At 38.8% G+C, this 144,179-nt stretch overlaps 1 protein-coding gene and 1 long non-coding RNA gene across 9 annotated transcripts; one reads left to right on the top strand and one right to left on the bottom strand.

The window, feature by feature from the left end:
* The first annotated feature begins 28,738 nt into the window (after nucleotides 1–28,738).
* Nucleotides 28,739–127,722, top strand: LOC131424687 (uncharacterized). Of its 4 annotated transcripts, none has more exons than XR_009228100.1 (5): nucleotides 28,739–32,757; nucleotides 74,728–74,799; nucleotides 81,795–81,888; nucleotides 106,698–106,793; nucleotides 127,495–127,722. It is a non-coding gene; the product is annotated as an uncharacterized LOC131424687 (long non-coding RNA). The 4 variants fall into 4 exon arrangements; XR_009228099.1 differs by lacking the exons at nucleotides 106,698–106,793; nucleotides 127,495–127,722 and adding exons at nucleotides 75,016–75,060; nucleotides 85,494–89,281; XR_009228101.1 differs by lacking the exons at nucleotides 106,698–106,793; nucleotides 127,495–127,722 and adding an exon at nucleotides 85,494–89,281.
* On the bottom strand, nucleotides 104,547–135,526 carry Znf239 (zinc finger protein 239). Of its 5 annotated transcripts, none has more exons than XM_046458414.2 (3): nucleotides 135,437–135,526; nucleotides 134,553–134,594; nucleotides 104,547–106,386 (listed from the first exon to the last, which is right to left on the bottom strand). In XM_046458414.2, exon 3 carries the CDS (start codon nucleotides 106,094–106,096, stop codon nucleotides 104,918–104,920), a length of 1,179 nt encoding a protein of 392 aa, XP_046314370.1. In that variant the 5' UTR covers nucleotides 106,097–106,386; nucleotides 134,553–134,594; nucleotides 135,437–135,526; the 3' UTR covers nucleotides 104,547–104,917. The 5 variants fall into 5 exon arrangements, with proteins under 5 accessions (XP_046314370.1, XP_046314369.1, XP_046314371.1 ...); XM_046458413.2 differs by having other exon boundaries at nucleotides 135,416–135,488; XM_046458415.2 differs by lacking the exon at nucleotides 135,437–135,526 and adding an exon at nucleotides 135,351–135,426.
* Between the last annotated feature and the right edge of the window lie 8,653 nt (nucleotides 135,527–144,179).

Raw genomic sequence — 144,179 nt, 5'->3', positions numbered from 1 at the left:
AAAGCCTTGTAGATTCAAACAGCAAATCTTTATTCCGGAACTCTCACCGGTACTCTACACACACTACCTGGGAAAATACTCCCTCCACCGAGCTCTGCGTACCAATTCTCTCAGAACCCCCGCAAGAACTCCAAAGGAGTGGGCACCTGAGGCAGCAGGATATGCGGTAATCCTGAAGCCGCCCTATTCCCAGCAGGATCCACCCTAAACCCGGAGCCACCCTAATCCCTGAGCAGGGTCACCTTTCAAACCAAAATGCCATGCTTCATTCCTACTTGGCTATGGCTCTCAGCAATGTCAGAGCCCAATGTCTTCCCTTGCTGTGTTAATTCTCATGTTCCTGAAGAGATGTACTTACAAGGTTGAAAGAGACTTTCTACCTAGGTACAGTGGTACAAGCCTGTAATCCTAGCAATTCAGGAGGCTGAGGAGGAGGATCACAAGTTCAAGGTCAGCCTGGGCAATGTAGTGAATCCCTGTCTCAAAATAAACAAATAAAAAATAATCCCCACAACAAAAAAGAAAAAAAAAAGTGACCTTCCTTCCTCTTTGATAATGCTGCCTTGCCACAACTTCTCCTACCCATTGGCATTTTTAATCCACTTACAGCTTGAGTGATTTCTACACTTTGAGTAACTGATGGCTGCATGTGTATTTGAGTGGGTATGGGGAGACTCAGGAGGGATTTCTGAAATGTCAGAGAAGAGTCAGAACCTGGAGATTGGGACTGGAGAGCTGTTGTGACTGACTATTTCTGTGATTTACACCAGGGTCATTCATGATGAAATAACCACCACCACCACCCTAGTGAAAAGTAAAAATAAGGCTCCTCCTTGGAGACTAACTTTTGCAAAAGAGTTTTTTTCTTTATTATTATTATTATTATTTATTTTTAATTTTTTTTTAATGTTTATTTTTTAGTTTTCGGGGGACACAATATCTTTGTATGTGGTGCTGAGGATCGAACCCGGGCCGCGCACATGCCAGGCAAGCGCGCTACCGCTTGAGCCACATCCCCAGCCCAATTTTATTATTATTTTTAACAGTGTTGCACTTGACTACATTTAGATGGAAAGGATGTTGGCGTAGGTGTGTTGCTGGAGATCATACTGTGACCTTACACATGCTAGGTAGGCAACACCACCACTTAGCTACACCCCATCCCCTCAAATATGATAAATCATGGTCTCTGATACAGTGTGCATTCACTTAACTCCTCAGCGAGGGCTGGGGAACTGTCTGCCTTGTTTAGAGCAAACACGCCATGTCTGAAGGTAGCCGAGACTTTAAACACATACAAATGGACGCTTTTCTCCAGGAGCAAAGGTACATCTACTGCCACTGCATTTGTCCCTGAGAACCAGGCCAGAAGCCAGTCTTGCCTCCCATGGGAACCAGGTGTCACTTTTAGTAACCTGAGGGTACACAGCAAAGACCCAAATGTCTGTCTTCCCAAGACCTATGTTTCTCACTCCTCAACTCAAGTCATGCCCGTCCCGTCTCCGGACTTCTCCGTTTCCTTTCTTCCTTCCTAGGAAAGGGCGTTCATTTCCTTCTCTCATGAGGGTTTCAAATCAGGAGTCCTTCGGATGGACTCCCGTTCACTTCCACAGCGGTGCTCAGCCGGTAGTTAAGGTCTCAGGGGCGCTCTGCAGAGCCGGGTTCTCCTACCCGCCTTCCTTCTACAGACAAGCTCGGCGCCTGCGCAGCCACTACCTTCTCTCGGGCTCGCCCGCTTCGAATGCGCTCTAGCCACGTAACAATGGCGCCACCGCAGCCCCACCTCCGGGCGTTGGCCGCTGAGGCCCCGCCTCGCCGCTGTCCTTATGGCCTGAAGGCTGGACTTGGCCGCCTCCCTGATAAAGGGGGAGATCATGAGGGGCCAGCTCGCGGTCACGCCTGCAGTCGACAGTTGGATGGGGACGTGGGTCCACCGGCTTCTCTTCCAGGTATGCGGGATGTGGCACTCCGGCAACGCCGGAAGTGGTAAGGTTTCTAGAAGCTTCCCATCTGGTTCCGCCCCTCAGAAGCCCCGCCTCGCGCGCTGCTGGGGGTTTCCACGGTGATGGTAAACAAGCCTCGACTTCTTAGTCTCTGTCTGACAAGTCCTTGGAGTTCCGCATTCTAGGTGCTCCAAGGAATCACCCAGGGACCTGGTTTGAGAGCCGACACGTGGAGACTTAGTGCCCCAGGTGAAGGACATCCAGCGGGAGGTCCGAAGTCCAGGGCCGCACACCTGTGTTCTCCTGGGATTGGACCCAGTTGGAGTGGGACTGCCTGCTGGGATTTGAGGTTAGGGCTGGTCATGGCAGTAGGATTCCAGAGGATCTTTGGCTTAGTTAGAGCGCCTTCCCCTTAATCCTGCACAAACCAGAAAGGACCGGTTCTGAAGAATCTTTTCTCAGAGCCAGGATGTTGCATTCAGGGACTGACTGGTGGGCCTGAAGGGATTTGGAGGCACTGGAGAGCTGCTCTCATGTTAGGGTGCCCCTCACGGGTATTGAGTTGTGATGATAAAGGTTTTTTTATTTCATCTTATTTTTTAGATAGTGGCGATTGAACTAGGTCACTTAGCCACTGAGCCACATCCCCAGACCTTTTTTTGTATTTTATTAGAGACGGAGACTTGCATAGAGCCTCGCTAAATTGTTGAGTGGCTTTGAACTTGCGATCCTCTTGCCGCAGCCTCTGGAGCCACTGGGATTAGCCACCGTGCCTGGCGTTTTAAGAAAATTTTTGAGGCAATACATTCATATATTTAAAGGTCAGAACTTGCACAAGACTATTTCTCAAAACTTCTTCCCACTTCTTGCTCCATTAGTAAATAGTTTTTCTCCAAAAACTTTATTTCTTTTTTATCATTATCTTTCCCCTGTACTTTTCCTTCATCAGCTTTACTAAATTAGTATACAGTATTTTGGTCTGAAATGTTTCCTCGTGGATTTCCTTTGCCTTCTGGTCTGGAAGCTGGGTGTGTATAGTGCAGTCATCTATTTGCCACCTCCCCTTCCACCCCGAATTATTTTTTTTCCCTAGTCATATCTTTAAATGCATTTTGCACTGATTTCTTTTGAAAATTCATTTGGAAAGAACTCGAATTGAGCAGTTTGTGGGTAAGTCCAGGGCTTTGTCTTAGGTATCATATATTTTCTTTATGATTCAGACTTTTTTCTCATCCTTAAACTAAGAAATATGCTCTTGTGGACTGTTGGTAGAAATATAAAATGGTACAGCTACTATGGAAAACTGTATGGCTCTTGCTCAAAAAATAAAAATGTGGGGCTGGGGATGTGGCTCAAGCGGTAGCGCGCTCGCCTGGCATGCTTGCGGCCCGGGTTCGATCCTCAGCACCACATACAAACAAAGATGTTGTGTCCGCCAAATACTAAAAAATAAATATTAAAAAAATTCTCTCTCTCTCTACCTCTATCTCTCTAACTCCTCAGCACCACATACAAACAAAGATGTTGTGTCCGCCAAATATTAAAAAAATTCTCTCTCTCTCTACCTCTCTCTCTCTAACTCTCTCTTTAAAAAAAAAAAATAAAAATAAAAATGTAATTACCATATGATCTAGTAATTCCACTTTTGGGCATATATTCAAGAAAAATGAAAGCATTGATTCAGATTTTTTTTTGTGGGGAGTGGTGCTGGGCATTGAACCCAGGGCCTGTGCATTCAAGGCAAGCACTCTACCAACTGAGCTATATCCCCAGCCCCAAGGATTCAGATTTGTACCAACCCACATTCATAGCAGCATTATTCAAATAGCCAAAAACTGGAAGTAGGATTGGGAGTTTAGCTGAGTGGGAATAACTTGCCTAGCATGCAAGATGCCCTGGGTTTGGTTCCCAGCCTGGCAAAAATAAATGGGAGGAAAAAAGTGGAAGTAACCCAAGTGCCCATTTATAAATGAATGGATAAACAAAATGTGGCATATAATAGAGACCTTGAAAAGAAAGGCAGTTCTATTACCTACTACAACATGGATGAATTTTGGGGACATTGAAAGAAACCAGTAATGAATTTTGTGGGGTTTTTTTTGGTGGTGCTGGGGAGGGATGGAACCCAAAGCCTCAGGCATGCTAGGCAAGCACTCTGCTGCTGAGCAACATTCTGAGCCCTCTTGCTGGAATTTTGATAGGAAATATTTTAAACCTGTGTCATTTTGGAGAGAATTGCCAATCTTTACAATGTTGAGTTTTTCACATACTATTACATAGTATACTCTTCATTTGCTTAAGATTTTCTTGAGTTTTTTCATAGGCATTTTCAATTATATTTGAAAATATACTTGATTTTTGTGTTGTTTATATATTCTATGTACTAGGTAAAAATATTAGTTCTAGGAAGGCTTATTTTTCATATTTCTTGGGATTTGTTTTTATGTAGAACATATGCCATCTCTAAATAGGACACATTTTACTTTTGTTCCATTCTGCCTTTATTTCCTTTTCTTGACTTTTTAAAAATGATTTTATTTATTTATTTTCTAAATGATTTTATCTATCTATCTATTTATTTATTTATTTTTTAAACAGTACTCAGGATTGAACTTAAGGGAATTTTCCACTGCGTTACATCCTCAGCCCATTTTTTCTTTCTTTTTTTTTTCCTGGACTGAAAATTGAACTTTGGGTAGCTTTTCCACTGAACTACACTCCCCAGTTTTTATTTTTTGTATTGAGACATGGTCTCTTTTAAGTTGCTTAGGGCCTCACTAAATTGTTGAGACTGGCCTTGAATTTGTGATCCTCATGCCACAGCCTCCTCACCAGTTTGTGTCTGGCTTTTGCCTATTTTACATACCATGTTGAATAAGAGTGATGAGCCAGCTATGGTGACCCATCTTTGTAATTCCATTGACTCAGGAGGATTGCAAGGGCTGGGGATATAGCAATAAATAAATTTTAAAAAATGAGTGGTGACTGTAATCCCAGAAGCCTGGGAGGCTGAGGCAGGAGGATCACAACTTCAAAGCAACTTAGCAAGACCCTGTCTCTTAATAAAATATAAAAAGGGCTGGGGGTATGGATCAGTGGTTAAGTGTTCCTGTGTTCAACCCTGGTCCCCCAGTACAAAAAAAAAAAAAAAAAGGTGATATCTTTTGACATCTTTTCCTTGTTCCCAACCTTGGGAAAAATCTGCAATTTTTACAATTAAGTGTGATGCTAGCTGTAGTTTTTATAGATACTCTTTGTCAAGTTGAAGTGATTTCCCTTATTTCTAACTTGCTGAGAGTTTTTATCATAAATGGATGGTGTTGGATTTTGTCATGCCTTTTCTACATCAACTCAAACATTATGCTTCTTTGTCAAATTGAGATACTTTCAGCTATTTTTTTAATGCTTTTCGCCTCAAACTGTTTTTCCTTTCTTTTGGTACTCTGATAACATAATTGTTAGATCTTTTGTGATAGTCCTGCAGGTTTCTGAATTTCAGTTCATTTTTTTCTCTCTGTTCAGACTGAGTAGTTTCTATTCTGTGTTCATGTTCACTATGGGCTGGGTATTGTAGTTCAGTGGTTGAACACTTAGCTAGTGTGCATCAGGCCCTGGGTTGAATTCCCATTATCCCTCCCCACTGCCCAAAAAAATTCATGTTCACTGATTTTCCCACCCATTTGATGCCATTCTGCTTTTGAGCCCATCCAGTGAGTAATTTTTATTTTGGTAATTATATTTTTCCTTCTAGCATTTCTTCTTGGATCATTCAGTTGTTGTCTGTTTCTTTGCTGAGTCATTCTGTTTTTTTTTTTTTTTCCCAGTCTTTTCAAGCACGAGTTTTGATTGCTCAATGAAGCATTTTTGGATGGATGCTTAAAAATCCTTGTGAGATATGCCAAAATCTTGATGTTGATTTTATATTTCGTTCAAGTGGAAATTTTTCCTCTTTCTTGGTAATGATGCTTAAAAAAAAAAAAAAAAGATCCGGGACAGTTTGAGCATTATGAGACTTTGGCTTTTATTTATATCTCCTGTTTTTAGTAGGTTTTCTCTGATACAGCATGCATGGGGAGGGGAGCTGACACCTCATTACTGTCCATTAGGTTTTTCCTCTTTTTGGCAATCTGAGATGGGAGTAAGAGGCATGCCTTGTTATTAGTGAGAAGGGAAGCTCCCACTTCAGGCTTTCACTAGACCTTCAAGAATAGCACCTTGACTGAGAGGGTGAGGTTTGACTTGTTTTGCAGGCCTAGTGAGGGTGGAAGTCTGGGTTCACCTTAAACCTTTTGCTGACATGAATACACTAGTAGCATCATGTCTGGTCCCCCCGCCCACCCTGTGGAGTTTGGCTGAAGCAGGTTTTTTATTTCTAAGAGTTTTCTATCTTGTAAGGCTGCTTTCTCCTGGTCCTTTGGCTAGAAAGAGAATGGGTTCTTTTAGGCTTCTAAAATCTATAATCTGGGCTGGCAGTATAGCTCAGCAGTGCCATGCTTGCCTGGCATGTTCAAGGCCTTGGGTTCCATCCGTAGCACCACAAAAAAAAATAAACATAAATTTGCTGCCATTAATATTTTCAGATTGCTGACTTATCTAATGTCTGGCCCAGAACATATGAGGCAAAAAGAAAACTTGGGAACCCAGCACAATGCCATTATTTGGTCCCAAGATTCTTTGTTTGTCTGCATTTTCTTTCAGCATTTCAGTTGGTAGGGTTTTTTTTCTTTTTCTTGTTGTTTGTTTGATTTGTGTGTGCAGGGTGCTGATGATCAAACCCAGCGCCTCGTTTGCTAAACACGTAAAACACATGCTCTGCAGGGCACGGTGGTATGTTCCTTTAATCTCAGCAATTCTGTAGGCTAAGGCAGGAGGTTTGCAAGTTCAAGACCAGTCTGAGTAACTTAGCTGGACCCTGTGGACCCTGTCTCAAATGAAAAATAGAAAGTGTTGAGGATATGGCTCAGTGATTAAGCACCCTTGGGTACAATCCCTAGTACCAAAACAAACAAAGGAAAAAAAAAAAAAAAACGAAACAAAACAACTACACATTCTCTACCACTGAGCTATCTGTGTTATGTTTATTTGCTGTAATGTTGAGAGTATTTAGCTGCTCTGGGTGGGAGGAGTATAAAATAGTATCTGCTGTGTCTTCTGAATGGGATGTCTTACTTTCAGTTTTTAAACTTCAGCCCGGAGGAATGGAGTTGGCTATCTATGGACTGATACCTCTGAAACTGTGAGCCACCCAAATAAACTTTTCCTCCTTAAAATTGTTCTTGTCACTTTTTTGGGGTGCAGCAACACCAAAAAAAGCTAACTAAAACATCCATTATCTTTTTACATGCATTGTTTCCAACAAATTTATCATCCATAGCTTTGTTTTTTGTACCAGAGATTGACTCAGGGGCACTCAACCTCTGAGCCACATCCCCAGCCCTATTTTATATTTTATTTAGAGACAGGGTCTCACTGAGTTGCTTATTAGCACTTCACCGTTGAGACTGGCTTTGAACTCATGATCCTTCTGTCTCAGCCTCTTGAGTAGCTGGGATTACTGGCATGCACTGATGCACCCGGCCATCTATATCTATGTTTTACGTAACTTTTTTTTTTTTGGTTCTGGGGATTGAACTTGAGGCCTCCCTGCTAAGTATTTGTTCTGCTGCTGAGCTACATCTCCAGCTGCATTTAAGTTTTTATTTATTTTTTAGTTGTTGTTGTCAGTACCTTTATTTTATTTATTTATTTTTATGTGGTGCTGAGGATCGAATCCAGGGCCTGGCACCTGCTAGGCAAGTGCTCTACCACTGAGCCACAACCACAGCCCCTTAAGTTTTTTTTTTAATCACTTGTTTTGAGCAATTTAATTATGATATTTCTTGGTTCGTTACTTAATTTTTCTTTTGTTTAGGTTTCATTTGAGCTTTGGTTTTTGTGTTTGTTTTAGTGTGGAAAGTTATAGGCCCTCATTTCTTCGAATATATATTTTTTGCTGCTCCCTCCTAAATAGCTCCCTCCAGTCATTTATATTTTAGGCTGTTTGAAGTCATCACAAAGCTCACTAATGTTCTCAGTATTCTGGATTTTTTTTTTTTGGAAAAATGAACTCGACTGCTTTCAAGTTAGTGATCTTTTCTTCCGGAATGTCTAATCTGCTTTTCATCACATCCAATCTTTTTGTTTGTTTTTGGTACCAGGGATTGAACCCAGGGGCACTTAACTATTGAACCATATCCCCAGCCCTTTTTTCGAATTTTATTTAGAAACAGGGTCTCATTAAGTTGCTGATTCTGGCTTTAAACTCTTGCCTCAGCTTCTCGAGCTGCTGGGATTGTAGGTGTGTGAAAGCTCACCTGGCTCCATTCAATGTATTTTTCTTTAAAACAAAATGATTTTTTACTTGTAGTTGGACATAATTCCTATTTATTTATTTATATGTGATGTGGAGGATCGAACCCAGGGCCTGGCACGTGCTAGATGAGTACCACTGGGCCACAACCCCAGCCCCTCAATATATTTTTCATCTCAGCCATTATCATTATTTCCAGAATTTTGATTGGGCCTTTTTAAATTTTTTGTGCCTACATTTAACTTTTCTGTGTACTTTTTAAGTATTTTTATGGTACTGGGGATTGAATCCAGGAGTGTTTAACTACTCAACCACATCTCCAGCCCTTTTTATGTCTTATATTGAGACGGGGGTTAGCTAAATTGCTGAGGCTAGTCTTGAATTTGTAATCCTCCTGCCTCAGTCTACCAAGTTGCTGGGGTTAAAGGCCTGTGCAAATGTGCTCAGTTTCTTTTGTGTACTCCTAACATCATTGTCAGTGCTGGGTGGTTTTGCCAATTATCCTTATTATAGGTCATGTTTTCTTGCCTGTTTGCTTACATGATGATCTTTCACTGAAAGTTATGCATTGTGAATTTTACTTCTTGGATGCTGGATATTTTTGTATTCTTATAAATTATTATAAATCTTCCTGAACTTTTTTTTTTGGTGGTGCTGGGGATTGAACCCATGGCCTTGTGCATGCAAGGCAAGCACTGTACCAACTGAGCTACATCTCCAGCCCTTCTGGAGCTTTTAGTTGTTTGAAAATACTATGATTATTTATGTTCTTCATCTTCTGTTTAGGGGTTGTTTGTTCTGTTTAGGTGGAGAACATTGCTTCATTTAAGTACTAATTATTCCCCACTACTTAGGTAAGGCCTTCCTGAGTATTCTACCCAATGGCCCATGACTTATTTTATTTTTCCACTTGGCCTGATAGATTCTTCAGTCTTATGCTCTCCTTACTTTGGCTGCCTTGGCCTGTATGATCACTGTCACTGTTCTTCTGACCTTTTGGATGGTTCTTTTACCATACATAGTTAATTTCCTTAACTCATGTACTAATTAATAAATACTCTGCTGGGAGCTGGTAGATGCCAGGCCTTGGATTCAAGAATGTTCAAGGAGGACACTGCAGATATCTAGGGTCTTCTTTCTCTGCTGCTCTCTCTCTCTCTGGTTCTTGAATATAGCTGCCTTGGTCTTCCCAGACTCTCAAATAAATCTGTTTCTTCAATTCAGGGAATTCTTCAGGCTGTGCCTCAGTGTGGTTTAAAACTTCTCAAGTCAGTAAGCAGGGGCACTTATAGGGCTCATCTCATTTCTTTCCTATCTCAAAAGGATTACTCTCTTTTGTTGTCTGGTGTTTGGGGTCTTGGAAACCATTCTTTTCTTGCATTTTATCAATTCATTTTTTTAAATTATTTCAGGTGGTAAGATTAATCTGGTTCCTGATCCTCAATCCATTTTGCTCAGAAGCGGAAAATTGAAGAAATGAGGTGTACATTTCATCTTTGGTTGCACTCTAAATGGAAGAGTATATGAAATGGCCCTGGTGAGAAAAAAAACAAAACAAAAAACTGAGAAAACATGGGACACAGGTATACTGACATTCAAGTCACAGAGAACTGAAGTAAATTGGATGTTAACGTATATCGATGCATGTAGCATTAGTCCATACAGCCCCTGTCTTAAAGCTACTTTTATAGGAAAACTCCACTTTTTTCAGTCAAACTACTTAACAATAAAGAACTGATACTAGTAGAACTGTGAGCTTGTGAAGTCTATAATTTTAAAAAATTCTTTTCTGGTATTATGTATGCCTCAAAATATTCCATTTATACTACAGTAGTGTACCTCAGCAACTACATATGTATATTGAAGCAGTATTGTTATGTGAAATATACATTATTACATTGAACACATTTGAAAAGTGTGCTATTTTTGAAAAATTTCAATTAAAGATTTGATCCATAACTTTTAAAAATTGGCTTTTTTCATTTATAATTATTTAAGATTTTATTTATTATTTATTTTTTTGCCATTCTGGGAATCAAATCTAAGCCTTATGCACTTTAGGCAAGGACTGTGCCATTGAGATATGCTCCCAGTCTCTTGGATCCTTATTGAGAGCCAGCCATGTAGTCATAGAATGCTGGTGTGACTGACAGTAGTCAGTGAACTTCCAGGCATCTGGAAGGCATGCAGGTGTTCATCATAATGTACACTGTACAGTGTAGGCACAGTGAGCTATCTTTATCATTTAGGCAAAGTATGAGCCTCTGTTTACCAATTAAGTTCCCAAAGACCAGCCAGGGGCCATCCTTGTAAGCAGGCCTTTCTAAGAGCAGTCTTAAGCTTTCTATTTTAAACTCTTTTAGGTTCACAATATAAATGGCATAAACACACCAATTAATGACAGAAATTGTCAAAATGGATTAAAAAAAACCAAAAGACCCACGACCCAACTTTGTTGTGTACTTAAGGGTATATAATTTATAGATGTCCTTGCAGTTCATTTAGGAAGGATTTCTGTGACAAAAGGCATGGTCAAGAAAGGGGGTAGGAAGCAATAAAGTCATTATATGTATGACTATAGAGAGAGTTTAAAGATGAGGGGATGGGGATGAGGATATAGCTCAGTTGGTAGAGTGCTTGCCTCATATGCACAAGGCCCTGGGTTCAATCCCCAGCACTGAAAAGAAAAAAAAAAAAGATGAGAGAATGGAAAAAGAAATAACATGTAAACAATAAACAGAAGAAATTTGATATGGCTCTATTAATATTAAGCAGAGTAGACATTAGAACAATGAAAACTACCAGGAATAAAGAATGACAGTATATAATGAAAAAAACACAAAAGGATTGAGTAGTCAGCCACAACCATTTTGAAGAAGACGAATAGTTGGAGGAATCACCAGTTTTAAGAAATGAAGTTAGAGTAATCAAGGTAGCATAATATTGGTGAGGAGATAGACCAGTGGGGCAGAATAGAGTTCAGAAATTGACACTTTTTTTTTTTTTGTGGTGTGTCGTGCTGGGAATGGAATTTAAGACCCCATGCTTGCCAAGCAGGTGCTGTACCACTGAGCTACATACCCAGACATTTTTATTTTATTTTAAGTCCATATCTCCCTAAGTTGCTGAGACTGGCCTTGAACTTGTGATCTTCTTGCTTTAGCCTTGCAAGTAGCTGGGGTTACAGGATTGTGCCACCATGCTGGCTGGTCAGTGTATTTATTTATTTATTTCTGTGCCGGGGATTGAATTCACAGTGCAGTCTCACTGAACTGCATCCTAAACTTTTTTTTTTTTTTAAATATTTTTTTAGTTGTAATTGGACAAAATACCTTTATTTTATTTATTTATTTTTACATGGTGCTGAGGATTGAACCCAGCACTTCCAATGAGCTAGGCGAGCACTCAATCACTGAGCCATAACCCCAGCCCCATCCTAAGCTCTTTATTTTTAATTTTTTTTTAATATTTATTTTTTAGTTGTAGTTGAACCCGATACCTTTATTTATTTATTTTTATGTGGTGCTGAGGATTGAACCCAGGGCCTCACATATACTAGGTGAGCCCTCTACCGCTGAGCCACAACCCCAGCCCCTTATTTTCTATTTTGATAAAGGGTCTCACCGGGTTTCCTAGACTGACCTTGAACTTGCATCCTCCTGCCTCAATTTCCTGAGTTGTTGAGAATGCAAATGTGGGTGCCAGTTGATTTTTGACAAAGAAGGTAGTAATTCAACTGAAAAGAAGTCTTCTAACAAATGATATTGTAACTGGATATTCATATGCAAATACAATGAACTTTAGTTGAAACCTCATATTTGTACATTAACTCAGCATGGGTCACATATTGGAGTCTGTAAACAAGTCAAAATAACACCTGGAATTTTGCCAGGGGAATGTTAGAGTTCGTAAACAAGTCGGGATGGTGCCTGGCAAAATTCCAGCATCACATATCCAAAATATATTTTAAAAAATCATAAAATGTTTAGTTAAACCCTTTAGGATTATGTTGAAGTGATAGTAATTGAAATATATCCTAAAAGTACCTCCCTTATGGTGTATGCAATATTAGTACTATCCTCACTACTATTTTACAATTGAGGAAACAAGCAAATAGAAGACTAGAAACTTAAGGTTACACAATTTATAGATGTGCCTTGCAGTTCATTTAGGAAGGATATCTGACAAAAGGCATGGTCAAGAAAGGGGTAGGAAGCAAATGTTTCAGAAGACTTCTCAAGAGAGTGTTGGGCTATTGGAAACTTGTTGTTTTTGCTGATTGTTTTAGTAAATTACACAATTGCTCATCTGTGAGGTATATTCTATTCTATCCCATGGTATCATTGCCTAGAAGGAAACACTAGTATCCTGGACAGGGAAGCTAAAAAAGGCTGCCCTCACAGGGGCCTTGTGTTACCTATCCTGGGATTGGACTCCGCTTGGTTGCCCACAGCTCAGATGTCCCATTCTGCCCTTACCTGCCCCTGGGTGAGGTGTCAAATAGTGAGTTGTTCATAGGATATTACACTTAACAAGTTCTATTTTATATTTCTACAACCATTCTATTTTATATTTTATGGTACTGGGGATTGTTCCTCCAGGGTCTAGTGCATGGGAAGCCAGTGCTATATCTCTGAGCTGCATTGCCAGCCCTCTGTTCAACCATTTCTTATTTGTTCTTAGAAAAGTTGTTTATTTTCAGTAAAATTACACCTTGAGCTGGGCACAGTGGTGCATACCTGTAGTCCCAGCAACTTAGGAGGCTGAGATAGGAGGGTTGCACGTTTGAGGCCAACCTCAGCAATTTAATGAGGCCCTAAGCAACTTAGGGAGAACTTGTCTTAAAATAAAAAAAAGGGCTGGGGATGTAGCTCAGTGGCACAGTGCCCCCTGGGTTCAATCCCCCCACAAACATACCTTGGTACATAATGTCATATGAATAGAATTTCAAATTGTTACTGTTGCATATAGAAGTAATTGATTTTGCATGTTTTTTGTTATTCATTTAGATATTTCAAGTATCCCACCAATATTTAGGACATTACCGTATTAGTAGAATATCAGATATAGAACTAATACACACAGTTGACTTAGGATGTGAGGGGGTGTGACTCAGTGTTCAACATTTGCCTTGCATGCATCAGGACCTGGGTTTTGTCCCTATTACTACAAACAACAACAACAACAACAACAAAAACCTAAACCAGAAAAACAGTATCACTTACTCTGAGACATCCTTTTTGTAGCAATCACTTTCCTCATTCATTTATTAGTTTCCTTTCACTTAGTCCCTCTGACAGCAGGTGGCAAAGTTAGTATTGTCCCTCCTCAGCTATTTCTTCTGTTTCTCCATATATATATTTTGATACTGGGGATTTAACCCAAGGATGTTTTGCCACTGAGCTACATCCCCAGTCCTATTTCTGCTTTTTATTTTGAGACAGGGTGTCACTAAGTTGATGAGGGTCTTGCTAAGTTGCTGAGGCTGGCCTTGAACTTGTAATCTTCTTGCCTCAACCTCCAGAGTGGCTGGAATTACAGGTATGCAATTATTGCACCCAGCCCACTTACATTCATTTTGAAATTTGTGTCCTGTGGTATCCCTTTTCTTTCTTTCCAGCAGTGTCATCTTTGTTGGCCAATATTTCCTTTTAATTATCTTTTTTTTTTTTTTGTCTAATGCGTTCATGTACTAGAGTATGACTTCGTATTTGACATTTGACAGCTTTGAAGCCCCACCTCTTTCCCTCTCCTTTGCTCTCCACATTGACAGCCTATAGGAAAGCCCAGACACTCCCAGGTTTGGATTTGAAGGGAAGTTAGAGCCACACAAGCCAGCATGTGCATTGGAGCCCTCATTTTTGCCATACCCATTAACCACAGTAACACCTTGAAGTGAGTCATTTTTCCTGTTATCACTTCATTCTGGAGCCTATTTGGGAGCCATCCCAAGAAAATCTCATCATGCAAGCAGTAAACCTTTGTTTACTACTTAAGAAATCCAAATTGCCAAGGCTAGCTTTGGCAGTTTAGGCATGTGAGGATACTAGAGATTGAACCCAGGGATCCTTTACTACTGAGCCACATCCCCAGCCCTACCCTTTTTATTTTTATTTTGAGATAGGTTTTTTTGAGATTTTTTATTTTGAGATAGCCTAAATTACTGAGGTTGGTCTTTAATTTGTCATCCTCCTGACTTAGCCTCCCAGGTGGCTGGGATTACAGGTGAGCATCACCATGCCTTGTTAGAGTCTGTAAACAAGTCAAAATAACACCTGGCATTTTGCCAGGGGAATGTTAAAGTTTGTAAACAAGTCTAGATGGTGCCTGGCAAAATGCCAGAGGGAGTGGTTTGAGAAGTAACAAAAGCGAGCCATTAAGTGTGGAGATTCCTTATTGGTTGACTGATGTATCTAGTTTATGCTAATTAGATAAGCTGTGTGGAATGTATAAATACTGCTCCTGTCCTGCAATAAACGGCTCCCATTCCTGCTGTATGGATCTACACAAGTTGTTCGTCACCCCCCCCCCCCCCATTTTGCTGGAATGGCTCGCTTTTGTTACTTCTCAAACCACTCCCTCTGGCATTTTGCCAGGCACCATCTAGACTTGTTTACGAACTTTAACATTCCCCTGGCAAAATGCCAGGTGTTATTTTGACTTGTTTACAGACTCTAACAATGCTTGGCTGGGACTATCATTAGTTTTTAATTTTTTGGAGAGTGTGTGTGTGAAGATTCCAGGGATTGAACCCAGGGGCACTTAATCACTGAACTACATCCCCAACCCTTTCTAATTTTTATTTTTGAACAGGGACTTGCTAAATGCTGAGGCTGGCTTTGAACTTGGGATCTTTTTTTTTTTTTTTTTAGCCCAGGTGTAGGGTTGACAGGCTGAGGAGTCCAGCCTAGTTAGCCCACATAGCACAGCTCCAGGCCAGGTCTTTATTGAGAGTGGCAAGGTCTTCACCACTCACCCTCACAACACTTAAGGGAATAAGAAATATGGTTTTCTCAAAAACAACACATCTGATGACACAAGAACTCATGAGTAGATAGTAACTGCCCAGTACCCCAGGCAAGTCTAGGGTCACCATGACCCCAAAGATGATGCCCCAGGCTGGGTACCCTGCTACCTCTTCCTATTGGTCGCTCTACTCCATGGTTTGGCTACCCAGGGTTGAGTATGGAGGGCTGCACCAGCTCCAAGGGAAGCCTGAGATGACTGCTGGCTCTCCCATCTCCACAGGTTCTCTGTGCTGGGTGTAGCTTCAGCCAGGCCAGGAGCAGACTGGCTCAGCATGGTTTATTCAGTTCATTTGCAGCTCAGAACAGAAATGAAGCACCTGCTCTCCATGAAGAGCAGGACTGTGCTCAGCCAGTTGAAATTAGGTGGTTCCTGCTAAGGTTGGTCTTGAACTTGTTATCCTCCTGACTTAGCCTCCGAGGTGGCTGGGATTACAGGTGAACCTCTGTACTCGCTCCACCACCAACTTAACCGGGACAAGGACTCCCCAGCCAGCCTGAAAGCACTCTCCAGCATTTCCAGCGCGCCGACACTCTTTTTAGAGAGAGAGAGAGAGAGAGAATTTTAATATTTTTGGTGGACACAACATTTGTTTGTATGTGGTGCTGAGGATCGAACCTGGGCCGCACGCATGCCAGGTATTTTTTCATAGTATTGGAAAACTTACTAATACAAGATCTATTTTATATATTGAGTGTAGTGTCAGAGATTAACAGCCATACATCAATTCAAGTGGTGAAAACATTTCATTTGGTAAGTACTGACAGCAGGGGAAAGAGCTGAGCTCCATTTTGATTTGTGCAGAGTGATTGGGCATTTTAAAGAAAAAAATGAGAAAAAAATTGTGGGAAATCAGAATTTCAAAACTTCTTTTTTTGGGGCTAGAGATTGAACCTAGGGACACTTTTGCCACTGAGTTAGATCCCCAGCTCTTTTTATTTTGAGACAAGGGTTCACTAAATTGCTTAGGGCCTCATTAAATTCCTGAGGCTGGCCTGGAATTTGGGATTCTTCTGCCTCAGGCTCCCAAGTGGCTGGGATTACAGACCACCACGCCAGACCAAAACTCTTGAATAGGAAATTATTACTACACATTGTCTACTTTCACTAGTAAACAAAAATTAACTCCATATCCTATAAATGTTGTGTATGCTTTGAAACTTTTGTGAGAAATCTACTGACCTGTGCTATTTTAGTATTCGGTTATTTTTAGCTGAGCAGGGTGGCCAACACCTGTAATCCCAGCTACTCTTCAGGCTGAGGCAGGAGGATCTAAAGTTCAAGGTCAGCCTGGGCAATTTAGGGAGACCTTATTTTAAAATAAAAAGGGTTGGGGTTGTACTTCAGTGGTAGAGACCCCCTCCCCCCATTCAATCTGTTAAGTGCTGCAAAAAAATTATTTAAAAAATAAACAATTTTTATTAATAAAAATCTTGTGTGTGGATTATGCTGGGGATCGAACAGAGGGCCTTTTGATTAGCTAGGCAAATGCTGTGACACAGAGCAGCCCTGGCTTTTAACGACCAAGAAAATATATTGTTTTTTGAAAACATGCCATAGTAATTATGTCGTCGGTCCCCCTTCCCCCCACTCCTCTCCCCCGCCAGCCCGCACCTCCCCTTCACCCTCTGCCGCCCCCCTAGTACTGGAGATTGAACCCTGAAACTCACTACTACTAAGCTATATTCCCAGGCCTTTTATTTATCTATTTTTATTTATTTATTTTGAGACAAGATCTTCCTAAATTTCTCAATCTGGTCTTGAATTGCGATCCTCTTTATGCTCTAAATCGCATTTTTTGTAAAAGTTGTTAGGTGAGGTTGGGTGTCAGTCATTCTACTTACTTTGGTGGTGCTGAAGAGCTCACTAAGGGCCTCCTGCTTTTTTTTTTTTTTTTTTTTTAAGTGATGCTGGGGATTAGAACCCAAGCCTTGTGCATGCCAGGTAAGTACTCTACCAACCGTGCTGTATCCCAAGCCCAAAGGGGTCTCATGCTGGGCAAGTGCTCTATCACTAAGCTACAATATCAGCCGTTTTCTTTTTAGTTTGCGTGCATTTTTATTGATCTCCCAAGTTTTGTGTATTAAAAGTAATTTTGAGGCATTTTACTGTCTTCGTTACTACTAACTACAAAACCACCGGCACCACGCTGCTCTGCTTTCGTGAATGCAATACTGCTGTTACGGACAGTTTTTCTCCGCGAGGTTTCCGCTGCGGGCGTCCTTTCTGGTGGAGCCGGGTAAGCACGGAACTAGCCGAAAACGCCAGGCGCAACGCCTCCTGGCCCAGCGGACACAGCTCCTCCCTCGGCCGGATTGAGGCGCGGCTACTGCCGCGGAGCCCGACGGGAAACAGCTCCTCCAGATCCCGGGCGCTTACTGCGCGGGAACCAGAGACAGGCACTCCTGCGCATGCGCGGCTCAGGCCCGGGACTCGCACGAGTATCGTGGTCAGGGTGCAACCTGGATCAGAGGCCAGCCGTGCCCGTGCAAAGGCGGGACCTGACCTTAGATCCAAGCTCTTGGACGGGTGCGGCGGGTGGCTCCAACTTGGCCCTTTCTCGTGTAGGAGATGGCGGGCAGGCGGAAGTATGACTGTCTGGTGAGCGGTAGTGGCCGCTTTTGCCTCCTTGTGAGGAGGATGTGCGCGCCCTAGTGGGCACCGCCGGGAACCCTCGCGCTCAAAGGACCGGTTGGGTACAACCTGCTAGGTGCTGCACTTGTGCTTGCTGGCTAAAAGTAAATCTGCCTAGGTCCATAACTGAGTCTAGGATATCGTTTCAAATGCAGAATGAACTCCGTCATCTTGGCATTTGTACTGTCTCTTGTGGTGTCTCTTAGGTCTCTTGGGTCATGCTTTGTAAGAGGGCTTCTGGCCTGGTTTGAACTGCCGAGTCAGCTCAAGATTCAGGTTCTCGAGGTGTAGGTTCCAACTAAAATTATTTTGTCCCCTAGACCCAGATCCTGGTTCTTAGGACCAAGCAGCTCTCTCTTAAGTGAGGAGGAAGCCACCTGTGGAATGGACCATCTGAGTGGAGCAGAAAACCCTGCTGGGAAAGAGCAGATTCTAGGTTTGCATGTCTAGAAACAGGCCACCCAAACTGAGACAATGGGAAGTTTGCGCCAAGTTTCAGAAGAAAGAGGTGAGCTAGGGCTCAGGCTGAAGGCAGGTCTGTCCAGGAATGTCACTTCAATTAAGGATGTGAGAGAACCTGGTGTGTGTGGGGGGGAAATACCACCTACCATTAAGAAAAACTTAATTCCCGCTCCCACTTCCCACCCAACAACCTTTGATTCCTTTCAAGTTTGTCTGCTTTTTACAGATCCTCAAGGGGCTCTCATACCATGACTCTTGAGAGATACGGGTGTTTCCTCCATTCTGTCATATAGACCTGGAAAGTAGTACAGGGAAGAGCTTCCTGGATTACTGCTTTCTGCCCAATAAGAAAGATGAAAGCCACTGAGCTTCAGAGGGTGAAGATCCAGGTTATCACATTCATTAGTGCCTAAGCCATTAGTCAGAATTTCTGACATAGTTAAGTCAAAATCAGTTTCAAGCTGGATGTGGTGGTGCAAGCCCTGTAATCCTAAGGCTGGAGGATTGCAATTTAGCAAGGGCCTAAGTAATTCAGTGAGACCCTGTCTCTAAATAAAAATACAAAAAAAAAGGCTGGGGAGGTGGCTCAGTGGATAATTACCCCTTGTACTTATCCACAGATTGTACGGCAGATAGGTGAAAGTTATATTTTCTGTCAAATGTCTCTTTATTTCTCTTTATGTTTTAAACTGTATAACTTTTGGATCTGTCTTAAGGGGAAAAGCAGTGACCTTATCATGGCGAATATCATGAACCTAGTATTGAACCTGGTACCCCCTTCCCCCCAAAAAAAATCAGTTTCAGTTTAAAGACAGAAAGTATTGTCAAGGTAATTAAGGGCCAAAGGACATTCTCTGACAGGAAGACATTTTATTATCTTGAGCTTTTAGGCAAATCAAACCTTTTGTGATCCATTCTTTCTTCTCCAGCTCCCCCTACCTGTTTCCTAGAGCAGCAGAAAATGAGCAGGTCTGAGGTAAATAGTTTATTTCTTATTTCCTACTTTGTTTATGAGGTTTTAGGTTAGAATGCAAATGTAGAAATAGATGAAAATCAGCTTCAGGGAAAGTAAACAAGATCAATAGCAAGCTGGGTGTGGTGGTGCACACCTGTAACACCAGCAGCTCCGGAGCCTGAAACAGAAGGATTATAAGTTCAAGCCCAGCCTCAGCACCTTAGGGAGGACCTGAACAACTTAGGGAGACCCTGTCCCAAAATAAAAAATAAAAAGGCCTAGGGATGTAGCTTAGTAGTAAATTGCCCCTGAGTTAAATCCCCAATATAAAAAAAAGGGGTGGTGGTGGCTGGGGTTGTGGCTCAGCGGTAAAGTGCTCACCTAGCACATGCACGGCCCTGGGTTCAATCCTCAGCACCATATATAAATAAATAAAATAAAGATGTTGTGTCCAACTACAACTAAAAAATAAATATTAAAAAAAGATCAACATCAATATCGGGACAAAATGTTGCATAGAAATAGGTTCCATGATCTTAAGGCAAATTGATCTGTCTTTCTGAAGTTCACAGCAATAGTGCAGATATTCTCTGTTATGTGATTTGCATTGGCCATTAAAATAAATTATCAGGAATTTCTCATGGGACCTTAAGAGTTCTTGGGATTGAAGTACAATCAATGTTCTTTTCCCGGTCTTCCTCTAGGTCACTTACGTAATCATTCAGTGATGACTGGAAATCAGTGCAGCATGCTGCCTATAATTGCTACTCAGGGGAAGCAGAGTACTTTGTGCCAAAGGAGAACTCTAAGGACTGAAACACCTTGATCCTGTAGACCTCTCTCTGATGGTCTGGTTCTATCTGAGCGTAGAACCTGGGTTATTTGCAATAAAGAATGGATTATATCACCTTTAGGTAAAGTTCTTAAATATCATGTACAGATTGTACAGCAGATAGGTGAAAGTTATATTTTCTGTCAAATGTCTCTTTATATCTCTTTATGTTTTAAACTGTATAACTTTTGGATCTGTCTTAAGGGGGACAGCAGTGACCTTATCATGGCAAATATCATGAATACTTTAGTCCTTACTTTAGTTGAGCATTCTGTCCAGTTGACACTCCTGTTTTATTTATTTACTGTGGTACTAATGATTGGATCCAGGGGCACTCTACCACTCAGCCACTTCTCCAGCCCTTTTTTAGTTGCTTTTCTTATGTTTTAAATTTTGAGACAGGGTCTTATTAAATTGCCCTGGCTGGCCTCAAACTTGGGACTCTCCTCCCTCAGCCTCCTGAATTGCTGGAATTACAGATGTATGCCACCACGCCTTGCTAATTGACATTCATGTGCAGTCTCCCCTGGAATGTCTTCTTGTTTGGTTTCTTTTTTCTGTGGTTTCTTTTTTTTTGTGTCTTCTCTATGGAGTATTCATTCTCTTACTGCTGTCAAGGTGTCCATTTATTTGGAATTGGGGAGTGAACACAGGAATGCTTAATCACTGAGCCACATCTCCAGCTCTTTATTATGAGACAGGATCTTGCTAAGTTGCTGAGGCTGGCCTTGAACTTGTGATCCTCCTGTCTCAGCCTCATGAACCATTAGGATTCCAGGCATGTGCCCAGTGAACGTGTCCATTCTTATTATGTTATTATTGTCTTCACTTCTTCTTGGTCTTGATAATTGATCTCTTCTATCTGGAGATGCTGGACAGTTTGACTCTGGCTCTGTAGTCTGACCTTGCCGCAGTCTGGCTGGGCACAAAATCACAAGCCACTCACAGCCTTGTAGATTCAAACAGCAATTCTTTATTCCCGAACTCACACCGGCACCCTACAAGCACATTCTGGGCAAAATCCACACTCTCCACCGGGCTCTGAATCCCAAAATACTCTCTGAATCCCGCGAGAACTCAATGGGAACTCAAGGCGCCTGAGGCAGCAGGATACACCCTATTCCCAGCAGGAATCACCTTAAACCTGGAACTGCCCTAAACCCCCATCCGCCCTGGTCCTTGAGCAAGGTCACCTTTCATGCAAAGTCACTGCAAATGCCCTGGGTCCAAGGCAAGCCCATTTCCACAATGGAGAGTCCTCCCTCTAAGCAACATGGGGTAGGCTGACAAAGAAATTGCCATGCGTCATTCTTACTTAGCTATGGCTCTCAGCATGACCTCTGCCCTACTTTAGATCTTAATGGCCAATTCTCTGCTGGGCATCTCTGTATAATCCGGAGGCCCCTCAAACTCCACAGATCCAAAAAGAAGGTTATTATTTACAGATTCCAGACTTTTTCTTTATTTCCAGTAGAATGTTATCCCCAGCCAGCCTGTCATCTAAACAACAAACTCAACATTAATCCTCACCTATGTCCTTTACCTGCCTATCCTTACCTGCTCATCCTTTACCACTCATTTTTTGCCACCTATGCTTATAGTCAGTGATCAAGTTTTGTGGCTTTAAGTTGTTTGCCTGCCTGCATTTCTTCCTTGTATTTGGAATTGAACCCAGGAGTGATCCACTCCTCTGCATCCCTAGTCCTTTCTATTTTTTATTTTGAAACGGAGGTCTTGCTAAGAGGGCCAGTCTTGCCTTGAACTTGCAATCCTCTGGACTTGGCCTCCTAAGTAGCCTGGATTCCAGGTGTGAGCTACTATGCCTTGTCCGTATTTCTTTTCTTTTCAAGTAAAGATAAAAGTGCACAGGTCTGGGCTGGGATTGTAGCTCAGTGGTAGAGTGCTTGCCTAGCATGTGCGAGGCCCTGGGTTCGATCCTCAGCACTACATAAAAGTAAATAAATAAAATAAAGATATTGTGTCCAACTACAATTAAAAAATAAATAAAAGTGCACAAGTCTTAACTGTAGCTTGATGAATTTTCAGATGCTACACACTTGGATAGTTATTACTCAGATGAAGATGGTAAAGGTTAGGAACATTTTTCATACCACCAAAGGTTTCCTTGTGTCCTCTTTTTAAATTTTTAAAAATTTTTTGTGATGTTGGGGATTGAACCCAGGGCCTTTTGCATGAGAGGCAATCACTCTACCAACTGAGCTATATCCCTAGCCTTAAATTTTTTATTATTTTATATTTTGGTACTGGGAATTGAACCCAGGGATGCTTTACCAATGAGCTACATCCCCAGTCTTGTTTCTTTTTCCTTTTGAGAAAGGGTCTCACTAAGTTGCTGATCCGGGCCTCAAACTTTTAATCCTACCTCACCCTCCCAAGTCACTGAGATTACATGTGTGTGTCACCACTCCTGGCCCTTGTGTTCCTTTTAAGAACATATTTGCCCACTCTTGTCCAAGGGTAACCAATGTTTGACTGGTATCTATTTAAACCTCAGATAAACAGAATCATGCAGTACATGTTTTTTCGTGTCTATCTGACTGTTTTGAGGTAGAGGTTGCTGGAAATTGAACCAGGGATGTTCTTCTACCACTGAGCTACATTCCCAGCCCTTTTAATTTTTTTTTTTTTTTTTTTTTTTGAGACAGGGTCTCTAAGTTGCTGAGGCCTCCAATTTGCAATTCTCCTGCCTTAGCCTCCTGAGTTTCTGGGAATAAAGCATGCACCACTATGCCTACCTGTGTCTGACTTATTTTTTATTTTCTTTTCTTAAATTTTTAAGTTTTATTTTTATTGACAGAAAGTAATTATATGCATTTATAGGGTACAAAATAATATTTCAATACACATACACATTTTGGAATGAACAAATCAGAGCAAATCCATCACCTTACATACTTCTTTGGGGTAAGAACATTTAAAATTCACTCTTTTAGTAACTTTAAATATACACTATTTTAGCTGGGCGAGGTGGTGCACATGGTAATCCCATCAGATCAAGAGGCTGAGTCAAGAGGATTGCAAGTTCAAAGCCAGCCTCAACAAAAGTGAGGTGCTAAGCAACTCAGTGAGACCCTGTCTCTGAATACAGAATAGGGCTGGGATGTGGGTCAATGGTCGAATGCCCCTGAGTTCAATCCTGCATCCCCACCCAAAAATATATATATATGTACACACACACACTCATTAACTATAGACATCTTGCTGTATACTTGCTATTTTTCTTTTTTAATGTAAATTTATGTAAAATTTTATGTAAATTTATGTAAAAATATGACAGCAGGATGCATTACAATTCTTATTATATATGTAGAGCACAATTTTTCACATCTCTGGTTGTATACATAGTATATTCACACCAATTCATGTCTTCATATATGTACTTTGGTTAGTAATGACCATCACATTCCACCGTCATTAATTACCCCATGCCCCTTCCCTTTCCCTCCAACCCCTCTGCCCTATTTAGAGTTTGTATGTTCCCTCTCATGCTCCCACTCCCTATCCCACTATGAATTTGCCTCCTTTTATATATATATATATATATATATATATATATATATATATATATATATATATATATATATATGAACCATTCAGCATTTGTGGTTTTTTTTGGGCTATTTTTCATTAATGCATTTTAAAGTCATTATACAGCAATGAATATTATGATAGTTGATTATTTTATTTATTTATTTTGGTACCAGGGATTGAACCCAGAGGCACCTACCACTGAGTCACATCATAAGCCCTTTTTTATTTTTAATTTTGAGGCTGGGTCTCACTAAGTTGTCAAGGCTGGCTTTGAACTTGTGATCCTTCTGCCTTAGCCTCCCAATTTGCTGGAATTAAAGGTGTACACCACTGAAATGCATGAATTATTATTTATTTTTATTTTTAAAAATTTTGTTCTTTTTAGTTATACATGACAGTAGGATGCATTTTGACATCTCATACATACAGGCAGTATAACTTTCCATTTTTATGGATGTATATAATGTGGAGTTATACTGGTTGTGTATTCATATACAAGCATAGGAAAGTTATATCCAATTCATTCTACTGTCTTTCCCATTCCCATCCCTCCTCGCTTCCCCCCACTCTGCCCTGTCCAATCTGGTAATTCCCCATTGTGAAGTCAGCATCTGCATATCAGAGAGAACATTTGGCCTTTGGTTTTTGGGGATTGGCTTGCTGGGAGCCATTAGCCAAGTAGGTATGACAATTTCCTTGCCAGCATACCCCATGTTACAGTGACATTGAATGTAGGTGACCTTGCTCAAGGACCAAGGCGGATTAGGGCGTTCCGGTTTAGGTTCCAGGTTTAAGGTTTAAGATTATTCCTGCTGGGAATAGGGCGTATCCTGCTGCCTGAGTTCCCCTTGAGTTCTTACGGGATTCAGACAGTATATTTTGGGAGATAGAAGCCCAGTGGAGGTGGATTTGGGCAGAGAACGTGGATTTCCCCAGAACGTGATTGTAGACGGCTGGTGTGAGTTCGGAAATAAAGAGTTGCTGTTTGAATCTACAAGCTGTGTGGTGGCTCGTGATTGTGTGCCCAGCCAGACTGCGGCATTTGGCGTCCTGTGCGTGGAACTTCTAAAGCTTGGAGGTAAGTGAAATTGCTCGCCCCTGAGGGAAGGCGAGAGAATGGGTGATCAATTCAAAAAACAATGTGTTCCTGTTTTGATTTATTTTGTTTTTATTTCAAGTTGCCTGTTCCTAGAACTTTCTCAGGCAAACTGGGGAAAACGGTTGACTCAAGGTTTGAAGTTGTTCGCCTCCGAGGAAGAGAAATTGTTAGAGGAAAGAGGCACCCCAGTAAGACCAAGAACAGTTAAGGCATATGTTGATACAATACAAAAATGTAGCCCATGGCTTTTTAAAGACGAGTTATTAAGTATATCAATGGGACCATCATGGTATCCTATAGAAGGATTTTTCTTCAACAAGAAAGAGATGGCTAATTCTGTTTACTACATTTGTCTAAGATCTTGGTTTTTAAGACATCTGATTAATTTACAAAGCTAAAGTGTTAAAATATCAACCACTAAATATGAAATAAAGTACTCTTTACTTATTAAGTTCCATAAGGTAATATATTTAAACATTATTTGTGTTTTCATAAATTGGTAAATGGAAAAATGTTTAATATTGCTTTGTGTCTGTGTCTTTGCTAAAACAAGGTTACTAAGTGTTAAGATTCTATCATGTGTAATTTATATACAAAGAGTAGAAAAATTTTCAGTTGGGTTTCAATTATAGTATTATAGTATCATAAAAAACATGAAAGTCTTTCATCTTATTAAAGTGGAGTAATTTGTCTAAATCAGAAATTTTATAAGAGTTGTTTCAAAATGTGAATTTATAAAAAGGGTTAACGGTTTAAAAAGAGAGAAAAAGATTCAAGATGTGGAAATATATTTTAATATAAAAGGTTAAAGGAAAAAGAAATGTTTCTAGATGAGATAATCTCTGTGTGGTAAAGTAAAAAGTTGTAAAATGCCATTTAAAAAGATTTTGAGGAAACTAGACTTACTTTAAAAGCTTGAGAAAGGAAGAAAGAAGAAAAAGGTATTTGTACATGGCAGATTGAGACAGAGCTTCTCAATGGAGTTAAAAAAAAAAAAAGGGCCTTTGGTTGAAGGGCAGCCATGTAAACTAACATTAAAGCAATTTAAACAGAATCTAAACCTCGTTTAAAAGAGTGAAGTTGTAGGTGGTGAAAAAGTACATTTAAAAGTACAGTATAGATGATAATTAAAAGGCTTTAAAAGGTTAAATTGAAGGTGGTTAAAATGCCTTCATGATGGAGGAAAGAAGCTTAATCTTAAAGGCATTACTTTAAAAAAAATGGGAAGATAATAGGATAAAAGATTTAGATAAAGAAGATTAAAAATTTAAAGTGAAAAACTTTAAAGACAGAAGTATAGAAAGTTAAAAAGAAAAAAGATAAAGAAGATGTAGAAAGATAAAAAAAAATGTAGGAAGACAAGAATTTTAAACCCACAAAATAGGAAAAAAAAAAAACTAGGAGGAAAATAAGCAACTAAGGGTAAAAATACAAACCTTAGGAAAAAAAACTAGAAGATAGAAATAAGATAGAAAATGGTTGAAAATGTCAAGTAAGGTATTACACAGATAGAAAATGCAAAAAGCTAAGACAACTATTAGATACAGACATATACTTATTAAAGCAAAAAGAGGGAATTGGATAGGGGTATATATCCCCCAAAGATAAACTTAAAATAACCCTTTTTACTCTAAACTTTTAAAATTTGGATTCATCAGGACTTAGTGCTGCGGAAAGGCATATGTATCCAAAAAATGTACATAAGCCTAAAGTACTTTGGAAAGATATTCTAACAGGACAATGGAAAGGTCCTGACCCAGTGATTGTCTGGAGTCGGGGGTCTGTTTGTGTTTTTCCACAGGGAGAACAGCGGCCGATTTGGATTCCAGAGAGATTAACTAAAACAATTTCTACAGATCGAAAAGAAGATGATTTGACTCAAATCCATAACAGCTGATATCCAGAACTCCAGCTTGGCCATTCTTACATCTGCGACAGTGATTAACCAGGATGCTTTTTTCAATAGCTATTTTATTATTGCATTTTTCCACATCATAAGGTTCTATTTTTATTTTTTGAGCTCATACAAACCTAGGTTAATGTTTTTCTGATCAGTTTTATTTTTTGACTGTGGAGTTTTCAAACATTGCAATGGAGATTTCACCCAGGTAAAGCTACAAGGCCTTTACTATTATGTGTTGTATGTTTGTGTACACTCTTGTGTTTTGTGTTGTATGTTTGTATGTGTGTATGTCCATATTTCTTATATGAGGAGCGCTCATGAAAAAATGGATCCGAATTATTATTATTATTTTTTTATTCACGTGATTTAAATGGTTTAATTTAAATTAGGTAAACAGCTGTTAAGGATTGTTTTTAAAGTAGGTTAACAGATCTGTTTGTTTACTTTCACCTTTCTTTTTCATTATATTTAATAATTCTTTTCAGGATAATGTCTCTTTAGCATCATTGCCAGAATTCCTATCTTCATCCCAGTGCCGGTGAAGACAAAGATACAACCAGACTACAGCTTCTATGATAGCTATCACAGTAAACTGTATAAACTGATGCATCAATGAATATAACTCAACAAGTAATGCTCAATCAAGGAGTTAACTTACTTTGGGAGGAAACGGATTTTGGGAGGAAATGGACATATTGATAGATTCCTCCGCTTTGAACTGCTTGCAGAACTTGCCTGGACTATGTAACTATCGTTTGGTGCAGCGAATTGTGGTAATGCTGGCATATCTTTGCTGATGGTGTCACTAGTGATGCAATTTTTATTTCCTTGCCAGCGCACCCCATGTTAGTTGTGGTAGTGCTGACATATCTTTGCTGATGGTGTCACCAGTGATGCAATTTTTCCCAAGGAGCCGTCAATTGGCTTGGTGTCGTGGCATTTCTGTATCCTCCTCCCTTCTGCTAGTGATGGTCTAAAATTTGGCTTGGCTTATTTCACTTAGCATGATATTCTCTAGTTCCATCCATTTACCGGCAAATGCCAAAATTTCATTCTTCCATATAGCTGAGTAATATTCCATTGTGTATATGTACCACATTTTCTTTATCCATTTATCTGTTGAAGGACACCTAGGTTAGTTCCATAGCTGAGCTATTGTGAATTGAGCTAAAAAGCATGAATTATAAAGCATATTACCTACATTTAATGACTGAGAAAAAATTTAATTTCAATAATACAGGGAAGTTTCATTTGACAGAGATTTGAAGGTGTTGTACTACAAAACTAATAATTTGTTAGCATGTACACACTCCATTAGAAATTCTGTAAGAAGAATTTTCTTCTGAAAGTTGTTCCATAATATGTAGAAGCTTTTCTCTTAAACTCAGCCTTCTTTTTCACGGCTGCTTCTAATTCTGCTTTCCTTTTAGAAGTATCTTTTTGTTTCAAGGCACTTGTCTCTTTCATACCTGCAGCATTTTGGGAGGCCTTTTGGCAAGCAGAGCGTTTCTACCCTTTCAGCCTGGCCTGACTTCTTTAAATCAACCGTTTTCTTTTAAATCAACTGTTGTACTGTGAGATCACCCATATTGTTGCATATAGCAGTAATTTGCTTTTTTCCACTATGTGAATATGCCACAGTTTATCCATTCTATTGTGCATATTAGGGTTGTTACTCATTATGGCTTTTGTGCATGTCTTTTGGTATGCATATGCATTTGATTCTGAGTGATACACATTCATTAGTGAAATTGATAGGTCAGTGCCTTTATAGATTTTTGCCAAGAGGTTTTACAGAATAGTTGTACCACTTAACATTCCATCAGCCGGGCTGGGGTTTTAGCTCAGCGGTAGAGTGCTTACCTCGTACCTGTGAGACCCTGGGTTTGGGAAAAAAAAAAAAAAAAAAATATATATATATATATATATATATATATATATATATATATATGAATAAATTAAAAGTATTATGTCCAACTACAACTAAAAAATAAATATTTAAAAAAAAATTTCATCAGCTGTGTCACCATAGCCTTGTCAGCACCTTACATTATTAGCAATGTTTTATTTGGTTTTTCCTTCTTAGTATTAAGTTGGCAAGTGTAGTGGTATTTCATTGTTTTGATTTGTTTTTTTTAAATGGGTGCTGGGAGTTGAACTCAAGGGCTCTCAACTACTGAGTCACATCCCCAGCCCTATTTTGTATTTTATTTAGAGACAGGGTCTCACTGAGTTGCTTAGTGCCTCACCACTGCTGAGGCTGGCCTTGAACTCGTGATTCTCCTGTCTCAGCCTCCTCAGCTGTTGGGATTACAGGTATGCACCACCACGCCCGGCTAGTGCCTCACTTTAGCTGAGGCTGGCTTTGAACCCATAATCCTCCTGTCTCAGCCTCCCGAGCCACTGGGATTACAGGTGTGTACCACTGTGTCTGGCTCATTGTGGTTTTAATTCGTATTTTTCTACCGTCTGATGATATTAAGCATCTTTTCATGTTTTTTGATGACTTATATATATAGAATACACACACACATGTATATGCATATACATATATTTAAGTGCATGTTTCTGTCTTGTCCATTAAAAAACAATAGTCGAGGGGCTGGGGCTGTAGTTCAGTGGTAGACACTTGCCTCGCAGGTGTGAGGCCCTGAGTTCGATCCTCTGCACCGCATAAAAATAAATGAAAAAAAAAATAAAGATATTGAAAAAAAAAAACAATAGGGGAAACTAGGTGTGTAGTTCAGTGGTACAGAAGGTGTTTAGCACATGTGAGGCTCTGAGTTCAATCCTCAGAAACAAAAAATAGTTTGTTTCTGCTGTATTAATTTGTAGAAATTATTTGGTTTTTTTTTCTTTCCCTTTTTTTTTTTTTTGGTACCAGAAATTAAAACTCAGGGGAACTTGACCACTGAGCCATATCCCCAGCCCCATTTTATATTTTATTTAGAGACAGGGTCTTACTGAGTTGCTCTTAGCGCCTTGCTTTTGCTGATGCTGGCTTTGAACTCTCCATCCTCCTGCTTCAGGCTCCCGAGCTGCTGGGATTACAGGCATGTGCAACTGTGCCCGGCTCATGTTTTTTTCAGGTTTTATATCAATTTTATGATGGCCTCCAAACACATATTAAGTATTTCCTCTTTGTTCTTTGGAAGAATGTCCCGACCAGCAGGACACATCAACGTGGGCAGCGAACCTAGATGGGGAGGAATGAAGGGACAAGAGACACAGAAGGATGACAGCAAGACAAGAGTTCTGATCAAGCTGCAAACTTTTATTGTTCACACAGGGGTATTTATATGCTGGGGATGGGGAAGCTCTCTTATCGGCAGTTGCTGGATGTCTGCACAAGGTGAGATAACCGCAGGATGTTTCAGGAAGATAGGTTTCAGGAAGATAGGTGGCCGCAGGATGTCTCAGGGAGATAGATAGCTGCAGGATGCCTCCCAGGCAGGATGTCTCCCAGGGGGCTGTCAGGCTAATCTTTGAAGGAGAATTTCCTTCTAGTCCCTGACATTTTCCCCCTTTCTTGTATAAAATATTTGACCATACCTTATTGGCCATGTTTTTAGGGGGTGATAGAGGCTCTGTTCCTCTAGAAGGCCTTAGAATATCTCCTGATCCGAGCGAGCGTCTTCACTAGGAGATTTCGTGGTGGCCTTGGCATGTTTTTGGAGGAGACGGCTTTGAGGGGGGAGCATGCCAACCGCCATGCACCAGAGCGTGTCACTCAGAGGTCTTGGGTTTTGGGATCCGTGGTTCCATCCTCCTGCAGTCCTTCCTGCACCCTCTGTCATTATGGCCTAAAGTCCTCACTCCATGGGTGCGTCCTCCCCCAAGCGGAGGGGCCCATGGAGGAGCGAACCCTTATGGCAAGGGCAGGAAGATGGTTGGTCAGAGCTGTTACTTATACTTTTATATAAGAAAGAGAGATCTGTGGGGATGTAAACTTAAGAAATAAGCCTGAAAGAAGGGTAGAACATCCTTTTAAATGTTGGCAGCGCAGTCTTCCATCTCCAGAAGATGATAGTGGACCTGTATGGGCTTAGAGGCCAAAATATTAATCTGTTCTTTAATAAATTGTACCAGCCTGTTTATAATGCAGGGTCCTATGGACACCATTAAAAGCAAACCCAACAAAGGGCCTAATAAGGGAAGAAGGTAGGGTAAAAATCCATTAAGCCCAGTCCAGAGGGGATTTTCAAATAGTTCCCTTCTTCTCTTTTCTAGATCTTCTTGAAGCTGCTTAATTTTAGTGCGTACTATGCCTGATTTATTGGCATAAAAGCAGCATCTTTCCCCTAAGGCCAAGCAAATACCTCCCTGGTTAGCTGTCAGCAAATCTAAGCCTCGTCTGTTTTGAAGGACCACTTCTGCCAGGGAGTCTATTTGGTCCTGTAAATCTTTAATGGTTCCTGATAGAGTTTGTACATCATCTATAAGTTGTTGAGATAGGTGACGGTAAGAGTGTATAGCCGTGCCTAAGCCAGTGGTACCTGTGCCCACAGCAGCTGTTATTCCAAGGCTGGCAAGGAGTGGTAAGGCCTGTATTGCCTGCCTGTGTCTTTTGACTAAGGTGTCTAGGCTAGGAATGGGTGGAGGTTCATCTCCTGGGACAATAGTTATATCAGGGAGTAATAAGGCAAGAACACAGCCACCGGTCCAATTCGCTGGAAGCCTGGGGAAGGCTGAGTTTCCTCCACACATAAAAACTGTGCCATTGGGGGGACAAAGAGATGGGGTGGGTGAGGGATAATTTTTTACTGTTGAGCAATTTCCAAAGGAAGTAACTCCAACATCAATGTCATAGGTATTATTCTGCATCGCGCCTAAAAGACATGATGTAAAAGTGCCTATAGGCTGTACTTTAAAAGGAAATCCAGGTTGGCATGTATTATCACTGTCTATGATAGAATTAATAGGAACTGCCATAGGCATGATTGCCCCTGTTGTCATGCAAAGCCAGCAATCACCAGCAAGGGTGGGGTTGGAATTAAGCAAAGAGAAGGTAGTTTTCAAAATATCTAATGTATTGGTATCTAAATCTGGGAGCTGGGATTTAGGCAGCATTAAGGGATGATATGTGAGCTCAGGGATTTGGGGTTTCAAAAGTTTGATTATCTGAAGATGCTTGACAGCATCAGTGGGTCCTCCACCATCAGAGACCCCTGTAGGGGCCTTAATGGGCCAGCAGGAGGGTTTACCAACAGTGCCTTGGCATCCAGCTGACTGTAACTTGGTATATATGCCTTCTCCTCCCCGGTCAAAGAGGAGGGGGGTATAATGAATAGTGGTCCCCTCTGCTGCATGAGTTTTAGTTAGGGTGGCTTCAAAAAATTGTTCTCCCTGCTTGTTAACACAAATTGAGGCTGACGCATAACAAGAGACATGCATAGCCTGGGTATGCGTACAAGTTGCAGAACAATTTTGGAGAGCTTTACTTGTACTGGGGGGAATAATCTTTGGCTTGTTAACACATACCCATTCAGGCTGATGAAATCCTCCGAGTTGATGGTCAACCTCAGCACGGAGGTAAGCCACCTTAGTCAAGCAGTCAGCAGTCTGGGTCCAACTAGTGGGAGCCTGAGTCCAAGATCCTCCCCTGCATTTGCAGGGGGGGCCAAAAAGGTACTTCCTGATGTTGGAAGGTGGAGGGCTAAGGCCTCCGTATACAAACCTGTTCAGCGGAAGTGCCTTAAGCAGGATCCTCACACAGATTGTTGGCTGCATCTGCAAAAGAGGAAAATTTGTCCTCAGGGGGAGGGCCTCCGTCCCTGGGTTGAGGTAAGTCATTAACCTGTTTAACCAGGCGTTCTGGTAACCATCTTGGGGCTGCTTGCTCTTGGTCCAAAACACAAGCTGAGCCTCGTCCCCAGATGAGGACAGGATCTGGGCCTTTCCATTTATTTGTAAGGGGATCGTGCCACATTACAGGTGGGCGAACAGAATTGGACGAGGGATGCCAGTGTCTGTCTGCGGCCGAATGGCCTTCACTGTCTAGGGTAAGAAAATTAAGGGCAAATAATGCATGGTTAAGGCGATCCCAAAATCTATATTTTAGAATATTATCCTTTAAATAGGTATCTCTTAATTGCCTTTAAAAAATATGATTAAGGTTATTTCCTGTGTAGGGAGCAGTATATAAATCTTACTGTATTTTTTATGGACAATAGATCTAGTCAGAGAACTTATATAATATCAATGAATTTTTTTTAAGTTTGTAACCTTTATTGTTTAAAATTAATATAACTTTAATTTGGAGAACCTTAGTCTTAATAAAATGTTATTTTTTTTTTTAATTTTATGATTATCTAACAAACAAAATATGTAAAAATTAGTATCTCAGTGTCTTAGAATCAATTGATTTTAGTCTCTAAGGACAATTGTTAAAATCGGATTTAAGTTAGTAGTTCAATATACTTAAATGTTTAATCAACAATGTGAATTTATTTACCAAAATTAATCTTTGTCTTAAACAGTAAGAATTATTAGGCAATAAGGATCTTTCTTTAAAGAAATAAACTTACATTTTAATAGGTGCTTATCATGTCAAAATATGGACAAAATCTTAGCTCACATTAGTATAGTTAAACTAGGAAAAATAGCCTGAAATACCCTTAAATTAATTATAGTCAGTTTAGTATATATAAATCTCTTTTTTAATCTTTCTAACTTTTTACATCATCTGTTTAGATAGCAATATAAAAATCTTTTTTACTTAGGAAAATAATTTTATCATTGAAATATGAATATAAAGACCTTGTTTTACCCAAAGATGATTTCTTTCTTTTTAGGATCCAGGTGTGCTTTTTCTTTGTTGAAGCATCCTTTTCTTTTAGAATTTTTTTTTTTTTTTTTTTGTTATACTTGGAACAATTTCTGAAAACCTTAGAATCTATAAACAAATTATTGTACTTTGATAAGAAATATCAATGAAAATATAGTTAAAATCCTTAGATATTTTGTAGACATAATTATAATTATCATCTTATGAGTTTGAACAGTAACTTGAAGATGGTATTTTCACTTAAAAGCAAATTTATAGTAAACACATTTATCTCAAATATCTGTAACTGAAAAGGCAGAGTATCTGATACTTGTAAATACAAAACATAAATAATGGGTTTTCTGTTGAAGAAAAACAATTAGGCAAATATATATTAACTAATCAATTAGGCATGTGCTAATTATTTTATAGATTAACAAATATAGGTTATCTAAATATCTTAAAAATATATATATTAAGAATAAGAACATAACTTATAATTGTATTAATTTTATGTAACCACGTGGTCTTAAAATATTTGGATCCATTTTAATTTATTTTTAACTAGGAGTGCACTCTTCTATGTGACGTCACTTAATGTAACTGAAATAAAATCCTTGTTGAGTATACATATTTATTTTTTATAGTTAGGAATGAGAATAAGGATTTTTTGGTAATCACAGGAACATTGCCGGCTTTGTTCCTGTGGCGAGCAAATGCATCCTCATAACCTCCAAAATTAAAAGTAAAATATAAAGAAGCATGTTTGATCTCTCTCATCAATAGAACATTATTTAGTAACACAACTATAGAGAAAAGTTAGGTTATTTAACTCAGAACTAACTTAAATTTAGGGCTGCAACATAGAAAGCTGTGGAATTAAATTTTGTCTGAAAAAGATATCTTTCGTTAGCATTTACAGGTAGGCATTCTTAAAAATACAGGCTCTGAACAGCTCAGGTATAAATCTGAAACACAGTAGTACAGATTAGTGGCTGGAAGGCGGAACTAGAAGTCCTGTCTGAGTGACTGTGGAAGAACCAATCGGACGCCCGCGAAAGTGTGGGAGGTGGGACCAGGAAGCCCGCTCTTCTGGCCAGGCACCCCATGGTTACCATGGTGATGCAAACAACATGGAGTCTGCTGCCCATTTTCGGGGCTGTCAGGCTAATCTTTGAAGGAGAATTTCCTTCTAGTCCCTGACAGAAGAATTTATATAAGAAGGTGTTATTGCTTATAAAAGCTCTGATTTGTAGAAGTTAGTAATATTTTCTCCAAGAGCAGAGCATAATATAATGATTATTAGTAGAAGTTTGTTGTCAGATTATTTGGTTCTAATTTATGCTGGCCTTGGCAATTAGGATCATAAACTTTTTCTGTACAGTTTTCTTTTTCTTTCTTCCTTTTTTTTTTTTTTTGCCAGTGCTGGACCTTGAACATGCTAGGCCAGCATTCTGCCAATTGAACTACACCCTTAGCCCTCTGCCTCAATTTCCTTAACTGTTAAATGAGGAAAATAATATCTGTGTTATAGGTTTATTCTAATTATGAGATGATATTTAAAATTTACCTATGAAAAGTACTCTACTAAATATGAGGTGCCCATTGAATTGCAGATCTCATTATCATTTATTACCTGAATGTGAGAGTGACATGAACTCTCCACTTGATAGTTGTCCTTGGGAAAAAAAAAAAAAAAAAAAAAAATATATATATATATATATATATATATATATATATATATATATATATATATATATATTGTCACTTACCATAATTGTTTTTTATTTTCTTTCCATTTTTTGGTTGTAGGGATTAAACCTAGGGTGCTCAACCACTGAGCCATATCCCCAGCCCTTTTTATTTTTATTATTATTTTTTAAAAATTTGAAACAGTATTTTGCTAAGTTACTTAGGGCCTCACTAACTTGTTGAGGCTGGCCTTGAACTTGCAATTCTCTTGCCTCAGCTTCTTGAGCAGCTGGAATTATAAGCATGCAAAACCACTCTTGGCTCTACAAATTTGACTTTTAAAAAATGTATTTATTCATTTATTTTGGTGCTGGAGATTTAAAACCAGGGCTTTGTGAATGCTAAGCATACTCTCTACCCCTGAGTTCTACCCCTAGTTGACATTAGAAATTTTTAATCCATCCACTCCATTCCATCCTTCCCTACCCCAACCTCCTTTATTTTGTTAATTTATCAGGATATTACTGGCTCTTTCCTTTCTGGTGAGTCTCTCTTATTTCAAGAGTTCTTGACATTGCATGGTGTATTGCAGATCATGTGAGCACTCTGCATTTTGTTGTAACTATACATCTATAGCAAGAACTTGTTTCCCACTAAGGAGCATTTCCCTCTTCAGCATTTTCCCTGCAGAAATTTGTGGGTGCTTTATTCCTCAAGGCCTTGCCCATTTGATCACATTTGGTATTGGACCTCTCAAATGAAAGACCATTGTGTGTGTGTGTGTGTGTGTGTGTATACAGGATTCCTGGATTAAAATTCTTTTCTTATAATTTCATTGTCTTTTTGCTCCTTCTATCGCAGAGGAGACATTGGAAGCAAGGATATCTCTTTTACCTGCAATACTCTACTATTATTTCATCCAGAAACTTATAAGATTTTTTCAATCAGAATTATATGAACGTATGTCTCAATATGTTTTCTTCATTAACATTAGGTTTTTTTTCTTTCAACACTAGATGTTTTACTCTACTATCTTGCTTATGTGGATTCTGAGAAGTTTGCTATAATTTTTATCCTTGTGTCTTTTTTTTTTTCTTCAGTAATGTAGATTGAACTCAGGGACACTGTGCAGCTGAGCTATACCATCAGCTCTTTTTATTTTTTGAGACAGGTTGTCATTAAGTTTCTCACAATTGTGATCCTCCTGCCTCAGCTGGGAATAGCTGAGATTACAGGTGTGTGCCACTAGGCCTGGCGCTGTTGACGTATTTTCAAATGCATTTTTTTTTTCCATCAGCTTTGGTGTGATATGCCCATCAAGGACATTCCTCATTTCTGTTACTGTGTATTTGACTTGTAGAATTTCTTTTAAGTTTTTTTCTTAGAATTTCTTCTCTGCTTATATTACTCATTTTTTTTTCTTAAGTGCTGTCTGCTCTTTTTTCATTCAGGTGCTTAATATATTCATCATAGTTATTTCCTTTCTTTTCTTTTCTTTTTTGTACCAGGGATTGAATCCAGGGGCGCTTAACCACTGAGATACATCCCCAAGCCCTTTTCACGTTTTATTTAGAGACACAGTCTTGCTAAGTTGCTGATATTGGCTTTGAACTCTCGATCCTCCTGTCTCAGGCTCTTGAGCCTTTGAGATTAAAGGTGTGTGCCACTGTGCCCTGCTTATCATAGTTATTTTATGTTCCTTGGATAACTCTTAACATCTGTGTCATAGCTGAGTCTGGTCCTGATGATTGCTTTTTCTCTTCTGACTATGCTTTTTTTCATGGCATTTAGCATGTCTTATAGTATTTTGAAAGCTAGATGTATTGCATCTGCTAATATGAACTGATGTAAACAGGTCTTTGTGTGAGGATTTATGTTATCTGTCTAGGAGTTGGGTTTGTTGAATATTTGCAATAGTTCCAGTTTCCAGAGGCTTCAGATTCCATTAACATTTTCAGTTTTGTTTGTTCTCTATTTTCTTTTTCCTGACTTATAGGTGACTGTCTTTCTGTCTTTTCTTTTCAGTCCTCACATGGTAGGGAAAGAGAGGGAGAGAATACTCTTTTTGTTGTTAATCTTTGTTTTTATTTTGTTTTGTTTTGTTTTGGATTCATGGTCTCACTCTGTTGCTCATGCTGGTCTCAAACTCTTGGGAATAAGCAATTCTCCTGCCTCAGCCTCCCAAGTAGGTTGAACTATAGGCACCTGCTACCACCCCTTACCTTTCTCTATCCTATTGACTTCAGGTTACTTGGGAGAGGGTCTGTCTTTCACTAGTTTTACTTTGCTGGGGCTTGTTGGGATCAGTGGTAAATTGTAGAAAAGGAAGCATTCTTAACCATTAAATCTCTGTTTGCTTGTTTGTTTTGGCAATACTAGGGATTCAACCTAGGGCTTAGCATATGCTAGGCAAGTGCTCTATCATTGAGTTACATCCTCAAATATTTTAAAATTTTATTTTGATACAAGGTCTTGCTAAGTTTTCCAGGCTGGCTTGAACATACCATCCTCTTATCTTTACCTTCTGAGTAGCCAGAATTACAGGTGTGTGCCACTGGTTCCAGCTCATACATGTCATTTTAAATTGTCTAATAGCCATATTAAAAAAATAGAAAGGAGCCGGGTACAGTGGTGCACACTTGTAATCTCAGCAATTTGGGAGGCCAGAGCAGGAGAATTGCAAAATTGAAAGTTGATGGTCAGCCTGGGCAACTTAGTGAGACCCTGTCTCAAAATAAAAAATAAAAAATGAAAGGGCTGGGGATGTAGCTCAGTGGTAGAGTACCCCTGAGTTTAATCCCCAGTATCTTTCTCTGTTTCTCTCTCTCTCTCTCTCTCTCTCTCTCTCTCTCTCTCTCTCTCTCTCTCTCTCACACACACACACACACACATACACACACAAACAGGGAAAATTAATTTAATTTCGTTGTTGGTTTTTTTTTTTAAGATAGAGTGTCACTATGTTGCCCATGCTGGTCTTAAAGTCTTAGACTCAAGTGACTGTCCCACCTCAGCCTCTTTAGTAGCTGGGACTATAGGCCTGTGCCATCACACCTGGCATGAAAATTAATTAATTAATTTTTTTTTTTTTAGAGAGAGAGAGAGAGAATTTATTTATTTATTTTAGTTTTCGGTGAACACAACATCTTTGTTTGTATGTGGTGCTGAGTATCGAACCCGGGCCGCATGCATGCCAGGCGAGCGCTCTACCGCTTGAGCCACATCCCCAGCCCCCAAAATTAATTTTAATATATTTAATTTAACTAGTATTATAATATATAATTAATATTTTTAAATGCTATGAATAATTAATACCTTAAAATGCAATGAATAAAATCTTTTACCTTTTTTCATGGGTTCTGGTGATCAAACTCAGGCTCTCAAACAAGTGAAGCAAATATTCTACCATTGAATTATTCTCCCAGTCCCCTTTCATATTGTTTTGTTCTAAGTGTTTGAAATCTGGTGAGTATCTTATAATTAAAGCACCTCACATTTTTAAAAATATTTTTTAAAAATGTTTTTTAGTTGTAGTTGGACACAATATCTTTATTTTATTTATTTATTTATTTATTTATTTATTTTTAAAGAGAGAGTGAGAGACAGAGAGACAGAGAGAGAGAATTTTTTAATATTTATTTTTTAGTTCTTGGCGGACACAACATCTTTGTATGTGGTGCTGAGGATCGAACCCGGGCCGCACGCATGCCAGGCAAGCGCGCTACGGCTTGAGCCACATCTCCAGCCCATTTTATTTTATTTATTTTTATGTGGCGCTGAGGGTCGAACCCAGAGCCTCGCACATGCTAAGCGAGCGCTCTACTGCTGAGCCACAACCCCAGCCCCTTAATATTTTTTTTTTAGTTGTAGATGGACACAATATCTTTATTTATTTATTTTTATGTGGTGCTGAGAATCGAACCCAGTGCCTCAAGCATGCAAAGCACATACTCTACCATTAAGCTACATCCCTAGCCCTCACCAAACAGTTTTGTCTGGCCACATTTCCAGTGCTCCGTAATCCTTGTGGTTTATCAGAAATCTGCATCATTTCTTCTAAAGCAGACTTAGACTTGTAATTCTAGTGTTTAGTTCATTTCTTTGTTGACTATTATTCGCAACTATGATTTCAACAGTGGACTTTATGCCCTAAGGAGGTGATCTGAAAGCATGGATTCTAGACCTGTAGCATCTTGGGCATCACCTGGGTGCTTATTAGAAATGCAGATTTAGGCTGGGCATAGTGATGCACATCTGTAATCCTAGTGGCTTGGGAGGCTGAGGCAGGAAGATTACCAAGTTAAAAGCCAGTCTCAGCAACTTAACAAGGCTCTTAGGAATTTATTTATTTATTTATTTATTTATTTATTTTTAAAGAGAGAGAGAATTTTTTAATATTTATTTTTTAATTTTCGGCGGACACAACATCTTTGTTTGTATGTGGTGCTGAGGATCGAACCCGGGCCGCACGCATGCCAGGCGAGTGCGCTACCACTTGAGCCACATCCCCAGCCCCGGCTCTCAGGAATTTAATGAGACCATTTCTTCAAATAAAATTATAAAAAGGGCTAGGGATGTGGCTCAGTGGTAAAGTGCCCTGGTTCAATGCCTACTACCACACACACAAAAAAAAGAAAAAAAGAAAAAGAAAAAAGAAAGAAAGATAGAAAAGAAATGCAGATTTAGTTATTCTGTAGGCATTCCTGCTTGTATTTAGGGTTTATTTTTTTTATTTTTTATTTTTTTTAAAGAGAGAGGGGGAGAGAGAGAAAGAAAGAGAGAGAATTTTTAATATTTATTTTTCAGTTTTTAGCAGACACAACATCTTTGTTTGTATGTGGTGTTGAGGATTGAATCCGGGCTGCACGCATGCCAGGCGAGCGCGCTACCACTTGAGCCACATCCCCAGCCCTAGGGTTTATTTTTCTTAGATTAATTTGATATTACTGTATTTTTCTTCTGTATTTACTGTTTTCTAGATTGAAGTTCAGGGAATTATGCCACATAAGTCAGCTCTTATCTTCTGAGTGTTTTTCTATAAACAAAGTCTTATTGGAAAATAGATGAGCCTATGTATTTTCATATTGTTTAAGACTGATGGCACATTATAATTGAGTACTTGTAGCAGGGATCCAAAGGCTTTCAAAGCGTAAAATAATACCACCTGGATTTTTTTATTTTGTAGTTGTAGATGGACATAATGCCTTTATTTACTTTTATATGGTACTAAGGATCAAACCCAGTGCTTCACACATGCTAGGCAAGTGCTCTGCCACTGAGCCATAGCCTTAGCCCAATACCATCTGGCTCTTTAATGAAAATTTTCCAAACCCTGCTCTTAGATCATTGATTTTCCAACTTCATTGTTTATTACAGTCAGTTGGAGGGCTTGTTAAAATAGCATTTGCTGGACCTTCCTCCCAAAGTGTCTGTTTTATATATATTAGTTAATTAATGCTATGTAAGAAGTTATCTAAAAACTTAGTAGCTTAAGACAACAACAAACATTTGTTATCTTGTATAATTTTTTGAGGGGGGTCAGATATTTGCAAGAGGCTTAGCCAGTGTGGCTCTGACTTGGGATGCCACGGGCTACAGTTATTTGTAGTCTTCATGGGGCTGGAGGAATAGCTTTTGTGATGGCTCACTTACAGGCTAACCATGTTAGTGCTAACATCTGGCAGGAGGCCTCATTTCTTGGCCATGTGGACCTTTCTATACTACTGCTTGAATAGCCTCATGACATGGCAGCTGACATGGCAGCTGGCTTTCTCCAGAGAAAACGATCCAGAAAGGAGCAAGGTAGAAGCAGCAATCGTCTTTTTTGAGTGGGCCTCAGAAGTCACACTGTTGAGGTGGGAGAATTTAAGTTTGAGGCCAGCCTGAGCAACTTAGTGAGACTCTGCTTCAAAAAATATAAAAGGTGAGGGATAACTCAGTTGTAGAGTGCCACTGGGTTTAATCCCTTGCAGGAAAAGAAAAAAAAATGTCACTATTATCATTTTCACATCTTTTTGGTTACTAAGGTCCAGCTTCATTTAATACAAAAGGAGATTGTATAAAGGAAGGAACAGCAGGTGATGAAAGTCATTGGGGTCTTGGGAGCTGACTACTACAGAAGATCTGGGATGGGGCCTGGGAGTTTACATTTCTAACAGGTTTACAGGTGATATTGCTGTTGTTGATCTGGGACTATACTTTGAAAACACTACTATGAGTGCCCAAGGAAAGCTATTGAAATATGGAAAGGAATTATGCATTTAGTATTTGTAGAAAAAAGAGGTTGCATAGACATATACGTATAAATAGCTACACTACATGGTGCATGCCTGAAATCTTGGCAACTCAGGAGGTAGGAGGATTGCAAGTCAAGCAATCTAGTGAGATCCTGTCTCAAAATCAAAAATAAAAAGGGCTGGGGATGTAGTTTAGTGGTAAAGTGCCCCTGGGTTAAATCCTCAGTACAAAAAAAATTAGATGAATAAATAAATAGCTATGCTAGTTGAAAGCTCAACTTTTTATTTTTTGAGATCATGGTCTTGCTGTGTTGCCTAGGCTGTCCTTGAACCCAGAATTCTCCCACCCTAGCCTCCCCAGTGGCTGGGATTATAGGTACAGTATATAGGTGCACACCATTGCACCTGGCTTGAGTGCTCAGACTTTAATTAAAGGGTAGATGGTCAAATATTTTGGAACCTCCATGTGGTAGGAATATGTTTCCAATTATAATCTTGTTTCTGATTATATGGGGCTTTAACTTAATAGATTTTTTTGGAGGGGGTACTGGTGATCAAACCCAGGGGTGCTTAACCACTGAGCCACATCCCCAGCCTCTTTTTTATATTTTATTTAGAGATAGGGTCTTGCTGAGTTGCGTAGGGCCTCGTGAAGTTGCTGAGCTGACTTTGAACTCATAATCCTCCTGCCTCACCCTCCCGAGCTGCTGGGATTACAGGCGTGTGCTACCACACCTGGCTAACTTTATATATTTCAGCCCTTATGCCTGAATGCCTTTGCTTATGTAGTTGACTCATATGTATGAAGAAAATATGATTTATGTGTCAAGACTTAAAACTTCACTCCTCAATGAAGTTTAACCTTAACTTTTCTCTTTGTGACTGTTTATCTCTCAGAAACTTACAATATTGCTACTGTAATACTTAGTATATGTATTTATGTTCTAGTTTGTTTTATTTTTCAACTTTATAGTTGAAGATTTACAGTGAAAACTTTATGGTGGATGTGAAAACTTTACAGTGAATGTGACAAGGTGTTAGATCCCAAGCATTTCATGTTGTGCAGTTTCTTTGTGCTTTCTAGGTTCTAGGGGTCAGGGTCATTTAGGGATGGGGCTGTGGGCTTCTCCCAGGAGGAGTGGCAGCACCTGGGCCCTCTCAGAGGATCTTGTACAGGGATGTGATGCTGGAGAACTATAGCCACCTTGTTTCGGTGGGTAAGGAATGTGTAACTTGTACCTCCAAATGGAATTTATTTCTTTTTTACTTGCCAATTACACGTTTTTTGTAAACAATATGAAGGCATGGGATTTAGGTATCAAAGTTGACTGATCCCTTTGGGACACCATAAAGAATATCTGTGTTCTGTTCTCTCTTACATGTTCAAGAGGACCTATTTTTTTTTTTTTTTTTTTTTTGGCGGGGGGCGGTACTGCGGATTGAACTCAGGGGCACTCAACCACTCACTGAGCCATATTCCCAGCCTTATTTTGTATTTTATTTAGAGACAGGGTCTTACTGAGTTGCTTAGCGCCTCACTTTTGCTGAGGCTGGCTTTGAACTCATGATCCTGAGCCACTTGAATTATAGGCATGTATCACCGTGCCCAGCCCAGTGGACTTATTTTTGTGCAGGCACACTTTTTCTTTTAAGGTCCCAAACCTCACATTATCTGGAGTATGATTTGTGTTACTGCCATTTATAGGGTATTGTGTTACCAAACCAGAGGTTATTTCAAATTGGAGCATGGCTCCAATTTGGATGTTAGAGAATGAATCCCCAAACCAGAGTCACCTGGGTGAGTTAGTGAATATATAGGAAACAATAAATATTGAGTAACTGGATCCAGGAATGTCATTTACATTACCTTGAAAATTTCCAAGAATATTTTTTTTAGAGTTACTAGAATTTTGGAAATGACAGGGTAATTTGCATGAATGCCTCAGATGTATATACATCACACTGGCAGATAACAACTAAATGGGCTTTGTTTTCTTCCAAAAATTAAATCCTTACCTCACTTAAGATATCTGCCTACTCTTTCTTTATCAATTTCTGCTCTTGTCTTTTCATCATATATTAGTTACTTATTCAGTAAATTATATTTATATGCTGGAGGTAACAGTATAATGACTCTGTGTTCTAGTGGTTAAAAAGAATGAGATGTGGTGCACTGTTTAAAAAAGTGTGATCAGGCAATGGCCTCTTTGAAGTCAGTATAATAGTGAACACAAATTTGAATGAAGTAAGGCAATGGATTCTGAACATTCTGGCCAGATGGTATGCTTTGTGCTATGAACCTTAAGGCCAGAGTGGTGACTATATAGGACAGCAGAGAGACACTCTATATAGGAATCTGAGGGTAACAGGGATCACATCAGAGATGTTGTCAGAGAGAGATATAGGACCAGACTGTGTTGGGCTTTATTGGTCATTGTAAGCTCATTTTATTCTAGTTCAGATAGAGCCATTGGTAAGTATGTTCATACCTTTTCTTGGCTGCGACCAATGCCTGATATTCTTAGAGAAGTAAAAGTTTATTTTGGCTCACAGTTTCAGAGGGCTCAATTTATGCTTAGCCAACTCCATTTCTCCGGGCCTTAGGTGAGACAGAACATCATGGTGTAAGTGTGTGGCAGAGGAAAGTTGCTAAACTTATAGCAGCCGGAAAGCAGAGAGACAGAGACAGGAAGGGGCCAGGGACTGATATAGTCCCTAGGGGCACATCCCAATGACCTAATTCCTCCAGCAATGCCTCACCTGCCTACACTTGCCACCCAGTAGTCCATTCAAATGATCATCAGAGTGAATCTACTGATGAGGTGAATCCACAGCTCTCATGATCCACTCATTTCACTTCTGGACATTGTTTCATTTTCTAACAAATGAATTTATTTTTGGGAGCATCCCAGATCCAAACCATAACCACAAATTTTGAGCAAAGGAGCACATACTCTCCATGTATATATACCTCTGGCAGCTGTATGGTGGAATGCTGACTGAGGGGTGGGGAAGAGGCTTGGTAAAATCAGGGAGGGCAGGCATTTGGCAATAGTCAGTGCAAAGGATAGCAGTAATTTATACTACTTTAGGAATCCTGAAAGTCAAGTGACATGGTTGGGCTGGGAATATATTTGGAAGTCAGAGCCAAAACAGGATTTTCTGTTAGACTGAATTGAGTACAAGGAAAGAATAATAAACATAATCTCAAAGATTTTTATATTGGGTTGAGGTTTATCGAAGGTTTTTATCTTGTAGTTTAGTAGAGAGCACTTACCTAGAATGTACAGGGACCTCGGTTCCATCCCCAGCAACACACACACATACACCCATACCCACACACACACACAGGTTTTAAGAAAAAGGAAACCAATTGACATGTTTTATTGTTTACTGTATATTCAAAGGGACTTAAACCCTCTTGTTAAAATACAGATGTTATCAATTTGGATTTTTAAAAATCTACTTCTGTGGTGTTTGAGAATCACATGAAATATGGATAGGAAATTTAGGAATATGAAAGGATATGAATATGAAATATGAATATGAAATGATACTATTCAAATACTAAACAAAACAGGGGATTAACTCTTGATATAGTATATTATAAGGGTTCCATTGACCCAACTTTAGGTGTTTTTTAAATATTGTTTTTAGTTGTCAATGGACCTTTACTTAATTAATTCATTTGTATGTGGTGCTGAGAATTGAACTCGGTGCTTCATACATGCTAGGCAAGAGCTTTACACTGAACTACAACCCCAGTCCAAGATGTTTTCTTTTTCTTTTAGTACTAGGGATTGAATCCAGGGCACATGCATGAAAACATTCTATCAGTGAGTTACATCCCCAGCACTTTTTTCAGATTTTATTTTGAGACAGGATCTCACTAAATTGCCCAGGCTGGCCTTGAATTTGTAATCCTCCTGCCTAAGCTCCCAAATAACTGGGATTACAGGCATATTCTCCCATGCCCAGCCCAGTTTTACCTCTTGAATTTGTGTTCAGTGCATTTCTCACTATTTGTAAGCATTGATATTTCATGCCTTTTGTAATTTTTCTTAATTTTTTTGGTGGTACTAGGGAAATGAACCCAGGACCTTATACATGCTAGGCAAACTCTCTACCACTGAGCTACATCCACAGCCCTCATCATTTTTTGTAATTATAAATTATCAAAAACTTAATTTGAATGACCAGAGAATATTTACTTACATTTATTAATTGAATAAAAGTCTGTTTATAATTAAACATATGGGTGAATTGGTTCCATTTATAAATCTAAGAAACATTATAGAGGCTATAGTGATCTGTTTTTTCCTGTTTGAAAGGTTTTGCTGTTTTATCACTGTAGAGTTATTTTAACATTATTCATCAGTTATGCCCCACTATGGTAAAGTGAAATGGACCAAAACAGTATGAAAATGAAATAGAGAAATAAATTACTGCTATTATATCATCCTTCAGCTTTCTTATTGGATTACCAGAAATATTGCTTTTTTTTTTTTTTTAGTACAAGGGATTGAACCCAGGGGTGCTTAACTACTGAGCCACATCCCATTTATCAGCTGAGGCTGGCTTTGAACTTGCAATCCTCCTACCTCAGCCTCCCTAGCTGCTGGTATTATAGGTGCACGCCACTGCTCCTGGTTTATTGCATCCATTTTGATGAAGATATGAAAGAAACATGGAGATACTTAATTTGTAGTTTCTTTGTGTTTTTTTTTGTACTGGGTATTTAACCTGGGTCCTCTGCATATTAAGCAGTGCTGTACTGTATCAGTGAGCTACATCCCTAGCTGTTTTTTTTTTTTTTTAGATTTCATTTGGCGTAGGTGAGAATTGAGAATTTGAATTTTCTTTTTTACGTTAGTTACACAAGGTAGAAAATAGACAGGAGGAATACTTTTTTCATAATCATTAGACAAATTAGAAGAGGCATGTAAAGAGACAGGTAGGAATAATGTTGTAATCTATGATTATGGTGGAATTAATTATGTAGGTGAAACTCAAGACTGATGAATTTTGGATAATAATATCCTGGATGAATAAATATGTGCATTTATCCTGTTTTAAGAACAACCTGAGTATGTAGTTACTTTGGACATTAGTACTCCTTATGAATTCCAGCCAGAATATAATTATAGTGCAGGAAATAGTATTTTCCTTTGAACATGTGGAAACTGGTAATTTCTGAAATTTATTTGCTAGTGGTATGTCGAATAGAAAAGAGAAGGATGAGATTGGACAGATGCACATATGTAAAGCTCTTGGCTTCAGATAAAGACTATCCTTATCTTATTGTTCTATATTATTAGCAATATTTTACAATATTTGATTGTATTGAATGTAAGAAACCTTTCCATGTGGAGGAGGCCTTCATTTTTTATAATAGAGTGTGCTTATGGGAGAAGCCCTGTGGATATAATGGACATGTAAAAGCCTTGATAGACAAACATACATTGCCCACTGAAGAACTCAAACAAGGGAGAATCTCTGTGAATTTGATTGTGGGAGGAGGTGTGTTGGGAAGAGTTTAACACCAAATAAACACTGTAGAGTTACCATAGGAAAGAAATACTATGAATTTAATAATGGTGAATAGTATCAGGAAGAAGAATAGTATCAGGAAGAAGACACTGCTCATTCATACTCAGCAAATTTATAAGGGAGAGAAAGCTTTGACTATAATGGAGATGGGGAAGCAAGAAGCTAAATTACACTTGGCATCAAGAAACACATATAGAAAAAAGGCCTGTAGAATCAATCAGCATTCTAGTGCATTTTGCAATAATCCAAAATTTACTATATATATCTGAAAACAGATACTGGGAATAAACTCATTTATGAATGTAGCGAATGCAGAAAAATTTTCATCCACAAATCCTCTTTCATCCTACATCAGATGATACACAGAGGGGAGAAACCCTATGAATGCGGTGAATGTGGGAAAACTTGGATATAGGTCAGGACTTGCAGTATATCAGAGAACACACACAGGAGAGAAGCCCTATGAGTGTAAATAATGTCAGAAGCTGGGTGCAGTGGTGCATGCCTGTAATCCTGGTGGCTTGGGAGGCTGAGGCAGGAGGATCACAAATTCAAAGCCAGCTTCAGCAACGAATGGCGAGGCACTAAGCAACTCAGTGAGACTCTGTCTCTAAATAAAATACAAAAGGGCTGGGGACATGGCTCAGTTATTGAGTGCCCCTGAGTTTAATCCCTGGTACCACCCCCCAAAAAAACAAAAACAAAAACAGAATGTCAGAAAGCCTTCTGCGAGGGCTGGGGATGTGGCTCAAGCGGTAGCGCGCTCGCCTAGCATGCGTGCGGCCCGGGTTCGATCCTCAGCACCACATACAAACAAAGATGTTGTGTCTGCCGAAAACTAAACAATAAATATTAAAAAAAAAAAAAAAAAAAAGAAAGCCTTCTGCGACAGGGCAACTCTCACAGTACATCAGAGAATGCACACTGGGGAGAAACCCTATGAGCATAAGGAATGTGGAAAAACCTTCTCCCAGAAGCCAAACTTCCTCAGTCAACAGAGGACTTACACAGGAGAGAAACCCTATGAAAGTAATGAATGTGGAAAATCCTTCTCTGTGAAGTCAAAACTCAGACAACATCATTGAACTCACCCAGGGGAGAAACACTGCATGTAGTGAATTGAGAAAACATTCTACTACAAGTCATCCCTTATAGTATATCAGAGAATTCATACAGGGGAGAAACCCTATGAATGTAGTGAAAGTGAGAAAACTTTCTTCTATAAGTATCCTTCATAGTATGTCAGAGAATCCATACTGGAGGAAAACCCTATGAATGTAATGAATGTGGGAAAACCTACTAGAAGTCAACTCTCACAACACATCTGAGAACACAGACTTGGAAGCAACCTTCTGACTATAATGAAATCTTTCACCAGTATCCTAACTTCATTAAACAAAGAAACAAGAAGCCCTGTGAACATCCTGAAGGCTCAGAAGTCTTTCTCTTCTTCTTGGACTCATTGCATAGCAGAAAAATTCAGAGGGGGAGTCCAGCAATCAATAAATATGAGAAATCTTTTGCCTAAAAGTGACATTTCATTGGGCTGGGGATGTGGCTGAAGCGGTAGCGTGCTCGCCTGGCATGCGTGCGGCCCGGGTTCCATCCTCAGCACCGCATACAAAGATGTGTCCGCCGAAAACTGAAAAATAAATATTGAGAAATTTCTCTCTCTCTCTCTTAAAAAAAAAAAAGTGACATTTCATTGAAGAGCAAATAATATTTGCAAACTTTATTAATGTTTTGAAGATGTAAGGCAGCAACTAAAGTTTATATATTAGCGAGTTTATACTGAATGGAACTGTATCTGTTTGAGATTTGTGGATTTAAAATTTTATTATTAAATATAGATGTACTGTGGAATAGATTTTTTTTTTTTTTTTGGTGGTGGTCCTGGGGATTGAATACAGGGCCTCAAATATGCTTGGCAAGTGCTTTACCACTGAGCTACATCCTCAGCCCTGAAATAGAAATTTTTAAAAAGGCATCAATGAGTTTAATAATCTCTAATATTGAAAAGTATGAAGAAGCCTTTTCTTTTGCAAGTATGCTATGAAAGATTTATACTTCTAAAATCATCCTTTTATGTGTTAGATTTACCAACTAGAACCCAGCCTTATAATAGGAAATAACATGTTTAATAACTTTGATATATTTCATAATCTTTAATATGAATATGAAATGTATAAGTTGTCCCATATTTATTATCTGTGTAACGTTTTATATTAGTCAGAATTTTTATTGGGATAATTGTAGATTATAAGATACAGTTGTAAGAAATAATACACAGAGATTCTTTATACTCTTTAGTCGGTTTTTCCCAGTGGCAAAATCTTGCAAAACTGTAGTACATGTTAGTCAGGATTGATGATACAATTCACTAATAATATTCATATTTCCCCATTTTTGTATGCATTTATGTAGCAGATGTGCATTAAGTCCTACATAATTTTATCATGATTGAAGGTTAATATATCTCCCACCACAGTCAAGAATCAGAACAGGTCCATCACCACAATGATTCTCCCTTTTTCATCCTCCTCAAACCTTTCTAATGTCTGGCAACTAACAATGTATTCTCCATTTTTCAAATTTTATCACTTAAAAATATTATAATAATGAAATCATACTTTTTCAAACTCTTTTCTCCCCACTCGGCATAATTATTTGGAGTTTTATTCATTCATGTTTTTTATTTATCAATAACTTATTTTTATTATTGCTGAATATTATTTCATGATATAGATGTACCACAGTTTTGTTTTACCTGTTGAAGTGATCTGGGCTGATTCTGGTGTTAGGCTGCTTCTGGTTTATGAATAAAACTGTTATGAACATTTGTGTATAGATACTTGGGAGAAAACAAGTTTTCATTTCTCTTGAGAGAAATATCTAAGAGGGCAACTGGCATGGTAGTGTGGTATTTGCATGTTAAAGAAACTGCCAGACTTGCTGAGCATGGTGGCATATACCTGTAATCCCAGCAACTCAGGAGACTGAGGCAGGAGTATTGCAAGTTCAATGCCAGTCTTAGCAACTAAGTGTAGCCCAAAACAACTTAGTGAGACCCTGTCTCAAAATAATTGGTTCAATTTCCAGTACCAATCTCCCCTACCAAAAAAAAAAACCAAACAAAAAAACCTGCCAGGCCTTTCCAGAATGGCCACACCATTTTACTTTCCCTACCAGTAATGTATGAATGACCAAGTTCTCAACATTCTCAGCATTTGGTTTGCCATTTTTAATTTTTTTCCATTTTGATAGGTGAATAGTGATATATCATTGTCATTTTAATTTGAACTTCTTTCCTGATGATTAATGTTAATGTCTTAACATGTTATTTTCCATCTCTATTTTTTTTTTCTGGTACCAGAGGAACTCAGGGGCACTCAACACTGAACCACATCCCCAGCCCTATTTTGTAATTTATTTAGAGACGGTCTCACTGAGTTGCTTAGCACTTCGCTGTTGCTGAGGCTGCCTTTGAACTCAACAATCCTCCTGCCTCAGCCTCCTTGAGCCACTGGGATAACAAGCAGGCATCTCTATTTTCATAGGTGAAATGTACTTTTCTTCCTTTTGCCCATTTTAAAATTAGGTTGTTTTTCACTGTTGAGTTTTTTTTTTTTTTTTTTTTGGTGGTGCTGGGGATTGAACTGAGGACCTTGTGCATGTGAGGCAAGCACTTTACCAACTGGGCTATATCTCCAACCCCAATTCTTTTTATACATATGGATACTAGTCCTTTGTCAGATATGTGGTTTACAAATACAGTTTTCCAGCTTTTCTTTTCATTCTCTGAATTGTCTTTTGCGGAGTGAAAGTTTTTCTTTCATTTTTACAAAATCCACTTTGTTAATTTTCTTTTTCTTTTATATATTGTGCTTTTGGTGTTTTTAAGTTGTTTTTTTTTTTTTGTTGTTGTTGTTTTTTTTTTTTTTTTGCCTAAGCTTTGATTGTGGGGCATTTCTGCTATTTTTTTCTAAACATTTTATGTTTTTTGTTTTGTGATACCGGGGATTGAGTCCAGGTCCTCACACCTGCTAGGCAAGTGTTCTTCCATTGAGCCCAGTTTTTACATTTAAGTCTACAATACACTGTTTAATTGTGTGTGTGTGTGTGTGTGTGTGTGTGTGTGATGGTACGGGGATTGAATCCATGGGTGCTGTACCAGTGAGCTATATCCCTTAATTCTGTCACCATCAAATTGTGACAACACATGTTTGTTTTTTAATTTTGAGACAGGGTTTTGCTTAATTGCAGAAGCTGACCTTGAATTTGTAGTCCTCCTGCTTCAGCCTCCAGAGCAGCTGAGATTACAGTATATACTCTACTTTGCCTGGATGTTTTAAGTTAATTTTTATATAAAGCATGGGATTTAGGTCAAAGTCCATTTTTTGGCCTATGGATAGTATCCCACTATCCTGTACTATTTGTTAAAAATGCTGTCCTCACTCTATTAAATTTTGTACTTTTATTTAAAAAAAAATCAAATTTATATGTGACTTTCTTTATTCTCTGTTCAACTCATCTTTTTCTTATTTTTCTAATACTACAATGTCCCAAGCTGTGTGTGTGTGTGTGTATGTGTGTGTATATATTTTTTTAAAGAGAATTTTTTTAATATTTATTTTTTCGATGGACATAAAATTTTTATTTTATTTGTATGTGGTGCTGAGGATCGAACACAGCGCCCAGTGCCGCCATGCGAGTGCGTTACCGCTTGAGCTACATCCCCAGCCCCTATGTATATATATCTTTAATATCAGGTAGAATGATTTTTCTCACTTTATTCTTTGCCAGGGTTTATTTTAGGTACTCTAATTAGGGTGTTTGCTTTTCCCCTGTAATTTATAGAATATGTTTGCCTCACTGGATTTTGATAGGAATTATATAAAGCCTATATATCAAGGGAGAGTTGTTATGTTGAGTATATTGAGTCTTCCAAACAATGAACATGATACATTGTTCCATTTATTAAATCTTTGATGTCTTCAGCATTTGCCCTTTTGAGCATATATATCCTGTACATATTTCATTAAGTATGTACCTAAGAATCTGATTTTCTTTGGAGTGATTATAAATTGTATGTGTTTTTAAAGTTTTGTCTCTCCATGTTTATTGTTAGTTTATAGAAATTTGATTTCTCGTACCTATGAGTTTTCTGAACTCACCAGTGGTGGGAGTGATGTTGTGGTAGATTCTTGGGAATTTTGTAGGTAGCCCTATGGTCATCTGCAAACAGGGATAATTTTCTTCCTTTCTTTATACTTTACACCTTTTTTTCTTCCTCACTGTGCTGACTAGAACTGAGACCATGCTGAATGAGTGATGAGAATTCAGTTCAACACTGTATAAATGAGTTATATATCATGACCAAGGGAGACTTAACTCCTCTTTGTAAAGATGGTTAAACATTTGAAAAGCAATAATTTTAGTGTACAACATAAACAGGAAAGTAGAGAAAAATCATGATCATATCAAATGCAGAAAAAACATTTGATAAAAAGTCAACTTCTGGAAAACTTGTTTCTAATCTTAGGGAAAAAACACTTAGTCTTTAATCATTTAAGTGTGATGTTACTTGTAGATTATATTTATATGTTGTCTTTATCAGACTGAGGTAATTTTCTTCTGTATCAGGCAACTCCATGACCACCCCCAAGTTTGGAGACTTGCTTGATAGACTTAGACCACTCACCATAGTCATACTTATGTCTAAGGTTTATTACAGTGCAATGACACAAAGCAAAATCAGAAAAAGACAATAAGCACATAGGGCAAAGATTAGAGGAAAACGGACAAGATTTCATGAATACTCACCGTGTGACATAGCACAGAATACTCTTAATTCTGTCACCATCAAATTGTAACAATACATGTAAAGTATCATCTATCAGAAAAACTTGTTAGATTCTGTGTTTAAGATGTTCTGACAAGCATGTACTGAAATTCCAGATTCCCTGTAGGAAGTGGGTCATCAGCCTACATCATTATTTACAAAACAATTCAGGCACATCGAACTATTCTTAGTGAATTGTGGGACCTCATCCCAAATCCAAGTTCCTAGGGACCAGCCAGAGGCCAACCACACAAACAGGCTTTTCTAAGGATGTCAGTCTCAGGCTTGGTACTCTTTTGTATACTGTTTCTAACTAACTGAGTGTTTGGGTGTTGAATTTTTGTCACATACTTTTTCTGCATCTGATATGATCCTATGATTTTTCTCCATCTTCCTGTTTACATGATAGATTACATTTTTGGTTTTTCAAATGTAAAACCATTCTTACCAATAGGAATAAATCCCTCTTGGTCATGATGTATAACTCTTATATTGTTGAATTTAATCAGTGAATATTTGTTACAGCCTTTTCTGTATAAATTGTTTTTTGCGGGTAGCAGGGAGAGGGTAACAAAAATACTGAACTCAGGGGCACTCAGCCACTGAACCACTTTCCAGTCCTGTTTTGTATTTTATTTAGAGACAAGGTCTCACCGAGTTGCTTAGCGCCTCACCATAGCTGAGGCTGACTTTGAACTTGTGATCCTCCTGTCTCAGCCTCCCAAGCCTCTAGGTTTACAGGCTTGACCAATGCACCTGGTCTGTATAAATTCTATTTTTTTTTTTTTTTGGCAGTGCTGGAAGTTGAACCCAGGGTTTCATGCATCCTAGACAAGTGTTCTGCCACTTAGCTATGTTCTAAAACTCTTTTTAGATTTTAAGATAGGGTCTCATTAGCCCAGACTTTAGTCCAAGGCTAAGTAGATGAGATTCTTTGCCTCAACCTTGTAAGTAACCAGGATTATACTCATGTGCTACTATGCCTAGCTTAGATTTTTCTCCAAAGTTTTTGAGAATTATTGGTCTGTAGCTTTCTTCTTTGGTGCACTTTGATTTGGTATTAGGTTATAACTAGTGTCATAAAATGAGCTGTAAAATGTCCTTACTCTTCTGTTTCCTGGAAAAGAATGTCTAATTGGTGTTAATTCTTTTTTAAATATTTGGTAGATTCCTCAGTGAATCTAGGTCTGGAGATTTTTGGAAGCTTTTTAAAAATTTTTTATTGTTTTACATCTTGCTTTTAAAAAAATTACTTTTTAAATGGTGCACTATAATTTTACATCTATTAGGATTCATTGTGATAGATTCATACATACACATACCATAATTTTGTCTGTTTCACTTCCCGTACCTCCCTTCTCCCTTCCTTCCTCCTTTCCCTGATCTTTTATTACTCTCCTGGGTCTCTTCTATTTCCATGAAGCCCTTTTCTTTTTTTAACTTTTACATATGTGAGAAAATATACAACCTTTGACTTTCTGAATTTGGCTTATTGTACTTAGCATGATGTTCTCTAGTTCCATCCGTTTTCCTGCAAATGACATAATTTTGTTCTTTATGGATGAATGGAACTCCATTCTGTATACTTGCCACATTTTCTTTATCCATTTATCTGTCAGCAGGTTCCATAACTTGGCTATTGTATATCATAAATTCAGGGCCATGTGTGTCCTAGGTAAGCTATATATCCCCAAATCTTGGAACCTTTTAAATTATGAATTCAGCTTCTTTAATGGTTACAGGACTAATGCTGTATTTTCTTTTTCTTTCTTTCTTTCTTTCTCTCTCTCTCTCTCTCTCTCTCTCTCTCTCTCTCTTCTTCTTCTTCTTGTTCTTCTTCTTCTTCTTCTTCTTCTTCTTCTTCTTCTTCTTCTTCTTCTTCTTCTTCTTCTTCTTCTTCTTCTTCTTTTTTTTTTAGGAGATTGAACCCAGGGTGCTTCAGTACTGAACTACATCCCCAGCCCTTTTTCATTTAATTGTTTGTTTGAGATAGGGTTTTACTAAGTCGCATAGGACTTTGCTAAATTTCTGAGGCTGGCCTTAAACTTGTGATCCTCCTGCCCCAGCCTCCTGAGTAGCTGGGATTATAGGCAGGTGCCTTCATGCCTGGCTCCTACAATAATTTTTTTTTGGGGGGGTACTAGGGACTGAACCCAGGGGCACTTAACTACTGAGCCACATCCCTAGCCCTTTATATTTTATATTTAGAGATAGGATTTCACTAATTTGTTTAGGGCCTTGCTAAGTTGCTGAGACTAGCTTTGAACTCGTGATCCTGTGATCCTTCTGCTTTAGCCTCCCAAGCCACTGAGATTACAGGCTTGTGCCACCATGCCTGGCCCTACAATTAATTTTTAAAGCATTTTTATTCTAGATGCCTTAAAACTTCAACAACTGATTTGCTTCTATTAATTTCAGTGAATTGTCTTTTCTCATTTCTGTTTTTTTCTAATTCTTAGTATGATGTATGATTTTCACTTATATTTTTTGCTATCTACTTAAGTCAGCTTTTTCAGCATTGTGACCAAAAAACCTGATGAGAACAATTAGAGGAGGGAAAGTTTACTTAGGGCTCATGATTTCAGAGGTTTTAGTCCATAGACGGAACTCCATTGCTCTGGGTCTGAGGTGAAGCAGAATATCATGGTGGAAGAGTGTGGTGGAGGAAAGCAGCTCAGGTACCAGGAAGCAAAGAGCTGTGCTCATCAAGAACAGTATACCCTAAGACATGCCCCCAGTGACCCACATCCTCTAGCCACACCCTATATGCTTACAGACACTACTCAGTTAATCCCTATTGGGGGATCAATGTACTGACTAGGTTAAAGATCTCATAATCCAGTTGTTTCAAAACAACTAAACTTTATTGCATTGTCCTCAGATGTTTCATGCTGGTCCTGGTCTACTTAGTGTATATGTGTAAGACCCTTGGTTTGTTTGGTTTCACTGGAGCTCCCACTGGTCCCTGTTGGCCCTGTTTGAGGAGGCAGAAAGCTTTTTGCAGGCTGTAATGCCAGGTATCTCTCAGCATGGGGTCGGGGGAGTTTCAGCCCATGGGAATGAAGAGGTTTCTCAGACTAGATCTCTTGCTATGGAAGAGTTCCTTTTGCTGCTGCTATCCAACTTTCCTAATATTTTTCAGTAGGATAGGAGAGTCTCTGGCCTACTAGGAAAAGGAAGCTTCTCACACTGATGCTTGGTGTCTTTTTGTTGATGCTGACCATCTGCCCTGCTGTCTCTGGGTGGAGATCTCAGGCCCATGGAGACAAAATAGTCTTCCAAGGTTGGGCTGATTATGATGGCAGAGTCCCTCTTTCTAGTGCAACCCAGCTGTCCTTGTAACTTTGGCTTTATTATTAGCGGAGAATCAATATTTGCTAGTGGTGTTGGGCTCACCTGGTGTTAGTCATTCTATTCAGTCTGTGACAGGAATAAGCCCAGCTGTGCTGCCTTTTCTTACCAAGTTGGGAATGGGAAGTGCGGAACTGGGTTACCTTCTTCTGTGGTTGGGGGATCTAGGACTCCCTGCCATTGTATTGTTCCTCTAGTCCTGGGTTCCCAAACCAGTTTGCCCTTTTACTACCGGTCAGAATTGTCCTTTCATTACTGTCCTAGGTTTTATAGCTACAGTTAATCTCTGTGCCATCTTGTCTGCATTACAGATAGCTGTGTATTTTGGTACAATGAAAACAAAATATACTTTAGGTAAAATAAACTTCTTAGGGTTGAATCATTATATAATTTTATTATGTAATTATTAAGTTTAAAACAACTCCTATGGTCTTGCACTTCTGCCATGAACAATAAGAAATGTAATATATGGAACAATTATAGAACTAGTTGGCTTTGTGTGTGAAGGTAAAGATCCATTCGATTATGGGGTAAAAATGGGAGTTCATAACCCACTTGAATCAAAGTGTGAAATATGATATATCAAGAAATTTGTAATGTTTTGAACAACCAACAATAAAAAAATTAAAAAAAAAAAAGATCCATTCGATAAGGCAAGGAACACATTGCCAGGGAGAACCAAATACTGGAAAGCTCTAATATGAATATTCCTGTGAATTCATGAAAATTCAGCCAGAGTGGAAAGAACTCTGAATAAAAACAAGCTTGTGGATTTTTCTAGTTACAGAAGAAAAACTCCTATAGATCAACTCTTCAGAATCTTAATAATAAGCTCTGAAGAAAGTAAACTGATCTACAAATAATTATTTAAAACCATTGACAAAAACCATTTTCGTAAAAATCCAGCATTCAATAATAAAGTCAGTGGCTGGCATGCCACTTACTAGTTTCAAATCTTACTGGATTCAAAGAGAAACTATAAAATGTAACCAAAACCACATGACTAATCAGACAGTAGAAACTCAGACAGAAAGGGACCTTAAGAAAGGTATTAAATATCTTTTTTTTTCCATTTTTTATTCTAATTTGTTATATATAACAGTAGAATCCATTACAATTCATATTACATATATAGAGCACAATTTTTCATATCTCTGGTTGTACACAAAGTAGAGTCACACCATTCATGTCTTCATACATGTATTTAAGGTAATGATATCCATCTCATTCTGCTGACTTTCCTACCCCCACACCCCCTCCCTTCCCCTCCCTCCCCTTTGCTCTATCTAGAGTTCGTCTAATTCACCCATGCTCCACACCCCAACCCCATTATGAATCAGCATCCTTATATCAGAGAAAGCATTTGGGTTTTGGGGATTGGCCAACTTCACTTAGCATTATATTCTCCAACTCCATCCATTTAAATTTACCTGCAAATGCCATGATTTTATTCTCTTTTAATGCTGAATAGTATTCTAGGTATTAAATATCTTATAGATTCAATTTTATAAGGGAAATGACCATAATGAGAGACTAAGATGCTAGAAAAAAACCCAGTGGAATTTTAGAGAAGAATACATTGAATGGAACTTAAAGTAGACAAGACACTGCAGAAAAAAGGATTGGTGAATAGCAATAGAAACTTCCCAAAGTAATGCACCAAAATGACAGGCTCTAAGAAAGAAAAACAGCCTAGTTAACTGTGTTACAGTATAAGCTCTGAAGTGGTTTGCTAATGGAGTGCCAGAACAAAAGTAGAGAAAAGGAAAGAAAATATCTTTTTTTTTTCTTTTTCTTTTTTGGTACCAGGGATTGAACCCAGGAGTCCTTAACCACTAAGCCACATTCCCAAACCTTTTTATTTTTTATTTTGAAAAGGGTCTTTCTAAGTTGCTTAGGGATTTGCTAAACTGCTGATACTGGCTTTGAACTGTCAATCCTCCTCCCTCGGCCTCCCAAATTGCTGGGATTACAAGTGTGTGCCACCACATCTGTTGAGAGAAAATATCTTAAGAACTGATGACTAAAATTTTTCTAAATTTTATTTAAACTATTCACGAATGGGCTGAGCTTGGTAGTGTGCTCCTGTAGTTCCAGCTACATGGGGAGTGGGGCAGGAAAATCACTTCAGGCAGGAGTTCAAGACTAGTCTGGGCAAAATGGTGAGACCCTCTCTCTAGAACAATGTAAAAAACAAAAATGTTTTTTTCCCACACAGAATAAAGCAGAAAAAAAATCTTACCAAGATATATTGTATTAGTCCATTTGTGCTATCACAAAATACCTGAGACTTGGTAATTACAAGTACAAATTTATTTCTCACAGTCCAAGATCAAGGAAGGAAGTCCAAGATCAAGGTGCACGCATACTCAATGTCTGGTGAGGGAGAGTCTGTTTACTTCTTCCAAAATGGAGCTGGGTATGGTGGCGTACACCTGTAATCCCAGTGGCTTGCAAGGCTGAGGCAGGAGGATCGCAAGTTCAAAGCTAGCCTCAGCAATTTAGCAAGGCCCTAAGCAACTTAGCAAGATCCTGTCTCAAAATAAAATATAAAAAGGGCTAGGGATGTGGCTCAATGGTTAAGCGCCCCTGCATTCAATCTCTGGCTCCCCTCCCGCCCTCAAAAAAGAACCAAAATGGGACCTTGTAACATTGACATAATACAGGGCAGAAGGGCAAGAGACAAACCCTGTGTCTTCACATTGGTAGAAGAGATGGAAGCCACAAAACCACTACCTCAGGCTTTACCTCATAATTTAATCTTCATATATAGGTCCCACCTATTAATATTATCACACTGGCAATTAAGTGTTAACATCAGGAGGGCTGGGGATATAGCTCAGTTGGTAGACTGCTTGCCATGCATGCACAAGACCCTGGGTTCAATCCCCAGGACACCACACACACACACACACACACACACACACACAAAGTTTTGGAGGACACACGCAAATCATGGCATACATCATGATCATATCGTTGAACACCAGATGAAAGGAAAAATATTTAAATTTTAAATTAAAACTTTTTTTTTTTCACTGTACTGGGGATTGAACCCAGGGCACTGTAGCACAGAGCTACATGCCTAGCCATTTTTATTTTTTACTTTGAGATATCATCTCCTTAAGTTGCTGAGGCTGGCCTTGAATGTGCAATCCTTCTGTCTCATCCTCTGTAGTAGCTGAAACTAGGTGTGTGTCACCATGACCTGCAAGACAAAACATTTTAAAAGCAGTTTGAGAAAATAGATACATCATAGAACAACAGAGTGCCACCCCAGCAATTAGATTATGATAGAAAGTCATATTTAAAATGCTGAAAGAAAAATGGTCAATCTAGAATTCTCTATGCAGCAAAAATATCTTCCAAAAATGAAAGCAAAATACTTAATCAGATGAGCAACTTTGGGAGACTTAATTGACAACAAACATGCACTGTATGATATGTGAAAGGAAGTTTTTTAGAAATGAAAAATTATATGAGATGGAAACTTGGATCTTCACAAATAGTTGTTCTATACTGGAAATGTAAATATATAGGTAATCACAAAATTTTTTTTTGTCAGTATTAGGGATTGAATCCAGGGCCTTACTCATGCTAGACAATACTCTACTACTGGACTACATCCCCAGCCTGGTTAAAATATGAACAACAACAAAAACTTTTTTTCTTTAAAAGGTAATTGACTAGAGTTGAGAATGTTTCAGTGGTAAAGTGCTTGTCTCATATGCACGAAGCCCTGGGTTCAAGCACCCAATACTGTAAAGAAAGGGAAAAAAAGTTGAGTAAAGCAAATTTGGCCTGTGACTTATTTTGACTCATGAGCTAAGAATACTTTTAAGTTTTAAAACTTTGGTTTGTTTAAAAAAATGTAATAGAAACCACCAAATGGTGCACCAATTATGTAATGAATTCTGTATTGAATGTATTTTCTAGTTTGCTATTAAACATTTTTTACTTGAAAGTGTTTTATTTTTCTGTACTAAAATTTATCAGTCAATAACTTTAGGATTCCTGATTTCAGTGTTATTCACCCAAAGTACTTGGTTTGATTTTTTTTTTTTTTTTTTTTTTTTTTTTTTTTTTTTTTTTTTTTTTGAAATCTTAAGAGTAAATTTTTTATTGATTTTTTTAAAAACATAAATGACAGCAGAATGTAGTAGTTTTGATTTGCATTTCTCTAATTGCTAGAGATATTGAACATTTTTTCATATATTTGTTGATCCATTGTATTTATTTTTCTGTAAGGTGTCTGTTCAGTTCCTTAGTCCATTTATTGATTGGGTTATTTGGTTTTTTTTTTTTTTTTTTTAATTTTTTTATTGTTGGCTGTTCAAAACATTACATAGTTCTTGATATATCATATTTCACAATTTGATTCAAGTGGGTTATGAGCTCCCATTTTTACCCCATATACAGATTGCAGAATCACATCAGTTACACATCCATTGATTTACATATTGCCATACTAGTGTCTGTTGTATTCTGCTGCCTTTCCTATCCTCTACTATCCCCCCTCCCCTCCCCTCCCCTCCCCTCCCCTCCCCTCCCCTCCCCTCCCCTCCCCTCTTCTCTCTCTGCTCCCTCTACTGACATTCGTTTGTCCCCCTTATATTATTTTTCCCCTTCCCCTCACTTCCTCTTGTATGTACTTTTGTATAACTCTGAGGGTCTCCTTCCATTTCCATGCATTTTCCCTTCTCTCTCCCTTTCCCTCCCACCTCTCATCCCTGTTTAATGTTAATCTTCTTCTCCTGCTGGTTTGATTTTTAAATGTTTATTTTTTAGTTGCAGTTTGACAAAATACCTTTATTTTATTTATTTATTTTTATGTGGTGTTGAGGATGGAACCCAGGGCCTTGCACATGCTAGATGAGTGCTCTACTGCTGAGCCACAACCCCAGCCCAGTACTCAGTTTTATTTATTTATAAATAAATAAAAGTACTTGGTTTTATTTAAATAAATAAATTTATAAGTAAATAAATAAAAGTGCTTGGTTTTATTTATTTATTTATTTGGTTCTGGGATTGAACTCAGGGGCACTCAACCACTGAGCCACATCCCCAGCCTTATTTTTGTGTTTTATTTAGAGACAAGGTCTCACTGAGCTGCTTAGTGCCTTGCTTTTGCTGAGGCTGGCTTTGAGCTAGGGATCCTCCTGCCTCAGCCTCCTGAGCTGCTACACCCAGCACTTGGTTTTATTTTTAATTTTAATTTTTTATTGCTGGGGATGAACCCGGGCCCTCATATGTGTTCTGTCACTGAGTTGCAACCCCAGCCCAAAGTACTTGTTTTTTTTTTCCTTCAGTACCAAGGACTGAACCCAGTGGTACTTAACCACTGAGCCACATTCCCAGTCTCTTTTATTTTTTATTTTGAGACAGGATCTTGCTAAGTTGCTTAGGCCCTCACTAAGTTTCTGAGACTGGCCTTGACCTTGTAATCCTCCTGCCTCAGTCTCCAGGGATTCTGGGATTAGAGGTGTGCATACCAACTTGCTTTAAGAGTATTATTTAATTTATAGTTTGTTTTTCCTCAGTTTTTCTATAGATGAGCATTTCAAACATAGGAGAAAATAGAATAACCCAATGAACACCCAGATATTCTCTACTTAGATCCAGCAACTATTAAAATTTTGCTGTATTTGATTTATTGATTTTTCCATGTGCAGTTTATTATTATTATATTTGCTAAAACACTTCAGAATAATATGATGTCTGACATTTCATGCGTAAAAATTTCAGTCTTCCTCTGCTAAGAATAAGAACATTTCTTGCGCTGGGGTTTAGCTTAGCAGTAGAGCACTCTCCTAGCATGTGCAAGACCCTGGGTTCAATCCTCAGCACCACATAAAAGTAAATAAAATAAATATATTGTGTCCAACTACAACTAAAAAATAAATATTAAAAAAGAATAAGAACATTTCTTGATATAACCAGAATTCCATTGTCAAATGTAAAAAAATAAATAATTCCATGTTACATAATATCCAGTTCAAATTCTAATTTTCCCAATTGTCCAATGAATATCTAGCATCCAGTATTTCATAAAACAGTGGTCTATCAAGCTTAGGTCATTGCTTTTGATTTTTATGTCTATTTTAGTTTGGTTGAATACTCTTCCATTCACCATTTTTCACCCTTCACATTGACTTTTTAAGGAGTCCAAGCTACTTGATTATCCCATAATATAGAATAGATTGATTAATTCCTCATTGAATTATTTAATATTGTTCAAATATTTCCTGCATTGTGTATAAACGGTTACATTATGTGTAAAATGAAGTTACAAGAAGAGTTGATTAAGTTCAGGTTGAAAAGATTGGCACCATGTTCTTGATGTTGCATTGTATTAGGGGTTCATCATGCTTCCTTGTCTCCCTCTTTGTGATGATGAGTTTACCACACCCACCTGTGGTAAAATAGTTAATGATTGAAATTTTTTCTGTCTTCCTAGACTAAACCTTTTCTAGTTCTTGGGTGGAAAGAGAAGGCTTGTGTTGGGACATTTGTCTTCTGATCCTGTTGATATTTCCAGGTTGTCACTTCCTTTTGTTCCAAATATGGAATATCTGAGGCAAAAGCAGGCCATGGTGGCTCATGCTTGTGATCCCAGCAACTCAGGAGGCTGAGGCAGGAGGATTGCAAGTTCAAAGTCTCTTCAGCAATATAGTGAGGGCTTAAGAAACTTAGTGAGACCCTGTCTCAAAACAAAACAAAACAAAATTAATTAATTAAAAGGGCTGGGTATGTAGATCAGTGGGAAAGCACCCCTAGGTTCAATCTTTAGTATAAAAAGAAATAGAAAAAGGGGAACCCAACCAACTGGTACTGTTTTATTCCTTGGATCCTAAGGTCCATTGCTGTTTTCTATTTCTTTTCTCAGTCTTTATATGTTTATTTTATATATAGTTTTCAGGGGTTTTAGCTGTACTTAGCAAATTTAATAGGGAAAGTACATCTACTTTATCTTCCTGGAAATGGAAGTGTTCCCTCTGTTTTAAATATTATTCTTTATGGCTACGGAGGGAGCTCAGTAGAACAGTACTTGCCTAACATGCATGAAGACCTGGGATCAATTCCCAGCAATGAAAAGAAAAAAAAAAAAGAAAAAGAAAAAACCTAAAAAAAATAATAATAATAACCAAAAACCTTTTAGATGCTTTAATTGACTCCCAAATTTTGCTAACAGTAACATCCTTGATCTGGCTCCTATATTATTATTTTTTTTTGGGGGGGGGGGAAACCTATAGTAACATATTTTATTTTTATTTTTAAAATATTTTATTAGTACTTAAAATTCTTTCCACAAGAAAGCATTTTATTTTTTAATTTTTAAAAATTTTTATTTATTTATTTTTTTCATGAGCTCTCTTATTATTATTATTATTTGCATTACAATTACAATTCTTAATACACCTTTATACCACAATTTATCATATCTCTGTATACAAGATATGTTGACACCAAATTCACATCTTTATACATGTATTTTGTATAACGATGAGGGTCTCCTATATTATTATTTTTTTACCTCATTGTTTCTCTAGTACAGTGAGATTTCCCAGTTTCATCTTATTCTTTTCCTGGAAAAGTACATTCAACCACTTTTTCCAAAATTCTATCTAGTTTTATTTATTTTGGCACTTGGATTGAATCCAGAGGTGATCTACCACTGAGCCATACGCCGGGTCCTTTTTTATTTTTTATTTTAAGGCTAAGTCTTAAAATAAAAAAGTCTTGCTAAGTTGTTTAGGCCCTTACTAAATTGTTGAGTCTGACTTTTTTACTTGTGAGCCTCCTGCCTCAGCCTCCCAGGTCCCTGGGATTATAGGTGTGGGCCACTGCACCCAGCTAGTTTTAGTAATTTCTGAGTAAAGGACTGGTTAGCACCTCAGGTTCAATCCCTGGTACCAAAAAAAAGAAAAAAGAAAAGAAAAAGAAAAAAAAATCCTTTTGCTATATGGTAGGTATTACTTTTTTAAAAAAAATAATATTTTTCTTGGAGTAAGAATACAAAATAGATAAAAGTGGTTCAGAAACTTGTTGCAATTCGGTTCAGTGAAAGATTGAGCTTTCTTTCCGCTGCCTCCTCTTTCTTCGGCCGCTCCGGGAGCTGCTTGTGTGCTCCTTCTCTGAGGACCTGGTACCTATTGTGAAGCGGCAGCTGAGGAGGCTCCAGCGCGCTGGACTGGACCGACGAAGAGCCCAAGGAAGGAGTCAAGACTGAGAACAACGATCGCATTAACTTGAAGGTGGCGGTGGTGCCTTTAAGACAAGCTAATGAAAGCATCTGTGAAGGACAGGGTTTGTCGGTGAGGCAGATCAGATTCGGATTTGAAGGGCAGCCAATTAATGAAACAGACACACCTGCCCAGTTGGAAATGGAGGATGAAGAGACAATTCTTGTGTTCTGGCAGCAGACAGGAGGTGTCTACTAAAAAGGGAACCCGCTACTTCAGAACTCTGTTCTTACAGACCAGGAATACATTCTCAATTAGAAAACTGCAATTTGGTTCCACCACTTCCTGACAATTACAGTATGGTTTTCTCTATTCTTTCATTTTCCCCTTCCCATTCCTTCATTGTACATAAAGTAACTGGTGTATGTGCACAAGAATATCACATTTTTAAAAAATTATATGGCCAATGATATGTTTTGATTGACATCAAATGGAGATGGGGTGGGGAAAATACTGGTTCTGTGAAAATATCCCCTTTCTCCATTAGTGGCAGGTTCATTCAGTTCTTATTTTTATATTCCAGTAAGTTATTTTGCTCTTACTGTTTTCACTAAAAAAAAAACAAAAAAACAGCAAAACAAAATAAAACAAAACAAAAAACAAAACTTGAACAACATAAAAATCTTTGCATACCTTGTTCAATTGGAGAATTTTAAAGTTTTTCATTTATCATTGTAAGACAAAGGACAGTTTTATAACTTTTTTGTACGTAGCTGTTACATGTAGGGCAATATCTCTTTAAATTACTAAAAAAAAAAAGATTCCGGGCTGGGATTGTGGCTCAGAGGTAGAGCGCTTGCCTAGCATGCATGAGGCACTGGGGGTTTGATCCTCATAAAAAAATAAAATAAAGATCTTGTGTCCACCTATAACTAAAAAATAAACAATAAAGATTCCTAGATTGTTTTCCCTTCAAGTCAAGTATCTTGTTGTTTAAATAAACTTCTTGTTTAAAATGATTAACAACGGGGCTAGGGATGTGGCTCAAGTGGTAGCGCACTCGCCTGGCATGGTGTGGCCCAGGTTCGATCCTCAGCACCACATACAAACAAAGATGTTGTGTCCACCGAAGACTAGAAAATAAATATTAAAAAAAAGATTTCAGTCTCTGGTATTTGGAATTTAGGCTGCAGTCCTTATTTTAAAAAAATAAGTAAAATAAAATGATTAACAAAAATTGAGCTTTCTTTTTTGAGAAATTTCTAGAAATCACTTCCTATTTAATTTTCAATATTTTTTTTTATACTGGGGATTGAATCCAGGATGCTTAATCACTGAGTCACCATTCCTAGCCTTTTAAAAAATATATTTTATTTTGAGACAGGGTCTTGCTACATTGCTTAGGCCTCACTAAGTTGCTGAGGCTGGCTTTGAACTCATGATCCTTCTGCCTCACCCTCATGAGCTGCTGGGATTACAGGCATGTGCTAGCACACCTGAACTGAGGCCCTGTTTAATTCTTTTTAAGTGCTATGCTACAAAATGTCATTTTCTTTAGTTTTTCCTCTTTAACTTGAATAAGTATTTTGTACAATTTTTTATACTATTTTTACTCAAAGCTTGGTCCTTGTCCCTAAAGCCAATACAGTAACTAGGACACGGTTTTGAGAAACCAGGTTTATTGCTTTGTAGCAAAGGAGAAACACAGGGGACTTCTGTCCCAGAGACTGTGATTTTGCCCATCAGCAGGAACAGAGGGCTTTCAAAGAAGAGATTCAAAGGCTATATTCCATGTCTTCTCTGTTGGAGTTGTACGTCACTTGTTAATTTGGGAGATTATAATTTCTGAGGTCTTCTGGTGCCATTCCCAAAGTCTGGATTACTTTTTTCCTGTGGTGATTGTGTACTGAAGGACAGATAAATCTGCCTAGGATGGGGAAGAAAGGTAATTCTGTTTCCCCTGAGATTAGGGAGAGGGAGAGATTAGGGAGAAGCAGAGAGAGAGGAAGAGGAAGAAACATGTCCATTTTAAAAAGAGGTTGCAGTGGCAGAGCAGCAAGGGCTATATAAAAATCCAAAGTGGAAAGTAGACCACTGTCACATTTCCCCACTGTCAATTTCTACATTCCAGTTCTATGGAAAAATGGGTGAGCCCGGTTCTCCTTGCTGGCGTTTTCTACAGTCCAGATAGCTTTCCTGCAATTTTTTTTTTTTTTCCTCAGCCCTGGCTGGTGTCCTCAACCCACAAGGAGATGATCCATGGCTGCCAGGGGCAGGGCTGAGAAACAGAGCTGGGAGTGCCAGCACTGGGCTTAAAGGATTTAAAACTTTATTTTTTAAAACCCTTTCTTTCTAGTTTCTTACTATCCTTGCACACCTGAGGCAGTGACTTTTTGGCCCCTTCAACTTAGTTTCTGGCTGTTTGGACTACTTATCATGAAACTGCATAAATGCCTGTATATACAGAATCTTTTTCATATTCTTTACTTCTGAACAGACCAACTTCAACTGCACGATTGTATAATAATCCAGAAAACCATTCAAAGACAGATTGTGTTACAGTAAAACAACCTTTTCTTAGAGAGGTTTATACCTATAGGTGGCCCATTCAGCCAAGATATTTCTGAGAGACTACTGGTAAAATCAATATATGGAGGATAGATTAGGGAGGCACAGAGAGAGAGGAAGAGAATAAAACATGTCCAAAAATAAGTTGAAAAATAATAATAATAAGTTGCAGGCTGGGAATGTAGTTTAGTGGTAGAGCGCGCGCTTGCCTAGCACATTTGAGGCACTGGGTTTGATTCTCAGCACCACATAAAAATAAACACATAGATCAGGCGGGATGGTGCATGCCTATAATCCCAGTGGCTCAGGAGATTGAGGCAGGAGGCTTACAAGTTCAAAGCCAGCCTCAGCAAAAGTGAGGTGTTAAGCAACTCAGTGAGACCCTAAATAAAATACAAAATGGGGCTGGGGATGTGGCTCAGTGGTTGAGTGCCCCTGAGTTCAATACCTGGTGTCAAATAAATAAATAAAATGAAGGTATTGTGTCCATCTACAACTAAAAAAAAAAAAAAAATCTTAAAAAAAGTAAGTTGCAGTGGCAGAGCAGCAAGGACTATATTCAAAGCATAAAGTGGACCACTGTTAAACGATTGTGAACAGAACTTACCTCTTATTTTTGTATTAAAAACTGGTGTTATAGTTTCCAAGAAAATGTTTTATTAAAAAATGGTAATAAGTATTATGTATTTATGTTCACAGTTCTGCAGGGTGTCAGAGGTGGTGATTATAATAGTTAAGAACTTGAATTTCAGGGAGTCAGAGATGAGGCTATGTCCAGTGTGGTGTTTTTGGTGGTGTTGTTCATGTCTATTTTCTGATTTTCACAGGCTGGACTGGAAAATTGTGATAATGAAATATTCAGTATTTTGCTGTGCTGGGGGAGCCAGACAGCTCGAGTGTCTTGCCCTGGCTGCTGCCAGGTCCCCAAAGGTGCCTAGTCTCTCAGAGGGGCTGGCCTCTGTGCACTTGGGCGCTGTGCTGCACGGTTGCCTCTCCAGGATAAGCCTGCTGGGCATCTGGTACCCCTGTGGAGCCACACGTTGGAACTGCAGGGGTTTGTAGAGAGGGGTTTGGTCCGGTCCCGGGGGACGGCTTCCAGCCCCCATCAGGAGAGCTCAGAAGGTGCCCCTGACCCCATGGACCACCCCTCCTCCTCCCACTAAGGCTCTGACCGCCCCAGCCCCAGCTCCAGGCTCTTGGCCTGTGTCTCCGTGCTCTGAAGGGTCGTTAATATGAAGTATTTGGTCTTGTGTCTGGTAGCTAATGATGAAGCAGCAACTGTTTTCATTTGGCATCTTGGTGGCTTTTCACAGCAATCTGTTTTAGCAAATAAGAACAGATTGGGAAAAGGTGAATGTGTTACCAATTTTGCATGGCAAGTGATGGAGGAGTTGTACTGGAAGATAGATCTATTGTAGTCCAAATCTCACGTTGCTGCTGCTAGGGTAGATAGCATACCCAAAGTCGGTCAATTCCCTGGCATAGATATTTTCCTGACTACCCTTAGGAGTTCCCCTCAGAAGAGCTAACAGTATTCTAGAGGACAGCGACCTTACAGAGAGTCAGATTGGGGGTCCTTTATGAAATTTCAATGAAATTATTCAGTCACTGGGCCTGGATCCCATCACCCTTGAAACAAAGCAATTCTAGACAGACGAGAGGGAAAGACCTACATGTACTAGAACCCCAGCCATAAGAAAACATGAGACCTCAGTCCTCTCTCTACAAATTCAGAACAGAAGTGGAAGGAATCTCTCCCCTACCCCAATAGATTCTAGGTTTGCAAGGACAAAAGCAATGTTTAATCCCCCCTGTGCTAAATACTTAGCATGACTTGAGACACATCTGATGCCATATGGCTTTGTGACAGGTGGAATGACCAAGCTAGTTTCTGCAGAGAGGTGTGCTGTGCCAGAACTGTGAATGAGGGACAGATTGTGCAGGAAATGTCTCTTACCTGTTGCTTGCTCAGAGGTAAGGGATCCTTCACTAGAACTGAGGAAGTTTAAACCTCTCCAGTCCACAATTTCCTTTGTCTTCTGCTCACAGATTTCAGATAACTGAGTGTACATGTATTTAGCATATGGATATTTTTATTCCCTTTTTATTATGATCTTAGAGTTACAAAATAATAATGCAGGTGGACTATACAAAGTTTATCTATTTTGCCTAATTTTAAAGATAAAACTTGGGCCAGTGCAGTGGTTCACTCCTGTAATACCAGTGACTCAGGAAGCTAAGACAGGAGGATCATAAATTTGAGGCCAGCCTCAATCAAACTGTCAGCCTGAGTAACTTGGTGAGACTCTGTCTCAAAACAAAAAATAAAAAAGGGGCAGGGGGGATGTAGCTCAGTGGTAAAGTGCCCCTTTGTTAAATCCCCAGTTTAAAAAAAGAAAAGTTAAAACTTGGACTCTGAGAGGTGTAAATTAATTGTTATAGGCCATTCCTTTGTAACTGAACAAGGCAAGAGATTTTTGGTTTCTGCATACTTTTGCACAGTTAAAACAATTCTTTTTAAATCAAAAAATTTTGAAGTTGAAATCAAATTAGTATTACTGTTTTTTAAAAATTGAACACTAAAGATTCATTCTTTTTTGTTAATTAAAATTACTTTATTGAGGTACAATTTCCATACCATAACATTCACCTATTTAACAACTTAAAATATAGATCTCAATGACTTTTTAATTGTAGTCCTGTTCTATAATATTTCCATCACTGTAAAGAGATCCTTCACGTCCACTTGCAGTCAGTCCCCATCCCCACACCCATTCTCCACTGATGTCTTTGACACATTTTGGCTTAATTATTAGGTATGGTATAAGTGTCTAAATTCATTTTCTTAAGTGAGGATATTCAGTTGTTTTGGCACCATTTATTGAAAGGAGTCTCTTTCCCCATTGGTACCTTTATTGAAAATCAGTTGACCATAAATATAAAGATTTATCTCTGGACTTGAATGATCTATATGTATGTCCTTATGGCAGTACCACACCACCTTGAGTTTTGTTATTTTAAAAATGATAATGTGAAATTTAATCTGCCAGACATACAAGTTGAATCTTCCTCCTGGGTGCTGCAGAGTAAATGGAAGTTTCTTGAAATGATTGACGAGTAGGGTTAAAAACGGGTACTTGGGCTCATTGGTAGAGGGCTTCATGCCTAGTGTGTATGAAGCCCTGGGTTTGATCCCCAGCAACACAACACACATACACCCGCCCATACACACATACATACACACACAAACACACATGATGCTGGCCCTAGCAAGGAAATGAGACAGGAAAGGGTAGAGAGGTGGGGGCACTCAGTCAGAGTGCCCCCAGAGTGTCTGGGAATGAGCCATGACCAGCAGGGACAGAGGTATAGGTTCCTAAAGTACATCCCCTCTCTAAAGATTCATTCTTATTGGGTGTGGTGGTGCCTTCTTGTAATCCCAGCAACTCAGGAAGCTGAGGCAGGAGGATGGAAAGTTCAAAGCCAGCCTCAGCAACTTAGTGAAGGCCTAAGCAATTTAGAGAGACTCCCTTCCGCCATCCCCGCCCCCCAACAAAAGGGCTGGGATGTACTTCAGTGATTAAGCGCCCCTCTATTCAATCTCAGATACAAAAAAAAAAAAAAAGAAAAATTGGATGTCTAAATTCAACACTGATCATACATGATCATACATGTGTCTTCACATTGTTTGTACCGTCTCTTCTGTGGACATTTTAGGAAGTTGAATTTAGGAGCTGCAAGACAGGCCAGATTTTTCCTGACTTCATTCTTCCTTCTTTTTCCCCACCTTCACACTCTCCATGCTTTCCCAAGACCAATCAAAAATGAAGAGATCCCAGTTGAGTTATTCCTCACAGCTTTATTTATAATGTCTTGTATGAAGTTTTCAAGGGTCACTGGATTAGAATGGAAATACAGAAATATATGCAAAACAATGTAGAAATATCTAGTAGCAGATCAATAACAGGATGATTTATTGTGTAGGTGTGTGTAGGCTTTCTGATCTTATAGTGTTATCCAAATTTAACTGCAAATTTTCCTCTGATCTTTCTGGTAATCATGGTGAAATGCAGATATTGGTAATGGGATTTACATTATCCAAGAGGAAAAGTCATATTGTTAATGGGACATGAAGACTCTGGCATTCCTTTTATGCACTTTGTGTGAGTGATGAAGTATATAACCTTCCAATAACTTCAATAAAACAAATGCAGCTTCTTTCATTCAGTAGTTCTTCCATGGGAACAGAGAATTCTAAAACTAAGGAAAAACTCAGTGAATATAAGTTTTCAGAGAATCAAAATATATGTCTGATACTAACCATATGTGGATATTGCAGTTTAATTAAATAAAATCAAAATGTATTTTCTAAGTCAGATAACAACATTTTAAAGGCATGATTGTCATGTGTGTGACTAGAAGTTACCAAATTGGGCAGTGCTATTCTAGAGCATTTTCTGATGTTGCCACTTCATCTAGGGATAGAGCATAGAATATTTGGAAGAAGAAATTGAGTGCATTTTCAGGTTATTTCAGTAAATTTTTTCTCACCTTTAGGCTGTATTTATGGGAAGGCCCAGATCAGAGTTATGCTAACTACAATCCTAATTCACATTTCAGACCTCTCTTCCTTCTGCCTTTGCATCTGCATTTGGTAAAGGTCACAGGGACCTAATTATAATCAAATGGAGGCTGTTCTCTAGTGCCTGCTGTCTCATCAACACTGCCCACTGGTCTCTTTTGAGGTTTTCTATGACACCACACCAACATCTCAGTGCCTTTGTCTAGATTTTCTCTTTCAGGATGCTTTCTTCAGCCTCCTTCTCTTGAACATTATTTTTCCTAAATGGCTGTCCTGGTCTCCATAGAATGGGTTCCATCCTTTCTGTGGTTATAGCTGGGAAGCACCTGCTGGGAGCATTTTAGAATTTGTCTTTTTATTCTGGCTCTCAGCTCTACCTATGGACCCTGATGTGCACCTTAGAGCTTGCCGTTTGTATATAATTTGTCCTAAGGCATCTCAACGTAGCAGATCTAAGATGAAAGTAATCATATTCCTTTATTCCCTGTCAGATGTTAACACTGCTTAGCAGTCATCCAAATGACTAAAAGCACGATTCATTCTAGGCAAGTGCTATACCACTGAGCTGCACCCCTAGCCCTAGGATTCATTGTAAACCATTACACGTCTCAGTTTTCCTGTTCATCTGGTCAGTTGTCCATTCTTTCTTTTTTGTGGTAGCTTCTACTGAGCTACATGCCCAGCCTTTTCTATTTTTAATTTTGAGTCAGGGTCTTGCTAAGTTTCCCATGCTGGACTGGAACTTAGATGCTCCTACCTCAACTTCCCAAGAAACTGGGATTATAGGTGTACACTACTTATTCAGTATATTTTTAAAATTTCATAAATTTAAATAATAATAATTTTATAGTTTTAAATAATTTATTCACATTGTATAAGTTAAAAGCACCATAAATACATATATATTAGGAAGTCTCATTGTTTTTCTCCACTTTTCCCCACAGTCCCCTTATTAGCTTTTTGTATATCCTCCTTTTATGTCTTTGTGTAGAAGAGCAAATTGGAATATTCTTATTTACCTTTTTATTATACACAAAGTAGCTGCCTGTTTACACCATTGTGCTGTATTTTTCTTCTTTAAATTGACATGGAGTTTTTTTTTTTTTAATTAGTAAACGGGTTTTCTCACTTTCTGTCTCTCCTTTTTTTTTTTTTTTTTGAGATAGTGGTCTTGCTGTGTTGTCCAGGCTGGTTTGGTTTCAATCTTGTGAGCTTAAGTGATCCTCCTATGTTAGGCTCTCAAGTATCTGGGACAAGTGCATCTCTCATTCTTTTATATATTGTTAGATTTGTATTTACTTAGATTAAGATTTGTTTGACTTACAAATATTTACATCTGTGTTTATTAGGCTTAGTTCATAGTTTTCTTGTGATATGTTTTGCTATAAAAATAATGCTGGCTTCATAGAATGTGTTGGGAAGTATCCCCTCCACTGAAGTGTTTTGAAAAAATTTGTGTTGAATTGCTGTTATATTTTTAATTAATTGGTACCCGGAATTGAACTTAACCTCCAAGCTATCTATATCCCCAGCCCTTTTTTATTTTTATTTTGAGACAGCATCTCACCAAGTTGCTGAGGCTAGTCTCCAAGTTATGATCCACCTCGCAAGTTGCTGGGATTATAGGCATATACCACCACACTTGTCTGTTGTTGCATATTAAATGTTTGATAGAATTCACCAGTGAATTCATCTAGTTCAGGAATTATCTTTGTGGGAAGATTTTTTGGCTTTCTAATATTGATTTCTTTTATTGTGTTCTGTCTGTATGTAGTACTTGAATCTTTTTATACTGATTGAGACTTGTTTTTTTTTAATTTTGTTTTTTAGTTGTAGTTGGACACAATACCTTTATTCTATGTTATGTGGTGCTGAGGCTCGAACCCAGCGCCTTGGGCATGCTAGGCGAGCGCTCTACTGCTGAGCCACAACCTCAACCTCTGAAACTTTTTTTTTTATGAACCAGAAATATGAAAAGATGTGTATTCTGTTGTAGGGTCTCAGGTAAAGTTAGTTGAGTTTATAGTTTTGGTTAGATTTTTAAGATATCCATATAGTGTTTTTTTTTTTGTCTACTTGTTCTATCAGTTATTACAAAAAAAGAGTTTGAAATTTGACTATAAATATTCAATTATCTATTTCTTCTTGTAATTCTGTAAGTTTTTGTTTCATGTATTTTTGAAGCTTTTTGAGGTATATAAATATTTAGGATTTTTATGTCTAGATGAATTAACTCCTTTATCATCATAAAAATTTTTTTTTAATCCTTAGTAATATTCTGCTTGGAAAGCTGCTTCATCTAATTGTTAGTAACTGTTAGGCTGTATCTTTTTCATTTGATTAGTGTTAGCATGATATATTGCTATGGTTTGAAGGACCTTTAAGAGGTGATTGATTCATTAGGACTGTGAGTTCGTGAATGGATTAATGTTATTATCATGGGGGAGTAAGTTCTGGATAAAAGGATGAGTTCCACCCTCTTCCTTCTCTCAAGTGCACACCTTTTCTTGTTCTTCTGCCTTCCACCATGGCATTATGCAGCACAAAAGTCAGATAAGGGCTCCTTGAACTTGGACTTTCCAGCTTCTTTCTTGTAAGAAAGAATCTCTATTCTTTATAAATTAACCAGCCTCAAGTATTCTGTTATAGCAGCATAAAATGGATGATGATGCATCTTTTTTCAATCCTTTTAACTTGTTTCTATTTTTATATTAATGTGAGTTTGTTGTAGGTAGTATATAAAAAGGCCTTGCTTTTTTTTTTTTTTAAATCCACTGTGAGAATCCCTGCCTTTGGATGTTTGGGCCAAACATTCTTTTTTTTTTTTTTTTAAGTTGTAGATGGACACAATACTTTTATTTTGTTTATTTAGTTTTATATGGCCCTAGGGATCAAACCTTGGGCCTCATATATGCTAGGCAAGTGCTCTACCACTGAGCTACAATCATAGCCCCAAAGCATTCTTTTTTTTTTAATTTATTTTTTTAGTTGATGATGGACCTTTATTTTTTATTTATTTATATGTGGTGCTAAGAATCAAACCCAGGTGCTCTACTACTGAGCTACAACCCCAGTCCCCAAAACATTCTTATATATAATATGAATATTGATATGATTATCTTTAGGTCTGTCATCTAATTGTCTTAACTATTCTTTTTCTGCTTTCTATTGGATTAATTCAATATGTTTTATGATTCTCCAGGACTTTGCTCAAATGTCATTTTCTTTTTTTCGGTGGTGCTGAGAATTGAACTCAGGGCCTTGTGCATGCAAGGTAAGCACTCTACCAACTGAGCTATCCCCAGCCCTAATGTCATTTTCTCAATGAAGCTAATTTTATTCCTAACTAATTTATTGATTTTTATATTACTCCCTTTTTTCTTTCATTACCATTTCTAACTTGTTGGTTAACATGCTTAAAATTTGTGTCTATTCATTTAGCTTGTGACTTCCATAATTTATCTTGTACCCTTATGGTTTATGGTTTTAGAGATCTCAGTCCACAGACTGCTGGCTCCATACCTCAGGGACTGAGGTAAGGCAGAACATCATGGCAGAAGAGTGTTGGATGAAAGAGGCTCAGGACATGGAACGAGGAAGCAGAGAGAGAGAGAGAGAGAGAGAGAGAGAGAGAGAGAGAGAATGAGAGACTGAATCTCCCCTTACCACAGACAAAATATAAACTCCAAAGGCACATCTTCAATGACCTACCTCCTCCCACCTGCCTAAAGTTACAAACCAGTTAACCTCAATCAGAGGATTAATGCACTGATTATGTTAATGTTCTCATAACCCAATCATTTTATTTCTAAGCTTTCTTGCATTGTCTCACACATGAGCAAAACCATAACAATATAGTGCAGCTGTTATTTTATTTGTAACATTTAAATAAAAATTTAAAATGTTTTTTATTAAAAATATTATAATTATAGAGAATAGTGGAATTCATTGTTACCTATTCATATATGCACATGATACAACAATATAATTTGGTCAGAATCATTCCCTAGTTAAATAAAATATTTAAGTGATTATTTTTCCCTGCGATTTCCTTTTTCCTGTGGTTTCTTTTTGTGTAAATACTTATTTCATAGGATATGTTAAGTGTACTTTCTCAAAGCTATATTTATGTTTTTGCCTTATTACCCTGTTTTAAAGTTTCTAACATCAACTTTAGTTTTGTTTTTTTTTTTTCAGTTCTAGTTCTAGAGATTGAACTCAGGCATGCTCTACCACTGAGCCACATCCCTATCCCTTTTTATTTTGAGACTGGATCATGCTAAATTGTTGAGGCCTACAACTTGTGATCCACCTGCCTCAGCCTTCTGAGTAGCTGGAAGTACAGGCTTGGGCCACTGGTCCGGCTTTCAGTTTTAGATTTAATCTCTTTCTTAGGCTAGTTCTGACAAACCGCTTTTAGTTTTATATTTAGCCTCATCCTTATTTCCTTTTGTTTATTTTAATTATAATCATTTATGATTTTATCCTTAACTTATCCTGTTTTTTTCCTAATTTCTCTTATAGAAGTATATAATTCATAATCTATTTTTAGTCTTTTAGTTTTAAAAATAAGTTAAAGGCAAGTATTTTGTAATACCTTTAGTTGTGCCCTAAAATTGTCATGTAAAGTATCTTCATTACATTTAATGCCAGATAATTAGTAATTTAGATTTTGGTATTTATCTTTGGTCCAAAGTTTTTCTTATAGAACTATTTCTTTTTTTTTTAATGAGTTCATGTCCTAGGTAAAATAATCTATTTTTTTTTCAATTTTAAAGCTCAAAATTGAGAATGTAGTATCTCAAAATGCTACTTTTAATACATTTCTGCTTTCTATAATTTTTTTTTTAAAGATGTTAGGCCCAGCAGCACTGGGATTATATCCCAGTGACTTGGGAGGCCAAGGCATAAGGATTGCAAGTTTTTAAAAAAATATTTATTTATTTTTTTAGTTGTAGTTGGACACAATACCTCTATTTTGGTTATTTATTTTTACGTGGTGCTGAGGATCGAACCCAGGGCCCTGCACATGCAAGGCAAGCACTCTACTGCTGAGCCACATCCCCAGCCCCATGCTTTCTAGAATTTATTAAAAATTTTCTTAATGGCCAGATGTGGTGGTGCATGCCCATGATCCCAGCTACTTGAGAAGCTGAAATAGGAGGCTGGCAAGTTTGAGACTAGCCTCAGCAAATTAGTGAGGCCCTTAGCAACTTAGTGAGACCCTGTCTTAAATAAAAAATGAAAAAGCCTGAGGATGTAGTTCAGTGGTAAAAATTTTTTTCTTTCTTAGTGACCAACACATGATCTAATGATTATAAATGAATGCTTTTGTTGTCATATGACTTCCTTCCCATCCTGGACATGTTAATTATCCTTCTTTTACTCCAGTTTTCTTATATTTTATGTTGCAGATAATAATACCTATATTACATGTTTGTTGAGAATTATTAGATTATACAAATTTACAGTATTAAATTTTATATTTGAATTTTAAGTGTCATTATTTCATCAAGTTTTGTTAATTTTCCTAGAATAAAAGGGTGAAATATTCTGTTTATAATACCATGTGATGGCTCTATTTGCTAATTTTTATCTCCTTGTAAGTTGAAAGAAGTATCTTGCCTCAAGAGTTTGTTTTCTATAACCAAGGTTGCAATTGACTTTGTCTTTGGATATACAAAGACTTGACTTTTATCCTTGACTACTTTTTCTATTTATCACTGGGTGATAATTGTTTTCATACCATTAAGTTAAAGGCAAGACTAAGACTGCAATTTTCACTTTAATATAAGTAAGGCCACTATTGCTTTCCTTTTAATTGCTTTTACCTGAAGTATTTTGCCCATTTCTTTGCTTTCTTTCATCTCTTTGTTTTGAATTTATTTCTTAAACATTATATAACTGAATTTTTTAAAAAAATATTATGATAATATATCTCAGAGAAGAAATTTAGCCATTCATATTTTCTGTTTCTATTTTGGTTTTGCTCTGCAACTTGGTTTTTCAATCCTTATATCTGAGTATAATTATAACATGCATTGTAATGTATACAATTAACATACTTAGTTTCTTTTTTCTGTTTTGTTCAGATTTCTTGCTCATTATTCTTTCTGCTAGTTTAGTAGTTTTCTGGTATTCAGTTCTCTTTGTTACTAACCCATAACCTCTTATTATAACCCAGCTTATATTAGGATAAATTAATTGCTCTTCTCCTGATCCGTGGTGTACTGATTGCCATTTCTCTAGCCTGTCCTAGATGACTTTAGAAAGCTTTAATTTACCCACCCTATCCCAGACTCCAGCCCAACCCACATCCAACCTCCTTTATTTTGCTAATTTATCAGGATATTACTGGCTCTTTCCTTTCTGGTGGTCTCTTTTATTTCAAAAGCTGTTGACATTTCATGTTACATTGTGGATCATGTGGGCACTCTGCATGTTGTTGTAACTATATTATTAATAGCAAGACCTTGTTTCCATTTCTCCCCTCATCACATTGCCCCCGCTGGAGACTTGTTTGGCAGTTTGTTAACACCGCCTCAGCATTTTCCTTGCAGAAATTTATGGGTATTTTATTCCCCGAGGCCCTGCCCATTTGAACATGTCTGGTTTTGGACCTATCAAATGAAAGACAATTTGTGTGTGTGTCTCTGTGTGTGTGTGTGTATGTATAGGAAGGATTCCTGAAATTCTTCTCTCATAATCTCACTGTATTTTTGCTTCCTCCACAATAGAGGAGAAATCTGAAGCAAGAATCTTTCTTTCCTTTGTATGTCAGCTGTTCTTTCATTTGGAAGCTTCTAAGATTTTATCCTTGTCATTCACAATTATATTAATGTAGGCCATTTTTTGGGGGAACATGTCTTTGGGTTTATATTTTGTCTCTGGTGGGCAGACCTCTGTCTCTGCTTCCTGGATGTCATGAACTCATCAGCTTTCCACCACCACACTTTCTCCATGATGTTTTTCCTCACCTCAGGCTTAGATCCGTGAAGTTGGCTGACCATGGCCTGAAACCTCTGAAACCATGAGCCAAAATAAACTTTTCCTCCTCTAAGTTGTTGTCATGTCTTTTGGTCACAGTGATGAAAAGCTGACTAAAATACCATACCAAATTAGTCATAGTTATTTTAAATTGTCTATATATAATTCCAACATCTGGGTCCTATCTGAGTCTGGTTCTGATTGCTTGTTCTTCGGAGTTTGTTTTATTTTTTAGCCTGTTGGCATGCTTTGTAGTTTTTTGTTCAAAGTGTGGCCTTAAACTTGTTAAAGAATCTCTTGAGCTGGTGTGACTTTGTAGACAGTAGAGGGCAAATAAGTTTTTTCTTCTAATAAGCTAGAAAATGTTGTTATTTTAGATACTCAGGAAAGAAGGTTTGAATCTCTTATTTATCCATTCTCTTTCCCTCCTTCAGTTGGGTGTTTTGATTTTGGTTTTCAAATTCAGTAGTCAAGGATTTTTTTTTGTACTGGGGATTGAACTCCGGAGGACTTGACCACTGAGCCATATCCCCAGCCCTATTTTGTATTTTATTGAGAGACAGGGTCTCCCTGAGTAGTATAGTGTCTAGCCATTGTTGAGGCTGGCTTTGAATTTGCCATCCTCCTGCCTCAGCCTCCTGAGCTGCTGGGATTACAGGCATGTGCCACTGCCCTGGCAAGGTTTTTAATATTTGAGAATTCTTTCCTATTTTTGCAGGCTCCTTGTAATTGAAGTCCATTCTCATTTTAAGCAAATTTCCACTCAAATATGTAAGTACAATTTTGAATTAAAAGCAAAAAAAAAAAAAAAAAGGAAAGAGGATGTGGCTCAGGAGAGGGAGAGAAATTAGCCAAACATTAAACCTTTTCCAAGAACAATAGGCCTTGAAGGAAAGAGGTGATACTGAAGCCTGGACCCTAAACTTTGAACTTCCGAAATTACCAATTAGTCCTGAACAGAGCACAGTAGATAGTGAGAAACTCTGGGAAACAATGAATCCCACTGGAAGAAGAAATGCAATGAGTAGGATTTGAGTTTTCATCTCTCAGGATCTGAGTTCCTATCTCCTCATTGTTAGAGTTTCAAACATTTTACAACTGCCTTCCTTAGTTAAAATTTCAGCCTGGACTACTGTTGTAGGGACAGACTAAGTAAGGCACCGAAGATAGCAGGAAACAGTTTTATTTGGCTGAAGCAAGATTAAGAGAGCACAGCTTCTGCTGTAATCAATCAATCTCCTGAACCCCGAGTTCAGGTAGTTTCAGAGTTTTATATCCAGCATGTAAGGGGAGGGGATCAGAAGTTCACAGTCTGCAGAAGTTTACATAAAAGCAGCTTTTTCCTTTTACTGTTTTGGGCAAGTTAACACTTCAAGGACAACATCTGAGAAGGGGAGAGCTTCTTCTCCCCTCCCCTCTCTTTCCTCCCCCTGCCAGCTGTTACCATGGAGCCCAATTGGTATCTTCTCTTATCTTAAAAATGTAGACATCTCTGTGAAGCCCAGCTCAAGGCTATCAGCCTTGTTTGCACATTTCTACAAACTACTATACTGGATACATTTGTGAAAAACTAGTAAGGGGGTGTCCAGCACCTGGAGTGCTGGCATCTTCCTGGCCAGTGGCCAAGTAAAACAGGGCAAAATGGAAAATAGGAAGTTTATCTACACTGAACTCTTTTGCAGAGACGTTTTTGCTGACAGTCCCCAAATCAGCCATGGTGAAGATTTCTGGAGAAGCCCAGTTAAGACTTTTCTGTGGAGAAAGGGGATTCCACTACACTACTAGTTCCTTAACTGTTCGATCAGCATGTCTGCAGTTTCCAATGATTAAGCCCACCCTCATTGTAAACTTTAAAACTCATACCCCTTTTGTAACTGAAGGCCATTTTTCTACCCAGAAAAGGAGCCCTTACAATGCCTGATTGATAGACTCCACTGTGGAATAAAGGAAAGCTTACTGTTCCATTTGAGGTCTGCTTCCATCCTAGTTATTTGTGTTTTTATAATGGTGTTGAAACCATGTTGGTTATTTTTGCTTACAGTCTCTCCTGATGAATAATACACTGAATAGCCAAAAATTCATTTTTTACATTCCCAGAAAGTGAGACAATTGAGGAGCCTCAGATTTTTTTTTTTTTTTTTGGTACCGGTGATTGAACCCAGGGGCACTTAACTACTGGTCACATCTCTAGTCCTTTTTTTATATATTTTATTTGGAGACAGGGTCTTACTGAATTGTTTTGGACCTTGCTAAATAGCTGAGGCTGGCTTTGATTCTGCAATCCTCCTACCTGAGCCTCCCAAACAGCTGGGATTAAAGTACCCATTAGTATATGGATAGGTACTTCTGAGGGTACTTCTATTATTTGTTCTCCCACAACATTAAAATGCCAAAATATTTCCAGATTAGGTGTGTTATGTGTGACATTTTCTCTTCAGGTATCAATAGTGAACACAACAAGGTTTTGTGCTTCAAACATTGCATGTTGTCCATTTCAGCTCATCATAGAAATTAAAAATAATTTTTTTGTAGTTGTAGATGGACAGAAAGCTTTTATTTTATTTGTTTATTTTTGTGTGGTGCTAAGGATCAAACCCAGTGCTTCACACGTGCTAGGCAAGCACTCTGTCACTGAGCTACAGCCCCAGCCCCACAAATATACTTTTAAAGGGACCAGGGTCATTCATGGTTGTAGCTGTAGGCTTCTTCCAAGAGGAGTGGCAGCACCTGGACCCTGCTCAAAGGACCTTTTATAGGGCTGTGATTCTGGAGAACTACAACCACTTCATCTCAGTGGGTAAGGATTGTGTTTTATATAATTCCAAATAAAATTTCTTTTTAAAGTTGCTGGTACACATCATCCTTTATAGAGATTATTGATTTGGGGGAGTGGGTTACCAGGGATTTAAACCCAAGGGGTGTTTTACCACTGAGTTACATCCAAAGTCCTTTATATTTTTGAGTCAGGGTCTTGCTTAGTTGCTGGGGTTAGATTTGAACTTGGAATCCTCCTGCCTCAGCCTCCTGAGCCACTGGGATTACAGGCATGTGCCACTATGCCTAGCTAGATTAATGATTTTTAGATTGAAACATAGGATCCAAAGCTAACCAGTGGGCCAAAGGTCTTTTCCCTTTTGATCTAGAAATAACATTTCCCCCCACTTCCAGTGAAAAGTTTAAATGGTCCTATTGTTATATAGATCCTGGAGCTGTACTTTTCTCCTTCAAGAACCTGGAAATCCACAAACCTGGCCCAAGTCTTGTGTTTTTTCTTATTTGTAGGGTATTGTGTCACCAAGACAGAGGCAATCTGCATGTTGGAGCAAGGAAAGGAGCCGAGGACATTAGAAGAATTTCTCAAGCCAGAGCCATCCAGGTATTCTGGTCCCTTCAAGTGTTGACTCTTGAGTTTTTAGAAATTTGGAGATCTTCCTTCCTTCCTTCTTTCCTTTCTTCTTTTGTGGTACTGGGACTTGAACCCTCAGCCTAGAACATGTTAGGCAAACACTACATATTTCCAACCCTTTATTTATTTATTCATTTATTTTTATTATTTTGAGATAAGATCTTCCTAAATTGCTTGGGCTGGCCTCCAACGTGCAATCCTGCTGTTTATCCTAAGTAGTAAGGATTACAGTTTTGCCACCATACCTGGCAGGATTTTGGTTTTTAGAGCACCACTTTCAAAGTGGCTGAGAATAACTGGCCTGTATTCTTTAGATACACATTGCATACAGATAATGTTCTCAGACTTTGGGTTTTCCTTTACAGATACCAGTTCTTTTCTTTTTTTTTTTGTACTGAGAGTTGAACTCAAGGGCGCTTGGCCACTGCCACATCCCCGGCCCTATTTTGTATTTTATGTAGAGACAGGGTTTCACTGAGTTGCTTAGTGCCTAGCTTTTGCTGAGGCTGGCTTTGAACTCACAACTCCTGCCTCACCTCCCAAGCCGCTGGGATTACAGGCATGCTCCACTGCACCTGGCTCCAATTATTTTTATATATATACATTTTTTTAGTTGTAGATGGACACAATACCTTTATTAATATTTGTTTATTTTTGGTGTGTGGTGAGGATCAAACCCAGTGCCTCACACATATCACTGTGCCACAACCCCAGCCCCCAAATCCAATTCTTACCTGTCTCATTTTAGATCATTTTCTTATTCATTACCTCCCTATTAGTCATCTTTTAATTATATATCATTTTAGTTGTGTATCATTTATTCATTCAACAAGTTTTAAAATTATTTATTAATTTATGTGCCAGTTATGTCTGTGAACTGAGGCTAGACATGACAGTATAAAGAGCTGTTGTGAAATATATGTTTTTGTTTTGGAGAAGAGTGATATTTTATTTGTTTATTTAGTTTTTTAAATATTTATTTTCTAGTTAAAGGTAGACACAATATCTTTATTGTATTTTATGTGGTGCTGAGGATCGAACCCAGTGCCTCACGCATGCTAGGCAAGCTCTCTACCTCTGAGCCACAACCCCAGCTGTTTGTTTTTTTTAATGTAGTGTTGGGGATCGAACCCAGTGTCTCACGCATGCTAGGCAAGTGCTCTACCACTGAACCACAACTCCAGCCTTGAGGGTAATATTTTAACAATTTTTTTTTTAGAAAAACCCTTTGAGGTGAAAATCAAAGCACATGTTTTTTTTGTTTTGTTTTTTCCCCCTGTGCTGGGGCTTTGACTGCTGAGCTACATCTGCAGCCCCGAAAATACATTTTTTTAAAAAATATTTTTTAGTTGTTGATAGATCTTTCTTATTTATTTATTTATACATGGTGCTGAGAATCAAACCCAGTGCCTCACACATGCCAGGCAAGTGCACTACTGCTGAGCCCCAGCCCCATCCCCCAGAGAATTCATTTCTTTTTTAATGATGTGAAGACATATTTATTACTACAATTCATTACATACTATGTGACAACAGGTATAGTCCTGGTGGTCTTTGTTAAGAGGAGACTCACACCTGCGTGATGTACATTTTGGTACCAGTGAAGGACAAATGATGATCAAATAATAGCTGTAACAATAGAAGCATGTAAAGTAAAATCTATGTAATGAAAAAATACCTTACGTTGAAAGCATAATATGATAATAATTATTTTTGAGATGAAATAACTTGGCAAACTTGTAAACCTGGTTACTTGTGAAAACAATGGGATATTTGCACGTATCTTCTGAGTAAATGAAAAAAAGTGAACATTTGTTAGTCTACAAGTTGTTTGAAAAGATCATGGACAAAAATCTTGTTTGAAGAAAATAAACATTGAAGAGTAAAACTTTAAAATCCACATTTAAAAATGATATTTGTTCCATAAAAAAAAAGAAAACCAGGTTACACATAAATGTTAAGAATCTGCCACATGCCCCAATAGGAAAATAACACTTAATAAAAATTAATTTTCAACGACACAGTGACCATAATTATTTAAAAATTACAGTAAAAATTAAGTCTACTGCAGGCTGGGGATATGGCTTAGTGGGTTATTTGCCTAGCATATGTGAGGCCCTGGGTTCAATACCTAGCACTGCCCGCCACCCTCCCCCCGCCAAAAAAAAAAGCCTACTGGGATACTGGGAAGGCATTCAGTTCACCTTTGAAACCAACACAGTTCACAATGGAAGGAGAAAAAACATTACCTGATTTTATTTCAAATTATAGCAACCACTAAACTCAAATGCTATTACATTAACAAGTTATAAAATTATATCATTTTAATACATTTCTTTTTTTGTTGTTGTTGTTGTTATTTATTTATTGGTACTGAGAATTGAACCCAGAGGGGTTTAATCACTGAACCACATCCCCAACTCCCTCTTTTTTCTTTTTTGGTACTGGGGGATTGAACCCATGGGTGCTTTACTACTGAGCCACATTCCCAGCCATTTTTTATTTATTTTTTATTTTGAGGCAGGCACCACGCTAAGTTGCTGAGGGACAAGCTTTGAACTTGCAATCCTAACTGCCTCAGCCTTCTCAGACGCTGAGATTACAGGCATGTGCCACTGTGCCCAACTCATATTCTGAAAGTTTTGACAGAAATACCTACTGAATACCATACTTGACCTCATTTGTTATGAAAATAATTATTTTAAAATATTGTATAAAATTACCATTAAGAGCTGGGCACAGTGGTGCATGCCTATAATCCCAGCTACTCGGGAGGCTGAGGTTAGGTAGGAAGTTTGCAAGTTCAAGGCCAACCTGGGCAACTTTAGAAAGACTGTCTCAGAATAAAATTTCAAAAAAAGGCTGGAGATGTAACTGACTGATAGAATGTCTTCTTAGAATGCAAAAGACCCTGGGTTCAATCCTCAATACTGAAAAAAAAATTAAGGCTATGTATAAGGTATATATGAAGAATAAATTAATTTTGTGTTTAGATTTAGATCCATCCTCAAGATATCTAAATATGTATATATAAATATTCCCAAATCAGAAACACTTTTGGTCCCATTCATTTTGGATAAGAGACACTCAACTTATATACAATTCAGCGGTTTCTGGTCTATTCACAGTGTTCTTCCAACTATCACCACTATCTAACTGCAGAATATTTTTACCATCCCCAAAAGAAGACCTGTACCCATTAAGCAGACTCCTTATTTTCCTCTCTTCCAGGCTTCTTGCCACCCCTGATATACTTTCTTTTCCTGTGAACTTACCTATTTTGAACATTTCATATAAATGGATCATATAATATGTGGCTTTGTATCTGCCTTTTTTTCACTTAGCATAATGTTTACAAGGTTTGCCTGTGCTATAACATATATTAGTACTTTATTCCTTTTTATGACTGAATAACATTTTATCTGTGAGTATGTCACATTTTATGCATCCATTGATGGATATTTGGGTTGTTTCATTTTATTTATTTATTTATTGTTTGTATTTCTGCTGTCGATCTAAGAATCTGTTACAAATCCAAGGACTTGAAGATTTACACATATATTTTCTTTTAAAAGTTTTTTAATTTTAGGGGCTGGAGATGTGGCTCAAGCGGTAGTGTGCTCCCCTGGCATGCATGGGGCCAAGGTTCGATCCTCAGCACCACATACAAACAAAGATGTTATGTCCACTGAAAACTAAAGAATAAATTAAAAATTAAAAAAAAAAAGTTTTTTAATTTTATCTTTTTACTTGGGTCTTTGATAGAAAGGAAAATTTTATGGTTTGAGACTATTACAGGTTCTTTAGAGAACAACTCTAGAAGAAGAAAATGAAGATGCAGGGCAGAATAAACTGTGCACCTGATCTTATTTCCACAGCCTAAGTATATGCTTTCTTTGGATACTAGATTTCTATCCATAAGAACAAATATATATTTTAACTGAATTTTTTATGGAATATAAGTTGACATATCTTTCTTTCTACTCTTGCTGTATATGAATAGGTATGGCCATTATTCCTAAATTAACTCCCCAATAAAGAACTCAAACAATGTATTTGGGAGTGGATCCTAGAGATTGAACTCAAGGGCACTTATGCACTGAACCACATCCCTTTAAAATTTTTTTTGAGACAGGGTCTCACTAAATTGCTGAGGCTAGCCTTGAACTTGCAATTCTCATGCCTCAGCCAGGAAAGTCACTAGTATTACAGGCACATGTCACCACATACAGTTCAAACGATGTATTTTAAAACTCAGTCAGTTAAATGGAATAATAATCAGCACAATAGTTAAATACAAAATTATTTAAAGAATGTTTGCTTTCTCCTATAAACTTGAACTTGCTCCAGCTTCCTGTCAGGAGGAGATTCTAAAACTATGGCAAAAGTAGAGGTGACTGAAAACATACCCTTGCTCATAAAAAATAGATAATTCAGAGTTCAGGAAGCTCAAAGCAGCTGAATGTGTGGGGAAGCATTCTGAAAAGGGAGCTAGCAGAGAAAGAGCTTGAGAAATCTGAGTGCTACTCTGCCCAAAGATGAGCTTCTTTAAGGCTTTGCAAAAAAGAGTGGGCTGCTGAAAGTACTTTACTGAGGAACTCTAAGACAAACACTTCCCCGAGCTCATACAGAGTTGAGAATCATCCATGTTTCTACCAAACAAGACCCCTCCTCCTTCAGATCCTAAAATCACAGTCTTTTCCCCGTTAGCATTTTTTTTTTACATCCCCCCCATGAATATATTGGGAGTGGACAAGTTTTAGGGATGTTTTTAATGTTGTGTGAATCTGCTTGGGCTGCCTTAAAAAAACCACAGACTTCATGGCTTTAACAATAGACATTTATTTTCTCTCAGTTCTGAGAATAGAAGTTCATGACCAAGGTGCTGGCAAATTCTACTTCTGGTGAGGTCTTCTTGACTTGCAAACAGCTATCTTTCCTAGTATGTCATTGCATGGCCTTTCCTCAGGAAATGCATTCAGATAGGGAGCTGGCTGGTGTCTCTTCTTTTAAAGATATGAATCTCATCAGATCAGGGCCCCATCCTTATGGCCTAATTTTACCTTAATTCTTTCAGGGTTGCATCTCCAAATAAGCTTCAAAATAAGTATTTTGATGGTGATCAAGGGACACGAACATTCTGTCCTTATCAGATATTTGAAATGAAGCTTCTAGGTTCTGTATTACTTATCCTTTTCCCCTCCCATGAAGCTTCTATTTCTCCATCTCTATGTGGGAGAATTATCCCATTAAGCAAGAAGAGAAATGTCCCTTGAACAATACTCCGTTAATCCATTGTCTAAGAAGGTATTCTGTCTGCTACTCAGGGATTCTAGGAGAATGGGCTCAGATGTGATGGCTGTACAATTCCAACTCAGTGAATGAATGCAGTCATGTTCTACAGTTTCAGAGTAACATTCTATTGAAGAGAAAGGAAACTTGGAAAAGTGTAGGAACCATGCTCCATCTTCATAGGGTATTAGGACCCTCCCTCAGTATTGGTAGTTCCTAAGTTTATGGCTCAGAGTTCAGGATTACCAGCTCTGCTAGCACCATCTGATCATACTGGAAAGGAGAGATCAGGTTCCCCTGGAGTCACTGCTGTCTAGGCAACTCATTTTCCATCTTGATGGTTCAAACTCTGTGTATGGTGGTAGGTGCTTAAGAGCACCTTCTTCAGTACCTACTGTGGAATTGTGTTAGAAATGCTCAAATTCATATTTTTCTAAACTGGACATAATAGATAGTGGGTTCTCTGTGATAATGATGAAACAAATGAGGATTAGAGATTGGGCCTCACTGATATAGACAAGGAGAAAGATTGATTTTGCCTATCTATTTAAAATGGAAATATAAAAATGCATACCTAAACCTGAATATGATTATTTTGTTTTTCTAAAGTTAATTTTATTTCACAAGTACTATATAACATATATTCCTAAATGAATTAATAAGTAAAGTCTCCTTTAATACACTGATTCCAATATTAGGACTTGTTACCCAATAAACCAATATTATTAGATTAGTGCTCACTCTTCCTGGTCATTTCCTATGTAAGTACAAATATCCCAGTATTGACAGTTCATTGGAATTTGAGTCATGAAAATTTCAAATCTACCTTAAAAATGAATACTTTCACATTGTATGTGAATTTTAAGACAATTTCAAAATATTTTATAAATATCTGATATCACAAAGGTTAAAATTCACATGCTTGGTGAATTATAAATTGAGTTTATTTCTGCTTGGTGTGGTACTAAGGAGAAAAATTATCATGGCTGTATCCTAAAAATAAATTGTCCTGTTATTTACCTGCTTTTTAGATTTCTAAGATGATTTATTGACTTTGGTTTTTATTTAATATCCAGTGTTGTAATTTAAAATTACATAAGAATGTCACCCAGGTGTTCATAGGTTAGATAGGATACCCAGGGACTGAGAAGAAATGTACTCTGATACACTGTTTCATTGTTTTATTGAAATTAAATGCTTATAAAAATATAAAGCCACATTAAAAATATGTGGGAGTTGTCTGAATTTATGTTGTATAAGAATACATCCTCTGGGGGCTGGGACTGTGGTAGAATGCTTCACTGGGTTCGATTTTCAGCACTGCTTATAAAAAAATAAAAAATAAAGGTATTTTTTAAAAAAGAATGCATCCTCTTTCATTCAGTTTCTAAAGGAAAATTGTTGTGGAATTATTTCATTAAAATTTTTAGATAAAGACGCTGGACAGATACTTCTCAGAAGAAGATATACAATCGATCCAAAAATATATGAAAAAAATGTTCAACATCTCTAGCAATTAGAGAAATGCAAATCAAAACTACTCTAAGATTTTATTTCATTCCAGCCAGAATTGCAGTTATTAGGAATACAAGTAATAATAAGTGTTGGCGAGGATGTGGTTTTCCCTACTCTTACATTGCTGGTGGGATTGCTGGTGGTGCAACCAATCTGGAAAGCAGTATGGAGATTCCTTGGAAAACTTGGAATGGAACCACCATTTGACTCAGCTATCCCACTCCCCAGTTTATACCCAAAGGACTTAAAAACAGCATACTACAATGACCCAGACACATCAATGTTTATAGCAGCACAATTCACAATAGCTAAATTGTGGAAATCAACCTAGATGGCCTTCAGTAGATGAATGGATAAAGAAACTGTGGTGTATATATACACAATAGAATATTACTAAGCATTAAAAGAGAATAAAATCATGGAATTTACAGGTAAATAGATGGAGTTAGACTATCATGCTAAGTGAAGAAAGCCAGTCCCAAAAACCAAAGGCTGAATGTTTTTTCTGATAAGTGGATGCTGATCTATAATGGGGGTTGTGGGGAGCATGAGAGGAATGGAGAAATTTTGGTTAGAGCAAAGGGGAGGGAGGGGACATGGGGGTAGGAAAGATGGTGGAATGAGATGGATCATTACCCTAAGTACATGTATGAAGACACCAATGGTGTGACTCTACTTTGTATACAACCAGAAAAATGAAAAATTGTGCTCCATTTATGTACTATGGACTGAAATGCATTCTGCTGTCATGTATAACAAATTAGAATAAATAAATAAATAAATAATTTTAGCTAGGCATGGTGTTGCACATCTGTAATCCCAGCTACTTAGGGAGCTGAGGCAGGAAGATCATAAGTTAGAGGCCAGCCTTGGCAATTTAGTAAGTTCTTGTCTCAAAATAAAAATAATTGAAAGGGCTGGGAATGTATGAATATGTGTATAGTATTTAAAAAGAGATCATATCTTACATATTCTTATGTAATTACATTTTAAATATTATGATAGCAATGAATTCTTATTCCATGTCCCTATTTTATCTTAATGGTGTAAGGACACCATTAAATAATTTTCCACTTTTCAAAATTGCTTTTCAGTTTACCCATATCCTAGCTTTGGATATTTAGATAGCCTCTATTTTTTTCTCGTAAGTAGACTTATTCCATTGAGTAAACAAGATAATTTTGACCAATTTATGCACTGAAAGAAATTGCCAGATTTGAACAAATATTTCCCAAAATCTTCCTAACTGTATCAAATAACTAATAAGTCAGTGGTTGTTGGGATGTGACACAGAAAGAGCAGAAATTCCAGTTTGTCAACACATGTGAGGTTGCTTTTACTGTGATGGCAGAGACACCCAGTAGAGATCCTCTTCAGAGAAGCAATAGGTTGTGGTTTGCTTCTAAGAGTGTGTAGGGATGATGGGACAAAAAAGATGCATTTGTGGCCCATGGGTCAGATGGGCCACGATAAAACATCACTGTCTTGACTGGGCCTGAAGAGGACTTTCACACACGTAGGATGAACCTGAAGCAAATGGTTATTTTTATCTTAAGCAATTGATATTAGTTATCACAAGTTCTTTCTCTCTATCTGCTCTGTCCACAATACTGGCTATTTTCCCATGAGGTTATAAAAATAGGGTTACAGTTCTTTCTTACTCACATCCAGAGGTAGAGATGAACTTCCTTTGAATTTTCCAAGAGGAAGAAAGTACCTTCCTACCAGTCTCCAGCAAGTCTTTCCTGAAGAATCACTGGCTAAAACAGTGAATTGGAATAGATTAAACAACCCAATGAGAAGTACAGATTGTCCAACAGGAAAAAATAAATAAAAATGAACTCTATGCTATCTATAGGTGACACATTTTAGGTTCAAAGATACAAACAGAGTGAAAGTAAAAGTATGGAAAAGATATGCATATAGCCACCACATGCCTGTAATCCCACTAGTAGGGAGGCTGAGTCAGGAGGATTACAAGTTCAAGGCATACTATGCAGCAATTTAGAAAGCCTCTATTTTGAGACCCTGTCTCAAAATTAAAAATAAAAAGGGCTAGGAATATAGCTCAGTGGTAAATTTCCCCTGGGTATCAAAAAATAAAATTAAAAAGAAATTAAAAAGTCCTGGGGATGAATCTTAGTGGTAAAGCACAATCCCTAGTATTAAAAAAAAAAAAAAAGATATTCATACAGTAACCATAGAAAGCTGAATTGGCTATGTATTATTTGACAAAGTAGACTTTAAAACACACAAAAATGTTACTAGAAATAGGTAAACAGTGATGTTTTACAGTGATAAAAGGGGTACTTTCATCAGGATATAACAAGTGTGTATACTGTGTGTGTATATTGCAAAAATACATGAAGTGAAAACTGACAGAAATTGAAGGGAGAAAAAGAAAATTAATTATACTTGAAAATTTCAGTAATCCACTTTCAGTTGTGTATTGTTATGGATTGCATGTATGGGTTCCCCTAAAATTCATATGTTGAAACTCTAATCCCCAGAGGGATGTTTTCATTAGGAAATGAGGCCTTTGGAGGTAATGATTGTGAAACCATTTTGAGGTTTATTAGGAGAGACAAAAGAACTAATTTTTGTCTGCTTTCTGCCTTGTGAGGAAGACAGAGCAAGATGATTATCTGCAAGCGAAGAAGAATATCCTCACCATAATCTGACCATGCAGGCCTCCTGATCTCAAACTTTCTACAAATGTGAGAAATAAATTTCTGTTGTGTATACCATCCAGTCTACGGTAATCCGTTTTAATTACCCAAATTGACTAAGATATGTATAGAATAATTATGCAGAAGATTAACAAGGGAAGAGAAAAACCATGAACAATAATTAACCCACTAGACCTAACAGAGTCATTTGTAAAGAACACTCCACCTAATAAGGGCAGAATATCATTTTTTACAAATATAAATGAAACATTTTCCAGGGCAGACCATATACTAAACATAAAACAAACTTTGATCAGTATAAAATAATTGAAATATAAAGTTTCTTCTCCACCAGAGAAATAATTTAAAATCAGTACCAAATTTGAGGAACTCACAAAAATACAGAGATTAAATAACACTCTTTAATAACCAGTAAGTGACAGAAGAAATAAAAAATAACTCTAGAACATACTTTGAGATGAATGAAATAACATAATATATTAAAATTCATATGATAAAGCTAAGGCAGTTCTTAAAGGGAATTTATAGGTATAATGTTTATATTTTAAAAATTCTCAAATTAGTCATCTAACATTCCACCTTAAGAAACCATGAAAAGACAGGGGTTGGAGGAAGATGGAAAGGTTGAGGAGGTTGTTTTCCAAGCTGCTCCATGGCATGAGACCAGGAAAGTAGATAAACAGCTTCTCAGTGAGGTGGTTCGTGAAAAGAGAGATTGAACTGGGATTTAATACTAGACTCTCAGAACAGTTTAAGGAATCAGAAAGTTGGATATGGTAAAATAAAAGAAGAAAACCCATTACTGGTGGGGAGCTGATCCACTGCAGGTAAATCAGGAAGGGGGACTAAGAAAACCTGCATTTCAGGTGGCACCACGGCATGTCTTGGTACAGAGAAGTTAGAGATCAAGAACATTGCCAGACTGATCTAGAGGGTAAGCTACACTATATCTTCCTGTGGGAAAGATGCCACACATCACCTGATTGTCTGTGGAGAGCTGTTCGTAACAGTGACTATGGAACAGTCAGGGAGCTGCTGGAAATCAGTGACAGACTAGGATGTGTTCCTGAAGTGTCTTACACCTCACAGTGTAGGATCTTGGGCATTACAAAGTTGTTTTTTCATGTTTATTATTTTAGTTAGTTCTCATGAATTTTTGACATAGATAAGGAAAATGAACTTTAGAAAAAAATGAGTGATAAGTCCAGCTAAATAACACTAGTAATATACTAATATGAGATTAGAAAATAAAGTTTTCTCCTTCTACTGAAGTACCACATTTCCCCCAGGGTTGAGCACTGCCGCAGTCTGGCTGGGCACAATCAGGAGCCACTTGTCAAAAGAAACTAACTTTATTTTTAGAACCACACACGCCAAACAAAACAGCCTCTCAGGAAAAATCCTCAGAGCCTCAACTGCCACCACCGGCTTTCCACAAGACTGACTCTCCCACACAAGCTTCTCCCCACCTCCCACAATCCTCCTGCTCTTGAGGCCGATTGGCAGGGTCATGTGGGCGGAGCCAAAAAGTCCCCCAATGAGCAGCTCCATGGTCTGAAAGGGCAGGGAAACAGCCCAATGAGCATCACCGCAGAGGAGCCAATCAGCTAGATGTTGCTGGGCGGAGGAGCCAATCAGCTAGATGTTGCTGGGGCCGCTGTGAGCCAATCATCAGCCGGCAGCTGGAAGTTTGCTGGCAGCTGGAAGTTTGCTGGGGCCCCTTCGGCTGTGGCTCTCAACAGAGCACATGCTAAAATTGCTTATTGAATGGAAGGACAGCAGAATAAAAATAGACATTATTATTGCTGTGAGTATATACGTGACTGCATGACCAATGTGATTCTGCAACCTGTACACTCAGAAAAATGAGAAATTGTATCCCATCTGATTAAAATGTATGATATATCAAGATCATTGTACTGTCATGTGTAACTAAATAAAACAAATAATAAATAAATAAAATTGCTTATTGGGAGGGTTTTTTTTTTTTTTTGTCTTAGAGGATTGCCTCCTTCACTTTTACCTTCCTCCAAGATAGGCTCACCATTAACTCAAAGCAGATCTCAGGGTTGATAGGTGAATTCACTACTCCCCCATCTCAACCCATGTGCTTTACACACTTTCCTTCTCTTACCAAGATCCTGGAAAGGACAATTTCCCTAAAAAGTCAGAAGAAAAGTATTGGACCAAAGTTACTATATCTTGTTATATCTTCCCTGTAAGTAATACATTAATCCACCCTTATGGGTGGCTTTCTATACTTTCAATTACCTGTGGTCTGAAAATTTTTAATGAAAAATTCCAGGAATAAACAATTCAGAACTTTTAAGTTGCATCCCATTCTGAGGAGGGTGATGAAATTCCATGCTGTCCTGTTCCATCTAGCCCAGAACATGATTCTATCCCTTTGTTCAGTGTAGCTTGCTGTTAGTCACTTGGTAGCCATCTTGGCTATCAGATTGACTGTGGTATTGCAGTGCTTCTGTTCTGGTAAGAAGGCCAGTGGTAGCCTTACTTCTTCATAATGCCTATGTCAGTCACCTCACTTCATCTCATCACATAGACATTGTGTCTCATGTCCTCATCACAAGAAGTTTGAACACAGTATAAGAAAATATTTTGAAACCACATTTTCATAAATTTTGTTATAGAACAGTGTTATACTTGTTGTTATATTGTTGTTGTTATCCTCTTTCTGTGCCTAATTTATAAATTAATCTTTATCATAGTATGTATAGGAAAGAACAGTATATATAGGGTTTGGTCCTATCTGTTCTTTCAGGCATCCACTGGAGTCTGTGGATAAAGGTATGTGTGTGTCAGGGGTGACTACAATATCTTATTCATGTAGATAGTGACTGCATTTTAGCCTTTGTTTAATTACAAAGGCAAAACTGGGCCTCCTTTTTAGCTACAATGTTCCTGTTATGCTCTACACATGTTGTGTACCTAGGAGGTGGTCAGTGGAGGTGGGGAATGCACACAGAGGGGACTGAGGGCCCTGGTCAATAACAACTATCATCTCCAAATTTCTTTGAGAGAGAGGAAAGATATATGAAATATGGAGGAAGTATGTTATACTCCTCAAATGGGACCCTAGCTGAACATAATTGTTGATTGCTCAGTCCCACTAAAACTGGAGTTTCTCTGCTTCTGCTGGTGGGTAGGGTCTGCGTAAGTTGCAGGATTATTTTTATAAGAAAGCTCATTTTAGTGTTATCAGATAATCAAGGCAGGGGATGCCTGCCAGCAATAGCTGCAGAGGTCACAACTGGCAAACCTGGATTCTTCTTCACTACTATTAAGTGACATGTAGCAGCTCTTAATGGCAGGCTATGCCCTTCAGTGTCACAGCAGATTCAACAGTTAACTGCCAATTTCTTTCTGGGTTCTTGTCTCTCAAATCCAAAGAATGAAATTTACAAACAATGGAATGCAAAAGTGAAAAGCGTAGGATTTATTTAAGTATGAGAATAGAAATAGAACTGTTACAAGGCGAGGAGGACCTGATAGCAGGTTACTGCTTAAGTGTTCTGATCTAGGGACTTATATAGCTCTTGAGTCAATGCTGTTGATCCAAATTTATGTTAATCAGGTTTCAGAAAAGTATCAACACTATTAGATAGCTCTTGAGTCTGAACTTTCTTCCATTTGGGTCTGCTCCCACTTCCATTTTCACACTGTTATTGGATCCAGACTGCCAAGGGGCGACAGCTTGGTGCACCCTGGCTTACCTCAGCCTGCACTCCAGCTGGTGGGGGCTGACACTCCACTGAAGTTTCTCAGTGGGGGTTAGCTACACAGCTTGGTTGCCAGAGAGCCATATTGACTGGGACAAGGGCTTGGATTCTCCATAATTACCAGAAAAAGGGAAACATATTTAGGCAAGAGACATGTAGAGAATAAGAAGTGGTAGTGAGCAGTGAGAGAAACCCATTGTCAGTGTTTCTGACAATTATTATTATTTCATTATTAAAATAGTTATCTGCTATTGTATAGCTTCCAATGCTTTCTTTCTCCAATTTCCCAATGTTGCCTCACTATCAAGTATTAGTAAATAATTGTGATTAATTTTGATTTGTTTTTATAACACAGTCTTTCATTTTCTCCTGACTCTTCTGAGCAGCTAGTATAGTAGTTTTGAGAACTGAAATGAAGTAAAACCTGAAAGGAGGATAGGTGTACTTATTTTTCCAATATGAGGTGAAGTAATCCTGAATGTTAAAGTAAATGTACACATTTTTTATTGTGGGTGATTATCAATAGCTATGATCATAATGAAAACTCTGTCTTTTATATCCTGCTCTCTATTTCATTAAACTTTTTCACCTGTAATATTTGATCTTTAGAGAGATACTTAGAGACAGATAGGGTTCTTTTATTTTTATTTTTTAGTTGTAGACGGACACAATACCTTTATTTTGTTTATTTTTATGTTTTATGTGGTGCTGAGGATTGAACCAGTGCTTCACACATGTTAGGCGAGCGCTCTACCACTGAGCCACAACCCCAGTCCCCAGATAGGGATTTTATGATTCCAGTCTTATTGAAGAAGACCCTTGGTCTGTTTCTCAGGTGTTCACCCCAGTTAGGGTTCATGCTCAGCCTTTCTCTGCACCAGTCCTTGTCAAAGCATCAGTGATCAATGCATAATGACTTATGGGTGGCCAGATAAAATGGTCAATCCAAGTAACTTAAAGAATAAACATTATTTGCCAGTGCTGATTATTTCTTCCTTTATCAATCAAATACCTTCATCACTTGGCTCCCAGGACTTTACCCTCTCTTGGGTTTCTTACTGTCCTGGCTGTCACTTTCAATTCCTCCTTGTCTTTTCCACTTCTAATTACTGGAGCTCCCTAGTCCTAAGTCCTTTACCCTCAGTTCAATCTATACTGACTCCCTGGGAATTTCGGCAAGTCTGTTGGTTTAAATATCTATATGCTAATAACACTTAGATTTATATACAGATGATCCCTGATTTAATGATGATTCAACTTACGATCTTTTGACTTTCCAATGGTGCAAAAGAGATGTGCACTCAGTAGAAACCATACTTTCAGTTTTAAAATTTGATCTATTCTCAGGCTAGTGATTTGCTTATAAGTTTCTCATCATGCTGGGCAGTGCAGTGAGTCACAGCTCAGGAGAGGCAGCAACTAATACTCTACAATAGACTGTGTTACTGAGATAGGGTGTTCAGTAAGTTGCATTAAGTGTATTTTCGATTTATGATATTTTAAACTTACAATGGGTTTATCAGGACATTACTACATCTCAAAAGAAGACCCCTCTTGAGTTAAATTTCTGTTGCACTGACAAAAATAGCAGAAATAAACAGATTAAAAGGAGAAAAATATTTATTTCAGCTCAAGGTTTCAGAGGTTTTTCAGCCCATGGTCAGTTGGTTCCACTGCTTTGGGTTTGAAGAAAGGCAGAACATCATGGCTATGGAAACATATGGTGAAGGAGGCTGCTCACCTTATGGTGTTCACGAAGCAGAGAAAAGGGGCCAAGACAAGATATACCCTTCCAGGCATGCCCTAGTAATCTATTTCCTTCAGCTAGGCCTCACCTTCTATAGTTTCCATCACTCCCAACAGTCCATTCAATTATGAACCCATCAATGGATTAATCCACAAATGTGATCAGAGCCTTCATGAGTCAATCATGTCCCAAGAGGCCCACCTCTGAACGTTGCTGCATGGGGGACCAAGTCTTCAAATATGAGCCTTTAGAGGATATTCCAGATCTGAATCATAGCACCTCTCTTGAATTTCAGACTCATAAATCATGCAGCCAAACCTATATCTTCACTCATATATTTTCCCCTATATTATGTCAAGTCCCTAATTTATGCACCAAGGCTCAGAGAATTGTTATACGTATTATATAAAAACCAAAGAAAGAAAGAAAATCTCACTTGCCCCTACACCAGCTCACATACAGAAACTGCCAACAAAGAGGGTCCCTCAGAACAGCTCTCTCCTGGGATCCATGTGAAAATGGCCTCACTTGATTATATAAATGAAGATCTCCAGAAAGATCTTCACATCCTAATAAAAACTCTGAAAGGACAAAACAGGGAGTTAGATGAATGGTGAACATTAACAGGCAATGGAGTTAGAAAAAGAATTGTGGGGATTCCACCTCTTGGGTCCCCTTCTTCCTCCGGGAGAAGTCTTTTCTGCTGTCCTTTAATAAACTTCTAATTTCTACTCTGAAAAAAAAAAAAAAAAAAAAGAAAAAGAATTGTGAGTACAAGATACAGCGTGTGGAATCAAATTGAGAAAAGAGCAAGCCCAGAAGGGAAGATTTTCCTGCTCCTAATGAGGTTTCCTCCTGTGCTTAAAAGAGAGGAAACATAATAAAGAAATTAAGACTAAAAAAGAAGGTGTGCCAAAGATAAAAATCTTCCCTATAATAGAAATAGATAAAAACACTGCCAGATTCAACCTAAAGATAAACTACAGGCAGGCAGGAATGTCTTGAAGATTTGGGTCTTCAAGGTGGATGGCTATCCTTGCTGCAGGCTCTCAGAAACACAATCTGTGCTCCCTGGTTGAACTTCTCCATTATTTGTGTGCTTGTTTTTAACGTCAACTAAAATGTTTTATTTTCCACTTATCTCTCCACAGTTTTTGAAGGATTAGTTTGTTTAAAAATTTTTTTTTGTAGTTGTAGATGGACAGCATGCCATTATTTTATTTATTTTTATGTGGTGCTGATGATCAAACCCAGTGCCTCACATGTGCTAGGCAAGCATTCTGCCACTGAACTACATACAGCTCCAGCCCCATTGAAGGATTACTTTTGAGACACAACCACTGGCCTTCCAAAACCATTTGAGTTTGGCATGGCCATTTTGTTACATATGTGACTCCTGTATACCTGAATACATACCTACTGAAATGCAATGTGAGCACTTTGGAAGAAAAAATAAACACATCTGTCTCTATACTTAACCAACAGCAATCATCTTTTCCCATTGCTGCCATGGGGACTGCCCACAAGAGATAACACTGCCTTTCCCTTAGAGAAGGCCACATTACAGTAAAGTGCTTTTTAATCTAAAGTCTTCATAGTATCATACATAGTATCATACAGTTTTCATTTATTCACAAATACTTATTGATTTTTCTACTGTGGCAGTGAGTTGGTATGAGAGATTCCATGGACAAGAGGTATTGTGAGTAGTGTTCACTCTCCTGTTTGTTCAGGATCTTGGCTTCAATGAAAAATGTTATTTGTCAATGGTGGTAGAAATTCTTCATCTTTCTGGGATTCACCAAATACCATATATTCTTTCTCTGCCATATATACTCCACATCTATAAGCTCCACATCCATGGATTTAACCAACTATGGATCAAAACTATTTGAAAAAAATTGCGTCTGTATTGAATATATACAGACTTTTTATTCTTGTCATTTCCTCCTAAATACACAATGGTACCTACACTGCATTATGTATTATAAATTATTCAGATTCAAAGGATACAGAGAACGTACATAGGTTACATTCAAATACTATACACCTTATAAAGGGACTTGACATCTGTGGCTTGGTTATCTTTAGGGGATGGGGAAATCCTGAAACCAATACTCCATGGGTACAGAAGGAAAACAAAATACATAAACTCATACACATATACACGTAGATATACTTACATATAGACACACAGGGCTTGGCACAAAGCATGTGTTCAATAAATCATTAACATTAAGGTGGTGATAGTGCAATAAAGTAAAAACTAATTCATCCCTGTATTCCTAGATAGGATTCAAATGTAGACATTGTTTGGTTAGGGCTATGTAGGGCTTCTCATGAGGGACAATCTTCACCCAACCCATACATTTTTGGAGATACTTTTGGTTTTTACACTAATGTAGGGGGTTTTCTACTGGCAGGTAAAGGCCAGGAATGCTGCTTAACAGCCTACTATGCACAGGACATATTTTCTCCCAAAGAATTATCTGATTTTGCCTCCCAACAGTTAAACGTTCTCAGACCCTGACCTGCAGGGTGACGTCACATTTCTTCTAATAGTGCAGACCTGATGCTCTCTCAGATCATTCCTTACAGGTTGTCTATATATATACATTTGCCAATGTTCTATCATCCTTGGGACCTTCTTACTCAGCACACCAAGCATCTTGCATTTGGTTCAGTTGGAAATAACAATAATATTTATATCTCATCTACTATGGAACATGCCTGTTTTAAATCCTTTCTGTTGGCTCAATCCTTACAACACTATGAGGAGAGGAACTATCTATCACAACCTCAGATTACAGATGAAACTAAGAAACGAAAGGTTCGAGCAACTTGTCCAAGGTGACACACAGGGCCAGGGCTCGCTAGTGGTAGTTGGGATCAACCTCCAGCATTCTTGTTCTTAAAATTCCACATTGTATACCTCTCAGCCCACAAATGAGGTTGGGTACCAACAGTCATAAGCTAACACAGAGTATTTACATTAAGGAGGAAGCACACACATGCTTACCAAGGTGAAGAAAGTTCTGCCTTTAGATTGGTTATCACCTTATGTATCAAGAGATTACAAAATGTCAGTCCAAAAATCCACTCACGGGGCTGGGGATGTGGCTCAAGTGGTAGCGCGCTCGCCTGGCATGCGTGCGGCCCAGGTTCAATCCTCAGCACCACATACAAACAAAGATGCTGTGTCCACCGAAAACTAAAAAATAAATATTAAAAAAATTCTTTAAAAAAAAATCCTACAAAAATCCACTCACACAAAATGGTGGACATGTTACTGAGATACAGCAACAGAAAAGAGTGGCCCAGCTGGTGGAATGAGACAGACATCATTACTCTAGGTACATGTATGATTGCACAGATGGTGTGACTCTACTTTGTGTACAACCACAGAAGTGAAAAATTGTGCTCTATTTGTGTACAATGAATCAAAGAGTATTCTGCTGTCATGTATAACAAATAAAAATTAAAAAATAAAAAAAAAAGAGAAACAACAAAAAAAGTAGTGATCCACTGAAAACTCCCCTGGTGCTAATGAGAATGGGCCACTTGCTAGTGGGAATGGTAAGCAAAAAACAAAAAATAAAATCCTATAAGCCTCAAAGAAGGAAGAGAGGAACATACCAGTTACTTGTATTTCATTTAAAGCATACCCAATGTATGAAAATTCATGTTTACAGACAAGATGAACTAAAATGACCTTATTTCTATTACTAAAGGAATCCATTTTAAAAAGGAGGAGGACATATCGAGGAGCAGAAAGGTGGGGGGAGCTAGAGGAGGAGCAGGAGTTATCTGGCCTGGATGTCAATGGTGTTTGGTGGGTTAGAATTATAACTAGGATCTGTTACTGTTCTTTTCCAATTATTCTAAAAACTTAAAGGTATCTTTAACAACAAAGGAACATGATTCAGTTCGAATGTAAGTTGAGGCCTTAGAAGCCCATCACATACAGACTAGAGGTTCAGTGTGGGTTCTAGAGACAGCCGATTGGAGTAGAATGCCAGGCCTTCCTCTTACCTGTTGTGTGAACTTGAGCAACTTGCTCGCTCTGTGTTTTGGATTCTTCAACTGTTAAACAGAGGATAATCATGGTCCTTCCCTCAGAGGTCATGTCAGCGGTATGATGGCCATCAGTACCTAATTTTCATGAGCACTACATGTGTTAGCTACTATTTTTACCAGCCATCAACTTTCTCAGGTCACTGATTTGTGGCCATCTCAGTATTTTTAACTCATAAATCTGTATAATGAGAATTTCTATTTCACAGGGTAGTTGGTGAGGATTAAATAACACAGAATAACAATGGAAAATTAGAAAAAATCATACAAATATAAGTGGGTATAATTTTAGGGAGCCCTGAAGCCACTTATTGCACCACATACATAAAAATTATGCTCCTGAACTGGGTGGAAGCATTTTCTAGTATCTGGAGCCAAAATCAAGTTACAATTTGCTTAAGTGAACTTAAAAAAAATTGGGGGGTGCTGGGTATTGAACCCCAACTCCTCCCACATGCTAAACAAGCATCCTACTACTTACTATCAAGCTATCCACCCTCAGCCCACTAATAAACTTTAAAAAAAAAAAAAAAAAACCCAAACTTTTTTGGGTGGTTGACAGGTCAGCAGACTCCCAGATATGGAGAAAAAGATTAAGGCTAAGTCTGCAATGTCTTTTCTGTGTCTCTGCTTCTACTGCAGCAGCTCAATTTAAACACCTAGAGCCAGCTAAAACATGGTCAAAAAAGATAAGGAATGCCAGGTGTGGTGGCCCACTCTAAATCCCAGAGACTCCGGAAGCCAAGGCAGGCGTTCTAGGCCATCCTCAGCAACTTAGCAAGGCCCTAAGCAACTAAGTGACACCTTGTCTCAAAATAAAAAATAAAAAGGTTGGGGATGTGCCTCAGTGGCTAAGTATGCCTGTGTTCAATCCCTGGTACCAAAACCAAAAACAAACCAAAAGGGTGTGTGGGGGGGTGGGACTACAAGAGTCCAGGCACAGTAACACTAAAGTCTTCATAATCTGATTCTAGGATGAGACCACTTTTCTTTTTATCTCAGTTCTACTTTCTAACAGTTCTGCTATCTCTGTAACCTGAAGGGAATAGAAGGGAGGAATACTGACATTTCTGCTTAGGGAATGTTTAGATAAATGCTGGGAGGAAGTGATGGGACTTCCAAGCACCAGTGAGGTTTTTCACCTCACATGACCATGCATGCCTCTTCCTCCTCCCCATCTGAACCCCTACTCCACAATTTAACATGCTCACCCTTCTGCTGTCTGCAGAATTAATATGGTTGATCCCTCTCCTGTAGATGCTCTCACTCTCCTTGCTTCCTTGGAACCTTCTCTTATTTTCCTCCTTCCCCACTTCCCCTTTATCATAGAGGCTTGCCACTGTGTAGGATTTCTGTTCTCCTCACACATTTTGAACAAGGCTAGTATGGTTGAAGTGAAAAGAATGACAGTATGCCTGAAAATGAGATTAGGGAGAAGGACCCAGAACAAAGACTGCAGAAGTTGGATTCTACTTTGTCATGAAAAGCCATTAAAGGAGTTTTGAACAAGTTTTGTACATATTTGGTTTTTAAAAGATAACACCAGTTTCTTTGTGATTAGTCTAAAGGGGACAAAAGTGGAATCGACAGATGACTGTAGCAAAAGCAGTAACTACAGTGGTGCTGGTAGAGGTGGTGAGAAGGGGTCAGATGTGGAATATTAAAATGGTAGGAACTGGAGCAACATTTTATTGTTTTTTCTTGTTGCCACTGTTTGAAATCTTCTATAGTACAAAGATAAAACAATAATGAAGAAACACAAATTGGACCTTTCTCTGGCTAGAGTGTCTAGGAAAGATGGGTGCTTAATTTTATTTGAGCAGTATGGTTTGAAATGGCTTATCCCCTCCAAAAACCCTATTGTGAGGTATTAAGAGGGTGGAAACTTAACCCAACTATGGTGATTAGTAGTTGGGCCTTTGAGAATTGATTAGGACTTAGGTAAGATCATTAGGGTGGAACCCCATCATTGAAGACTGGTGGGTTTATAAGAGGGAGGACATAATGACCGTGAACACTTCCCATGTGATGCCCTCTGCTGCCATCAAGAAAACCTCACTAGATATAATCCCTAGACCTTGGATCAGAATCATGAGCCAAAGTAAACCTTTTTTCTTTATAACCCAATTAGTAGTATGATTATTAGCAACATAAAACAGACTATGGCACTGTGAGTTAGAGCTTCCAGAAAAAAGCTTAAGAATCCTGCGAGGGCTGGGGTTGTGGCTCAGTGGTACAGCGCTTGCCTAGCATGTATGAGGCCCTGGGTTCGATCCTTAGCATCACATGAAAATAAATAAATAAAATAAAAGTACTGTGTCCAACTACAACTAAAAAATAAATATTAAAAAAAAAAAAAGAATCCTGTGAGAATCACAGCCTTTGGGACAGGAGTTCCCTGTGTTTCTCCTTTGCTAGCAAAGCAATAAAAAAAAAATAGAGTCCTGCCACAAAATCTTTTCTCTCTGGAGAAAAGAGAGGATCATCTGTTCAGATTGCCTAAAATGAGGAGCAAGTGGTAAATTTTCACGATGAAAAGGACCAAAGGACTTTTACAAATAAAGATTCTGAGTCTTTTGAAATCCTGACAATCATGCTGTCTCAGATCTGTGGGAGGAAAATTCATATAAATGATCCAGTGTTCTCAGGAAATCAGAGATCAGTTGGTGACCCAAGAAAACCTGAACAAAAATTATGTGGGGAGAATTTTCCCTTGAGTTCAAAGAAACCCATGGTTAGTATCTATCTAACAGCAGAGTTTAAAACTCCAGTTTTCAATAGTAGAACAAACTGCCAACGTTGCCTAAGGAGAGATTGTGAAACCAGTGTTTTGATGTCAAGGTGATATGCACTGGTGTGTTTATGTCAATTAGTTTTATCGAGGTACAATTTATAAACAATAAAATCCACCCATTTATGTGAGCAATTCAGTGAATGCAGTCATGTAGTCAAATCTGATATAGAAAATTTCCATCCCTCAGGCTGGTCTGAAGGTAGTGAGTTATCCCAATTGAATGATCAGACAGTTACAGAAAATTTCCATCCCTTATGCCACTTCAGTCACCTCTTACCCCACGAACAACCACTAAACTGCTTTATCTCATTACAGATTTGCCTTTTCTAGAATTTCCTATACATTATGCAGTAATTTGAGACTGAATTCTTTCCCTTGGCATAATGCTTTTGCAATTCATCCCTGTTGTTTTCTCAGCAGTTTCTTTTTACTATGAAAAAAGTATTCATTATATGGATCTCTGGTTTGTTTTGCTTTTTCATCTTCTGATGGACACTTAGGTTGTTTTCACTCTATTACACCTGTTATAAACTTGCAATGAACTTTCATGTAAAGGCTATGGGTGAACATTAATTTTCACTATTCTTAAAATAAACCTCTAGAAGTGGAATTGCCATGCCAGGTGATAAGTTTGTCTCACTTTATAGGAACAGCCAAATTGTTTTCCAAAGGGCTATACCATTTTCCATTTCCATTAGTAACTTGATCCCTGCTCTTGAATTTTAGAGAGGGCTACGTAGAACCTAAAGGAAATATGAAAAACATAAGGCACATAATTTGAAGAGAAACAATAAGTCTAATTTCTCAAGAGAATGTGAACAAAGAAAAACATGCCCTGCTTGGATAAACATAAAGTTCTTGCAGTTAAAAATTCTGGATAGGATACATAGTTCTAATAACACTGCTAAATTGCACAGCACAGATGTTTTCACTCTGTCATCAACCAGAATAATAGTCCACTCATTGTATACCATAACACAGTGCTTGATACTTAAATACTTTAAATGGATGAATGATTTTTCAGTGAGGGAACATATATGAATAACCTTACTATCTATCTCCTTCATGAGATGCAGTAAGAGTTACACTAAAAATATTTGAGTCTTTATAGTACAAGTACTCAAAAGCCTGAACAGGTTCATGTCACTTAATGGGGATCTTTCCTGTGAACTCGCTGGTGGATGTGAAGGTTGGAGCTCTGGCTGAAGCCCTTTCCACATTTGCTGCACTCATAGGGCTTCTCTCCAGTATGCACTCTCTGATGGATGAGGAGCTTGGAACTCTGGCTAAACCCTTTCCCACACTTGCCGCAGTGATAGGGCTTCTCCCCAGTATGGACCCTGAGATGGATGCGAAGGTCTGAGCTCTGGCTGAAGCCCTTCCCACACTCATAGCACTGGTAAGGCTTCTCTCCTGTGTGGATGCACCGGTGAATGTGAAGGTTTGAGCTCTGGCTAAAGCCCTTCCCACACTCTCCACACTTGTAGGGCCTCTCTCCTGTGTGGACTCGCTGGTGGATGTGCAGGTTTGAGCGCTGACTGAAGCTCATCCCACATTCCCCACACTCATAGGGTTTCTCCCCAGTATGGACTCGCTGGTGGATGTGCAGTTTGGAGCTCTGACTGAAGCCCTTCCCACACTTGTCACATTTATAAGGTTTCTCACCCGTATGGACTGCGTGATGGATAAGCAGACTAGAGCTCCTGGTGAAGCCCTTCCCACACTTGTCACACTTATAAGGTTTCTCATCCGTGTGGACTGCTTGATGGATCAGCAGACTAGAGCTCCTGGTGAAGCCCTTCCCACACTGCTCACATTTGTAGGGTTTTCCTTCTGTGTGGTCTCTCTGATGAAGTGGTATTTCTGAGTTCTGACTGAAGTCCTTGCCACACCCACCACATTTGCACTGTTTGTCTGCAGTATGGATTTTTTCAGAGGGGTGAACATCTGGGTTGGTAATTGGTATTTTCCCACAGTCATTATGGTTACAGGGTTGTTCCTCTGTGTGAGCTCTCTGATGACTACAGCTAACCAACTGTGATCTCCATCTATAAATATCTTTACAGTTACCGTCAAAGGGACCCAAAGAACGCTCCAACTGTCTACTCTGGCAATTTGCCTCATGACCAAACAATGGTGACTCCAGTTCTGTTACATCAGACACAAGTTTAACTTGAAGGTTTTCTGAACAACGGTTCATCGAAAGATTTTCCCCTCTTATTACTTTTCTCTCAGTGTTTTCTTCAGTTACAAAGAGATCTCTGCTCTCCTGAGGATCCTGAAGTTCTTTCTTACAGAATTTCACAGGGGAGTCTTGTGTGGCCATTTGGCTTGGAATTTCAAAGACAAATATATTTCACTTGCAATGTTTCTGAAATCATCACTTTGAAGAGTAACAACACTATTCCTGTTTCTGTAACTATGACAAGATGCTTCTCTCCACTTTTGACACAGAGAAATATCTCAGGATCCCCATGTACTTCTCTTTAAGGATTTATAATGTAATCCAGATTCCAGGTATTATATTGTCATCTCTTTAAAAATTAGCCAGTAGATGCCATAACAGATCCTGAAGTTCTTTCTCTTGGTTTTCCACAGAACTTTCATTCATGTCTCCTAGGGAACAAGAAGAATTTAGTGATAAGAACCAAGGGTAAATTTCAAGAGAGCAGAATAGGAGTAGCTAAGGCCTGAAGACTTTGTAACTAGGAGAAAGTTCAGCTTGTCTTTCTAGTCATGTCCTTGGATTAATGTCAGGAGAAAAAGCCTTGAGTTCAGAAGTCAGACATTCCCTTTCTGATCTAAAACAAGGCCAATAATCCTGAAGAGGTTACTGAATCCTATACCCTTCTTTCCCACAAATAACATTTCATTTTACTGTATTTTACTTTTAACAAATTCTTATTTTATTGATACTCTACTTTCAGAGGTGTTGGGGATACAAGAAAATAGAAATCCTTCTGCTTAGCAAGCCAGAGCTTCCTGGGATGAAAGACAAATATATCAACAACAATAATACCAAGGTAAGTGGTACAGATGTATATACAACATAATACATGCACAACTAGCAATGGGAGCACAAAATAGGGGAAATCAACCCAAATCTTGGGGCCTTGGAAAGATTTCTCAGAGAATATGATGGCCAAAGGGGGGAAAAAGTGAAATGTCCCTAGTGGCTTGGGAGGCTGAGGCTCTAACCAAATTAGCAAGACTCTGTCTCAACACTTTACAGAAGAAGAAAAATGATCGGTCAACAAATACATGAAATAATGTTCAACATGTCTAGTAATTACAGAAATGCAAAATAAAACTGCACTGAGATTTCAACTCATTCCAGTTGGAATGGCAATTATCAAAAATACAAGTAACAATAAACATTGGTGAGGATGTGGGAGAAAAGGTACACTCATACATTGCTGGTGGGACTGCAAATTGGTGCAATCACTCTGGAAAGCAGTTTAGAGATTCCTCAGAAAACTTGGAATGAAACCACCATCTGACCCAGTTATCCCACTCCTCAGTTTATACCCAAAGGACTTAAAAATCAGCATACTACAGCGATACAGCTATACCAATGTTTACAGCAACTCGATTCACAATAGCTAAGCTATGAAACCAACCTAGGTGCCCTTCAACAGATGAATGGATAAAGAAAATGTGATACATATACACAATGGAATATTACTCAGCCTTAAAGAATGAAATTATGGCATTTGCCAGTAAATGGATGGAACTGGAAACTATCATGCTAAGTGAAATAAACCAATCCCCAAAAATCAAAGGTTAAATGTTCTCTCTGATATGTGGATGCTGACTCACAATAGGCTGGAGGAGGGGAGGGAGGGAGGTTCACTAGATTGGGGCGGGGGGGGGGCTGCGAGGCAGGGGAGAGGGGAATGGGAAAGACAGTAGAATGAATTGTACATAACTTTCGTATGTTCATGTATGAATACATGACCAGTAACTCTACATCATGCACAACCACAAAAATGGGAAGTTACACTCCATGTATGTATGATAAGTCAAAATACATTCTATTTCGATGTATAACTAAAAAGAATAAAAAATTAAAAAACAAAAGACCCTGTCTCAAAAAAAAAAAAAAAAAAAAAAAAAGCTGGGGATGTTGCTCAGTGGTTAAGCACCCCTGGCTTCAATCCTTGGTACAAAAAAAAAAAAAAAGTGAAATATGGAGAGAAAATATGTGTTTGGAAAAACTAAAAGTAGCTTATTGTAAAGCAGATAAAAACAAAGGAAACAGTGGGACTGGAGGGTGTAGCTCAGTGGAAGAGGACATGCCTAGCACATACAAGGTCCCAGAGCTTCATACCCAATTCATTTTTTCTTTCTCTCCCCCGTCTCTCTCTCTCATACACATACACACACAAAGCAGGAGGCAGAGCAAAGGGCTTGATGTCTGACACTGAGTTCTTCCAACCAAACCTAGCATTAACTGAAACCTATAAAGGATTTACATTTAGGGTGAAATAACTGTGATTTTAAACACCACTGGAAAGCAGGACTTTAGATAGACAGTTGCTATAGCAATTCATAAGAAAAATAGTAAGGGTGACTGTTGTGGAGAGACAGAGAGAAATTCATTCTAAATCATGTGATAAAAAACAAAACCTAGAAGCCTAGGGGAAAGAGACACTAAGCATGCTCTCCAGGTTCCCTGTCTGAGTGACTGGTGTGTTGGTGCTATAATGGATAGGAAGTGAAAGGGGAAAAGGTTGAAGTGGGGAAGGAGAACAGATAACAAACTTAAAATTTGACTTGTTTAATTTGTGGTGCTGGTGGGGTGTTGTTATAGCTGTCCAGGACCAGAGAGCTACATGGGTCTAGAATCCTAAGAGAATTGCGCTCAGAATACAGAGTTTACTTACTGGTATGCATGCTAGTTAAAACACAATGTCGGACTGAGGCTGTAGCTCAGTGACAGAGCACTTGCCTAGCATGTGGTTCAATCCTTAGCACCACATAAAAGTGAAACAAAATAAAGGGACGTTGTCCATCTATAACTACAAAAAAACATTAAAACACAATGTAAATATATTAGATTGCTATTAGAATAGAAATGTTGAGGAACTCCTAGATGATGGAAAACAGATTAGGAATGATGGGAAAATTAAAGAAAAAAGTACACAGCTCAAATCATGTATAGGAGAAGAATTTGGAGGTAAGGGATTCTCAAAAAGTCCTAGAAATTTAAAATCAGACTCAGAATCAACAATATAAAGCAAGACAGGCTTATTAATTCAAGTTAAGCATTCCAAATGCACATGTTGTCATTAGTAGCACCACTCTCCCAACTCTCCTCTTGCCCACAAAACCTGAAATTTTGGTGACTAACAGCAGGGACCCCATATAAAGTCTCAAGAAACATGATCAGCCAGCCAGAAGGCTCCTAATAGTATTACTTGGGCTGAAGAGAGAAGCAGAGGTTGGGTTATTGTTGAATCTACACAATGACATGACCAATTAAGGTACAAAAAGAAGCAACTGACTCCATATGTGCCCAGGATAGCCTTATGGTAACCTCTGAAGCAGACTTCGGGAGAAAGCAAGATAGCCCAGAGCTTGAGCTGGAGAAACAGGACTTGCCCAAGTAACTTACTGGAACAAAGGGGTGGCCTTTAAAAGTGGCTTCTACCATTCACCATCTAAATTTTTATTAGATTCTCCCAAGCCCAACCAGCAGAGGAATCCCTAAAGTAGAACACACATGTGCCACAGTGGTAGAGCATTGGCTGAGGATGCACAGTATACCATCATACTGGGAATACAAGACTTTTGAAAAAATATATAAGGAATCAATTAAAAAATATATATAAGTGGACTAAAAAAAACTACTAAGAGGCACAAACTCAAGAAACAGTGAACAGAGGAAATAGGATTTTAAAGGTACATAATTAAAATACCAGAGAAATCAGAGGATATCATATTTAAACACAACTGAATAATAAAAACATACTGCTATGAAAAATAAATCATAATTCTTCTAAAAAATGATTAATCATAAGTAATACCTGCTGTACCCAACTAAAGCATTCAAGTATTGGCTGCATAATTTTATGTTACAAGAACTAGTAGGATACTCATTCTGCACATGAGGAAACTCAGGCTGAAAAAGCTTAAGTGACCTGTATCACAGATAAGTGTCAGGCTATCTTATTTTAAGGCCTACAATCTACGTGGGGGAAATGGTGAAAAAGAAAATATGGCTAAGCTGGAAGATTGAGGGATTCTCCTAGAAGAAAGATAAAAGTAAAGGCCCATTTCCTACTAGTATTATGAGGGCAGTAATGGCTAACAAAGTCAGAGAAAATTATCAAAGAGAGAACAAAAAATTTCTCCCCTCAGAAATCAAGATTCAGAGCCGTTGTTAAAATGGTATGTGAAAAGACCCATAATTTTTAGGCACAGCCTTATAAAACCTCAGGAATAACAAGGCCAATCAAAACATCAACAAACCCAAAACAAAACAAAAAGCTGGGCATGGTGGCACATGCTTGCAATCCCAGCAACTCAGGAAGCTGAAGCAGGAAGATCACAGGCTTGAGAGCAGCCTAAGCAACTTTAGGGAGACCCTGTCTCAAAATTTAAAAAAATTAAAAGGTCTGGGGATATAGTTCAGTCGTAGAGCACACATGGGTTCAATCCAAGGATGAGAAACAAACAAAATAATAAAAACCCCATAAAACCCCCAAAATGCTAAAAGCAACCAGATAGGAAAGCCAGACTATGTGCAAAAAATATGAATTATATGGACATTAAACAAAATCTGGAGAAAAAGTGATTGTGCAATAAAAATTCTATGGGCTGGGGTCTTAGCTCAGTGACAGAGCACTTGCCAAATGTGTGAGGCACTAGATTCAATTCTCAGCACCATATATAAATAAATAAATTAATTAATTAAAGGTCCATTGACAACTAAAAAAAAACATTTAAAAACAATTCTATACACAGTCAATCCAATAGAAGGAAAAGAGATATTTTTAAAAAATAGTTAGTTAGTTAGTTATAGTTGGACACAATACCTTTATTTAATTTATTTATTTTTATGTGGTGCTGAGGATCTAACCTAGGGCCTTGCACATACTAGGCGAGCGCTCTGCCGCTGAGCCACAACCACAGCCCAAGAGATAATTTTTCAGATAAGAAATAATTCAATTACTGAAACATTCAGAGATGGACTGAAGTTTTTTTTTTTTTTTTAATTAAGGAAAAGAACAAAATAGAGGACACAGAGACAAATCCACAAAATTACAACTACCTTACATTAGACCAAGGTGCTAAAACCATGCAATGGAGAAAGGATAGCATCTTCAACAAATGGTGCCGGGAGAACTGGAAATCCATATACAACAAAAATTTCTTAATAAGACTCCTATAGTATAAGAATTAAAACCAAGAATTAATAAATGGGTGTCTTATTAAGAAATTTGGGGCCTGCCCCCACGTGATGAAGATTAGGGCCAACTTTATCTTCTATTAGACACAGAGTCTCTGGTCTGATTCCTAGCTCCTTGATCCATTTTGAGTTGACTTTTGTGCATGGTGAGAGAAAGGGGTTCAATTTCATTTTGTTGCATATGAGTTCTTTATATACCCTAGAGATTAGTGCTCTATCTGATGTGTGAGGGGTAAAAATTTGCTCCCAAGATGTAGGCTCTCTATTCACCTCACAGATTGTTTCCTTTGTTGAGAAGAAGCTTTTTAGTTTTAGTCAAGCCCATTTATTGACTCTTGTGCCACAGGAGTCTTATTAACTTCAAAATAACTTCTGAAGTAAAGTGTACTGAACATTTCACGCACTGTTTTCAACTTGTTCTTTTTTAATACTTTTTTTTTGTAGTTGTAGTTGAACACCATACCTTTATTTATTTATTTATTTTTATGTGGTGTTGAGGATCGAACCCAGGACCTTGCACGTGCGAGACGAGTGCTCTACTGCTGAACCACAACCCCAGCCCTCAACTTGCTCTTTTATCTGGACAAGTTCTCGTGTTTTATCACAGATGAAGTATATTCTGTCTGGAGGCTGGAGTATCTGTCATGTGTGATATATTTCCTTGCAAATGACACTGAGGTATTTCCCAGGTTTTGGTGACTACAAACATTCCAACAATGAGTATCCTCCACCTAGGATTTTTACTCAAACAGGACCATATATGAAGAATAAACTTCTAACATTAGATTGCTGAATCAAAGGTTATGTGTACTATAAATTTAAGGAGACATCACAGAAGTGCTTACAAAGATAATGGCAAGATAGTAAAAATGACAGAGTATGGATCTCCAAAACTCCCCCATAAAAGTAACAATAAGACTAGCAAAAAAACTTTTTTAGAACTCTGGAAGTTTGTGGAAATCCAGGGAATATTTATTCACAAAATGCAACTGAATTTCAGAAAGAACTACAACTTTGTGGCATTTAAGTTTGCTCTAGTCCCATTCCTGACTCTAGCAGCCACTGGAGTGAACAGAACAGAGATGGAACTCTTTTAATTCCTCATTCCCAGAAATTGTCATTATTTCATCTGTCCTGTGGTTTCCTTGGAAACCCTATTTGCAAGGATGCCTGTATTTGACCTGACTCAGAACTCACCAAGTAAAAAAAAAAAAAAAAAAACAAACCTATTCCCCATGGTTGATCATCAAGAACAACTGTAGGCATTTAACTTCACATTTAAAGGAATGGTTCACAGCTGAATCCAGCAATAAACTAATCAAAAGGATTAAAAGTTCCATATCAAGATGTCTATAGAAGCTTGGAAAAGTTGCTGTAAATTCCTGGGAATCTAAAATAGGTGCATTGGGCTGGGGATGTGGCTCAAGCGGTAGCGTGCTCGCCTGGCATGCATGCCGCCCAGGTTCGATCCTCAGCACCACACACAAACAAAGATGTTGTGTCCACCGAAAACTAAAAAATAAATATTAAAATTCTAAAAAATAAATAAATAAATAATATAGGTGCATGCTCAGGGCTGTGCAAGAATCAACAAATGGGACGAATTCAAACTAAAACGTTTTTTTCTCAGCAAGAGAAATAATATGTGAGGTGAATAGGGAGCCTACATCCTGGGAACAAATTTTTACCCTTCAAACATCAGATAAAGCTCTAATCTCTAGAGTATACAAAGAACTCAAAAAGTTAAAAACAAAAAAGCAAATAACCCAATCAACAAATGGGCCAAGGACTTGAACAGAAACTTCTCAGAAGAGGATATACAATCAATCAACAAATACATGAAAAAATGCTCACCATCTCTAGCAATCAGAGAAATGCAAATTAAAACTACTCTAAGATACCATCTCACTCCAATAAGAATGGCAGCCATTATGAAGTCAAACAACAATAAGTGCTGGTGAGGATGGGGAGGGGGGAGGTACACTCATACATTGCTGGTGGGACTGCAAATTGGTGCAGCCAATTTGGAAAGCAGTATGGAGATTCCTTGGAAAGCTGGGAATGGAGCCACCATTTGACCCAGCTATTCCCCTTCTTGGTCTATTCCCTAAAGACCTAAAAAGAGCATGCTACAGGGACACTGCTACATCGATGTTCATAGCAGCACAATTCACAATAGCAAGACAGTGGAACCAACCTAGATGCCCTTCAATAGACGAATGGATTAAAAAAATGTGGCATTTATACACAATGGAATATTACTCAGTACTAAAAAATAACCAGATCATGGCATCTGCAGGCAAATGGATGGCATTAGAGCAGATTATGCTAAGTGAAGTTAGCCAATCCCTAAAAAACAAATGACCAATGTCTTCTCTGATATAAGGGTGACTCAAAATGGGATAGGGAGGAAGAGCATGAGAAGAAGACTAAATAGGGAAGAGAGGTGGGAGGGAAAAAGAGGGAGAAGGGGAGTTGCACGGAAGATGGAAGGAGAACCTCATTGTTATATAGAATACATATATGATGTTGTGATGAGAAAAAAAAGTGTGTCACATTAGATTGGATAGAGAGAAAGGATGGGAGAGGAAGGGAGGAGTAGGGAGGATAGGAAGGGCAGCAGAATAGACAATATGACTGATGTATATACATTCCATGTATGTATTATATGTCAAAATACATTCTGCTGTCATGTATGACTAAAAAAAATAAAAATAAATCGTATGGTAAAAAAGAAAAAGGAAAAGAAGATGTATGATAGAATTGCAGCAAGCAAATAAGTCAATAAAATACATAATTAGGTTGCATCTACAGTTAACATATAAAAAAATAACCCAGACTCTACAATAGCAATATGGAATCAAAATCCCCCGAAATAAGATAGATAGATATATATTTTAATTCAAGTATTACCCACACATAATGGTGCACACCCATAAATCCAGCAGTTTGGGAGGCTAAGGCATCACAATTGCAAGTCTCAATTTAATGAGAGCCTGTCTCAAAAATTTTTATAAGGGCTAGGAGTATAGATATAGTTCAGTGGCACACTGCTTGCCTGCCTAGCATAAGCAAGGTCCTGAGTTCAAGTCCTAGCACTGGTGGAGGTGGGGGGGGGAGAGAAGCAAGTATTAGCTAGAGTTGTGAAAAAAAAGGAATCATAATCATAATACATACTACTTAACTCTAAAATGACCCATAAGTCCAATGTAAAAAGCAATGTAAGCATTAGTTACTGAAAGACTAACGTACATTATTGGGAGAATAAGAATGCTAGGGGAGGTAAGATCAAAAAGCTGTATCCTTGGGCTGGGGATGTGGCTCAAGCGGTAGCGCACTCTTCTGGCATGCCTGCAGCCCGGGTTCAATCCTCAGCACCACATACAAACAAAGAAGTTGTGTCCACCAAAAACTAAAAAATAAATATTAAAAAAATTCTCTCTCTCTCTTAAAAAAAAAAAAGAGCTGTATCCTTTAGTAGAATAAAACAGATATTACTTTATGTATATACGTGACTGCATGCCCAGTGTGATTCTACAACATGTACACTCAGAAAAATGAGAAATTATACCTCATCTATGTATATCAAAGTGCACAAATGCATTCTACTGTCATATATAACTAATTAAAACAAATAAAAATGTTAAATTAAAAAAAAGCTATATCCTCATCTCTGATATGAAGACGTCAATAGAAAATATCAAATATTGATAAACTGGGAAATAGCAGTATATCACAATACTACAAATTAAAATTAAAATGATACAGAGGTATTATTTCCCATTTTTTATACCAGCACAAACTCAAAGTCTAAAGGCATACTTCCCAAACTAGTATCACTCATCGTACTTCAGTACAAACTGGTATCACTCATCACGAAGGAAGAATATTTTGATAGTTATCTATCAAAATCATAAATGTGTGCATTCATGTTCTAGATTTCCAGGCATTTATATAAGATTAATTACCTTATGTGGCTTGTAAAAGCCAGTGACTAGAATCTGGGTAGACAGTTGTTAGGAACACGAAGAAGCTTTTCAATGTGTTCCTTTTCAAACTTCTTTTCTTAACCATGTGAATACATTTATTATTGAAAAAGAGAGATAACAAACAGCTGTCTAAGCATATGGTTTGGAATGAAGACACACTCAATAATGAACAGCTGAAAGGATCACAACTGAGTGCCCTTAGGAAGCCTCAGTGTGGCTGGAGGAGCTGCAGATAACAAAGAACTGCTTTTATCATAAGCCTTTTGTTATAGTTTGCTTACCTAGTGAATATATATCATTGTGTTTACAAATTTTAAGAATAATGAGAAGAGCCAGGCACAGTGGTATACATCTGTGACCCCAACAACTTGGGAGGCTGAGACAGGAGGATCACAAGTTTGAGGACAGCCTTAGCAATTTAGCAAGGCCCTAAGCAACTTAGTGAGACCCTGTCTCAAAATAAAGAGTAAAAATGTTCAGTGGTAAAGAGCCCCTGGGTTAGATTCCTAGAACCAAAATAAAAAGAGTAATGGGAAGAAAAAAAAAAAAAAAGAAGAAGAACACAACAACAAAAAACCACACTGACACAAACAGAATAAAAAAAGAAAAAATGACAAAAGAAAAACCACTAATTTGAGGCCAAAATTATCAAATAATGAAAGGATACTATTTCAACATCCTCATTGTACAATACTTGGGAATGGCTAGTGGCTACAAAAATTACAGGTGTGGAGAAAAAAAAGATGGCGGCGAGGGGAGTGCATTGCCCCCGTGTGCCGTGTCACTGTGTGGGAGTATGATGAGTCCGGACGGCTAAAGGCTATCTTGTTAGGAATTTCGAGCAATAGTGGGGTGCTCCGGAACCTGGAGGAAGGATTTCTATCGCACGAGGATCGGCTACAGGGACTCAAACGCGAGAGATTTGTTGCACGGAGGGTAACACTGCTTATTCAGTAAATCGCCCCGTGGCTAGAGTCTGCAGCACGCGCACTGGGAAACGAGGAGATAGCGACACAGGGATACAGCGCTGCAGTTTCTGCCAGCCGTGCAAGCACCGTACTCAGTGCTGAATTCTGGGTTCTAGACGGGGGAAGGAAGCGGTCCAATTCGGTTCTCCACACCGGTCAGACCACAAAGGAGGCCAGCGGCCACCATCTTGGAGAGCTGACGTCACCATCCCTGTTTTCGACTGACCGCAGATCATTCAGCCATAGAACAGGTAATTTCAGGCTGCCATTCGACTGCGGCTTGCAGACAGATTACTCAGGCTCAGTGCTAAATAACCGGTGGAAACTGCTTCTTGGAGCCTGCTCTTATCAGAGCATACACCGAGCACGGAATGGCTAAGTTGCTCTGGCCCAGGGCTAAGAAGCCCGCGGAAACTGCTTCTTGGAGCCTGCTCTTATCAGAGCATACACCGAGCATGGAGCGGCTGAGTTCCGGCTCCCGGAACTGCTCTGGCCCAGGGCTAAGGAGCCCGCGGAAACTGCTTCTTGGAGCCTGCTCTTATCAGAGCATACACCGAGCACGGAGCGGCCGAGTTCCGGCTCCCGGAACTGCTCTGGCCCAGGGCTAAGGAGCCCGCGGAAACTGCTTCTCGGTCCGGGTCCTGCCGAGTACTGTGGAGGTAAAAACCAACTGAGCCTTCATGGGCTATGGCAACAGGACTGAGACGGGGCCTGTGAGGGCTGGTCAGGACTCACCCGTTGCTTTGGTTACCCGGCAAAGGGAACAAAATGCTGCCATTCGCATAGGATACCAACATGGCAGAGATCTGATATCATCATAAAGCGGCGGAGGAGAAAACTTCATCAATACCAGCGGCGACAGAAACAGCTGGTCTCCTGGTAGGGAGGGTGAGTCACAGACACCCGAGTCTCTCTCGCTTTGTCGTCGAGACAGAGGGGAGGAGCCGGGCCGCCACCCGCGCCTGGAGCAGGCCCAGCGGCTTGCCGGTGTGGTGGTCGTGTGACCCCAATTGGAGAGGGGGCGGACCAGAGCCGCCACCCGCGCCCGCAAGGTGGGCAGACCTGCGACCTAGTGGTACACGGGCGTGGTAGGAGGGGCAGGGCAGAGCAGCCGCCCACGCCTGCAAGGTAAGCAGACCTGCGACAGACTGGCGGGTCAGGCCCAGCGGCTTGCCAGCGTGGTACACATGTCACCCCAACTGGAGTAGGGGCAGAGCAGAGCCTTCGCCCATGCCCGGATCAGGCCCCTCCGGTATGGTGGTCACGTGACCCCAATTGGAGTGGGGGTGGAGCGGAACCGCCACCCGTGCCCACAGGGTGGGCAGACCTGCAACCAACCTGCAGATCAGGCCCAGTGGTCCGCGGGCGTGGTAGGAGGGGCAGGGCAGAGCCGCCGCCCGCGCCTGCAAGGTAGGCAGACCTGCGACAGACCGGCGGATCAGGCCCAGCGACCTGCCGGCGTGGTACACACGTCACCCCAATTGGAGTAGCGGCAGAGCAGAGTCGCCGCCCGTGCCAGGAACAGGCCCAGTGACCTGCCGGCGTGGTAGTCACGACACCCCAATTGGAGTAGGGGCAGAGCAGAGCCGCCACCTGTGCCCGAAAGGTGGGCAGACCTGCGACTGACCAGCGGGACAGGCCCAGTGGCCTGCCGGTGCGACAGACACGTCACCCCATTTGGAGTAGGGGCAGAGCAGAGCTGCCGCCCGTGCCCGCAAGGTAGGCAGACCTGTGACCGACCGGTGGAACAGGCCCAGCGGCCGGCTGGGGTGGTAGGCACGTCACCCCAATTGGAGAAAGAGCAGAACAGAGCCTTCGCCCGCGCCCGGAACAGGCCCAGCGGCCCGCGGGTGTGGTAGACAAGTCACACCAATTGGAGGGGGTGCAGAGCAGAGCTGCCGCCCGCGCCTGCAGGGTTGGCAGACCTGCAACCGACCGGCGCATCAGGCCCAGTGGCCTGCCAGCGTGGTACACTCGTCACCCCAATTGGAGTAGGGGCAGAGCAGAGCCGCCGCCCGCGCCCGGAACAGGCCCAGTGACCTGCCGGCGTGGTAGTCACGACACCCCAATTGGAGTAAGGGCAGAGCAGAGCCGCCTCCCGCGCCTGCAAGGTAGGCAGACCGCTGCCCGACCCTGCAAGGGAGACTTTTCAACTATACAAGAGCAATATAAATATATAGGGGAAAAAAACATTTCAAAAACACTACAGTTTCACCAAGCAGAAAGAAACGCAAGCAGTATGAAAAGACAAGGAAAGAAAGGACCACAAGCAATGCAGGTCAACTCAACTTTAGAAGAGGTAACAGCTGCAGCAGATGGAATGTCAGATAAAGAATTCAGGATATACATGCTTCAGATGATCTGGAGTATCAAGGAAGACATTAGACAGCAAAATCAGACAATGAAAGATCACTTCGACAATGAATTACACAAACAAATCCAGGAAGCAAAGGATCAACTATACAGGGAGATAGAGGTTATAAAAAACAAACAAACAGAAATCCTAGAATTGCAGCAAGCAATAAACCAACTTAAAAACTCAATGGAGAATACTACCAGCAGAGTAGAACACTTAGAAGATAGAACATCAGACAATGAAGACAAAGTATTTCAACTTGAAAAGAACATAGACAGCTCAGCAAGACTGTTAAGAAATCATGAGCAGAACATCCAAGAAATATGGGATAACATTAAGAGACCAAACTTAAGAGTCATTGGGATACAGAAAAGGACAGAACTCCAAACCAAAGGAATGAGCAATCTATTCAATGAAATAATACGAGAAAACTTCCCAGACTTGAAGAATGAGACAGAATCCCAAATCCTAAAAGCCTACAGGAGGCCGAATGTGCAAAATCATAAGAGATCCACACCTAGACACATTATAATGAAGATGCCCAACATACAGAATAAGGAGAGAATTTTAAAAGCTACAAGAGAAAGGAAGCAGATTACATTTAGGGGTAAGCCAATCAGGATAACAGCTGATCTTTCAACACAGACTCTGAAAGCTAGAAGATCCTGGAATAACATATTTCAAACACTGAAAGAAAATGGGTTCCAACCAAGAATTGTGTTTCCAGCGAAATTAAGCTTCAGGATGGAAGATGAAATTAAAACCTTCCACGATAAACAAAAGTTTAAAGAATTCGCAGCTAGAAAACCATCTCTTCAAAACATCCTCGCCAAAACATTACAGGAAGAGGAAATGGAAAATAACAATGAAAACCAACAGTGGGAGGTAGGACAGTAAAGGGGGGGGGAAATAATCAAAGAGGAAAACAAACCATGTTTAGTAACAGAAATAAACAAATATGGCTGGAAGAACAACCCATATCTCAATAATAACCCTAAATGTTAATGGCTTAAACTCACCAATCAAGAGACACAGGCTAGTAGAATGGATCACAAAACAAGACCCAACAATATGCTGCCTACAGGAGACGCATTTGATAGGAAAAGACATACATAGGCTGAAGGTGAAAGGTTGGGAAAAATCATATCACTCATATGGACTTCGGAAACAAGCAGGAGTGTCCATACTCATATCAAATAAAATAGATTTCAAGCCAAAGTTAATCAAAAGGGATAAAGAGGGACACTACATACTGCTTAAGGGAACCATACACCAACAAGACATAACAATCATAAATATATATGCCCCAAACAATGGTGCAGCTATGTTCATCAAACAAACTCTTCTCAAGTTCAAGAGTCTAATAGACCACCATACAATAATCATGGGAGACTTCAACACACCTCTCTCCCCACTGGACAGATCTTCCAAACAAAAGTTGAATAAGGAAACTATAGAACTCAATAACACAATTAATAACCTAGACTTAATTGACATATATAGAATATACCACCCAACATCAAGCAGTTACACTTTTTTCTCAGCAGCACATGGATCCTTCTCAAAAATATATCATATATTATGTCACAGGGCAACTCTTAGACAATATAAAGGAGTAGAGATAATACCATGCATCTTATCTGATCATAATGGAATGAAACTGAAAATCAACGATAAAAGAAGGAAGGAAAAAGAATACATCACTTGGAGAATGAACAATAGGTTACTGAATGATCAATGGGTTATAGAAGACATCAAGGAGGAAATTAAAAAATTCTTAGAGATAAATGAAAACACAGACACAACATCGGAATCTATGGGACACATTGAAAGCAGTTCTAAGAGGAAAATTCATTGCTTGGAGTTCATTCCTTAAAAAAAGAAAAAAACCAACAAATAAATGATCTCATACTTCATCTCAAAATCCTAGAAAAAGAAGAGCAAAACAACAGCAAAAGAAGTAGAAGGCAAGAAATAATGAAAATCAGAGCTGAAATTAATGAAATCGAAACAAAAGAAACAATTGAAAAAATTGACAAAACTAAAAGTTGGTTCTTTGAAAAAATAAACAAAATCGACAGACCCTTAGCCATGCTAGCGAAGAGAAGAAGAGAGAGAACTCAAATTACTAGCATACGGGATGAAAAAGGCAATATCACAACAGACACTTCAGAAATACGGAAGATAATCAAAAATTATTTTGAATCCTTATACTCCAATAAATTAGAAGATAGTGAAGGCATAGATAAATTTCTTAAGTCATATGATCTGCCCAGATTGAGTCAGGAGGATATAGACAACCTAAACAGACCAATATCAATTGAGGAAATAGAAGAAACCATCAAAAGACTACCAACTAAGAAAAGCCCAGGACCGGATGGGTATACAGCAGAGTTTTACAAAACCTTTAAAGAGGAACTAATACCAATACTTTTCAAGCTACTTCAGGAAATAGAAAAAGAGGGAGAACTTCCAAATTCATTCTACGAGGCCAACATCACCCTGATACCTAAACCAGACAAAGACACTTCAAAGAAAGAAAACTACAGACCAATATCTCTAATGAACCTAGATGCAAAAATCCTCAATAAAATTCTGGCGAATCGGATACAAAAACATATCAAAAAAAATTGTGCACCATGATCAAGTAGGATTCATCCCTGGGATGCAAGGCTGGTTCAATATACGGAAATCAATAAATGTTATTCACCACATCAATAGACTTAAAAATAAGAACCATATGATCATCTCGATAGATGCGGAAAAAGCATTCAACAAAGTACAGCATCCCTTTATGTTCAAAACTCTAGAAAAACTAGGGATAACAGGAACATACCTCAATATTGCAAAAGCAATCTATGCTAAGCCTCAGGCTAGCATCATTCTGAATGGAGAAAAATTGAAGGCATTCCCCCTAAAATCTGGAACAAGACAGGGATGCCCTCTCTCACCACTTCTGTTCAACATAGTTCTCGAAACACTGGCCAGAGCAATTAGACAGACGAAAGAAATTAAAGGCATAAAAATAGGAAAAGAAGAACTTAAATTATCACTATTTGCAGTAGACATGATTCTATACCTAGCAGACCCAAAAGGGTCTACAAAGAAACTATTAGAGCTAATAAATGAATTCAGCAAAGTGGCAGGATATAAAATCAACACGCATAAATCAAAGGCATTCCTGTATATCAGCGACAAACCCTCTGAAATGGAAATGAGGACAACCACTCCATTCACAATATCTTCAAAAAAAATAAAATACTTGGGAATCAACCTAACAAAAGAGGTGAAAGACTTATACAATGAAAACTATAGAACCCTAAAGAGAGAAATAGAAAAAGATCTTAGAAGATGGAAAAATATACCCTGTTCATGGATAGGCAGAACTAACATCATCAAAATGGCGATATTACCAAAAGTTCTCTATAGGTTTAATGCAATGCCAATCAAAATCCCAAAGGCATTTCTTGTAGAAATAGAGAAAGCAATCATGAAATTCATATGGAAAAATAAAAGACCCAGAAGAGCAAAAACAATGCTAAGCAGGAAGTGTGAATCAGGCGGTATAGCGATACCAGACTTCAAACTATACTACAGAGCAACAGTAACAAAAACAGCATGGTACTGGTACCAAAACAGGCGGGTGGACCAATGGTACAGAATAGAGGACACAGAAACCAATCCACAAAACTGCAGCTATCTTATATTTGATAAAGGGGCTAAAAGCATGCAATGGAGGAAGGATAGCATCTTCAACAAATAGTGCTGGGAAAACTGGAAATCCATATGCAACACAATGAAACTGAATCCCTTTCTCTCACCATGCACAAAAGTTAATTCAAAATGGATCAAGGAGCTTGATATCAAATCAGAGACACGCCGTCTGATAGAAGAAAAAGTTGGCTACGATCTACATACGGTGGGGTCAGGCTCCAAATTCCTCAATAGGACACCCATAGCACAAAAGTTAATAACTAGAATCAACAAATGGGACTTACTCAAACTAAAAAGTTTTTTCTCAGCTAAAGAAACAATAAGAGAGGTAAATAGAGAGCCTACATCCTGGGAACAAATCTTTACTCCTCACACTTCAGATAGAGCCCTAATATCCAGAGTATACAAAGAACTCAAAAAATTAGACAATAAGAGAACAAACAACCCAATCAACAAATGGGCCAAGGACCTGAACAGACACTTCTCAGAGGAGGACATACAGTCAATCAACAAGTACATGAAAAAATGCTCACCATCTCTAGCAGTCAGAGAAATGCAAATCAAAACCACCCTAAGATACCATCTCACTCCAGTAAGATTGGCAGCCATTATGAAGTCAAACAACAACAAGTGCTGGCGAGGATGTGGGGAAAAGGGTACACTTGTACATTGCTGGTGGGACTGCAAATTGGTGCAGCCAATTTGGAAAACAGTATGGAGATTTCTTGGAAAGCTGGGAATGGAGCCACCATTTGACCCAGCTATTCCCCTTCTTGGTCTATTCCCTAAAGACCTAAAAAGAGCATGCTACAGGGACACTGCTTCATCGATGTTCATAGCAGCACAATTCACAATAGCAAGACTGTGGAACCAACCTAGATGCCCTTCAATAGATGAATGGATTAAAAAAAATGTGGCATTTATACACAATGGAGTATTACTCTGCATTAAAAAATGACAAAATCATAGAATTTACAGGGAAATGGATGGCATTAGAGCAGATTATGCTAAGTGAAGCTAGCCAATCCCTAAAAAACAAATGCCAAATGTTTTCTTTGATATAAGGAGAGTAACTAAGAACAGAGTAGGGACGAAGAGCAGGAGAAGAAGATTAACATTAAATAGGGATGAGAGGTGGGAGGGAAAGGGAGAGAGAAGGGAAATTGCATGGAAATGGAAGGAGACCCTCAGGGTTATACAAAAGTACATACAAGAGGAAGTGAGGGGAAAGGGAAAAATAATACAAGGGGGAGAAATGAATGACAGTAGAGGGGGTAGAGAGAGAAGAGGGGAGGGGAGGGGAGGGGAGGGGGGATAGTAGAGGATAGGAAAGGCAGCAGAACACAACAGACACTAGTATGGCAATATGTAAATCAATGGATGTGTAACTGATGTGATTCTGCAATCTGTATATGGGGTAAAAATGGGAGTTCATAACCCACTTGAATCAAAGTGTGAAATATGATATATCAAGAAATTTGTAATGTTTTGAACAACCAACAATAAAAAAATAAAGAAAAAAAATTACAGGTGTATGAAATCAATGAAAGAGAAATTTTGTTGATAGCTTTCACAAGTAGTAATAAAATTTTGTGGTTATCAGATTTTTAAATATTTAAAATAATATGGCTGGGCATGGTGGCATATACCTGTAATTTCAATGGCTCAAGAGGGTGAGGCAGGAGGATAGCAAGTTCAAGGCCAGCCTAAGGCTAGCTGGGGCAACTTAGGGAGACCCTGTCTCAAAACAAAAAATAAAAAGTGCTGGGTAGGTAACTTTATGTTAAAGCACCCCTGGATTCAATCCCAGCACTGAAAAAACACAAAACAAAAAACAACAACAACAAAACCACAATCACCACCAAAAAACCTGCAATAATACAAAGAATTAATGTATAATAATTTCTCAACATTGAGGAAAAAAAGTTTCTTCTCTACTAAATTCTGCAGTAGTCAATTATTAAATATTGACTATGTACATACAGCACTGAAAATAGAGTCAGTCTCCCATGTCTGTGGGTTCCACATTCATGGATTCAACCAATTGTGGATGAAAAATATCTGGGAAAAAAAAACGTGCCTGTAACTGAACATGTGCAAATTTTCTTCTTGTCATTATTCCCTAGATAATATAGCAAAACAACAATTTATCTAGAATTTATATTGTATTAGAAATCATGTAAGGTTTGCAGGAGGATGTGCATAGCTTACATGTAGATACTAAGTCATTTCATGAGTTTTGAGCATCCTCAGATCTTGGTATCTGGAGGGACCCTGGAACAAATCTATGGATACTGATGGATGTCTGTGTTAGATAGCTGGCTCTCTCCAGGAACCTAGCTGGAAACAAGGAAAAAAATCAGACTTGAACATCCAATGGTTAAAAGAAGAACATATAAAAGAATATGTCACTGGGTCTGAGACTGTGAGATATAAATAGAGAGCTTTGAAAGGGGGGGTCAAGTGGAAGGCTTAGTAAAAGGTTTCATATAGGTTTGAACATCAAAAAAAAAAAAAATCTTAAATGGCAAAACCAATCAGGAACCAGAGCCATGGGATAATTAATCAAAGGATTGAACCCAGGACCTTATGGATGAACTCCACCACAGAGCCACACCCTAGCCACTGATTTTTTGGTTTACTTTAAGCTATTTTAAATTTATTATCACTTAAATTATTATTTTTACCTTGCTTGCACATGCTATGTAAATGCCCTACCACTGAGCTACCTCCTTAGCATTTAAAATTATTTAAATTGTACAAATTTATAGGGTACAGTATGATATTTCAACACACACACACACACACACACACACAGAGTATGTACTAAGAAAATGAGGGTAATTTATGTTTCCATCTCTTTATCATTGCTTTGTGTTTGAAGACTTCAAGCTCTTCTCTTCCAGGTATCATAAAGTATATAATTGACTATTGTGAAGTGTAGTCACCTCACTGTTCTGTAGAACTTAGAAGTTATTATTTTTATCTAACTGTGTCTGGGTACTTATTCTCCAACTTCCCACTGTCCTCCTCTACCTCCTACTAGCACACTTAAGCCCCACAGAGTTCAGCTGCACTTAATGTTTGAATTATAGTAAAAATTAGATTGTTAACTTCAGTTTTCAAGCTCAAATTAGGTATTATACATAGACTTGTCTCCCTTATTTATTTATGTATTTATTTATTTTTGGTACCAAGGATTGAATGCAGGGGTGCTCAACCACTGAACCACATCCCTAGCCCTTTTAATTTTAATTTTTTATTTTAAGACAGGGTCTTGCTAAATTGCTTAGGGCCTCACTAAATTGCCGAGGCTGGCCTTAAACTTGTGATCCTTCTGCCTCAGCCTCCTGGGTTACAGGGATTACAGGCCAGTGTGGCCATGCCCAGTGACTTTTCTCCCTTAAATGTCACTTATCTGCCATTTTTGGATAAAAAGCCAGAATTACCCTAGTTGCTGGTGTAGAGGCTAAGCTCCCTGCCTGACTTTTGAGGTCTTTTGTGTCCTGTGGTCTATGGAGCATTGTTCTCTGCTGCCAAGTTCACCCTTCTTTTCAGCTAAGTCTGTTTTCCTGTGGTCCTTCAAGTGCAAGCACAAGTGCATGCACACATAGTGAAATTTGCAGATACTGAGGATGGGGAGAAAGAAACTTAATAAAGGCCTATTTCTAAACCAGGAGACTGGAAAAACGAAAGTAAGAATATAAGAAGTTAAAAAGGAAAAGTCTTTAAAATTTTCAACACTCTGAATTTGAAGTAGCCCTGGATATTCAAGTGTATCTATCCATGGCCAAGAAAACACATGGGAGTAGAGTTTAATATGAGGATAGAAAAATAAAGACATCAGGGCTATCAAAACAGAAAGGTAGTTGAAGCCTTTTAAATATATATTATCTTTTTATTCAAATATCTACACACAGTATGCATTCTCAAGAGGAGCAACATCACCCCCAAAGGGATGAGAATTTGTTCTTAACACATTACACTTGGTTTTTAGTCCTCTAAAGCAATTCTACTTGGCAAAACCTTATTCCTTAGTACTTAATTTCTGTTGGAGAGAAATTTAATTCAATTTGTCTCCTTAGGAAGAAATGGTTGTGAATCATTTCCATATAGTGATGGGATGTATAGTGATCAAAAACCAAACAGGGGGCGGGGTGCCATGGTGCACACCTGTAATCCCAGTGGCTTGGGAGGCTGAGACAGGAGGGTCATGAGTTCAAAGCCAGCCTCAGCAAAAGTGAGGCACTAAGCAACTCAGAGAGATCCTGTCTCTAAATAAAATAAAAAATAGGTCTGGGGATGTGGCTCAGTGGTCCAGTACCCCTGAGTTCAATCCCCAGTACCAAACAAACAAACAAAAACAAAAAAACAGGGGCTGGGGATATAGCTCAGTTGGTAGAATGCACAAGTCCCTGGGTTCAATCCCAGCACCACACAACAACAACAAAAACAAACAAACAAACAACAACAAAAAAGGCAGGCTTGGAGTGTACCTTATGATAGAGCATTTACCCTAGCCATCTGTGAGCTCTGGGTTCAATCTCCAGAACTGTAAAAACAAAACAGCCCTCTGGGATTTCCAAATTCAGAAGAAAGTAAATCTGCAGCAAAAAGAAATATGAAGGAGGCTGGAGGAAACAGGAAAACTATGACCTCATACAAGGCAAAGAATTTCAAGAAAAGGTTAACACTGTAAAACCCATTAATAAAACTGATAACAGTAAATACTCTGGAAGAGGAAAAAAGAAAGAAAGAAAGAAAAGAAAAAGGAAAAACTCTGAAGGGGACAAACAAGCCAGCATAGTGGCACACACCTATAGGTGTGTCCCAGCTACTTGGGCGGCTGAGGCAGGAGGATCTCTTGAGCCCAAAGTCCAAGTCCAGCCTGGGAAACACAGAGATACCCCATTTCAAAATCACAAAGTCAAGCCAGGTGTGGTGGCACATGCCTGAAATCTCAGTGGCCTGGGAGGCTGAGGCAATAGAGAGGATCTTAAGTCCCAAGGCCAGCCTCAGCAATTTAGTGAGACCTTCAGCAACTTAGAAAGATGCTGTCTCAAAATAAAAGACAAAAAGGACTAGGGATGTTGCTCAGTGGTAAAGCACCCCTGGGGTCAATCCCCAGTACCAAAACAAAATAAAAAATTAAAATACTTCCTTATGAAAGTTTTGCTTTATTGCTCCAAGTAAGCAATTTTGGTGCCTATGTAAAGCACAGGCCTAGGACATGAAAATACACGATTCTTACCACTCAGAAGTATTTTTCAACCTCCTCTCTAGGTTTAGCTGGAATAATGAATGAAGAGCCACACTTACCAAGAGAAGAAGAACCAGGAATCTGCCACAGACTGAGGCAGGGAAACCCTAAAGAGCCACCACAACAGTATGCTTCTTTTCAGTCATTTTTGTGGTGTCTGTTTTTGACTACAAAATGGTAATTTCACATGACTTAACCTAGTATGTGTCTATTCATCTTCTCAACTAATTAAAAATTCTTTATCAACAGGATGTATTATCTTTTCTGTGATTCATAATAATTCATCTAACTATTACCCTTGGATACATTTAGTAAGCAACACATTTTTTTTCACTACTTTATTTATTTATTTTAGTTTTTGGTACTAGGGATTAAACCCACAGGTATAAACCCCAATCCCTGGTTTATAAAAAAGGAACACGTCTGGGTTCTGAAAAGGATTCAGTGAAGCCACTCACTAGTCTCAATTCTTAATAAAGTTCTTCAACTGCTTAGGATAATTAGAAAATATCCTTTGGTATAAAAAAGAATTAGGAAACAAAGACTCCAATAAGCAATGTTCAGGTTTGTAATGTTCTTACCCACTGAGACCAAGTTCCTGTAATTTTCCACCATCACAACTCTGTACAGCTTCCTCTAAGCAAGATCCAGGTAACTGCACTCTTCCTCAGTGAAACCATACACACATCTATGAATGTTACTGGTTCCTAAAATATTAGGAACCAACAACTACTGCACAAATGCCCTGGAAGAGTGAAATTGGTAGCAATGGAAAAGGTGAGAAGAGTTGAGAAGTTTGCAGATCAGGGATCTGAGCAAGCTAAATCAAGTTGTGTTGGAAAATCTTTCCTTTTCCAGCTACTTTGCTACTTCCATTCAAATTTTCCCCTCTTGCCCACTACCCATCCAAGCTCAAGCTATCAGCTATTCCATTTTTCCTTGTCATTGTCATCTCATGGTCATTGCTATGTTGTCTTTTTTAAAAAAATGACAGTAGAATGTATTTATGCACTATGATATATCATACATAGATGGAATATAATTTCTCAAATCCCATTCTCACCATTATCCTGACAACCTCAACACTAGCAACAACTGACCCCACATTCTGACCTTGCATTTGTTAAACTCCATTGAGCCAATTTTCATTAAATCACAATAACTATAATCAAGAATAGTTTAGTCTTTTATTCCTTCACTCTTTCCATTTCATTCATCACAAACTCTCACCCCTGCTCACTCTAGAACATGTCTCTCCATCCTGTATTGCTTTTTTTTTAAAAAAATTGTTTTTTGTAGTTATAGATGGGAATAATGCCTTTATTTTATTTGTTTATTTTTTATTTTGTGCTGAGGATCGAACCTAGTACCTCACAAATGCTAGGCAAGCACTCTGCAAGTGCTCTGCTGCTGAGCTGCAGTTCTAGGGCCACTGCATTGTTTTTGCTACAGCCTGAGGGGTGGTCTTCTTCCACATGCACCAAACTTTTAATCATTCTATTTCTACTTTCACTCCTGTGAACGTAAAATTTTGCCATACAGCAGTTATCGTGATTTTTGAAAATCACAAACCAGGAATGAGACCTTCCAAGGCTTTTCAGTGAACATCAAATAAAATCCAGACCCTTCATCTTGGCTTGGAAGCTTCTGCAGAGCCAGTACTAAAGCAATGATTAAGGACTGGCAGTTAGTTAGTTAGTGTAGACAGGTGATGGGGAAAATGAAAGCTGAGTTAGGGTCTGGGAAGTTGGAGACTGCTTCTGGTGGATTGAAATGCTAATGCCTCTAGAGACCTTTCTCCACCTATTACCAACATTACCAATCTATACTGTTCCTCCCAAAAGGTTGTTAACAAGCACCTCCTGAGTAGACAGGGAGCTGTTAATTAATGCCTCCTGGGCTATAGCTCCCTTCCTGCCCAGTATCACTCCATCTTTGGCCCTTCTAGCCCATCTGTTTCTCACCTTTTGGCCATCCCACCGGCACTCCACCACCTCCCAACTAATCAGGTCACTAGTCATGTAGGCAGGATGGGAAAATGAAGGAACAAGATAAGAGAAGAGGGCAGAACAAAGAAAATCTAAAATGTTTAAAAGGTATAGGACACTCCTACTTTGGATATCAGAATACCAGCTTTGGCCCTTTATTCCTCTAGAGAGAAGTTTATTATTATTCTTTAAATAAAACTTGCTTTCTACACTTGCTTCAGTGTTTAATCTTTACATCTGGGAAATGGAACTTGGGTCACTGGTAATCAGCAGTTCAATACCTGTCATTTCCCCAACCTCAGCTGTACATACTCCTTTCTTAATATTATACTTGCTCTCAGCAACCTTGCAGGTTCCTGAACCACATCAAATTCATTCTCAAGGCCTTTGCACTAGCTTCCCTCTTTGTCCCAAATGTGCTTTTTCACACCTTCATCCCAGTTCCTTATCATTTTGGTCTCAGCCCACCTACTGTCTCCTCAGAAAAGCATTTCCTTGACCAGCTAATCACTTTCCCAATTAAATTTCTTCATTCTACTTCTATCTTACCTCATTATTTACTGTCTCTTCCCCTAAGATGTAAGTTTCCTGGGACAGAGAGGTTGTCATTCTTTGCTGCATTCCTAAGGCCTCAAACAGGCTGGGACATAAAAGGAATCCAATTACTTATTCATTTAATTTCAGATGATTGTTTCTCTCCAGGGTTCTGTCTGATAGTGCAATACTTTTCAAACTATCTGCTGTGAAGGACCAGGATTCTGTTTTTTAATAAACAATTTGCTCTCTATACTTATGTCTGCATGGTTCGTGGGCTGGCATTAGTTAAGGCACACTTTGAAAAGCAAAGTGATAGAATATATTAAAAACAATGAGTCAAATGAAACCTAAATTATGGGCCAGGAAGTCCACAATACCTTTGAGAAGGCAGCATTACCTCATGAATTTGATTAGCCTAGACAACTTCCACCTGAGGCTGAGGAGACACCACTACTCCCTCCTCAGAAATTGAGGACAGCTGGGCCTGCCATGCAGGAGACATGTGACTTACCCAACTAGTCACCAGTGGACAAAGTAAAAATGAGGAGAGTAGAAGCTTTCTCTCAAGCTCTCCTTTCAATGACTGTGTCTCCACTCTGCCTAAAAGGTTAGGCAACAGAAGCCTGGGCAAAGGTGGGACAAAGAAGAAGTGGAGAATGATGCCTTAGTGCTCCATCACCATAGCCTCTAGTGAAGCAGGGCCCAGTGAATATCAAGCAAGTGGATTCTTTGGGGTAGAGCTGGGGGATGGGGGAGAGCACTTAACCTGGCTTTGCATGAGCCTCTGAATTCAATCCCCTGCACTGGGCTGGGGGCAGTGAGGAGGAGAGCAATCAGTCACTCCTCTCAACCAGACATTTTCTTTCCCACTTTAGAAAGGTTTCTTTCTGCTCAAGCTAATCTCTCTTTGGGTACTCTAGGTTGAATCCCTTCCTCTTTCTTCAGATTCAGATCCATCAATTATCTTTTCTTTCAATTTTTATCCCTTTCCACTAGTCACCTGGATTGTTTAAGCGTCCTTCTCTACCTCAACAATATTCAAACCACTTCAGATCTTGTCAGTTCTATCCTTTGAATTTCCTTCCAATGTGTTCTCTCTCCTCCATTACCAATGTCTTAGTAAGGTCATCGTTTTTAAAATAAACCTTAGACCACAATAACTTCTTACCAAATTTTCACAGAACAAGTTTTATTGTCTTTCAGTCCATAGTCAGACTTAGTAGTTTTTAAGATCCTGTAAACAAAGTGGCAGGGGGAAATCCATGCCAAGAATGAAAAGGATGTGGGTGGATTATTAACTGTAGAAGACTGAAAATTCCAGGATGAGAAATATTACAAGAGAGGACCAAGTGAGAGGAAGGGGAGGGCAGAAGGGGAAAAAAAGTAATGCTCCTTTTACAGCAAGAGAGAGTTGAGACTAAAAGAATCTAAATAATAAACAGTCTTCCTTGGTATCAGTGAAGCTAATGAGTCGCCCCCAAGACTGAACTTCTGCATACAGTGGGAAAGTGTTCTCAATATCCTGCAGGCTGGTCAAAGAGGAAGGTCATAGGACCAGTAGTTTCCTATTTTCACCTGACAAATGTTAAAATTCTCATTACTCCAGACAGGTTATCCCATGGCTCTCAACTTCCATTCCAGATGCCTCCCAGCTTGATATAACAATTTACTGAGAGGCAGGACACAGTAATGCAGAAGCTGATAAGTGGCGTAGTCACAGTAGATTACTTGGAACCATCTAAACCCAGCATGTTCTAGTCTAGCATAGTTCTTTTCACGTTGCTTCTACCCTGACTTGGATTTCTCACATCATTTTGGAATTCCTTTATCTCAGGATAATCAGCAAGCCCCTTCTGAAGCAGGCAGATAAGCCAGGTGCTTCTTTCTTTAAGACCTCAGAGCATCTTTCACATCTCTGATATAGCTATTAAATCTGTCTCCCAAATTGGCTGTAAGATTGTGAAGGACAGAGGTCACACTCAACTAATCTTTAAATCCCTAGCAATTAACACAACCAACTTGGAATCTAAAAGATGGAAGTTTATAAATTCACATTCAATTCTTTTCTTTTTTGGAACGGAGGAATAAACCCAGGATTGCTTTACTTCTGAGTTACATCCACAGCCCGTTTTATTTTTTGAGACAGGGTTTCACTAAGTTGCTTAGGGCCTTGCTAAGTTGCTAAAGCTGGCTTCAAATTTGCAATCCTCCTGCCTTGGCTTCCAAGTTGCTGGGATTACAGGTGTGCCCCACCATGCCTGGCCACCTTCAATTTAAATGACTAATGAAGTGCAACAAATAAAGAGACCCTAGAGATCATCAAGCCAGACACCCCAATTTTATAGATGAGAAACCAAGGTTCATAATGAAGTGACTTATCCAAGGTTGCAGAGGGAGAAAAGGGTTAAACTGGGGCTGCCTTTTGGCACACACAAAGACGATGTCTGGAATACAGAAAACAATAAGTATATGTGGTAGAATAAAGTGCTTTCTTTAAATTAAAAAAATTATTATTTAACATAAGTTAACATACTTAACATATTACTTAACATACCAGAATCTCAAAATTTACTATGCCTGCAGTCCCTAACTACATCAACATTGAATAATTATAGGGGAATAGGTAGAAGGGAGAAAAATATACTGAACACAGGGTCTTGTGCATGTTAATCTCTCTTGAAGTCCTTAAACATTTTCAATGCTCTCTGTACCTCCAGGAAGATTACTATCCTCCATATACACAGATTTTTATAAGGCTAATGGTCTCTTCCTGTAAACCAGGACACAAAAAGAGGCTTCTACTGCTGGTGGTGTTAAGAATCAATTCTTAAATTAGAGAGAGAGAGAGAGAGAGAGAGAGAGAGAGAGAGAGAGAGAGAGAGAATTCTCTCTCTCTCTCTCTCTTTTTTTTTTTTTCCTTAAAATGCAATCTGAGCCCAACATAGAGGCATAGGCCTGTGGTATCAGGCAACAGGATCATTTGAACCCAGGAGTTTGAGGCCAACTTGGGCAACACAGAGGACCCCATCTCATTGGAAAAAAAAAAAAATGTAGCCTGATATTTTATTCAAATAACTTCAGGTGTGATGACCTATTTAGTTATGGAGAAAGAACAGCTTGGATCTGAAAAACATGGAGTTTATTTCTGGCTCTGCTGTTCTTTGCAACAAAGAACAAGGCTTTCTCTGAGTCACAGCTCTCTGCAGCCATAAAACACCAGCACCCTGACAGAGAGTGGGCTGACCATTTCCATCTCAAACACTCATGATTCTGTCAATCTTTAGGTAACTATCTACACATGGTTTTACAGAGACAATTTTTTTTTTTTTTTAAGAAGTGCTACTTGGTAAATCTACATTCACTGTTATCAATTTAGTAGACATGTTGGTGGAAGGGAACATAGCAACCAGAGCGTAAATTATCTGGTTAGGTAGTCATCTTACCTACCATACTTACTAACATCAAGTATGTGGAGTATTATTATTTCACAATAAATCTTCAGATAACAAGGAGGAATGAGAGTCTCCTTTCAGTAGGTCTGCAGGGAAGGGCTAAGAACCTTAATTCTTGGAAACCTAGATGATTCTGATGCAGCGCCTAGGTGAGGAGCATTTGTAGCAGTGATTTTGTTATCACTGTGCTGACATTTAACTAATGTTCTAATATTTTTCATTCTTTCACAATTATAAATGGTCATCATTAATATGCATATGTTTTGAGTACACATAATATGCTCATCAAGAAGTGCGTTCCTTGAAGAAAAAAGCACCATAGTTTATCATTCTATTTGTTTTCCTGAGACTATTTAGCACTGGACTGGACATACAGTAGCTCTGAATGACTTTCAACATGCTATAGTTTATAGTTTGGATCTTGTGTGTCTCCCAAAGGTTCATATGCTAAAAGACAGCCTGTGAGGTAGTGAACTTTGAGAAGGTGGGGCCTAGTGGAAGCAAGACTATGTTACTGGGGGCATGCCCTTGGAGGTAGTATTGGAATCTCAGCCCCTTCACCTCTTTGTGACCTGCCTGCCATGAGATGAAGAGAATTCCTCTACCTTGCTCTCCCACCATGATGCACTGTGCTGTCACAGGCCCACAGGCAACTGTGGGATTGAAACCTCTGAAACTGTAAGCCAAAATAAATATTTCTTCCTTATAAATTGATTACATCAGGCATTTTCTCACAGCAACAGAAAGTTAACTAACAGGATGTGAGTGAAATGTCTGGCAGGAAAAGTTTAGCTTTGAAAGGACCAGGCAAAGATGCTCTGTGGTCTTTCGGTAGAAGTGCACATGCAGGTACTCTGAAGAGCAGACCAAATGTAAAGAAGAAGGGCAGTATAAAATATAATCAGAAATATATGTTTCTCATACTGAACTTTTTGACAAAGGAAAAAAAAAAGGATGAGGGAGAGGAAAATAAATACAGTACAGTACAGACACAGGATCTAACACTAGCCAAGCTTTCATGCACATGTTCTCTTTGTCCCAAGGGAAAAAAAAAAAGGTTATGTTTAATTTCAGAAAGGAATTTTAGGAAAAACTCCAACTCACCTGGAACTTTGTCATATCTTCCTCTCAGGGAAATGCAGATTCCTGGAAAGGCAGAGAAAAATCCATAAAAACCAAGCCCACCTTGTAGGACACAGACTAACCGGTCCAACACTGGAAAAAGTTACTCAGCTCTTGTTATCAGTCAATCCTTCCTCTCGCATTCCCTGCAGTTCTCTTACCCCTCTCCTCAGGGCTTTGGAACAAACAGGCCAAGTCTCAAAGCACGTGAGAGTGAGCAAATTCGGTAGCTGTCTGCATCTAAAAGCCTTTTCCCTCAGACTTCCCAATTTCTGCCATAAAGTTCTGGTTAGAGTAGGAGCTCTCAGGTTATATAGATCGCCTCTGAGATGGGGTTTTTGGATACACAAGACGCCATTCTTTTTCTCTGCAACCTGATTCATTTCTGGGGTACAGGGGTTCAGATGTAACATTTTTTCAGCGAGGATGGTGCTGTGGAGCAGAAACCTGGGTCCCATAGGGAGCCCTTCTCAACTGCCTAATGTCCACAGAACAACTCCTTGGATTAAGGCCATTCACTAGCATGGAAAAGGCCGATGTAGCCAACCACAAAGCTCCCATGCAGGCCCAGGCCAGGGATCAGCCACACGAGAGGAGGGGCCCTCAGGGGCCAGGCCTCCTTTGCGGTAGAGGCCTTGCCTCTGTGTGGCCCAGCCCAGGGGGCGCCACTGCTCGGAATGCGGCGCCCAGACACATGTGCGGCCCTGAGTTGCCCTCCGCGGGTCGCACTCTCCTATGGCTTCTCGCCCGGCTTCCGATCTCGGCGGCCCAGCACCTCACCAGAGGCCCACGACCCTGATCCGTGACACCTCTGCCAGCCGCGAAGGCAGCCGGCCCCGTCTCACCTCCCACGTGAGATCCCACACCTGACAACGCAGTAATCCGCAAACTGACCCGTGCCCTCTCCATGGGCCCCCAACTACAAGTACCAGCGAACCGCGCGCGGGACAGCCCACTTCCGGCACCTACTTCCGGCGGCGCCCGGGATGAGTGTGCTGAGCAGTGGTGTAGGCATTTGTCCACGGTGCTGTTCGCCGCTCCTTGCAAAGTGGTATTTAAAGTTATCCTCCAGGCTTTTTCTTACAAACGCCTAAGAATTATTTTAGTAATACCTGTTATGATTTTTTTTATGTTAAAATTCCGCTGGGGGAGAAGGACGTAAATACCACCATTAAAAAAAAATTATGAAATTAATACTTACCACTCGATATCTTCTGTCTCAGTTCCGAAGTTCACTCATAGCAGGAGCTCTTCAAGACGTTACTCCCAAATCATTGCCCTTTCAGTGATTCTTGTTAAATTCTAGTGGGGGAAACAAGCAATCTAAATAGAAATAAATGACATAGTATGTTATAAGGTGATATGGAAAGATGTTATGGAAAAAATAGATTGATGAGGGGTGGTTGTGTGGTTATGTGTGGTTGATTTTATGTAGGGTACAATTGAAAGACTGAGAAGGTGAGGGGATTGGTCATGTGGCATTCAGCAGTCAGAACTCTCCTTAACTACACAGATATGAATGTTTGTACGTATTTTTAAAAACATGGCGTGTATGTGGGCCTGCAATTTGCTTTTTACAATTGAATAGTATCAAATATTTACTAGGGGAAGCAGAAATCTTGCCTCAGAGACCCTTTTATTTGATATCTTCATAGGGTGGCATCATAATTCTACCAGGCTGCACCTCTCCTTCACCTCTTACTGAGTGACACAGAGCTGCCCATTTGGTCTCTTTCAAATCTTTTTCAGACTTATTTGGGAGATCAGAAAGCTGCTTCCTGGGCCTCTCTTCTATACCCTTATTCTTCTTCAGTCTATCAGTTTCCATTTGTTCCTGTAACAAATTATCACAAATTGGTGTACACCACAACAAATTTATTATTTTTTTAATTTTTGCCAATTTCCAGTGACTCAATGTATTCTTTGGCCTGTGGCCTCTTCCTGTCTTCCAAGTACTGTAATCCAATTTGTTCTTTCTTCATGATATCACTTTCTCAGACACTGGTGACTCCTACATTTTTCTTACAATAAGTTGCAATTATATTGGACCCAACTGGATAATGCAAGAAAATCATTCTACATCAAGATGCTTAATTTTGGGGCTGGGGATGTGGCTCAAGCAATAACGCGCTCGCCTGGCATGAGTGGGGCGCTGGGTTCGATCCTCAGCACCACATACAATAAAATAAAGATGTTGTGTCCACCGAAAACTGAAAAATAAATATTGATAAACTCTTTCTCTTAAAAAAAAAAAGATGCTTAATTTAATCACATTTTGAAAATCCCTTTTGTCATATAAGTTAACATTCACAACTTCTAGGGATTAGGGCTTGGACACATTTGGGGAACCATTATGTCCAGCCTATTGTAGGAGCATGGACCCATTTCCTGTCTGGGCTCCTCTTCAGAACTACTCTTCTACCTTTTGTCTGGGAACACAAAGTTATCTCTTTTTGACTCACCACTATTAATCTCTGATGGAAAATCACAGAGCTCTTCCCTAATCTTTTGATTCTATAACCCTTGCCTCACCCCTCACCCCTACCCCAAAGTCCTCATATCCCTTTTTGCTGATATATTTTAGAGACCACTGACCATCATATGATCAGTCCTTTGTATATACCATTAACTGTCTTGCTCCGTCTCATTTTATTTCATTCTGATAAAACATAAAACCTAGTTGATTCCAACTCCCTGTCTGCTCTCTGCCTGTACTTGCATAGCAGATGTGGCCTGAGAAAAACACACAGCCCCTGATAGTTGTTCTCGCTTTCAATTTGTGACCAATAAGTTCAAGTGGACCAATCATGCTGCCCAGCTATCCTACTTTTTCTTAGTCCATTTATTTTCCTAAATGACTAATTCACAACTTCTCCTCCTCCTCCAAGTCTCCAACAACTCCTTTCTTCCACCTCACTGATAACTGATGAATTTGATTTCTCTGTTACTGAGAAAAGAGAATTTCTGTACCCAAGCACAAGCACATCTGCAGACCTCTCTGCATGGAACCTGTGTGCTCCACTTTGCATTCTGAATGAACTCTCCTTCTGGGTCCTGGATCTTATTCCTTTTCTCATGCATGATGACATTCACCTTTTTCTTCTGTCACCAGTTTTTCATTCTGTACGGAATTACCAACATACTAATGAATATGCTGTGCTATCTGCTTTAAAATAAAATGTTTTGCTCCCACCCTATTTCTCTTCAGCTACCACCCAATTTCGCTGCTTCCCCTTACAGCAGACCTCCTCAAAGAATTTTCTATAGATATTTCCAATTCCAATTCTCCTCTATTCCCTTAAACCTACTGCAGTTAGGTGTTTTTCCATTACCAGTCCAATGGAAAAGTCATCATTAACTTTCAACAGCATAGGTTCAAAATATACGAGTAAAATGTTTTAGCCTGGAGGTATAGATCAGTGGTAGAACACTTGCTTAGTAAGCATGAGGCTCTAGGTTCAATCCCTAGCACCAAAACAAAACCCAAACTCAAATCAAAGAAACCACTACTTTTATTAACAGGAAAAATCTTTCCTAATCCCTGAAAGTTGTGAATGTTAATTTATGTTAACTATCATAGTGGAGGATTTTTCTGGAACACACACTCTTACAGAAAAAAAAAAAAAGTATTCAGCTGGGTGTGGTGGTACACGCCTGTAATCCCAGCAGTTTGGAAGGCTGAGACAGGAGGATTGTGAGTTCAAGACTAGCCTCAGCAAAAGTGAGGCACTAAGCAATTCAGTGAGACCCTGTCTCTAAATAAAATACAAAATAGGACTAAGGTGTGACTCAGTGGTTGAGTGCCCCAGTGTTCAATCCCCAGTACCAAAAAAAAAAAAAAGTATCAACAATAATATGCTTGGAATACAGAAAAACAGTTAATATACTTGATTTAGAAGATATAGAATAGTGAAGTCCAAAATTAAAAAAAAAATCAGTATTTTGAACATAAAACAGTCACAAAGATTATTTCCATTAAATCTGGAACAAAATTTCAACAAGTTTTTGGTTGATATTATACAGTAAAATTTCACTTACCAAAAGAAACTTCAGGCTGGGTGTGATGGTGCATACTTGTAATTCTAGCTACTAAGCAGCTCTTGGGGACTCTTAGTCCCATCATGTCCCAGAATATCTATGGCAGCTGCTTAGTTTGAGGAAAGTCTTGAAAATTTAGTGAGACCCCTATCTCAAAATTAAACAAATATGCAGGCAGATGAGTTGGGGATGAAGCTCAGAATCCTGGATTCAGGATTCAATCCCCAGTACAGTGGGAGGGGAGAAACTTCAGGAGGTTTTGGTAGCTCAGTGGTAAAGCACTTTTCTACCATTTGCAAGCCTACCCCACAAAGGTGCCCTCTAGATGCTATCCCATGAATATGCTGCCCACATGGTTTCTGACATCATTCACCAAAGTACTGAACTTTGTTCTGTTGAGCCCAGAGAATCAAATACTACTTACACAGCCCAAACTAGTCTCAGATCCTGGGAAGGACATGGTGGTTTTCTAGGAAAGAACTACAGTTGGAGCAGAATCTATTTGTAATATTTAAACTATATATTGTATTTTTATAGCAAAACAAATTAGAGCCTGTAAATTCTTTATATGTGGCTCTAATTCCCATTTTCCAGGAACCCAAGATTTTATGTCATCTGTATTATTTTGCTGTCTGTAATGTACAAATCCACCTAAGGATCTTGTCTTTCCAACTTTGGCTTGGTTTTATAGATGTGGGAAATTAAGGGAAAAATGCAATTCTCTTGAAGTTACTCAACTTATAAGGCCAAAACATTTCCTCTTTTGGGGACAGTCCTTTTTCTTCAAAATCTCTTCACCTAGAGTAGAGATGGGGTAGATGGGACAGAGGTCCATCCTAAAGGGAAGGAGATAAGGTCAGATGGTAAACAAAAGGATAGGAAGAGAAACTGGTATTCACACCCTGATTAACAGGGTAATGGCATTTTTTGATTCTTCTGCCTGCTATGAAACAGCTGATTATTTGCAACAGGAAAAGGCCCATATGTTCTTCCCATATTATAAGTGGAAAAACCAAGTCTTATGAGGAATAACCAGATAAAGCAAGAAAGTAGTAGAATCAATTATGAAGAACATGTGCTTTGGGATTTAATACACACACACACACATACACACACATACACACGAGCGCGCACGCCAGGCATGATTGAACCTACCTATAATCCCAGTTATTCCAGATATTGAGTCAGGAGGATTGCAAGTTTAAGGCCAGCTTCAGCAATTTAGCAAAACCTTGTCTCAAAATGAAAAATAAAAAAGACTGGGGAAGAAGGAATACTATACTTTAGTACCATGTAATCATTCTAGACACCCCAACAAGGTAGGCAGTGTCATCCCAGTTCATAGCTTATAGTTTTAAAAAAATTTTTTGTGGGGAGGATGCTGGGGATTAAATCCAGATCTTTACACATACTCTACCACTGAACTACAACTCCATCCCCTATAATTTTTACTTTTTAAAAACCTCAAGATTTGATCCTGAGCTTCAGGGCACACACACACACACACACACACACAGCCTTGAGAAGCATAGCCAGGCCGGTGCAGTGGCGCAGGCCTGTCATTCCAGCAACATGGGAGGCTGAGGCAGAAGAATTGCAAACTTCAGACCAGCCAAAGTGTAATAAGCAGCTGCCATAGATATTCTGGGACATGATGGGACCCACTAAGTTGCTTGCCATAAGGAACAGCAGCTGTTGAAGTGCTTAGTCATGTCTGCTTGCAACTGATAAGGTCTGGAAGGGTAACTAGCCATAGGCATGCTTAGCAATGATAAATTACAATTGATAGGGGACACAGCTCCATGGACATGAGCAAAGAACATGCCCAAAGAACATGCCCAATCGCAATTACATCACTTCACTGGACATAAACAATAGACATTGGGTGTAACCAATCACCAACATACACCACCAACTTGGAACTGTATTTTTATTTTTTTATTATTATTTTTTTTTTTAAAGAGAGAGTGAGAGAGAGGTAGAGAGAGAGAGAATTTCAACATTTATTTTTTAGTATTTGGCGGACACAACATCTTTGTTTGTATGTGGTGCTGAGAATAGAACCCGGGCCGCACGCATGCCAGGTGAGCGCGCTACCGCTTGAGCCACATCCCCAGCCCGGAACTGTATTTTTAAATTGCTTGTTTTGTCCTGCCACATTGAAGAGTTTTTCTCCAAGGACATTGGTGAGACTGGCTGCCTTACTGTCCATTCTTGAACCACCTCCACCATTCGCTGACATCCAGCCATTGGCTGCAGAGAACCACTAGACAAGGACAATGTCTGCTCTTTGGCTTAGAGAAGTTACATGGCATTGGAGGTATTTTGGGGCTCGTTGTTACCCTAGCATTGTTTGATTTGTTTATAGTATTGAATTAGTGTGCATGAAATGGTAGTTTGGTGCTCTGGCACACCCAACACTTTTTGCATTAATTGTTTATATTTGATGATAGGAATGATTGAATATATGCTTCCATTTAAAGACAATATTAATAGCACCGTTCATGACACTAAGAAATTTAGCAAGGGGCTGGGAGTGTGGCTCAAGTGGTGGTAGCGCGCTCGCCTGGCATGCGCGGGGCGCTGGGTTCAATCCTCAGTACCACATAAAAATAAAAGAAAATTTAAAAAAAAAGATGTTATGTCCACCAAAAACTAAAAAATAAATATTAAAAAAAAAAAGAAATTTAGCAAGGCCCTAAGCTATTTAGTAAAGACCCTGAATCAACATAAAAAACTAAAAAGTGCTGGGGTAGCTCAGTGGTAAAGTGCCCTTGGTTTCAATCCACAGTACCAAAAACAAGAACAAAAAACAACAACAAAAACAAACAAGCAAGAAAGAAAATAGTATATACAGTGTCTCATAATTAATAAATGCCAGAGTATAGAAGCAAACCCAGTTTATATGATTGTGTGTGTTATTATATGTTTATTTACATGTTTATTTATTTAGTACTGGGGATTGAACACAGGGATGCCCTACCACTGAGCTACACTCCCAGTCTTTTTTATTTTTTATTTTGAGAAAGATCTTGCTAAATTGCTGAAGCTGGCCTTAAACTTGCAATCCTCCTGATTCAATACCTGGAATAACTGGGATTATAGGTAGGTACCATCATACCTGGCATGTGTGTAGGTATTAAATTTAAAAGCACATGTTCTTCATAATTGGTTCTATTACTTTCTTGCTTTATCTAGTTATTCCTTGCAAGACTTTTTTTTTTCTTTCATTTATAATGTTTCGGGAATCAGACCTGTCAAGAAGTGGGAGAACTCAAACTTTATTTTTCCATCAGCAGGCCCAGAGATGATCAAACTCCAGATTCTGAGCCCCCATCCGTTTGACACATCTTTTATAGGCTATATAGTGCCCTAAAATTTCTAATCTGCAAGATAGTAGGAGTTTCCAGCTCCAGTGGGAAGTGTGTTTACAGAAGTAGAGTGTGATAATTATGAGGGAAAACTGATTTTTCTCACAGGCCTCTGATAAATCTTTAGCCTTGAATCCAAGCCTCAACAAGGGCTTCATTTACACTTCAAACGGGAGTAGTTAAATTACAATCCAAAAGACTGGGGCCTAGGATTAATTAGGTTTTCCTGAAGAAGGGCTGACAGAAAGAGGAGGGGAACTCACTCTTCCCCAGGCACTAGTTTTTCACAATATTGTTCATATAATTTCATTTTACAACCAGGCCTGTTTTTGCCATCCATCACAGTAAAAGGGAACTGATAATCATAGACCCTTTCTTTGAAGCTTCCAGGAAGGCAAAGGATGTTAAATTGTTAGGAACTTTTTAGAGATCTATAGAGTTGGAGATTATTCTCCTTCCTTCAAATGTGGGATGATAGTTCCAGGTATTTGTGAGGAAGTTGAGGGGTCTCAGCATGGGACATAATAGAGACAAGACATTCACATTGTGTTATGTGCAATTTGGTGTCACTGGAGAATGATAACATTTCTTGTTTATGTTGAGTGATAATGGGACACAGGATGCATGCTGAATGGCATTGTGCTGACAGTGACCAAGCTGCCACAAACATATAGCTCATATTCATCACACAAACTATATTCTTAAATACAATTTGTATCTTCTCACAACATGACCCCCCCATACAACCATATTTGTTCACAGCATATATTCACATATATATTCACATTTCACCCATTATTATGTGTGGTAGATTGCATTATTATTCCTTAGTTTTCTAGTCCAGGTTTTTGTAAAACTTTTTATTTTATCCCCAGCACTTCCCCCAAAACTTTTTATTTTAAAGTAATTATAGATTTATAAGAAATCAGAAAAAAAAATTAAAAAAAAAAAGAAATCAGAAAAATGTACAAAGGAATCCCTGTACTTTCAGTTTCTACTAATAGTACATCTTGCATAACTAAATTTTGTTCTTTTAAGATATGGATCCTATACATGTTTCATTAAACTTCCTAAGTACTTAATTTTCTTTGGAAAGATTGCAGATCATATTGTTTTGTTTTGTTTTTGGCACTGGGGATTGAACTCAAGCCCTTATACATGATAAGCTTGTGCTCTTCAACTGAGCTATACCTTCAGTCCTGGTACTGTGTTTTTATATATATAATAAATCTCTATTTTATTTATTTATTTGTATGCAGTGCTGAGAATCAAACCCAGTGCCTCACACATGCCAGGCAAGTGCATTACTGCTGAGCCCCAGCCCCAAACCCTGGTACTGTGTTTTTAATCATAATTTCCACATTTATTTTTTACTGTGTAGAAAAGCTGTTGATTTTGAGTGTTGATCTTGGATCCTGTGATCTCTCTAATATTATTCCAGTGGGGAAATTGGAATCAAGCATCTGCTTCTGTTTAGCAGGGGATGCAAGTCTGCTCTTTGCTCAGCATTGTCTACATCTCCTGGTGAGAGATCAGTGCCCTGTTTGCTGGAAGAAGAGCTCCCTACTCAGCTCTGCTACCATTGTGTAGTGGGATGGGATAAGCTGGAACATTGCTGACTACTTTTCCAGGGCATGTGTGTGTGTGTGGTTCAGAATGGCAGGTGGAAAATCAGCCATTCACTTTTCTTGGCTAAAACTGGTGGGGGTGGGGAGGGATGGAGCAGAGAAATTTCCTATTGGAGCCTACTAGCCTACACTAGCCTGAGCAGTGTCAAAAAATACTGTCAAGCTTCTTTTCCCAGGCTTTTGTCCTAAGGGACTAGGTTTTTCTTGAAGCTTTTATTTTTCAGTCTGTGTTATTGGTGGTCTTGGGCTATGGTTTTCCCCAGGGCACAGTCAAGGGTATTTGGAACGCACAAAAGAAAACCTGACAATTAAGCCAGGGGTGTAGCTCAGTGCTAGTACTCTTGCCTAGCATTCATGAGGCCCTGGGTTTTATCCTCAGCACTGAAAAAAAGAAAGTAAAACAATTTTTAGGGCTACAGGTGTAACTTTGTTGTAGATCACTTGCCTAGCATTGTGTGAGACCCTGGGTTTGATCCAGGGTGGTGGAGTTGGAGGGTAAGAAAACCTGGAAACTCACTGTTGTTCTTCCAGTCCCAATGCACCTAGGCATCCTTCTTTTTCTATTTTTAAGT

Source organism: Marmota monax, unplaced genomic scaffold (genome assembly GCF_021218885.2).
Source record: "Marmota monax isolate L192 unplaced genomic scaffold, Marmota_monax_Labrador192_F-V1.1 WCK01_AAM20220418_F8-fsc00161, whole genome shotgun sequence".
NCBI classification, from domain to species: Eukaryota; Metazoa; Chordata; class Mammalia; order Rodentia; family Sciuridae; genus Marmota; species Marmota monax.
The sequence above is the reverse complement of the archived record's forward strand: the minus strand, read 5'-3'. Positions and strand labels throughout refer to the sequence as shown.

Bases quoted from the DNA above. Each gene is read 5' to 3' on its own strand.
- Znf239 (XM_046458414.2), bottom strand. From the start codon at position 106,096: ATGGCCACACAAGACTCCCCTGTGAAATTCTGTAAGAAAGAACTTCAG.